General features: G+C 37.9%; 2 protein-coding genes and 2 long non-coding RNA genes across 5 annotated transcripts; 3 read left to right on the top strand and 1 right to left on the bottom strand.

The window, feature by feature from the left end:
• Positions 1 to 31,140: 31,140 nt before the first annotated feature.
• Positions 31,141 to 76,706, top strand: TYRP1 (tyrosinase related protein 1). 2 transcript variants are annotated; one of them, XM_039382005.1, is made up of 10 exons: positions 33,091 to 33,147; positions 33,244 to 33,278; positions 38,134 to 38,227; positions 66,395 to 66,865; positions 69,635 to 69,957; positions 71,236 to 71,440; positions 72,422 to 72,589; positions 74,405 to 74,584; positions 75,705 to 75,851; positions 76,404 to 76,706. In XM_039382005.1, the coding sequence occupies exons 4-10, from the start codon at positions 66,487 to 66,489 to the stop codon at positions 76,607 to 76,609; spliced, it is 1,608 nt and encodes a 535-aa protein (XP_039237939.1). In that variant the 5' UTR covers positions 33,091 to 33,147; positions 33,244 to 33,278; positions 38,134 to 38,227; positions 66,395 to 66,486; the 3' UTR covers positions 76,610 to 76,706. The 2 variants fall into 2 exon arrangements, with proteins under 2 accessions (XP_039237940.1, XP_039237939.1); XM_039382006.1 differs by lacking the exons at positions 33,091 to 33,147; positions 33,244 to 33,278 and adding an exon at positions 31,141 to 31,266.
• An 8,773-nt stretch (positions 76,707 to 85,479) lies between these two features.
• Positions 85,480 to 104,264, top strand: LOC120323385. Its single transcript, XR_005563770.1, has 3 exons — positions 85,480 to 86,572; positions 98,686 to 98,765; positions 103,839 to 104,264. It is a non-coding gene; the product is annotated as an uncharacterized LOC120323385 (long non-coding RNA).
• On the bottom strand, positions 98,163 to 99,112 carry LOC120323386. Its single transcript, XR_005563771.1, has 2 exons — positions 98,866 to 99,112; positions 98,163 to 98,309 (listed from the first exon to the last, which is right to left on the bottom strand). It is a non-coding gene; the product is annotated as an uncharacterized LOC120323386 (long non-coding RNA).
• Positions 104,265 to 104,600: 336 nt separating the features above from the next.
• On the top strand, positions 104,601 to 125,892 carry LURAP1L (leucine rich adaptor protein 1 like). The gene is made up of 2 exons (XM_027744930.2): positions 104,601 to 105,078; positions 124,932 to 125,892. Exons 1-2 carry the CDS (start codon positions 104,890 to 104,892, stop codon positions 125,304 to 125,306), a joined length of 564 nt encoding a protein of 187 aa, XP_027600731.1. The 5' UTR covers positions 104,601 to 104,889; the 3' UTR covers positions 125,307 to 125,892.
• The last annotated feature ends 18,287 nt before the right edge of the window (positions 125,893 to 144,179 follow it).

Genomic DNA, 144,179 nt, shown 5'->3' with positions numbered 1-144,179 from the left:
TTTGAAATAACTGCAGTTCTAATTCACTATCCCACTCTTTCATGTGTTTTCAATGTGTTCTTTTATGTGAAAAGAGAACTTTAATGGATACTTACGGGTACTATTTAAAAAAAATTGCTATTTGCGCAGGTTTATAATAAAACAACATTAATTGGTAATGTAAAATCAAGAAATAAACAATACTGCAATTCTGAGTCCCTAACAACTTTGCCAACAAGATTTGAACAGCATCAGAGTGAAAATATTCATGTAAAAGCACTTCTCAGCAGCTAAAACAAATTGCTTCATCTATGTGTTAAGATTTTGTCATCTTTAATTCTCGTGGTCAGTTGTTTTTCTTCAGTTCACAGTCACTGTTTTGACAAGCTGTCTATCAGGTTTTCAGTTTCACGGACAATTATTTCAGCTAGGATTTCACTGTAGCTGAAGCAGGGCAGAGTTTCTCCTTCTTGTTCTTTTGTCTGAATGTGGGCATGCTCCCTTGTACCTGTGTGCATTCCAAAACTCAAAGGTACACTGTTCTGGAGAGGTTTCTTTTCCTTAGCAAAATATGACCTTGCAGTAGCTGAGCAGGGGGAAAAGCAGAGAACAAACTCACGCTGGAATGCAACTCCAGCCATCCTATGTCTTTAGTAAGCCCATCTGATTAAAATGTTTATTGTGCAACAGTTTTGAAAGGTACTGATCCAATCTAAAAGTGTGCTGATAAATTAATTTAACAAATGATGGATCCAGAAGTCTAATTTATTCTCTCCCCACTCCCCCTGCCCACCCTCCTGCTCCTCAATCCCTGCCACATCCCCCTGCCCCCACCTCCAAAAAAGCCCAAGAATGAAACCTGATAAAAGTGCTTGTGAGAAAGATCACTGTAGCAGACCAAAAACAATACTTTTCTTGGGGGGATGGAACAAAGTTCTGTTTGTGTGAGGACACTGAATTCTCATTAAGTGGAATATAAAGTCTATTGCTGGGAATTTGATTTTCTAAATAATTTTTTCTTAACATAGATTAAGTCTGTTCCATCATCAGAGATCTTTCTGCTTATTGTCATCTACCATATTCTGTAACGTTGCTTAGTTCAAAATTATTGCTGGGTGTTTTCAAACGCAGGCATGTATTTTTCACTATCAAAAGTGCAAGGTTTAATTGTCACACTAGAGATTTATAAGGCTTTACATATCATAGCAGTTTCCGAAGAACCCTTTTACGCCTTTTACTTTATATATTTTTATATATATAAAATATATATGTATACCTTTTTACTTTATATACCTTACTCACCACTGTTTGCATTTTGAGTGTGTGCATTCTGGACTATCCACTGTTGAAGTAATGAACACTTATCTGGCATGACTGATGAAATTATGCCTCTGCACAGGACTGGAGGATCAGATGCAATAGTCTTTCCAAATACTAGGGCAGAGAAAAACCTCCTTCAGGAAAAGATTTCACAGTGAAATTGCACAAATCAACATTTCAGACGTTGGGAAATATTTGGATCTTCAGGTCAGTTTTAGTCATGATCTGTGAAAGGGGAGAGCTGTTGCTGCAATGACATCTAGTGAATGAGAGGTCTTCTGCTGTAACAGTATAGGTGAAATATCATCTCCACATTCATTTATTCAGTGTCTGTCATCTGAACAGACTGATGCAAGCCTGGAACATGCATAGGTGACTGCTGAGTGGAGGCAGCCCAGTACAAAACACTCCATCTAGGAGACAGTGCTCCAAGCTATGGTGTAGAGTTCCAAGGCAATTGAGAATAAAGGACGTCTGTGGAGAAGTCCTTTCCTGAACCTTTGCACCACCCTGCTTGGGGAACTGAAAGCTCATGTTACCCTCTCTCATAGCCACCAGAATAAGAAAGCAGTTGAGTGAGCAACCCACTTACACGCTAGTCTTTTTCAGCTCTGCAGGCAGCTTGTTAGCCATTGCAGTGATACAACCTTTGATCGCTACACAACCAGTGACAAAGCATCACGGGCTTTCTATTCAGAGCTAAAATAGCGTGTATGTTTAACTAGTAAAAAGAGTGTTAATGCACAAAATCTATACAAGAGTTTGAATGGCAGGATTTATTCAGCATGTTTGTTCTTATGAAGCAAAAGACAAAAATTTAACCTATACCTATACTGACATGTGAATTCAATTCAAGAAACTGAGAAAGTTTTCAGGTACTCTGCTGTGTTACTGATCAGGTGGCTGGACAGGGGTCTGAGTAATCTGATCCAGTTGAAGATGTCCCTCCTCATTGCAGGGATTGCTGGATTAGATGAACTTTAAAGATCCCTTCCAACCCAAACTGTTCTGTGAGTCTATCATTCTATCATTCTGTCATCATTCTATCATTCTGTCACTGAAGCCTCATCTGAGTTGTGAAAGGTCCTTGCTGCTACTTCTATACCTAGTTTCAAGTTAGGAAAGACAGCTTGCTTTCTGGGTTAAGTAAGCATTGAATTTAATCTGTCTACTAGGATCTTTTCTTGGGCTACAGGTCAGCTACTAAACTTCTGTGCAAATTATTTTTGAATCAAAAAATATTGGAGCATATTATCTTTTTGCTTGCTAGATCTTGTTGTAAACTGTTAGTTTAGGAATTCCAGGCTTATAGCTTTAATTCTTCAATTAACTGAGATATGAAAAACGTTATAAATAAGAAAATATTTCATCTGGGGTAATAGCTCTATTTTCTGAAGGATTTTGCTAGTAACAATATAAGTGGGAAATACTGGTTTTAAATTGTCACACATGCATTAAGTGTACATGAACCCTTCCAGCACAGATACTGATAATAAGCTGAGACTTCAGTTATCAAACTACAACAAATCAAACGGACTATATAATGAAGTTATACCCTTTTCCCATTAAAATAAAGGCAATTTTGACAAGAAACTGCTGATTTTATTCCACAAAAGATTTTATAATGTCAGTGTTTCTCATGTAACTTACATAATTCACTCTATAGATAGCTAATTTTGCATTATAAGGGACAGAACAAAATACTCTATATTCTAGGAAATAGTACACTGACTTAGAGTTGAAGAATAGAAGAAATTCCTTTTTGACATTTTGTTTCGGACTGTACATCAGTATATCTCTCTCCCTATCTGCACACCATGATTTTAAAATCTATCTTAAGACAACAGGACCCTAGAAAAATTGGATAGAATCCAATTCTAGAAATTGGATAGAATCGTGAATGTTAATGTAAGGTAAGAGTTATTGTGATTAATGAAGGATTTTAGCTGAATTGGTTATTTCTTCATTTGTAAGTTTCTGTTCATAACGAGGGTAAGGTTTCATTCCACAGAATTGATTTTTTTTTTTTTTATGTTTGGTTGATGATATATGTGGAAGCTATATTGATCTTTGACCCCACACTTCTGCTTAAACTGGGTCGTTCTCCCTAAAGTGAACACGTGTTAATATTCTGTGGGGGGTATTCTTGTGACACCAGAAAAACTTGCATGATACTCACCCAACTACAGATTTGACTCATTTTTTTCTCTAGCCTTTTTTCCTTTCATTTTTTTTTTGGTTACATTTATTCACAGTTGACCCAGTATTTTTGATGCTGTACAAGAGTTGGTATCCTAGATATCCCAGGGATTTGAATGACTAGTATAATGCCTGCATGAGAGATGAGAAGCAGAAGTATATTGTTGAACCTTTAAAGAAAGGTTGACATTTTTCTGGCCTTGAGCAGCTCTCTTCGGTATTGAAGCTTTTGCAGCTTTCAACCCTTTGATTTATGAGCAAAAGTGTAGCACGTCTTGGCCATTATGGAATCATAAAAGTCTTTTAAGTCTTCCCATTCCATTTTTACTTAAAGTAAAAGAAAAGAAAGTTAACTCCTTTCCTATTCTAACTCTTTCTTCTTTTTGGATATTTTTCTATTTTCCAAATAGAAGATTTTTTTTGTTGTTATTAAAATGGTATGAAAACTTTTAGATGTTAATTCTTATTTCAAAGAATTCTAAAGGGATTCCCAGGAAAGGTTTCAAATTCTGAAGTCAGAAATTAAAATGTAAATTTGAGTGTCTAGGTAGCTCAACTCAGCAATTTTGATGAGAAGAGAGGGTAATGAAGAAAAAGTCTGAAAATCACAAAACATTGTGAGTCACTGTTTGTAGGATTCACATGTTAGGGTTTCAAACCACCTAAGAGCAAAAAATATAATTAAAACTAATCTTACTTAAGCTTATTGATTTAGTGTAACTGTTTCTGCTTCAGGTAGTCTACAGAGGTCCTTTAATCATAGAATCATAGAATCAACCAGGTGGGAAAAGACCTCCAAGATCATCAAGTCCAACCCTTGATCCAACACTGTCATGGTTACTAGACCATGGCACCAAGTGCCACATCCAGTCTCATCTTAAAAAACCTCCAGAGGTGGTAACTCCACCACCTCCCTGTGCAACCCATTCCAATGTCTGATTACTCTCTATGGAAAAATATTTTTGCTAATATCCAACCGAAACTTCCCCCGGCAGAGTTTAAGATTGTGCCCTCTTGTCCTACTTCTGGTTGCCTGAGAGAAGAGACTGATCCCACTTGGCTACAACCTCCTTTCAGGCAGTTGTGGAGAGTGATGAGGTCTCCCCTGAGCCTCCTCTTCTCCAGACTAAACTCCAACTTCCTCAGCCTCTTCTCATAGGACTTGTGCTTGAGTCCCTTCATCAGCCTTGTTGCTCTTCCCTGGGCCTGCTCCAGCACCTCAATATCCTTCCTGAACTGAGGGGCCCAGAACTGGACACAGTACTCCAGGTGTGGCATCACTTCCCTGGTCCTGTTGGCCACGCTGTTCCTTATACAGGCCAGGATGCCATTGGCCTTCTTGGCCACCTGGGTACACTGCTGGCTCACGTTCAGCTTCCTGTCGAGAAAGAATGTAATCCTCCATTCTCAGTAATAGTGATAAAATTTTTGCTGTACTGTAGGATTATCGAAATGTTTTCAGATTTTTTAATGGAGGAAGCATTTATTATCTTAATGTTCACAGTTGTTATTGGTTATAAATGATGTCTACAGACTCATGCAGTTTATCCTAGTTGTAATCTCACTACAATCCACAGTAAAATTTCCACCAACTACACTGAAGACAAAACAAGACTACACTTAGCAGAGCATGCCTATGGTCAGTGGGGACACTTTACAACAATTACATTAATCCCATTAATTACATTACCTGCATCTGTACCTCTGTCCACAGTGAAAAACAAGCTCTTCTTGTCCTAAAAATGCAGTTCATAATGGGGTTTATGCTAGTAAATCCTGACCGTTAGTAGGATTTACTGATTTTGGTCCAGCCTTACTCCAACATTGAAGCTAGGCTTACTACTAGTTGACTTCTACAAGTGCATGCAAACCCTGGCAGTAAATAGGCTGTATTCCTTTCTTTTATTTTATTCTTATTTTATTTTGTGACTAGAAATTGACAAAAAGAACTCTTCTTGCTGAAGTTCATCTTATTGACCTCTGTTGATTTTACTGAAGATGCCCCTTCCAAATAATTTAGTCTTGCAAAGTTTGCAATATAAAAAGATTTGGAAAGCAACATTTCATCATACCATGCCACTTATAATATTCTGGTAAATATTCTAGCTGGACAGTAAAAATTCAGATGAAGGCTGATAAGAGCAAGTGAACTGAGACATGCATCTCAGACCTACATTATTGATTTTTGAGAGACTTAAGAAGAGACTTAGTTCTGACTCTATACTGCAGTATTAAGCAAAAAAGAAAAATGTATATATTCAGATTCTCTTGACACAGAAAGAATAATGTTTTAAAAACTAGAAAAATAATAAAATAATTAAAAACCATATGGTTCATAAGCTCAGTTTTTAGACACCTTGCTGGGTCATATGATTTAGCACTTAGCAGCTACACTTTGAAAACTCTGGAAACACATATTTGAACATCGGTGTCGTTGGAGGCATCTTATGGAAACTCATTTTTCTTTCCAACTGCTGCTGTGAAAGGATATGGAACTGTGAAATTTCACAGAGAACACCCTGATGTCCAGAATTCACCTAAGTATTTTAAATTACACTTCTATTTAAGAAAATAAAAGCCCTACATAGGGTCTAGATGCACTATAATAAGTGAGAAATCTAAACAGGAAATAGTTACTCAAATTTAGGTCCCTCAATTTGGTTTTGTGGTGTTTGTTTTTTTTTTTTTTGCTTCTTTATATATTTGTTAGTTAGTTAAAAAAATACTGTAACTATCTATCAGCACTTAGAAATTTATTAGATTAACTTGCAATATTAATTAGCTGGTGAATAAGATCTGAGGTACACAGTAAAGCAGTTGTCTTCTTATTTCCTCCAATAGTCTGCCTATTGATACCAATAAGCCATCCATAAAGTAAGGTAAACTCTTCAAGGAAATACAAGGCAATTAACAAGTTTGCGTAACGTGAGAGGTAAATAAAGTTCACAGAAGTTAAAGGAAAGACGTACATTTATTTGTACCATATAAAAAATATACTGCTTTATTTCTCATAGTCTACATAGCCTTTTAATATCATTAGGACGACCTTGGTGCAAACAAGATGACAATCAGAATCATTTAAAAATGAAAAATGAAGGTTATAATATGAAATAATATCATAGAACTCGTTGTATTTCAACTGAAATTATGAGAGAAAATTCTTAAGATCCTACCCAAACCCAGAAATCTTTATTTGTATTTAATATTATACAGCTGGATTTCCCATATGCAGTATAAATTTCTTTGAATGTAATATTTGAATTTTCCCATTTTCTTTTCCTTCCAATGCTCCATTCTATCTTACTTTTTAAGCTCTTTTTCAGACAGATTTACTACCTTGTATTGACAGACTAAACTTTCTGTTGTTCCCAAGTGAGTTAACGTGCTCATTCTCTTTTTCATTTTGCTTCTGACTCCTTTGGGCAAAAACAGTACCCCTCTATCACACTGGAATGTCAAGAGACTTTATTAATACATTAAATAATTTGAATTGGGATTTCTAGATATAAAGTGTTGTAATCATAACAGTTTATTTCATACACTCCTATAACAAAATGAGACTTTGTAAAAAAAACAAAACCATAATGATGGATTATCTCTAGAGGGAAGAGAATGACAGTTTTATTCAAAAGTTTGTTGTCCTTAGCTACTAACATGAGAGCAAGTTTGTTTACAGAACTACATAATAATAAATGAACATGAAGAAATCCACTATCCCATTCAAAGTCTTTGAAAAAAAATGGGATGAATGTACATATGACTACACTGATTATGGAATGATGCAGACTCTTTATGAGATTAACTTTTTTTGAAGCTCTGATTATAAGGAGTTACTGCCTCATGTATGCGATATGTAAACAGGGACAAAAGACTTAAGGACTAAATAGGAGTTACTGTAAAAGGTGAGTCATGGGGTTTACATTTTTGCCCTTTATTTCAATGTTATGGTTTCTACTTTAGGTAAGACACTGGTGCTGTAAGGAAACAGATCGTGAACACAGAAAGAGGGGCCACAATATCATCCACAATATCTTTCTAGCCCACTATCTTCTCAAACTATGACGTCTTGGAAAAACATCAGAACAGCACAAAATTATAGTATAATTTTTCTAGAATCTTTCCTCTCTAGGAAGTTCTTTTCAGGTGTTTCCTGTTCCAGATACATCCTGTCATTTTATATAGCAACCCTTGATTTTTTTTCAACATGAATTTCCCTCATCAAACTTTCTATAACCAGACTTCTATCATCATTTTTAGCATTTGAACTATTTGTTGGCAAGGAAATAGACCTTTTCAACCTAATACGGTGTAAAGAAGCGTCTCCTTCTGTTTACTCTGAACATGGTACTTTCTGGTTATAGCTGGTGTCCACACTTAATCATATTTGAACAAACTATGGATATTTTTTCCATTTTCTATACCAAACATAACTTTGCCATATCCCTACTCGTCCCTTTATATCTTTTCCAGTATGTAAAATACTAATCTGTTCATCAGTTTCTTTAATCAAAGAAGACTCCAGGGACACCTTATTACAACCTCTCAGTTACCTTAAGGAGGCTACGAAAGTTGGAGAGGGACTTTTTACAAGGCCCTGTAGTGACAGGACTAGGGGCAGTGACTTTAAATTGAAAGAGCGTAGGTTTAGATTAAATGTTAGGAAGAAATTCTCTCATGTGAGGGTGTTGAGGTTGCCCAGAGAAGGTGTCGATGACCCATCCCTGAAAGTGTTCAAGACCAGGTTGGCCAGGGCTTTGAGTAACCTGGTCCAGTGGAAGGTGTCCCTGCCATCAACAGAGGGGTTGGAGCAAAATGATCTTTAAAGTTACTTCCAACCCAAACCATTCCATGATTATATGATAATAAGATGATTGAATCAAATCTGTTCTACGTAAAGCAGTGTTGACTGATGCTTAGTGCCTCTGTGTAAAAATTCTAGCAGAAAGAAAGAGAGATATCCAAAAAGATACTGCAGAATGAGAAGAGCGACAGAGGTACTTTATATTTTAAGGAGAATACATGGCATGGATTTAAACTAAAGAAAATTGTTTGAACAACGGATTTATAGCTTGTACTTATGAGCCTAGCTACATTTAATCTTTTTCTCTATTTTACCTCAATTGATGATTTAAATAGTTCAACTTTGGTCTTGCTCTTGTTGAATCAGTTTCTCGTTGTATTAAGTTGTCTTTGTATAAACTGTCTTTGGCTGAAAATGACAACCAGAAGATAACAAATAGAATTTATAAATTGAAAGTACGGTCTGAGAATTTGGCAAACCCCACAAAATTACTGAGGTCTACTTATATTTTTAGTAATGAAACTTTCCTAATTAAAAACATAGTAAGCATAAAAATGTACATTATTTAAATTTTTAGTGAAATACTAGAATTTTCATGTTTTAAAGCAACCATGACCAGAAATGAAAAGTAGTCCAAACATTTAGGTATTAAAATTCTTTCACTAGAGTCTTTGAGTAGAAAAGTACTTCTGACAGAGATGTTGTGAATTTACGCAGCAGTACACCTAAGGTGTATTTCCTTCACGCAGAGGCAGCAATGAGATGGAAAACAAAGACCACAGAAACCTGTAAGTTTGAAGAAAAATAATCCTTAAACTAATTTACCATAAAATGATTAATGTCTTAAGCAGGATTCAGAGGTTTCAGAATTAATCACTTCATCACAAGCTCATAGAACACTTAATGGGAAATGTGATTGTAAAGAATAAAAATTAATAAAATAAAAATATTTGAGTGAAAGTAATCTACATCTGAGATAACATTCTGTAAAGGCAAATCCTCTCACATACTATATTCTGACATGTAGTTCTTCAATCCCTGTGTTTGATCAAGATAATACAGTTTTGATTTATTATTATTATTAAATACGGTATTCTCAGATTGAAGATTGGGTTTGAAGATAGGATTTGTAGATAAACATACACAAATAAAAGTCTCTTATACAAACAGATAATCATAAAGCTGGGGCTAAACTTGAATATTTTATTCTTTCAGACACTAGGGTTAGTATGACGATGTTCATGATCTCTTTCTGCATCAACTCTTCTTAGAGCACTCCCACTGCTGTATTTACTTGCTTACTCTTCCACACAAAGAAAGTACATCCCTCCTTCCCTTCCTCTCCTCTGCTTCTAATGCTCTTTTTAAATATATTTGACACCATTGCTTTAATGTATTCTAGCCATCACCTCCCTCCCATGGCTTCTGACAGTTATATTGTCTTATTGTCATCAGAAATAGTAAAGAATTCCTGGTATTCCTTTACAATGTTGTCTTCAAAGTGTTTACGATATGAGATCACATCCCTAAAGTTTTCTTGGCAATTACATGTAACTCCTTTCATATCCACTAATACTTCATATTTCCAGCAACTATTTCCTTTTTAAATTTTCTCTTTAAGTTAAAGAAACAAAAAAACCAAACTTCTGTTTGCAATCTCGCTGCTCCCTCTCCATTGCAGCAATGTATATTAACACGATTCCTCCCTAGGTAATACTCCTAATTAAATTATTATGAACATTAACTTGTTTAACTAGTGTACCAAACAGTTTCTGTGTTAAACTGCATTTTATCCTACTTGTGAGAATTTATTCCCCAACCCAGGCAGATATGCTAGACATCAGCTCCTGGAAGGCTATCTTTTTTTAATCAATATAAAAAGGACTGCATGTATTTTGCGTTTTGAAGAAATTACAGATATCCTAAAAAAATAAATAAGTATACTTCTATCTATAAGAAGAAAACAAATGGCTTTGGACGCATCTACAACTACAGTAGACCAGTTTACAATGTCTGAACCTCATAAAATAAGGCTGTTTGATCCTTCTTCTTTTGGTAAGGGTAAGAAATGACGGGCTTATGTGATTTGGAGCAGACATTTGTGATTCTTTTGGTTCTTCACACTGAAAAAAACCCCAATAAACAAGGGGAAAAAAATCAAAACTGATTCATGTTTTCTCCAAATAAAATGAGCTAGTAGGTGGGTAAATCCATTATTTGCACAAACCTGCATACAAGAGTTATTATTGTGGAGTTGTGCGAATAAGTTTTGGGGTTTTTTTCCTCAAAAATACCAGTTTTAAAGTAACAGTAAAAACCTAGTAGTACAGAGAGCAATACCATTCTCTCCAACAGAAGAAGAAATGCTTATGTGGGATATTTTTGCCTTCAGTGTCAAGCATGAAGAATGAGATGATCTGAAATAAAACTTGACAAAAGTTTTCTGGATTGTGTTCTCTTTTCCATTGGAATCAGTGGCATACAACTTTTTCCTGTTCACTAAACCTTTAAGGAGTATGCACTTCCTATCTAATCCATGACATTATTCTGTTCAATTCTGCAGGAAAGAGTGAACTTTTTAGCAAGAAGGAAGAACGTATTTCAAAATTTATGCAACTTGAAAAGATATTAATGTTAAGGGGAGGAGGGAGGACCCAAAGGGAATTAATGAAACTTACTTCCCTTTTCCCTCTTTAAGATTCAAAGTTGCTTCTTGAAGCTTGAAACCAAGAAGGGGTATGTTAGAAGACTCTCCTAACAAAATCTGGGACTCAGCTTAGTATAAAGTGATTGACTGTCAGTTATATGTTTCCAGGCCAGCTGTGTCAGCTCAGCAGGTTTAGGTAAGTTATCAGCAGTATCACTAGTTTGTTCCTTTATGCAGGTATTTTATCCAATCTACCATATCTTCATTTCACTATCAAGATGTTTAACTTTGGGGTTGTGAGTCAGACTGGTTTTAGCATTATTCAACGCCAAAAGCACCATGATACCCCTTTCTTAATTTACCACTGATAGCTTTGCAAACAGGGCATTGTTCAAGCTGTTTAGCCATTCCAGGCAGAGCATCCTCACACATTAAGGATCATAGTAATGAAACCTGTAATTGCTGTATACACCATTTTGACTAGATATTTGGTGAGGGAGATGTTAGGAAGATGTTAGATGTACTAAGTCCCAGAAGAATAAACTTCTTCATCACTGTTACACTCTGTCAGAGTATTCTGTTCCTATTGCCTTGGGTGAGTATGACTACGGATGATTACTCTTTTCTTCTGCTTCTAGATCTCTGATATCCTATCTAAAGCTCTTCTGTATGTGGTGATAGGAAGAACTATTTAGTATTGCTACATGTCCTGAGTTCTGCTTTAGGAAGTGTATTGATCAAATTAAATAGTATTCATATGAAATGAGTGTTTGGGATTATGTATTTCTGTATTACTGTAAAATGTAACTTGCTGCACCATTTTTTTGTATATGGCTTACTTCATTGTCCTTCCTTTCAAACACTTGTTTTCTATAAGTCAGTTCGAAGTGGGGGGATGAGGGTGGTGTGTCTTTTATTCTATTTTTTTGGACTCTTCGTTTGTTTTATTTCAATACTGCCATTTCCTCTATTTTTCTTTTAATAGTTTAATCTGTTTTAGAGCTCAGGAAGATTGGAGGGTTTTTTTGTATTTTTAATCTTAAACTTGAGACATTTGCACCTGAATAGCCAATATTGAAATGGTGCAGGATGTAATACTGGTGATGCAATACAGTTTAGTTAGGCCGAAGCCTCAAGACAGACATCAAAGCAAAGCAAATATATATGTATGCAAACATGTAAGTATGAAATAAGGATACAAAGCCCAAAATGCCTTATAGAAGAACAATCTTGTCTCTTGCCTTCCTCAAATCTCAAAAGGAAGAAACTTGACTACTTCCTCTGCCCATTTTTAGAATAACTTATCCAGAAGAACGCATGCAACTTAATGCTGCTAATTTTGACTTCTGTCCCCACGCAATCGAAGGAGTAAACAGACAAATCTTACACAGTCTCTGTGCTATAGCAAAACTTGAATTTGCCAGCATTCATATGGTCTTTCTCTATGAGATTAACGGAATCTTCATTTTGAAAACCCTAAGAAGCCCACTGATTTTCCTGAGAACTCTGTATATATTCTACTCCCTCCTTACACTCTCACAAGGCCTTTTTTTTCCCCCACTTTTAATTTCACTTTAAGTGTTGAAGTCCCTTTTCCCATGTGATTTGCTGTCTTAAACTTTGCCAGAGCAAGTTGTAGGCCCTTAAATAGACTTCCATTAATATTCACTTAATTTCTCACCCTCTTGCATTTTAGGGAATTGCAAATAATTTTTTTTCATTCCTCTTATGCTCTCTGCTTATTCAAAACACATTTCTTGAACTGCTTATTCACTCCACTGGGTTTTCATCCTCCCTGTAATCTTTTCCCTTTCTTGGAATACACAATTCCTAATATCTTTAATCATTTCACTAGAAGAAATTTCAGGCCTTTCTCATATTCAGGGCCCTAAGCTCTTCAATGTAATTGACTTTACTAATGATTTTTTTTGGTTCAGCAAAGTTTGTCCTCTTTTAAAATCCAGAATCTTAGTTCCTTTCTTTCATCCCCTGTAGTAAAATTTAACCTCACAGTTGAATATGCCCTGTTCTCTTTACTCCGTTTCTCATGTTTTTTACCAACTTTTGCTTTATGTCCTTGAGCTTCTCAAAGTTATATTTTCTTCATGAATGCCAGTAGTGTAAAGTGAGAAAAGAGGTCAGTTGTCCTTTGAAAAGTTTTCATGGAAAGCACAGGGGAGTTCTATTTTAAGGGTTCTTTTTCAGGTATCTATAAAGACAGAAATCCTTTGACTAAAGAGATACAAAAAGTCAGATTTTTTTTTTATGTTGCAATATGCTGGCTTTTTTTTTTCTTATCACATGTCTTTCCAAGCCTCAGTTTGTATGCCAGCCCCTTTGATATGGCACATCATGCATGTTACTAAGTATTCACTCGTGTGAGAAGCTATAGGGTAAAGATGCCCTATCACATACCCTAATCCTGCAAACATGTGCTTTTCATTTGTTTATTTAGAGATTTAATTGCAGTTTTTGCTGATAAATATTTCAGGACTCAAACACATAATAGTGATCTTTGGAGTTGCACCTTTAAAGGAACAATTTGTCTTGTTAAAAGAAAAACTAATTCTTGTCAGCAAACTTAACCAACTGCTTTTATCCATTACCTTCTTATGATTTCTAAGGGCCTAATTCTGAGCTCCTTTGGCAAGTCAGGCTTCTCGGAAGCAAGTTTATTTCTTCTCTGGCTAATTTTCTCTGCTATAAATTAAATTAGTAATTGAATTTAATTTCTTGAGTATTGCCCTTTAACAGACATTATTGTAGACTGGAAAATTAAGTTTTAAAAAAAGAAAAAAATGAGAAAGAAACCAACTCAAACCAAACTCAACTTTGTTAATTCATCTGAAGAAATTAGGAGCCATACCAAGAACTAGACTAAAATTTGTGGATGCTCTTTCCCTGATGAATTCCAAAGAATTGGAATTGGCACGCCTTAGCTGAAAATGTAGTTGTTTTTTTTTTTTCTAAATGTCTTTATAGTAAACTGAGTAGCTCCTGAAGCAATTGTTTTCTCAGTGGTAGCCTTTGTATTTAGTCTAAAGCTAAATGGGACTGAATTTACCACTCCTGGGATGAAATCTACTTTTTGTTTCTTGACTATATTATCACATAAATAATTTAAAACTATCTTTCAAATTGTTTGTTGTTTGAGTCCGAACATGCAGAAGTAGCCTAACGGTTATGCTCGAAGCCATTGACAGCACTTTTTTCAAAATGGTCTAAAACTGCCACCTTCTGGCTGTTTTCATTGCTTTCCACATGAGCCAAAAGCAGAGCTTACATGTGCTGACTTGATTACAGCTTGGAACTCTGATTTCTGTCAATGTAAATAGTATAGAGAACAAAATACATAAGAATAAAGCATGCTTACTGTCTTTACTGTTAGTGAGAGAAAATAAAATAATGTCGATTAATCAGATGACTGTACAAAACTTAGATTTTCTTTGGTCTTCAGCTGGATATAGCCTAATATCACAGGCTGAATTTTTATTTTGCTACATACACTCTTTCTCCTGTTATACATATTGTTAGAACCCATTTCTTTCTGTCTGCTTTCGGTTTTGTGCTTGTTCCACCATTTTAAACCATCTATTTCTCCATTCTGTTCCTTAATTATTCTGGTTTCTGTGGTTTTAAGGTCTTTTCTTCCAGAATGATAGAATACATTGTACTTTCCACAGAACTACCAGAGCAGGTGAATGAAGAAAAGAAAGTAGAGTACATTCTTTTAAATATGTTCAGAATTGTCAGAACTGTTACTACTGGGCAACCACGAGGATTTGGGATTTTTTTTCTCTTTTTGAGACAGATAAAATTGGACCCTTAGCAGCAGTAGAATTTTATGTCTTAGTGTTAGGATGACAACATGGAAAAAAAAGTCATTAGTCATAGTCTTTTATCCATAGGGCAAGAAACAATGCCACATCAATCTGATTAATGAAGGTACCCTACAGTAAAACAGAGGTTCTGTCCCCGCTCACAAACACATACTGTGTGTGGGCAAGTCAGAGCTGCTTCTGTGCAAAGATTTCCCCAGATTAATATACCTAATTAATTTAATAGGCTTTTCTTTTTTTTCTGGAAAGACTACCATTTTGATTGTCCCATATCAGCTTGCAGTTAGTAGTATACTAATATCTGGAGTTCCCTAAGTAGTGAGTGCAAGATACATGACAAACTGGATTTTTCCAATATGCAATACTCTGCTGAATCACACAAAGAGGTTCCTCCTCAAGATGAAAGGCCAAATAAAGAGCTACATAATGTAGCTTAGACCTCATGTCCATATATTAGACAAAATTCCAGAGGAAAAAAGATCATATATTCAGAAACTAACAGGTTTTTCCAGAAAGCTCCAAGATTTTCTTTAAGGTTTAGCTCCTGTATGCAAGAAATTAGGAAACACAGAATTCTTTCATTAAACTATTTTTATCTCTTCTCCGCTTAGCAAATTCTCCCATGTAGACAGTTAGTTTTTTCATTTGTAGCAGTATAATTCCTTTGGGGGAAAAAAATGCAAAACAGAAACCAATTAAATAAATAGATAGATAGATAGATAGATAGATAGATAGATAGATAGATAGATAGATAGATAGATAGATAGATAGATGATAGATAGATAGATAAGCCCTACCCAAAACTCAACAAACAAACAAAAACCACAAGGCTTTAATTTTCTGCTGAAATAACAGAATAACATTGTGCATGCATTTTTACCTCTTTTAAAAAAATATTGTGTGTTAAAGAAGGACAGAAATATATATAAAATGAAAGATCTCATTTTCTTTTTGTTGTTATGTATTTTTTTAAAGTAGTATAATATTTAACTCAGCACAAGATGGAGGAACTAGTCTGTGATGAACAAACACAAAAATAGACATTCAGTTCCTGCTGTTTGAATTTTCTGTCTAGAAAAGGAAATGCATAGCCTACTGCTGAACACTGGCCATCTGTAAATACACATACAAAAAACCCAATAAAACAATTAAGAAAATTGCTTACAAATTTATGGGGTTTTTTTCACAATATCCCCCAATACACAAAATACCACTGTAGGGAGGATAATTTTACTAAGTAGAATATTTTGATTATGGAAATACAAGTCAGATTTCACAAAATTAATATATATTCCTTCAGTTACTGAGAGCTGGTAAATATTATGTCAGTTAAAATCTTCCTTACAGCTTCTATAAAAATCTGAAGCAATACAGCTATAAGTACACAAAAGTATACATCCCCATTGTACAACAAGCAGCCTGGATATAGAAGCACAGAATCTGTGAGTGGAAATAAAATATAGTCATCCATGGTCTCCAAAGATGACCAAAGAGTTGAATGTGGGTTTATGTAAATATCTGCTAGTAGCTTTCCATTAAATATAAACTTCTGTTGGATATGTGGTATTTTAGAAGATTATAATACACTAAAAGATGACTTAACCAAAAATGAACCTCCTGTTTAGCAGCAGGACAAACTGCTGCTTTTACTTTTGCAGAAGTAAAAGCATGAATGAATATCACAAAAATTAACAGTGATTGTGTGTTAAGTTTCCAAGTCATTAGGGGCCATTTCATGGCAGCTTGTTGAACTCATAAATCTCTCATGCACAGATCAAATAGAATAGTGATATATGTGACAGTAAGTGAAGAACAAAGGGAATAAAAATATTTTCCTTAGTAGGTCGCCTTACATTGTATGCTATGCTGTGCAAAGACATAAAGAACAGACTAGAGCTATTTGCTAAATAAGTAACAACACAGAAATAATTATGACGATTTTAACAAACACACATAATATTGTGCCATAAACATTGCACCAACTGCTAGATTATATTTGCTTCTAAATTGTCAGCACTGAGACCCAGCCACACTTGGGCCTCAAGTCACAAATTCTTTTCCAAACCCTTTGTCCTGGTTCCAGCCAGGACACGGTTAATTTTTGCAGTAGCAAGGAGAAGGTATAGCTAGGACTCAGAGGTTATTCTTTACCACCTCACATCATTTTCCAGGGATCCTTCAGGGTTGCATAGCACATAGCATGGTGGGAGTCAGACATTGCCAGTCACTGTGTAGTGAGCAAATCGAGCGTGAATCATTTGCTTCCATTGTACATCTTGTTATTAATATTGTTACTGTTATTGTTCATTTCCTTATTTCATTGCTGTTTCCAGTAAATGGTTCTTATCTCAACCCTTGATCTTTACCTACTGTGTCTCCAGTTCTCCACTCTAGCTTGTCATAGGGGGAAGAGGAAGGGGAGAGGGGTGTGATCGAGTGGCGCATAGTTTGCAGTGTTTCAGAGGGAACACTAAATTGGGAAATATCATTCCTAAACCACAACACCTTCATCATAGAGGAAAAAAATTTTGTACTGTGACATTGGTCAAATACTGACACAGGCAACTTAGAGAAGGTGTGGAGTCTTCATCTTTGGAAATATTTAAAGTCCAACTAGGCATTGCCCTGAGCAACCTTCTGCTTGCTTGATAGGTGGCAGGTGATACGAGGGTACATGGTTTAGTTGTGAATATAGCAGCACTAGGTTAATTGCTGGGCTCAATGATCTCAGAGACCTTTTGTAATCTTACTGATTCAATGACTCTATGACTGCACAATCTCCAAAGGTGTCAGCCAGGTGCAGCCATGTTGTGGTTCTGTGGTGCTGCACTATGCATCACATGTATTTCCTGATCCAATGGGTTGTCTTCTTCACCTACTTCACTTTCAACATGCTGCACGTCAAATGTTCATGTTACTGTCCTGTGTCTGGATTTTAGGTCTTCAGGGCTGCAACAGAGAAAAAAAATAAACACAGAAGTCATCATCAGTCCCTGTATACCCCGTCCGTCACATTAATGAAAGTGAAAGCATTCTACTTTTTTCCAAATTCTACATTCCTGTATGCATTACAAGCAAAATTCAAATGGAAATTTGAATTAGAATGTGGCCTAGTCTGTTTTCTACATGATGATATTTTTTTTACCATGTTTTTGAGTTATTTTTATGGATTTTCAAATCTATGATAATATGTTTCATCAAGCTTAGATATCAACAAATACCAGGAATAATACCAGGAAAATCACTACACTACAAAAATACAGAACAATCTCTCATCTTGTGATATCTCTCTTGGGAGTCAATTCTCTCCCGTCCCAATCTGTTTTCTAATATAAATAAACGGAGTATTGTTCACTTGCATTGAGCAAAACTGGTCTGTGCATCAAGGCTAAAACTTTTCCTACAGCATAAGAAAGCACAGCTCATTGCAAAGTAGATATGCTGAACTATACTTCCTCCATTTCATAATGGCTACATTTTAACAGAACATGGTGTTGAAATACATATAAAACAAAGCCGTGGAAAAAATATGTGTTAATTTCATATTTATGAAATCTGGTGTTAATTTCATATTTATCCTACTCCCTTTCTCTTTCTCATACTTATAATAGGAGATCTCAAATACTGATTGAACAGTAAATTAATAATAATTATAACTTTATGATTTTATAACTTTTACACAGTTGGAAATTTAAGTGAAAGGAAATAAATTAGCAAAATGCAGAAATGCTGTAGTACATAATGAAAGTTGAAAATTCCATGAGAGATACATGGCTAAAGAGATAGTGTAAGGTTAAGATGTGCAAGAAAAGAAGATAGCTTTGGAGCATTTCTTAGCTGGAGACAATAACAATTTCAAGGGAATTCTTATCCACCTTAAGTCAATAAGGGGCTATGTTGTTATGCCCAGTTTGGAGAAAAAGTATAGACTGCCTCAATTCTAAGCTTTAACTAGGCTTTAAACATCCTTTTCCTCCTTCTTTATTTTTTGTGTGTGTTCAGCTTCTGGTTTTTTATTATTATTTTGCAGTACTAGCAGAAATTAATTCAGCCAAAAATATCTTCTGTAAAGTCTAAATGTTATTAGGAAGGCAGAAAGTGTATGTAACACTATAGCTCACAGCCAAAAGAAGAATAGGACTGTGATCTTGAGAAAAGAAGCAACTACTCCAATAAAAAAATAACAGATAACAAAGATCCACATCTAACAGGAAACATGGATCTGTTGGGACCAAGAAAGCGTATGCAGAAAAAGCTGAGCCTCCCAGAAGCCCTTCCCAACACAAGTGGAATGAATTGGTCACAGGCAAAAATGGGTTATGAATGAAAGTTCTTTAAGATCTCACAGCTGTGCAAAATCTGTACAAAGTACAGAAAGTTCTGACTATGAAAAGACGATACATAAGTACTGTTTCTGTGTTATTTGGTTTCAGCTGAAGACTTGGAAAATATTGAAATCCTTAGCCATGAAACAAAGTTGTATTTTTCCAAGCCTCAGATGAAATATTCTGAGGGATTTGTGGTAGTGCAAACTAGGAAAGAAGTATTAGAGAAACAATAGATACAAAATTTCTGCCTAAAAAATGACCAGGGGGAAAAAAACCTACTAAAACTAACAATAAAAAAATTATAAATCCTACAAAAAATTCACCCTCAACTAACAAATACATTATAGTGAAAAGACTAAAGAAACTAGATGACAAAGTTCCTGTGTCTGATATTTCCAACTGATTTCCTGTAAGATTTGACAGGTAGCTAACCTATAACAGATAATAAGCAAAATATTTTATCTGGAATTCAGGCTTTAATCATCAGTAAATTTTGTCTTACTTTTTATCTGTAATTAAACTAAGATAGTTGTGTTACAGTTGTAATTGCAAGTGTGCAAGAAATTTTTGTTACAGAAAAAAAAGTAGTTGACTACTGAGTCCAGGAAGTAAGAAATAAATTATATGAGACCCATAAGATTCAAGCAACTAAATCCTCATGCTTTACAACAGAAATTATTTATTCCTAAAATCCCACTGTAATAGGAAAGTAATTAATGCTTCTACTTGTATCTTAACTTATATATCCACAACAAAGAAAGCAGACTTTGTATAACTGTTCTTTCTCAGTTTGATTTCTTTTTGTGGGTCTTTTTGCCTATCCAATTTATCAAATTTTACTTTGACTGAAGCTAGTCTTTACTAGTTGATAGAGTTCTTTATAAAAGACTACATGTACACACGAAGACACAACCTTCTGTGTGTATATATATGCATGAGTCTGGTTCAATCTAAATTTCTCTAATTGCTCACATGAGAGAAGGTATTTTTGAAAGATTAAGTAATATCTTCAAAATGTAACATTTTACAGTGTAAATACTTTTCCAAATTCAGTCAGGTGTCCATTCAAGGTATTCCCGTGTCCTACTCACATTGCAGCAGCTTTCTCTGCTAAACCTACCAACATAATGCTTTCCACTGCTGCACTGTGAATTGTATCTGGAAACTGAGATGGATAAAAAATTAAGTGACTTGTGTGGTTTTGGAGTTTGTTTTTGGGTTTTTTTTTTGATGAAGTCAATTTCATCATACACTTTGGACTCACAAATCATTGCATTGGCACAAATGAATAGAGCAGGAATGAGTGTTCACAACAGAAAGAGTGTTCTAAAATGTTTACACAGGCCTTACTGCTGTGACTATGAAGATGGAAACACTGTAATATTTTCTCACTTTCTCTCTATAGGTATCTAAGCAAAATAATGTAATGCTAGCTTTCAAATGCGCAATATAAGAAATACTTAGATTCCTAATATTTGAAATCTTCAAATTACTATATGTCCAGCTTAGCTGAAGTAGATTGCTTTTGAAATACTGCATTTTAGATATAAAACTGTATAATAATAAAAAATGCAATAATAATTTTCCTTTTCATGTAATTTCTACTGCAAAAGTACCCTAAGGCCTGAAGAACCCATTTTATATGATATAAAATAAACCTAGTTTCATCAAAATTGTACAGGGATTTAAAAAAAAATCCTCAGATAAAAGGACACATTTAATCTATAGCCTTTATTATCTTACTTCATGTCCTCAGGTGGTAATATTTCTGATTTTTAAAACTGAACAAGAATTTAACTCTAAAACTGTTATTCATACATAAAACACCAGGTTTTTGGACACAGATATGTTCAAGGGAACTACTTGTTGGCTATATTGCAATTGATATGTAAAATAAAGTCAAAGAAAGTGAATTTAGAAATCGTATATGGGCAGATACTGAAGATCCAGTGCAGTTACAAGCTTTCACTATCAAAGTTGTCAGATGTTTACAAGAGTTAGTGCCTTTTCAGCTCTCTCACCAGGCTCACACATTTTGCTTCAAACGTGCTTTGAGAATGCATAAGGCTGATAATTTTTAGTCCTTATTGTGGTTTAACCCTCTCTGACAACTACACACCACTGAGCCACTTGTTCAACCTCCTGCTCCCATGGTGAGATGGAGGAAGAATTGGAAGGGTAAAATTAAGAAACAAACTCATAGGTTGAAACAGCAACACTTTAATAATTAAAAAGAAATAAAATTTAAAAGCATTAAAAAAAATTTGAAAAACATTAAAATTCTAAGGAAAAGATGAAAAATAAATAATAAAGAGACATGAAAGTACAACCCTGATGAGAGCATTTGCCACACTCCATGAATCAATATACAGATAAAGTACTTGCTATTTTCCTCTTTCAGCAATGTCTAGAGCCAGCTTTCACCTCTGTACACTTACTAGGTTCACTCTGTCCTTCAGCAGTTTCTTCATCATGTCTTGTGGGACCCCACAAAGCCTTTCCACTTTTGATATTTTCCATAATACAACAGAATCTATCTGTGAACAAGGCAAGGCGCATTGATTTTATTTTCTGGTAATTTATTACACAGTGTGGCCTCTTCAGCATGAGTCACCTCCTCTGGCAATCCAAAGTTTCAGCCCTCTGAAAAGTCCATGATCAGTCCCAGGATTTCTGGGCAGTTAGGTTTTCCCATGTGAGCCTATTCCGTTGTCAGTGTGATCCACTTACTCCATGTGGCATCACATGCATGATGTGTAGAGTGGACCCCCCCATTTGCATGTCCAGGCCAGCACAGGCAACCAAGGTGCCAAAAGAAGCTGTGCTTCAGTATAAATTACTTCTGAAGAAGCTTGAACACGTTCATACACTGCTAATATTTTTTTTTCAGTTGGAGTGTAACAGGCTTCAGATCCTCTATATTCCTGGCTCCAAAAAACTTAGAGGTTGACCTTGAGTATCTTCAGGCACTTTCTACCAGAAGTTCTGGGGGAGGACATTATCCCTGGCTGAGGCATACTGCATATTTTTCACACCTTGTCCTGTCTGGACTGGCCCAAATGCTACAGCACAAACTACCTCCCATTTAATTTGTTCAAAATCTTGCTGCTGCTCAAAGTTGTTCTTCCAGGCCACTCAATAAAGAGGGCTTACAGTCAGAATGTAACCTGCAACATGCATTCTTCAAAAGCCCACAACACCTAAGAAAGTTTGTGTTTCCTTTTGTTAGTTGTTGAAGACACAGCTGTTATTTTATTGATCACATCCATTGAGGTATCATAATCCCCATCTTGCTATTTTGTTTCTAAAAATCGAATCTCCTGTGCAGGTCCTTTGACCTTACTCTGCTTTATAGAGAAATCAGCTTTCATAAGAATCTGGATTATTTTTCTCTCCTTCTAAAACACTTCCTCTGCTGTGTTGGCCAACAATAATGTCATCAATACACTGCAGATGCTCAGGAGCTTCACCTTGTTCCAGTTAGCCTGTATCAATTCACAACAAATCATAAGACTGTGTTTCCACCTATGTACCAGTAAAATCTACATGGAATCAAGCTGTCATCTGCACTGTACTGACAAAGGGATAGAGAAAAATGAATTACTAATATCAATTGTTTCATATCATTTGGTAGCCTTTGACTCCATACTGAAGCTCTAGGATGTCTGGTATGGCAGCATTCAGCGATGGTGTGACTCAGTAGTTACGACATTTCACTGTAAGTCTCCACTCTGTTAGACTTTTTCAGTAGACATATGGGACTAACAAAGGGTGAATGTGCCTTACTGATCACTCCTTGCCTCTCCAATCACCAGAATAGCTTATGGTTGGGAGCCAGGGCGTGTTGATTGATGTTGTATTGTTGCCTGTGCAATGCCATGGTAGCAATTGGAATCTACTGTTCTTCAGCCTGCAGCCAGCCCTCAACAGAACGATCCTCTGAGACACCAGGCAAGCTAGACAGTTGTTTAATCTTATCCATACTCAAGGCAGCTATACCATCCTGAAGCATATTTTAGTTCCCTTAAGTAACTGTCTCCTGAGGTAGTCTGTGCCAAGGATATATGGAGCCTCCAGACCAGTCACAATAGGATGCTTTCACCACTCATTTCCAGACAGGCATACCTCAGCCTCTGACACAGACAGCTGTTGTGATCCTCCCATCACTCTAGAAATAGAGATGAATTTTTCCTATAGTAATGTTATGCTATTAGGGTACACTGTCCACTAACACTTTATACTCCTGTGGGGCTGATATAATCAGGCCATGTCAGGCCACTGTGGCAGATCCAGGTCTATGTAAAACAGATGAGCTTTGTCAGAAGCTCTCCTGGATGTGATGAGTCCTTTGTGCTACTGTTACCATCAGGATGAGGGGGCAAGGTGTTTAATCCGATTCAGTTCCGTGCTTTTCAGAGTCACAATGGTCCAGTTTTTCAGGTGTGACAGCCCTATAAGAAAGCCTTACGAGACTTGCAGGAATTTTGTAGTTTAGTTGCCCTGCCACATGCTAAGAAGAAAGAGGTCTCTGACTGTACAGTTTCCTGCCATCAAGTCTGTTTGAGTGGAGAGTTAACTATATGATCAGAGTTTCACTGGGATGCCCTTTTTTAGCTGGGTGTTGCAGCTTTTCTCAAGTGACGTGTAAGGTCTCGGGCTGTGCAGATTCATATCCAGCTGACACATATCAGAAGTGACCTTTAACTTAAATGTCTCTAATCAGGCTCCCTTGTGAATCTCCTAAACTTTGTGTATCCTAGTTTACTGTCTTTTAAGTTGAAGTGAGGTTTTATTTTTCTCCATATATGATATTTTCTTTTGTTCTGTGCAGCTCTGTGAAAGTGCCTCATTTCTTAAGGGCCTCAGCTTTTCTGTCAGTTTTCTGGACTTTGCACTGGCCTGTGGATAGTATTTGTCTGGAGTTCCCTTCCTTTCTTCCTTGCTGCATCTAATTCTGCAGCTGAAGTTTTACATGCCTCCATCGCTCATGTTACTTTCAAACTGCCAATGGATCATATACAGTAAGGGACGGTAACTGTTGAGAAACAGTTGCTTGAACAAATTGTTTGAGGGATTGATGCCTTGGTCATTCTCTTTTTCATTTCAGATGCCCTGTATCATTTTAATGCTGATGTTACTATATTAATTTTTATTATATTCTGAGCAATTTTTTGAGGAGGAGTGCGGAACCACTTAAAAGTATCTTTTCAGCACTTATTCTATTTTAATTTTGAAGAAGGATTTTAGTTGAGAAATTCAGGACTGAAGTTTGCACAGAATTATTGTAAGAATACCTCTATATTTTTCTTACTATTTTGCCTCTGTGGCTCTTCTTTATTAATGTTATTTACCTAGTAGAGCATATACCTTTGCAATAACCTGTATTCTTTTAGCCTTGTTCATTCTGAATTCATTAGTTCCATGCCCTTTGATAATAACTGGCCTTTAACAGTGCACAAGGTAGCCACTTATGAATCAGTAGCCTTATTCAAATCCCTTCACAAAGTGAATTGCAGCAGTCATATAAATAAATTTGTTTCTGTGCCAGTCTCTATATCCTCAGTTCAGGAAAAAAGATCTAATTATAAGATTAGAGTAGAATAAAATGTTAGCAGTATTTATACCTTCAGATATAAGGAAAACATTCTGATATCTTGTATATTCTGGTAACAGATGAATTCCGTGTCTTGATTATCTCAAATAAAAATCTGAATCTGAAAATTAGTGTCTCCCATCCCAATATCAACTAGAGTCAGCAATGTGACTGCTACTTATGAATTAGTCTGAGATTAAAATATAAATGGCAACACAGCATAACTAAAACCTTTGACAATCTTGAGGTGGGGGTGCTCTATATTTTCCTGGATGACCACCAGGTATCCAAGGGCCTGGAAGAAATCTGAGTCATGCAGTCCATATGGCAAAGGTTTATAAGAAGCTCAATGATATCATATGCCAACACGGTAGCAGTAGTGAGTAGGATAGACACAGAAGCACTAACTGTGAATAGATTGGCCAAACAACTCTGAGAATATGAGGACAATTTCATTTCCTTCCTGTGTACCTTGAATTCCTGCACCCTGATCATTAAAGACTTTTTTTATTTACTGATTTTGCTCTACAGTGAACCATTTCTTTTGCATTATCTGAAATTTGTTTTCCAAGACGACAATGTACTTAGAGGGAGAGATAATTTTTTTTCAGAAACACCTTGCCTGGTTACATATAATCTGTTTCTCCAATAAATAAAAGAACATTTGGTATTTTTGTCCCCTGAGAAATTGCACTCAGTAACTAGATGGGATTGGGGTGGTGAACGGTTTTTTGGCTTAGATATGATGCGTTGAACTCTTCAGTTTTTATCTTGTTAAGCTTTTTACTATTCCTGAAGTAACTCTTTTATCTCATGCAGAATTGAATTGGAACATGGCTCAACACATAGGCTTGTTTTCCTAACAGGAAAGGACAGAAAGGAACTCTGTGTGTGTAGTACTGCGCAGAGGCTGGTGAAAGAATTGAAGTAGAAAAACACTAACTTTGAAACAAAATTATCACATGTGTGCATTCCAGTATCAACATTCATTACATCTATATTTTTTCTCTGTTCAAATATCATGACACAAAAATATGTATTCCATTTCTGTATAAGTGTAAATAAAGGGGCAAACTGAATACAGTGACAAAATTATGCAAACCCTGAAATATTTAGGCAATGTACAATCTAGTTTTAGTTGTCTTTAGTCTTTCTTTACTTGTCATTAGTTGTCAAGTGAAATTATCATGAGGATGAGCAAAAACTCTGTGGCACACACATAAGATGCTGGTTTGTTTCCAAAATTCTGTACTAAAGTATGGTAATATCTAAAGGGAAAGTAGTTAATTCTTTCATAGAAGACAGAAATTAAATGTAAAAAACCATTCTGAGATGTAGAAAGAAGGGTTCCTGTATCTGTGAAAGACTTAACAAGCCCTTCATTCTCTTGTGGCTGTGCAGTCCATTATAACAAACCTCTTCTTCATCTTCTCTATCACTTGGATCAGGAAGTTGTCATCAGTTCCCTCCAGGAGTTTCCTGGGCTGCTTATGGTCTGTTCTGCTGTTCATACAACAGATATTGAGCTGATTTAAGTACCTGATGAGGCTCAGGGCCTCTGAATGTAAGGCTACTTCCAACTAGAAGAAGGTCTCATCTACTTTTCTTCCTGACCAAGCAGTCTATAGCAGACACTCACTATAACGTTCCCCATACCGTCCAACTCCTTTATCCTTACCCAAAAACCCCATCCCCAGGTAGTGCTGCATGCACTCCAGTTCCTCTCTCATATGAAAGAAAACTGTCTATCCTTGTGTTCCAAGCAAGTTCTTTTTAAAAACCCTATATCTATCCATTATAGCACTCCATAGTCCTGAATGTGATTTCATCACATTTCTGCAACCCCAGCAAAAACATAGCCCTGCAACTCCACACAGATCTCTAATTCCTTGTGTTCATTCTCTGTGCTACAACCAGGTACAGGCATTTCAGAGAGGCACCTCATCATGATGATTTCCAGACAGGCTCTGTCTTTTTCCCCTGTAGTAATGCCATGAAGTCACTTCCTTTCTTGCATACAAATGTTTAAGACGACTCTTCTTCAGCCCTGTTTCTCTGATTATGTATTCCCTTTTTTTCATGTAAGCCCAGGCCCTTTGCTTGCTGACCTTGTTCATCACTGCCCCACATGGCTCCTACTCTTTTCCTTTCGTAGTTTAAATCTCTTCCTCTCCAGTCAGACAATTTGATTACTCTGCTCAGGTACAGAATAGCAGCAGGATCCTACCAGTGGTGGCTCCTCCAGCAGAGGTGACCCTCTTTCTGCGCTACCTGAAACTTGCTGTCACCAGCACCCGGTCCCTGCAGCTGGTGGGGACCAGCTGGCACCCCCTCACTTAGGAGTTACCAGTATTGTATCCAATGCCTCACATAAGACTTGCCAGTACTAAAGAGAGCAAAGATAAGAAAGAAACAATTATCGGACCCTGTTTTTAGCATGCATTCAGGGTCGACATGTCATCTTTCCCTTTCTATGAGGAGCGGGAGGCAGGGGGAATGTTTGTTTTGCTTTTATTTCCATGTTTGGAAGCAAAGAGGTCTGGCATTTCAGATACCACATACAGGAGATTGTATGCTTTAGCTAGGTGAAAATCAAATATCCTTATGTAACAAAGAGGAAAGTCTTCAGAGGAAAAGAAGATGGGACAAATAACTATGGCCAGTAGTTTCTGATGTTTGCAACATTACTGTCTGCTGATGTTTCAAGGAGGCTCTGGAATTCACGGCAGTCACTGCTGCTGCATCCAGGGACAATCCATAACTTCATGAAATCCTACTTTAGACTTAGACTCCTAAGTCTAAAAGTGTGTGAGAATAAAGGAGAACTATTTAAACACAATACTAAGTTCTTCTTCTGTGAAGTGTGCGTTGAAAGTTTCGACTGAAAGACAGACCTCCTATTTCTCATCCCCACAAGTACACTGATCTGGCAACCACACCACTTGGCTTGGCTTTTCTCTGTAGTAGACATTCTCTGAAAGCCACAGTTTGCTATGGAGTAACCCACAGAGGTTTGTTGCCTTGACCCTGCAAATTTTAGTCATATTGGTACTACATGAACTGCAAAATCTGAAGACCTTATCACATGTGGTTGTCTTCTTCAGATATCTGCTGCGAATAAAAGCCCAAAGATGGGGTAAGATATCCTCACTGCTCCATTCTTCCAATGAGTACTCCTTACTAAATGGTGAAAGACTAATCTACACAAATTACCTTCAGTACAACTTGTAGAACTGGGACTTGGAGGTCTGTAAATGGTTTGAAAGACTGCTGCAATATGGAGGGAGCTCAGTAAATAGTTTGTTATTACATGGATTTGTCCACCCTTTAATTCTACTCCAGAAGATGACTTGGACAGAAGTGCCTCACTTTTTCTCATTCTCAAGCATTGATTTGCAAATCGCTATAGTTCATAGCTGAGTATAAGTGCCTAATCTTTTTTATTCTGTTTAAAAAATTAAAAGGAACTACCAACAAAGTTTAATGATCATATTTGAAGATTACTTCTTTTACATTCTTTCAATCTATAGATGCCAGAAAACAAGGTAGCAATTCAAACTGCAAATCTCTTGTGAACTTGCAAAGCCATAAGGAGCTTAGTCTCCCTTGTAGACTTCTTTGTATACAATGCATCCTCACTTAAAAGAGAAAAGGAGTACTGTTAGCAATAAAAAAAATAAAAAAGCAATATCCATACTAATAAACAAGACAAACAACATACAAAGTGCCCAAATATTAAGCACTGGTTGATACACTGAAAGAGTATTTGTAATATATGGTCCTAGGAAAATATATTAATTGCAAAAAAAGAGTTAGAGGACTTCCTTCCTTCCTTCCTTCCTTTCTTTCATTCTCCCTCCCTTCCTTCTTTCCTTCCTTCCTTCCTGTAGTCTAGCAACTCCCACAGCCAACAAATCCTGTGTGCAGACTCATGCTTGATCAGAAGATCAATGAGTGATTAATTTCTGTGAATGAGCAGCACAGAAAAGAAAGCACTGCAAAAAGCACACCCAACATTACACTCAGTGGCATCAGCCCAAGTATAAGAACCTTTTAAAGGAAGCAAAGCTTCTGAAAACATTGGAATAACATTTTGCATTATTTCCCAACTCTTACCAGCAACTATTTCACCTATGCCCTTACACTTAAAGGCACAGAGCTACACACATAATCCGGGATTTTACTTATGTTTTAATTTAATTGTCAACATTTAACCTAAAAAATCCAAATACTTTTAGGTTAGATTTTACTTGTTACAACCTGTTTCCACATATTAACAGCCTACTGGCTGTTTCTGGGTTGTTTTCATAGATTTCTATTAAAAATAGCAATAATTTAAATAAATTATGTTTATATTGAGGTCTGCATTTAGTAACAGATAAGCTATTTTCATTCTATAAAATTATTTATATAAAAATTAATAAAAAATATTTTACATGTAAGAAATAGCCACAAAATTTTAAGCTTTCTGGTGCTATTGTAGGCCAAGAATGAAGGCTATTTGGCTTTCCTTTTAATATTCTTTAAAAATTGCTCTTATTTTCCATTGCAGATTATCTTTATTGTGTAAAACTTTATAATTTATTCAATTACAGTGGCAGAAAAGTAGAACTTTAGTGTTTTTAGCTGATGATCTCCATATGATATGAGATAAACACTATGTCCTTTATTCACATAACAACTCATGATATAATTTCACAGACTGATTCTGTACTAGTGTCACTTGATCAGTCACTCAGCTAAGCTGGGTTGCTAATGTCATCAGCAGAGACCTTTCACCAGCTCGGGCTTCTCCTGCTGATGTTCTTAGTTATCTCCTTTCATTGTTTATTATTAATTTACTCTTTATCCTTTCCTTTCCTTTCTTTTCCTTTCCTGAAATTTCCTTTCTTTTCCTTTCCTGAAATTTCCTCTCCTTTCTTTTCCTTTCCTGAAATTTCCTTCCCTTTTTTTTTCCAGTTTCTCTGAGTTGTTGAGAATCATGTTTAAAGACATGTTTAAAAACAATATTTCTTCAGTATCATGTCCTGTTGTAGGATATTTCTTGTTTGACATGTGTCAGTTAAGACCAATCTCTTCCTTTTTGTCTTTTACCCATGCTGCACTAAGGTACCCTGGTGAGTCTATTATCCAGGGATGTATGCTTACAGCACCTACCTTGGAATACTTTTGACAATAGACTTTCTTGCTGGAAAATTACTGTCTGGTTGAAGTGAAAACAGTTCATGAAGACACATCAGCTTCAATGGACTTTTTGAAGGAATTTTTCCTGACCAATGGGAAAGAGACAAAGAGAGACCTGAACTGAGAAATTGACAGCTCTGTATGAAAACAGGCTTCTAAAATTTTTCAGCTTCTCTAAAGCAACCAACAATTCTGGTGCCTCACAGAATCCTACTTGTAACAATCGCAGAATGAGTTGTACTTGGATGGGTTTCTCCCACCATCAGTCACAGGCAAAGCAGTCTAGAGCTGGAGTATTTACTTGACTTACTGGCAGACAAAGCAAACCTCCAATCCTTGACTCAGTAACTGTGAAAAGAAAAACAAGAACATAACCATTTCAGTAAACACTTACATAAACACTTGTCTCCTCCACATTTATAAAATTTTCCACAATTTTTCTGCGGGTTATGCCTGCAGCTTAGGTGACAGACGTCATAAAAAGTGAGGCTGCGTGAGTAAAGGCTTTTTTTACCCTTGGACAGAGTGTCACAACCCTTTGTCCTTCCCCCAGCATGGGTCAACTGTGAGCCCCCAGGAGATATAATGCCCTGGCATGGGTCACCCATGAACACAGTCCCACAAGGTGGACGTGTTGGAGAGATAGGATTTGGAGTCTGACCATTTTCTTCCTATTCAAACTTAATTTTCAAATTACAACCATAGAAGCATGATATGTCTTCATGTTCTAAATTAAGGAGCCTTTGTAGCTAATTTTAGAACGACTCACCTTCCAATGAAATAGTCCTGTGAAATTAATAAGTTGTTCAATTTACAATTAGAAGGCATTCCTTCTTTACAAGAGGTCCTTACTGATTTTTCTTCTTTTCTTTATAAAATCTGGCAATAATATAAAGCAAAATATGGTTAAAAAGGAATAGGGTTTGAGGTTTTTAATATATATAAAAATAGTTTTATATATAAAATAATTTTATATATATAAAAATATATTTATTATATTTTTTATCCATTCCCTAAATTTATTTCATTTCTTCCATGTTTCACCAACAGGGGTTTTTTGACATTAAGGTATACTCCCAGAACATTGCATAGTTAAGATATCCTTAATGTCATCTTCATCCATGACACAATGTGGATGATAACACGTTGATTAAAATGCAATTGCTCCTATGTTCTTAATAAACCATGTATCAGTGATCTGCTGCTATTGAATAGCATTTCCTCTATCTTTAGATCATCTCTATTGTCAGAGAATAACTTTCAAGATATTTGGGTGAAAAAACTTATATCAACTTGGAAGACGTACTCAAATAACATACTTGGAGATGAAGAGCAAAAGTTGGTGTGTCTAGTAATTTGGCCAGCTTTAAGCAAAGGTATTTCACCTTTAATTTTTACTCAAAGTTCTTATCTTTTTTAACAAGAATGTGTGATATAAAGGTGCTTTCCTTCACAGTAGTGCTTCATACAGTCTCTATCATCGTTTGATACAAATCGTCAAGCTACTAGACTGCATTGTTAGAAAATATATTTTTTCAATCATTTTTTTTATTAGATGGGCTAGTAGAGTTTTTAGGAATATTAAGGTGACTTTTGTAGCTTTCTATCTGATGAAATGCCTGCTAGAGATGCCTCTGTCAACACACAAAGTGCAACAGAACAGCTCATCTCCTTTTCATTCACAGTAGTACCCTTATGCTAATTTAAACCCTTTCGATTTCTGCTCATGTTTGGAGTCGGGAGGGGAATTTTCTAAAACAATGGAGAACATTATCAGAAACATCCATCATTTCAGGTAATTCAGAAATAAAGTCAGAACACTCTGCACTGGTAGAACTTATTCTGTGTTATATATCAGAAAAAGGTTCTTCACCCAGAGGCTGGGCACTGGAACAGGCTCCTCAGAGAAGTGGTCACAGCACCAAGACTGACAGTTCAAGAAGCATTTGGATGATACTCTCAGGTACATGATGTGACTCTTGGGGATGGTCCTGTGCAGGGCTAAGGGTTGAAATTGATGATCCTTATGGGTCCCTTCCAACTCAGCATACTGTGAGATTCTGTGATTTACAAGTATGTTCTGATCCATTGTGAAATTTTGCTTCCTTTAAAAGAAAAGACATATTAAAAATTAACGTCACTTTTCCATGAGAATAAAAACAGCTTGGCAAATCATCAACAGAATCAGAAACATCCCTTATCCAAGCCCTCAACAAGCAGCAAAACTCCCTAGACAGTAATTCAGGTCAGAAAATTGTTTTTTCCCCAGTTAGAGAAAGGCACCCAGTACTATCGCACACACTCCTCTTGGTGCTGTTGCAGTGTTTGGTGTCAGCTAGATCTGATGTACCTTCAGGCCAAGCCTTCTGTCACTCATCTACTACTAGGTTCAGTGCCCTGATAGCAGCTGAAGGGAAGAGATAATTCTGGTCAGCATATGACTGTCATTAACTCGTGCCGTCATCCAAGCTGGCGTCAACATCAAGGTTTTGGCTTTTATGATCACAGAACCTTTAAGTATCAAGGACTGCCATGAAGAAATGTAATATCTCTGGCAAAGTGGGGTAAGAACACTTTTGTTGAGGCGGGCCAACCTGGTCAGAAGAGATTTACACTAGGAAAATGGAGTAGTGAGATTGCAAAGCACAGTCAAATAAAGAGATAAACAGTAGAAAGAGGTGGAAAACAGAAGGTGAAGAGCAATGGTAACAAGAAAGACCTAAAGAATGATGAAACAGAAAGTAAGGGAACCAACCTGAAGTACATGCTTACAAATATATGTAACCCGGAAACAAGCGGAAGGGACTAGAACTTCAGCCACAAGACTGGGACATTGTTTGAAAAACTGAGGTGTTGTAGGACAGCTAGCACAGTTGCACTGAGTGATGGACAGGTTTAAGATCTTCAAGACGGACAGAACAAGAAGAGAAGCTGTTCTTACTGTGAAGGAGCATCTTGGGTGCATGGCGCTCCTCTACGACATGTGCAAAAGGTGGTCTGAGAGCTCATAGGGCAAGGCCAGAGACCATGCCAGCAAGGACGGTAGCATTGTGTCAACCCAACCAAGGTGTGGAGGTTGACAAGCTTCGACCGTAGGAGAAAGCCTCTGTGTCACAAATGCCAGTTCTCAGGGTGAACTGTAACCTTCCTGACATCTGCTGGCAATGTAGTGCAATAAGCTTCAAGAACTCATGATTTCCAGAAGGTGTTGGACTGACATGTAGCTGGATCTGCTGTTTGATAACAAGGCATATGAGGTGGTGGATGCGATAATCAGTGACTGGCTTCCCTGTAGTGAGCATGATATCTCAGAATGGTTATGAAACATGACCTAAACTAATTTAATCTTCCAGAAAACCAAGACGGTGCCAGAACAAATAGCGCAAAGGTATGTATTATTCGGTGAAGGGAGCTGACTTTTTTACTGTGAAAAATTGCCAAGCGATCACAATAATTAGAATGATGTGCTCAAATCACGCTTTTCAAGACCTCCTAGAAGTCACATAGGATTTAGAAGGACAAAAAAATAAATAAAATAAAATAATAAAAAAGAAAAGTTCTTCTTGGAAGAAGAATTTCTTCCATGTACCAATCAAATGAAAATTCTGACTTCTATATGGTGCTGAAATAGCAGGCCTCCTTTCTTACTCTGCACGTGGCCATGGTGTGTGTTGTATTTTTAATAATTGTTATTTTAACAGCAAAGATTACTCCCTTGAGATCATATCAGAATCACATGACATGGATTTTCATTTTCTTTTGGTGCATTTAAAATTTTTTCTCAGTGAAATGAACTGTGTTGACTGCTATGTATGAGATGCCAAACATCCATCTTACTTTTAGCAACAGAAATAAGACAGTCGAAAAACATTTGGGGCCAAAGAGACTGTGGAAGTGGGTAAGGTATAAACCAGCATAGAAGATAAAAAGAAAAAATACTTAAGTATACATATGTCATACTATGTTAATGTTAATTCATTATCAGTAACCAAAATATTTAGTAACTACATAAAAATGAATAAGCAAACTATTTATTGATCCCTCACTTGACAAGATGCTTGTTCATAGAGGAAGTACTACATACTGTTACTAAAGAAGAAGGACCACATAATGACAGTGGTTTTGAAAGATAAATTTAAATAACAACTCATAAAACGTATAAAATAGTGCAAAACTTGAGAATAAAATTATTTATATTTACATATGAATACATTATACCCCTATATGAAATGTTTAACTGTTTGTGGTAAAGTCTCAAAAGGTGTTAAAAATCTTATGAATTGTAGAATATTTTGTGTTGGAAGGGACCCTTAATGATAAACTATTCCAAACCCCTGCCTATGGGTATGGCCTATTTCACTAAAACAGGTATTCAAAACCCTGTTCAATCTGACTTCAAACACTTCCAGTGGTGGAACACCCACTTCCCTGGGTAATCTGTTCCACTGTCTCAAAACCCTTATCTTAAAAATCTCTTCCCTATATCTAGTCTAAATCTACTTTCCTTCAGTTTAAAACCACTACCGCCCGTCCTGTCACTACAAGCCCTAGTAAAAATTCTCTCTCAATATTTCTTCAAAGCTCCTCTTCAAATAGTGAAATACTGGTATGAGCCTTCTCTTTTCCAGTCTGAACTCTCTTAGTCTTTCTTCAGAGAGAGATGTTCCAGCCCCTTGATCATATTTGTGGTCCTCCTCTGGACCCTCTCTAAAAGGTTCAGGTATTGATGTGGACGTAGCATTTCAAGTAGGATCTCACAAGAGCGGAGTAGAGACAGAGAATCACCTCCCTTGACCTGCTAGCCACAGTCCTTTTGATGAAGCCAAGGTTACAGTTGGCTTTCAGAACTGCAAACAGACGTTTCCATCTCATGTCTAATTTTTCATCTACCTGCACCACCAAGTCCTCCTCTGCAGACCTGCTCTCAAGCAATTAATCACTCTCTGTACTGATAAAGGGAATTGACTCAGGTGCAGGACCTTGCATGTGGCCTTGAACTCCACGAAGTTCTTGTGGGCCCGCTTCTCAAGCCTGTCAAGGTCCCTCTGTTTGGCCTCTCTTTCCTTAAGCATACCGATGACAACACTCTACTTGGTGAGGTCTGCCAAGCTGTTAAGGGTGTACTCAATTCCACTACCTATATCGTCAATGGAGATATTAAATAATATTAGTCCCAGTGTATACTTTTGAGAGACAGCATTTATCACTGGTTTCCATTTGGAGTTTGGTATGTTTACTGCTCTCTTTGGATGTCAGCGTGAACCCAATTTGTATTCTGTATAACTGTCCATCCATCAAATCCATATCTTCAATTTAGAGGAAAGAATTGTGAGGACCATATCACAAGTCCTGCAAAAGTCCATGTAGATTACATCAGTTGCTCTCCCCTTTTCCCTGACTGATGTAGTCATTTCATTGTAGATAGCTACAAGATTAGTCAGGCAGGATTTACCTTTTGTGAAGCAATATTGGCCATCTCTGATCACCATCTCATCTTCCACATACTTCAACATGAATTCCAGGAGGAACTGTTCCACGATCTCAGTGAGAACAGAGGTGAAGCTGACTGGCCAATATTTCCAAGGTCCTCCTTTTTATTTATTTTTTTTTAAAATGAGTGTGAAGTTGCTGGGACTTAGCCTGACTGCCATAACTTTTTCAAATGTGTTGGAGACCAGCTTGGCAATCACATCAGCCAGTTCCCTCAACAGCCTGGTCTACATCTTATTGGGTGCCGCAGACATCTGTATATTCATGTCCCTCAGGCGATCTTGAATCTGATCTTCTCTTCTAATGGATGAGTCTTCCTTCTCCCAGTCCCTGTCTTAAGGTTCATGGTCTTGGAGATGTGAGAAGAGTGATTGTCAGTGAAAACTGAGGCAAAGAGATTGCTGAGTACCTCAGTCGTCTTCATGTCATTTTCACTTACTTTCCTGTGAATAAGAAGACTACTTCCATTAGTAAAGTTAGTGTTTACATCCAAACAGAACTTCAGGATAGAATTTAAACTGTTTGACACAATGTTATTCTCCATATTCTCTAAGAGAGTACATTTGCCTTCTCTGGGTTGACACAGCTTTAGGTGCAGGGAAAGTTTGAGTAGGAAGCTGCTACTACGTAAATACAAATTAGGGTATGTTCATTGATAAGACAACTACAGCTGTTTAGCAAATTCCTATCTCTACCATGAATTCAACTGAATGAGCTCAGGAATGTAAAACCATGGTTTTGTAAGTGTCTTACTGGAAAAAGAATAAAATCCACAAAGTATTTCACATCATCTATAACTTTTAACTGCAACTATATTCTAATTTTATATTTTTTCCATCTAATTTGGTAGATATATTTCAGTTTAAAAAATACTGAGAGACTTTCGGTTCTGACTCTTCGTGTTTATAGTCACTTAAGTATTCTTTGTTGATACAAGAAATGTATGGAGTTACTTATGCAAAAATTGATGATTTTCAGTCTTAGTCTCTTCTGTTGTCTTTTTGTTTTGGGCCATCATCAAACTCCTTTTGTCTTCCCGTTTCACAGATAGATTTCCCATAAGAAATTAAATGCACTTTTCCCTTTTGGTATTCTTGACAAGAAATCCATTTGCTTTCTTTTATGAGAGATGATGTCCTTGAATGGAATGAGCACAGTTCATCATTCTGTTCCCCACTGAACTCATGATCTTGAAGTATATTTGGTCACAATGACAAATCCCACATGGTAAGATTAGAAGACAATATATTGATAGCAATCCATTGTAAGTACTCAGTTTTTATGAAGACTAATCTAATTACATCTCCACTGAAAAATAAACTCTTTATTATCATTTTTCTTGGTTTATTATTATTAGAATTATTATGATATTCCATGCATTTTTACGGGATGATTACTACACTGGAAACAACAATGTAATTATTCTTTTCTTAATTTTTTTTATTTTTTTGAGCAGAGTGTTTTTGAAACCTCTCCATTCATATATTTGACATTTTCTAAAGCTAACATATGAGTTCTGAATACATTGTAAAAATAGCCCCAAGCATTACCATTTCACACAGAATCAGGATCTGACTGGTTTTACTTAACAGTTGGTTTCACGCAATACTTTGATTCTTGCCTAAAATATACACAACTCCTTTGTCTGTAATATATTTTATTATACATTGCAGCTTTAACTAAATGCTTCTTTGGAACGACAGTGCAAAAACAAGTTCTTAATTGAAAAAAGTTTCAGGTTTGAATGCTCAATATCTCTAAAAATCAGACCTTCAGTGTTGTTCAGGGAAGAGAGAAGAACAACTTACAGACTGAAATTAAAGTAGACACATGTAAAAAGCAACCTGTAATCGTAGTTTGGCCAAGCTCAGTTCTATCACTCAGAAAATAGTGCTCATTTTCCATCCTTGTGATGACCTCAGCATGGATGATATTACCACAGTGAACACTTTTGTGGAAAATAAGTCAGATCTTATCACAGGCACAAAACATAGATCTTTGTTACTAATGCCCTTTCATAAAAATAAAAAAAAAAAAATTACAATGCTTAACTCAGTTTTCAATGAAAAACTCTATTTTACATGTTTCCTTTTGGTGTTCTGCCATAAACCTTTTCCATGAGATAAACTCATGACTGGTGTCAATGCCTGCCCATATTTGTCTTAATACCTGCAAGAATTCCAATCTCCTACTCCAGCCATCACATGACCCAAAAAAACCTCTAAATGTTTAATATCTACAGTGAACATGTATAATTTCTGCCAGTGTTCAGGAGTTTAAGACCCGATGTGACATTTTTGCAAAATACTGGAATAAAAAAAAGTAGTGGAGCAATCAGCTGTTTCAATATTCTTTTAAATATTTCATGATATAAAATGAGACAGAGCTTTAAACAGTTGTATAAAGCTCCAGTAGTTTTTCTCCAAACAAATATGTTCTAAAAGCTTTAAACGAAGATGATGTATATTTACCAGAAATTTTATCTTGCATCTCATTCTGCTGCACTTTAGCTTAGCCTGAATCAATTTACATAGAATCTCTACATGTTGAAGAAAAAACTATCTTTTTTCCTGTCTTACTTTAGATCAGGGAATATTCCTACTTCATTTCAAACTTTATTCTACTCCTGTTACATAAAAGTAATTATACAATTTATTTTACCTTTTTTATTCTTTATGTCTGCAACGTAATAGTGGGTATTTTAATGTTTATAAGTTCCAGTGGTTTGTCAAAATAAGTTGTCTGGTTTTCAGGTCTCATCTCTGGGAAATGGGAGTGCCTAAGAGAAGATATCACATGCATAGTGGATGGGAAATCTGAATGCAGGGAAGCCTGTGCTGCTGACAGGTACTAAGTTGACGCCATTGTAATACCCAACATGCCAGAGTTTTTGTTTATACTTGGGTTTTAAAATAAATATGGTTTTGTTGTCTTTTTTCTTAGTTTCCTGAACATTTGCATCAAAAAACTGTTTCTGAAAGAGGATTTGTATACATTAATTTATTATTCAGATTTGTGTTGTAGCTATACAGTCTTTGAGCAACACACTTGCTGATTAAAACGAAGCAGGACATTATATCGGGGACTGAATAGAAATAGTTATTTTTCTCTTCTTGCTTGTGCTTGGACCTGCAGAGGACCATCTTGGTCTCTCTCTCAAATCAGATTTGCCTCAGGGATCTCAAACTGCACGACCATCAACCTCTCAGTCTTGACTTTATTGTGATGCTTGAATAAAGTATCTATTACTCAACTATATGCTTTATTTTAATGTTCTTATAAGACTTTGCTACCTTAAAGCATTTTTTTTCATTTCCACATACAGTTCAAACCTATCACCATTCCTATTTTTAAAGAATATAAATATTCTGCCTATTCTTTGAGTTTATATTTCATTTCTTCATTTTAATTTTTCCACTCTTACAACATGGTTTAGGTGAAAATCAGGTAGTTAGATATATATTTTATTTCTTTGGGATGCATAGTCATAATGCCTGTCAATTAATTATTGAGAATTAGGTAGATTTTTAAAAATAATAATGAATTGCATTAGTAAAGAAAATCCTTGCTGGAACTATTTGTTAAGTTATGATTAATTTGATCAAAAATTTTGATCTAGATATTAGATCTAGAATAAAATGGAAATAAATTTCCTAGAATTTTACAGCTGTGTAAAATATGAATTTGTAATATCATTGCTGCCCAAAGGAATTCAGGCCTGCTGAAAAGAATAGTGTGAGGAATTTTTTAATGATTTAAGTCCAGTGAATGACACTGCTTTTTGCCTAGTCATTACTTTTATACTTTGATTAGAATATGATAAAAGGGCTGTTTACGTCAAAAGTGTGGGAAAAAGACCACAGTAGTCACTCTTTCCTTTTAACTCAAACATTGCTAATTTTCAATATGTTTCAAGTGACTTTGAATAAAACTGATAAATGTTCAAAGGATTTCCTTCAGACTAGAATTATGTATATGATAGTGCTTTAAGCAAAACAAGTCTATCTCAACTCTATCAGCCTTTAAATGTTTATTAACATTTCTGAGCCAATACAGAAATTTGTTACAGAAAATTGTATCTCTTCCCCAACAAGGAAGCCTCTTGCAGTTTGACAATTCCTAGATAAAAATTTGGCCTATTCTCACTTGAGAGATATACAAAGAAGAGAATAGCCCTTAATGTACCAGCTGAGCAACCATAACAGCGAAGAGTCATCTTACAAGGTTGACACCATCCTGCTTTTTGAAAATTCTAATACCACTTTCTCAATGAGTAAGACCCGCAGATTGGACAGGGAAGTGATTGAGAATAGCCCTGTGGAGAAGGACTTGTGTTTCAGGGGTGACAAAATGTTCAACATCAGTCAGCAACATGTTCTCACATCCCAGAAAGCCAGCCATGTCCTGGGCTGCATCAAAAGGAGGCCAGCAGGTTGAGAGAAGTGGTTTTCCCCCTCTACTCTGCTTTTGTGAGACCTCACTTAGAATACTGTGTACAGTTCAGGTGCCCACAACATAAGAAGGACATGCAACTGTTGGAGCAATTCTGGAGGAGGCCATGAAGTTGATAGGAGGACTGGACCACCTCCCCTACGAAGACAGGCTGAGAAAGTTGGTGCTGTTCGGCCTGGAGAAGAGAAGGTTGTGTGGAGACCTTAGAGCAGCTTTCAGTTTGAGCAACCTTCTGTAGCGAAAGGTGTCCCTGCCCAAGGCAGGGAATTGGAACTAGATGATCTCTAAGGTCCTTCCCTAAACCATAAGGAAAAAAAAAAGGGACTGTCATCCTCCAGCAATCTAGACAGAGAGCCGTGCTGGGACTTATAACTCATAGTTTTTGCTATTTAGTAACGGGTGGAAAATCATGAAAAAAACTCTAAAATTACTAACCTATATTGGAATTCATTAGTTAAAATATCTATGTGCTTTCTGAATTAAGATTGTTCTATATGTCTGAAATAAGGCACAACAAACCTCAGGAATATGTATTACTTATGATCATTTCCTTCCATGTATTTGATGTTTCAAACTTTGACTTTTTCATTTAAATTGTGGGTATTATCTGGCATTATCACAATGATAAATAAGAAAAAAATAATAAAATTAAACTGCTGTCATCAACTGCTATTATTCATTGTTGTATTCTTCAAGTAATACTTTTTCAGGAACTTGTAAGGCATATTTTACAGACTCTCAAAATGGCTGATGTTGGAAAGTACTCTACAGTCACTGGTGCAAACCCTCTGCTCAAGCATAGTCACAGAATCACAAGATTACAGAATATGCTGAGTTGGAAGGTAGCCTTGGCCCTGCACAGGACCATCCCCAAGAGTCACACCATGTACCCAAGAGTATCATCCAAACTCTTCTTGAACTCCGTCAGGCTTGGTGCTGTGACCATTTCTGTGGGGAACATGTTCCAGTGCCCAGCAACACCCTGGCTGAAGAACCTTTTGCCCAATATCCAACCGAAACCTCCCCTCCACAGAGAAGAGATCAGTACCTGCCTCTCCTATTCTCCTCACAAGGAAGTTGTAAATGCAATGAGGTCTCCCCTCAGTCTCCTCTTCTCCAGGCTGAACAGAACAAGTAATCTCAACCACTCCTCATACAGCTTTCCCTCAAGGCCCTTCACCGTCTTCATTGCCCTCCTTTGGACACTCTCTAATGGTTTAATATCTTTCTTATATTGTGGTGCCCAGAATTGCGCACAATATTCAAGGTGAGGCTGCCCCAGTGCAGAGCAGAGCGGGACAATCCCCTCCCTCGACCAGCTGATGATGCTTTGCCTGATACCTGCCAGGACATGGTTGGCCCTCCTGGCTACCAGGGCACTGCTGACTCAGATTCAATTTGCCATCGACCAGGATCCCCAGGTCCCTTTCCATGGCACTGCTTTCCAGCATCTCATTCCTCAGGCTGTATGAACATCCAGGGTTACCCCATCCCAGGTGCAGAATCCGGCACTTTCCCTTGTTGAACTTCATGTGGTTGGTGATTGCCCAGTTCTCTGATTTGTCAAGGTCTCTCTGCAGGGCCTCCCTGCCTTCGAGGGAGTCAGCAGTACCTCCCAGTTTTGTGTCATCTGCAAATTTGCTTAGTGTCCCTTCCAGTCCTGTGTCCAACTCATTTATGAAGATGCTGAAGAGCACAGGGCCTAAGATGGAGCCCTGTGAAACCCTACTAGTGACAGGTCACCAGTCCGATGTCACTCTCTGTGCTCGACCCGTGAGCCAATCGCTTACCCACCACAGGATGTGTTTATCCAACTGTGTGACGGATACTCTGTCCAGAAGGACCCTGTAGGAGACAATATTGAAAGCTTTCCTGAAATCCCCAAAGATTGCATGAACTGTCTTCCCTTCATCAATTAGGTTACCTTGTCATAGAAGGAAATGAGGTTTGATAAGCAGGACTTTCCTCCTATGAAGCTCTGATGGCTGAGCAACAGCAGTGTTCTTTCAGGTGTTTTTCAATACCTCCCAGAATAATCTTCTCTGCAACTTTACCAGAGACTGAAGTGAGACTCACAGGCCTGTACTTTCCGGGGTCCTGCATTTTACCCTTCTTGAAAATTGGGACAATTCCAGTCAGCTGGGAACTCTCCTGATTCCCTGCCTGAAAATCATCCTGGCCTGGATGTCTATAGCAGACTCCCATGCTGACATCCACATTATTTGTTTGCCCCTTAATTTTTACCCAGAGGTTCTCAACTGTGCCATTGCCACATATTCTAATCATTCTATAACATACAGTGCCGCCCCTGGACGTCTTGTGCCCTGCCTATTCCTCCTGAAGAGCCTGTAACCATCCAGCAGTCACCTGGAGCCAATTCCCCAACAACACATCTAGCTGGCTTTTGTATATCTTCAAAGATGGAGAGTCCACAATGTCTGTGGGTAATTTAGTCTAGTGGTCTGTGACCCTCACTGTGACAAAATGATGTTCAGAGGGAACCTCCTGTGTTGACAGTTGTGCCCATTGCCTCTTGTTGGGACACTGAACACCACTGAAAAAAACCAGACTCTATCTTCTGTATTCACTCTCTACTGCTCCTAAGCTACGTATATACATTGACAAGATACCACTGAGCCCTTCATTTCTCCAGGATAAACAGCCCCAGCTCTCTTAGCCTTTCCTTACAGAAGCTGATGTTGTAAGTCCCTTCAACATCCCTCGAACATCTCCATGACCCTTCACTGGACTCTATCCAGTGTGTCCATGCCTAACTTGTATTGAGGAACCCAAAACTGAAACAGTACGCCACATGTAGCCTCACCAGTGATGAATGAAAGGGAAGGATCACCTTGACTTGCTGGCAATACTGCACTTAATGCATTCTAGAATTCCATTTAGTTTATTTGTGGCAAGGGCACATTGCTGACATATTTAACTTAGTCTCCAGGGCCTTCTCTGCCAACCTACTCTCCAGCTAGTTGTCATGTTTACTAGAAAACCTCCTTTAGTCATAGATTTGCCAATGATATCACAGACTATCGCACGTGGTTATGATGCAAATCTTGCATGTGTCACCATACTGACTGCTAATAAAGGCACCAGATATTTTAACTTTTGCAAAAAATCTAATACTGTAGCCTTCCAAACTATACTCTAACTGTAGTATGGCTTTACTAAAAGTAAGAAACTAATTGATCTTCATGAATAATTGCTTTCATTGCAGAAAGATATATTCAATCTAGTGTAACAGAAATTATTTGATAGAAGAAAAATACTTCAAACATGTTAGAGTCACTTTGCACAATGATTGTAGAGTATAATCAAAATTTTAAAAATTTTATACTTGTAAAAGGTTGTCAAATATACAGTGTAAATAAATGTCAGTAGAATTTTTGAATAAACTTCTTTGTCAGAAGCTCATGGTTCAGTTCATGTCAGCTAACTTTGATCTTCTATATTCAAATTAGCTATGCAAGGCTGTCATTGCAGGAAATCATGGGAAATAGATGCTGTTCAAATGTCTTTATTTTGGTATGAGCTGCATTGCATTTTAAAAGTATTTGTTTCTTTCTATAGACTGTAAAATGAGCCTGCCATGACTAGTTCTCATGTTGATATCCACGGCTAGACATTGTAAATCCTAGCCCTGGTGCGTGATCTAAATTGGCCATCATGTTGAGCCTTAGCAGTTATTTCTGTTCACTTACATATAGTGCATCATTTTCATTCCATTCAACACTTAACAGCCAAAAATAAGTCTGAAGAAATAGATAACCTTGGAAAAACACACAAAATCAAAAGACCTGGAGGCTTTCAAATGGAAAATTGCCTTTCTGACTTAATAATACAAAGACTCCAAAATTCAAGCATGCTAGTAACTCTCAATTGTCAGAGCCACCTTGCAGAAATTGCTGATCATTGATACACAGCTACAATTGCTTTTTACTGTCAGTTGAGCTTCCAGACTAATGTTGAAATACAACTACAAAATATTTCATTGCAATTTGAAGGGATCAGGGCAATGAGGGAAAGCTGGTCTGAATGAAAACTGCACCAGCTGAGCAATCCTATTTCCAGGACATCTCACTGAAGAGGTCTTCACGAAGTGTAAGAGGATGCTGTCTATACATCTGACTTCTTTAACTTCCCTCCAACCTACTCTAGATACTCCCTAGAATGTCATGGGTTTGAACAGGTGGGTAACAGGCTCTATTCTCTATCTCATTAAATTGTTTGTGATGGCATCTCTAAATTCCTGTTCTTTCAATAAATATGTTTTCTGAAAGATGATACAAAGCATGGTTATCATCCTTTTTCTCTCTCTCCAGTAAGAGTTTGAAAAAGTATATATATAACCTATATTTGCTTAGTTTTACATTTTCTGACTATGTTTATTTATAAAGGCAGATGTAAATGCAATATGTTTGGTGAAATATTGCGTGAAAGCTTTGCTGAAGTGCATCTGATCATCCAGTCTTAATATTTGTTGAACTAACAACCTAGATTTGTTACGTTATTCCTGAATTGTAGGAGATGTATCCAAGGCACAAGGGACGTGCCGGGGCTGAGAAGCCCAAAGGAGCATGTGTCTAAATGGATAACCCTATTGGTTAGAAGGTCACATGGTATCAGGGTATAAAGGGACGCGCCGAATTTGAAATAAACCTCTTTGTCCCACCATCGCACGAGGAGCAGTTCTTCCTTGCTATACAAGGACTTGCGTCCGCAACACTGAATGTCAGCAGCTTATTGTATGAACTTTTGCTGCCAAAATGACATCATTGCAATCAGAGTGCTCTGAGCCCACAGAAGTCCAAGATAACATCCTCCCTTGGAAACATCCAGTGAACACAATTACAAAGCACACGACTTTTTATTTCTGAAAAGTTGTACCCTTTTTTGTATTCTGAGTGTCATATTTTGCCATAAAAAGTATTAATTGCAAATATATACAAAATTAAGTATATTGAGCTTTAAAAGAAATTAACTGTTAAAAATTTTGGCATCAAGAGTAATTTACAGCCTCTGTCTTTCCTAATGAGCATAGACGTTTTTGCATATATGAAGTACACACACAGATACAGTGCAAGAATTTTTAGGTTTTTTTGGGAAATACATTTTGTTTCTCTTTCTGAAAACAACATACAGTGTTTAAATACATTGTCCCTGTATGGTTTTATGTTGGAAGACAGTAGAATTTGTTCTGTAGGAGAAAAAAAATCTAGCTTTTTTCAAACTCAGTGAACAAGTTTCCTTCTTGCAAATTTATTTTGTATTTAATATATCTGCTGTAGATGTTCAGTGACAGACTTGAATCCTGCTCAAACCCTAATTCAGCTTTTATGATACTGAATAAGGTTTCAAATAGTGAAATATTAAATCTCACAAATGTTCACAAACTTTTAGGTATTCTTAAACTGAATATTACTTTCTCTATATTTGACATAATGTTATTCCCTTATATACATTGTGTTTCTTTATCAGCAAGATATAATTAAATATATTTCTTTAAATTACTCTGTAGTTAATACTCCTACTTATTCTGGGAACAACAGAGAATAATACTGAGAGCAAGTTGAGAACCAAATCCTCTTGTACTTCACATAAACATGTTCTATATATTGCTTTCAATCCCTACTTTGCAGTTAACCATTTCACAGGGTGACTGTTATGGAGATTTTTCTTTTTAATATGAACACAGGAAGTCTTCAGATTGGAATGATATTAAAACATTACATGGTTTTTGCTAATTTCACAAAAACAATTTTTCATCCTTCACATTGATTTCTCTTCTCTATTTAACAAAGGCTAATTTTCTTCTCTTGGAAAAGTCTTCCCTGCCTATTTCCTTCCCTACTGACCCACAGGATCAGACACAATTTTTATTTCTTTGAATGCATTCTGCTTTTCCTTAGGCTGTCATTCAGACTTGCTGGATCACCTATGCCCACATATAATACTTTTTCAATGATTTCCTTCACATTTGCATAGCTGCAATGTCCACTAAAAAGACTAGTAATAGCTGATTTGATATTCTGCTGAAGCTATGCCCTTCTTTCAAGACCAGCATTGTCCTGTGGGGGGATTCTGTACTTCTGTTGTCTCTCATCTTATGTCAGGTTTCATTTTGTTCAGTGTTTTTTACAGTATATGACACCACTGGTTCCTAGACAAGGCTTTTAAATGCAATAATAGTAAAAATTAATTGATCATTTTATCAGTAAGTCCAGCACCATCCACACCCTGCCTTAAAAGTGTAATATGAAATGTGGTTAATGCATTTGCAGCCTTATGGGAAGACACAGAGTAGATTAACAGTGAATCGAGAAAGGAACTTTCATCTGGAAAATTAAGAATATTACCTCCAAAGTGCTGCAATGCATTCAGAAAGACTCAGAAAGTGTTAAGAAACTGTAACATTTGAAAGGAATTTCAGTCTTCTTCTTTTTATAGTGGAAATTACTCTTTTGTTTACCAGATAAATTTATGGAAAAATTGTCTTACATTCCTTACATTTGACAGTATTTTGTTTAGAGATTAGGTCCTTGTTTTCCCTGCATTCAAGTCCATCCCTAGATGAATACAAAATATTATTTATATACTCTGAAAAACTGTGTGGAATGCATGTAAGCAGCTCAATTCATTGAAACAGAATGTTGCTGGTGGTGAGAACTTTGTAAGTTTCAACAACAAATTGTTATTGCTACTAAAAATGACTGAAAATTCTGTGAGAGATCATTTCTGCTTGAGATGCTCGCAGGCTGGAAGGGTGCTGATGGTGAAATATCATCATGCAAAACAAAAAATGAGGATGACTAGGCTGGCCATCCAAACATTATTCTCCCCTCAAAAATATGGAAAACATAATGAAGTATCTATTTAATAGAAGATGGAATACAATTAATAGAAGTCTGTATCAATATAGTAATCTTAAAAAGAGGGGGTTTTTCCTTCCAAAATCTATCACAAGTATATCAACAAGTTCATTAAAAAAAATGCAGAAAGATATAAGGAACGAACTATGGCTAAATGTCTTGTCATTTATATCTGACACATAATCAATGACAGAAAAATTATTACCTAAAAAGATCCATTTATGCTGAAAAAGCTGAAAATGCATTTACAGTAATCGACGTTTTTAGGAGTACTTCATTCAGCAAATAGCTTAAGATTTTCTATATTTATAAGTGTCTGCACTCATTAGGCAAATTTGCCCTACATGCCTGTTTGATTTTGAGTTCTTTGTTCAGTCATTTTCTTGAGAAGTTATCACAGAGCTTTCTAGTCAATAAATAGTATTGTGAAGTTTTAAAGGATATCTATGACATACCAATAAATCTTTCTGCATATTGGGTCAATCTCACAGCATTTAGAAGTAGCCTGTGACCCTTGCCTGAAACGCACATTTACAGTTTGACTTCCATTATTTCACAGTAATGGAATCAATTTTCATAGCTGATCTTTTTTATTGGGATATGAGACCCCCTAAGGCTCATATCCTAAGGCTCATATTAACATTAATGTATCCTCTCTAACTTTTAAGTTGTCCTTCAATTAAGGATTTCTAAGTAAGAGGTGATAGTTTCATCAAAATATTCATAAAAATATTTCATCATGTTGTCTTTTATTAGCTGCCCATAGAATCGAAGGTTAGTCAGTATTTCTCTCTCATTTGTTTAGGGAGCTTTTCCTTTGAAGTACAACTGAAGGAGGACACTAAATCCACATAGAAAACCCAAAAAAATGGACTACGTGTGTAGAGAAGTTGAAGCTGTATTCCCAGCTTGTTAGATTTTAATGTATAAATTTCCTACTGTGTTGCAGGGGCTAACAGGGTTTTTTTAGAAGAAATAAAATTTTTTGAAGGCTAATAAGATAGCTCATAGTATTCAGAAAGGGATAATGTGAATATCCTTTAGAGATTATCAGGTACATCAAGCATTTTAGCTTGATCTGTGACATTGAGGATATCAAGAATTAGTGAGATTTTTCAGGACTTCTCTGACATGAAATTCCCAGGGGCTTTAGTTAGACTTATGAGACTTAGTCTATTAACATCAGTTAGTCCTTAACATCAATTAGTCCTTAGTCCTTAACACAAATTCTTAATGTGTATCAACTTGAGTTAAAACTGGAATGAAACACTGTTCCATTTTCAGATCTATGGCTCAGTAGCAGCACTATAAAACAGTGCGTATCTTAAAATGAATGCAACAGTCTTATATGACTGAAAATACTGAGACACATTAAAGGGCTTTAGTGCAGTTGAAGGACTCCGTTGTTCTGTTGCAAAAAAATAGTGTCATTAGAACTATTAATAAATAATAAATATGAACTTCAGTTTCAAAATCAGTCTGCAGATATTTCTTCTGGTAAGTAATAGTTTAACATTGTGCTGCAGCAAAGGATAGTCTTTAAAGGACAGACTGTCACTGTTATTGTCATTAACATTATTACTTGCAGCAGCCTCCCTTGCTGTGCATGATATAGTTGCAGAGAAGATTATCCTGGGAAATATTGAAAAACACCTGAAAGACAGCACAGTCATTGATCACAGCCAGCACAGCTTCATGAGAGTCCTGCTTATCAAACCTCATTTCCTTCTATGACAAGGTAACCTAATTGATGAAGGGAAGACAGTTCATGCAATCTTTGGGGATTTCAGGAAAGCTTTCAATATTGTCTCCTACAGGGTCCTTCTGGACAGAGTATCCGTCACACAGCTGGATAAACACATCCTGTGGTGGGTGAGCGATTGGCTCACGGGTCGAGCACAGAGAGTGACATCGGACTGGTGACCTGTCACTAGTAGGGTTTCACAGGGCTCCATCTTAGGCCCTGTGCTCTTCAGCATCTTCATAAATGAGTTGGACACAGGACTGGAAGGGACACTAAGCAAATTTGCAGATGACACAAAACTGGGAGGTACTGCTGACTCCCTCGAAGGCAGGGAGGCCCTGCAGAGAGACCTTGACAAATCAGAGAACTGGGCAATCACCAACCACATGAAGTTCAACAAGGGAAAGTGCCGGATTCTGCACCTGGGATGGGGTAACCCTGGATGTTCATACAGCCTGAGGAATGAGATGCTGGAAAGCAGTGCCATGGAAAGGGACCTGGGGATCCTGGTCGATGGCAAATTGAATCTGAGTCAGCAGTGCCCTGGTAGCCAGGAGGGCCAACCATGTCCTGGCAGGTATCAGGCAAAGCATCATCAGCTGGTCGAGGGAGGGGATTGTCCCGCTCTGCTCTGCACTGGGGCGGCCTCACCTTGAATATTGTGCGCAATTCTGGGCACCACAATATAAGAAAGATATTAAACCATTAGAGAGTGTCCAAAGGAGGGCAATGAAGACGGTGAAGGGCCTTGAGGGAAAGCTGTATGAGGAGTGGTTGAGATTACTTGTTCTGTTCAGCCTGGAGAAGAGGAGACTGAGGGGAGACCTCACTGCATTTACAACTTCCTTGTGAGGAGAATAGGAGAGGCAGGCACTGATGTCCTCTCTCTGGTGACCAGTGGCAGAACCTGGGGGAATGGGCTGACATTGCATCAGGGGAGGTTTCGGTTGGATATTAGGAAAAGGTTCTTCACCCAGGACGTGATTGGGAACAGGCTTCCCAGGGAAGTGGTCACAGCACCAAGCCTGACAGAGTTCAAGGAGCATTTGGACAATGCTCTCAGGCACATGGTGTGACTCTTGGGGATGGTTGTGTCCAGGGCCAGGAACTGGACTCAGTGATCCTTATGGGTCCCTTCCAATTTGGCATATTCTGTGATTCCCTGATTTTAACTTCATTATGAGACCTTTTTTAAAGTAGTGGTAAAAATGGAAAGTAATGCTTCCTATTTTGATATCTGGGTTATAAAAATAATAAAAAGTATTTCTTTTTCCTCTAATTAGGAACATTTTGCTCTTGTCTTTTAGTCTTGATTTCAAATGCATCAGCACCAGCTTCTCTACCTCAGCAAATGAAAACACTTCCCAAGCTATTGGCATGACAAAATTGTCACAAAGATCGCATAAAACCAGAAAATCTTCACCTATTTAATTCATAAATGTTAAGTGATCGTCATCAAAGCTATTACGCTAATTGATAAAGCTCATTGAGGGGTTTAAACATTCTGTTTCTTAGAGCAAGACATTTGTGGTTGCATATTAGGAATCCCTGTCATGATGGGTCTGGTCTACAGTCCAGAAAAGTCAAAGGAAAAACTGATATTAATTTCAGTGTGCTTTGGGAAAAACACTGACATTATTTAGTTTTCTCTTGTCTATAAGTAGCTAAGAGGTTTTCCTTGCACTGAGCTGTTTTCCACTTACTTTGCAAATATGTCAGTGATTACTCATTAAAGATAATTTACAAAACAATTATGTATTAGCTTGGTAGGATACTTCTCTACAAAGTGTTTTGATCTGTGAAATATAAGATATTGAGCTATATTAACCAGTGCACAATTTATTTTCTTTAGTCAAAAGGCTATGTGGCTATCAAAGAAAAAACACAATTTTAAGAAAAAAATTAATCTTCTGCCAGTATTTTTCACATTTTTCAAGACCTGGAACAAAATTCCACATGATAGCATGTATAATCCAGCAGGTCTTTCAATTTATAACATTGAAAGATTGTTCTTCATGAAAAAAACACTTTGTTTCAGCAAAGAGAAAAATACGGATTCAGTTTCTTGAAGCACAGAAGAGTTGATTCTTACTAAATATAAATTCCCATAACTTCTTGGAAGTCAATGGCCACATCCTGAACAGTATAATTTGTTGGAGCTACGACAGTTTACTCCAAACAATAATCTGGCCTCTTATGCCTTCAATTTTGTGACATTTTATAATGGATGTGTTAGAAAAACAATATCTTTGTCCTTGAAGATGACTCAATTTGTAAGGGCAGAAGAGTAGATAATATAAATGAACAGAATTATCTGCTTCGTTTTGGGTTTATTTTATTTAAGGTTTGTTTTCATAATGGCTTTCACATTGTTAACTTTTAAATAAGCAGTAAAATTCCCTTTGACTTCAGTAGCTCATGGTCTTGCCCAAAATGCATCTATGATACCCTCTTGATAAGTAGCTCCCCAGAGTGGTGTCAGAGGAGGAGGAATTTCCTGAACCTTGCATTGGCAGTCAAACAGATAAGATCATGGGGTAGCATGGCAGATGCAGAGCACTGTTGGTGATGGATACCTTAATTCCTATAAACTCTGTATGTGTGCAGAGACACTCCCCACCCCCAGGTTTCACTGACAGCCATTCTGGGTTCAATGCCCATAGGAAAGTATGTTAGACAATTTCCTGTTCTGTAGTTCAGAGCTTTATGTGGCCCAGCTGCCACTGCAGTGTGACAATCGAAGCAGTATCTTCACACTATATGCTCAACAGAAAGCCAGCTTTAAAACCATGTTTGTCCCTAGGACTATAACGTACCTTACTTCCTCCATCTTAGGCTGCTAGAAGAGTCGGATTCCATCAACAGTCACTCATAAGTAAAACTTCTGATTCCCAGCTCAACAGCACTTTTTCTGCTTTCTGGAAGCTCTATATAATCTTGTGGTTTTGTAAGTCTGTTTCTCTGAAGTACTGCTCTCAAATCTTACATACATTTTCAAGAGTCAATAGTGATGTGTGCTATTTTGCAGCTATTTCAAACTCTTAGACAAGTGCTACTTGTTTTTATGCCCATCTGCAACACTCTTTTAGGTCTCACTCATTTCTCTGTAGGCAGTCATTTGTCAGCTCTATTGCACCATTTTGAAACTGCAGATGTCTCTCTAGGTACTAGACTGTGTTTGGTGAGAGCAATAAAGACTCTAATTACTTATATGTTTCCCTGCTGATGGTGAACTTTTGAACTACAAAGATGGACTAAATTTTCTGCACTTAGCTTTGCAGAAGTAACTGCTGGCCAATTTCATCTTTCAGCCATACTTCAGCCCATTGATACCATTCCAGAACAACAAAAGTTGTAAAATATGGAGGACATGTACAGAAATCATTAGCATTATTATAAAACACATTTATTATTATTTATTTTTATAAATTTATTTTATTATTATATTATTAAACTGTTTACAGCATATGTAAGACTAATTATGAAAATTTGATACTTTAAAGAAAAGCAATATCAATTTGTCTAAAATATTGCTTGACTTGATTTAGCATGTTTTCCTTAGTCAGGTTATCAAAAGTTCAAATAAAATCTTGTCCTTTGTTTTATTTATCTTTCTTATACATGAATTTATAGGTCCAGTTTTCAAGAAAAGTAATACCATTTTTCTCCAGATCAAAATAGAATTTTCCTTATTTGCCAAAAAAACCCAGAAGTACTCTGAGAAAAACATCATGGCATCTGCTGGATGAAGATGAGAAAATTATCGCCAATAAAATAGTTGACTATTTTAATTAAAATTAATCCAGATTTCAATCTTACAGTAATGTACATTACAACATACACATGACTTCCTAGAAAAATTAGTAATATTTCTCCACATATGAGATGTATCTTATCTACTATGGGGCTTTCAAAATCTGACACAACAAAGGAAAGACTCAAGGAGGAGACTGAACAATTTAAAGAGTGCGTAGAAACCTCATGCATACTCCAAACCATGTAAAAATAAATATTTTTATTTCCCTTCTTTAGAATGGTATTTCCAGTTTTTTAAAGTTGCTCTGGTCGGAGTTTCATGTTGGTCACTGTTTTGGCTTTCAATTGTCTAACAAAAAGAGAGATAATATAGACTAGTACAGTACATTACAGAATTAACTGGGAATGTCTAGGACTTTCTTGTAACAGTATTACCTTTGTAGCGTTCTTGTCAGCAAATAAGACTGATGAAAGTTAACCTACACAAATGAGCCGACTCTTCATTGCAAATGAGCAAAGCTCCCTCAGGCTGCCTGTAATTCTCTATGTTATTAAAACCAATAGGGTTGTGTTGATTTGCGTTAGCTGAGACTGGCCCACTGCCTTTCTACTACAGCAAATTGGTTATTTAACAGGGCACTGAGGTTTAGACGTTTATAATTGCACTCAGTAATTGTAGCTAGAAGTAATTTGATAAAACCTGCGGTTTGTACAGATAGGAGAAATGAGATTATATGCCACTTATGATTATGTACTTCTACAATTTGCATGGCAAACATCAGTAAGACCACCTTGTATCAATTTCATTGCAAGTACTACTCTAAGTAAAAGATTTTCAGCATGAAGTTTTTCGTTGGTTGTGTTTCCAGTTATAAATAGAAAATTCTCTGCTGCACATCAAATAACATCAGTGTTGTTTGTTGCGCTGTCATTTCAGAATTTATTTATAAATCAATACTCTTTTACCTCCACATAGAATCATAGAATCATAGAATCATAGAATCAATTGGGTTGGAAAAGACCTCCGAGATCATCGAGTCCAACCCTTGGTCCAAATCCAGTCCATTTACTAGACCATGGCACTCAGTGCCACGTCCAATCTGCGTTTAAAAATCTCCAGGGATGGTGAATCCACCACCTCTCTGGGCAGCCCATTCCAATGCCCGATTACTCTCTCTGTAAAGAATTTTCTCCTGATATCCAACTTAAATCTCCCCTGGCGGAGCTTAAGCCCGTGCCCCCTTGTCCTATTGCTGAGTGCCTGAGAGAAGAGACCAACCCCCACCTGGCTAGAACTTCCCTTCAGGTAGTTATAGACGGTGATGAGGTCACCTCTGATCCTCCTCTTCTCCAGGCTAAACAACCCCAGCTCCCTCAGCCTCTCCCCATAGGACTTATGCTCCAGTCCCTTCACCAGCCTTGTTGCTCTTCTCTGGACCCGCTCCAGCACCTCAATATCCTTCCTGAAATGAGGGGCCCAGAACTGAACACAATACTCAAGGTGTGGCCTCACCAACGCAGAGTACAGGGGAAGGATCACTTCCCTGCTCCTGCTGGCCACGCTATTTTTGATACAGGACACGATCCCATTGGCCTTCTTGGCCACCTGGGCACACTGTTGGCTCATGTTGAGCTTCCTGTCAATTAGTACCCCCAGGTCCCTTTCTGCCTGGCTGCTTTCCAGCCACTCTGTGCCCAGCCTGTAGCGCTGCAGGGGGGTGTTGTGGCCAAAGTGCAGGACCCGGCACTTGGCTTTATTGAACTTCATCCCATTGGAATCAGCCCATCTCTCAAGTCTATCCAGATCCCTCTGCAGAGCCCTCCTGCCTTCCAGCAGGTCGACACTCCCTCCCCGTTTGGTGTCATCAGCAAATTTGCTGATGATGGACTCAATCCCCTCATCTAAATCATCAATAAAGATATTAAACAGGACTGGACCCAACACAGACCCCTGGGGAACACCACTGGTGACCGGCCGCCAGCTGGATGCAGCTCCATTCACCAGCACTCTCTGGGCCCGACCCTCCAGCCAGCTCCTAATCCAGGAGAGGGTACACTTGTCCAAGCCCTGGGCTACCAGCTTTTCCAGGAGTATATTATGGGAGACAGTGTCAAAGGCCTTGCTGAAGTCTAGATAGACCACATCCACAGCCTTCCCCTCATCCAGCAGGTGGGTCACCTGATCGTAAAAAGAGATCAGGTTGGTCAGACAGGACCTGCCCCTCCTAAACCCATGCTGGCTGGGTCTAATCCCTTGTCCATCCTGAAGGTGCTGTGTGATTGCACTGAGGATGATCTGCTCCATAACCCTGCCAGGCACCGAGGTCAGGCTGACAGGCCTGTAGTTGCCAGGGTCCTGCTTGCAGCCTTTTTTGTGGATTGGGGTGACATTCGCCAACCTCCAATCATCTGGGACCTTCCCAGAGAGCCAGGACTGTTGGTAGATGATGGAGAGCGGTTTGGCAAGCTCTTCTGCCAGCTCCCTCATCACCCTGGGATGGATCCCGTCTGGTCCCATAGACTTGTTAGGATCCAGCTGGCTCAGTAAGTTGCTAACTACATCCTCTTGGAATACAGGAGGGCTATTCAGCTCTCTGTCTCTGTCTATCTGCTCTAGAGGCCAGTTGTTCTGAGGGCCACCTGTCTTACTGCTAAAAACTGAGGCAAAGTAGGTGTTAAGTACCTCAGCCTTCTCCTTATCTTTGTTAACTATATTTACCTCCAAGTCCAACAGAGAACTGAGGTTTTCCTTGCCCCTTCTTTTGCTATTAATGTATTTATAAAAGGACTTTTTGTTATCCCTAACTGAATTAGCCAAATTAACTTCAAATTCCACTTTTCTTTCCCTAATTTTTTTCCTGCATGACCTAGCTCTCTTCGTAAATTCTTCATAAGTAGCCAGCCCTTTTTTCCACAGTCTGTAAACTTTCTTTTTATGCCTGATTTCTTTCAGAACCTCCCTATTTAACCAAGCCGGCCGTCTTCCCCTCCGGCTGGCCTTTCGGCACACTGGAATAGCCTGTTCCTGTGCGCTCAAAATTGCCTGTTTGAAGCATGTCCATCCCTCCTGGACCCCCTTGCCTTTAAGGGTTGTTTCCCAGGGTATGCCCTGAATTAGTTTTTTGAATAGGCCAAAATCTGCCCTCCGGAAGTCCAGAGTAGAAGTTTTAATGATGGCTCTCCTTACATCCCTAAGGATTGAAAATTCTATTATTTCGTGGTCACTATGCCCCAGGCGGCCTCCAACCACTACATCATCCACCAGCCCCTCTCTGTTTGTAAACAGTAGGTCTAGTGGGGCCTTACCCCTGGTAGGCTCATTTACCAGTTGATGAAGGAAATTATCCTCTATACACTCCAGGAACCTCCTTGACTGCCTCTTCTCTGCAGTATGAAGCTCCCAGCAGATATCCGGCAGGTTAAAGTCACCCATGAGCACAAGGGCTGGAGATTTTGAGACATCTGCCAGCTGCTTGTAGAACAATTCATCTCCTTCATCATCCTGGTTGGGCGGTCTGTAACAGACACCCACAAGGATGTCAGCCTTGTTGGCCTTCCCCCTGATTCTGGTCCACAGGCACTCAACCTTGTCACTGCTGACCTCAACTTCAACAGAGTCAAGGGACTCTCTAACATATAAAGCCACCCCTCCACCTCTCCTACCCTGCCTGTCCTTTCTGAAGAGCTTGTAGCCCCCCATAGCAGCACTCCAGTCGTGTGAGTCATCCCACCACGTTTCTGTGACAGCAACTATGTCATAGTTTTCCTGCTGCACTATGGCTTCCAGCTCCTCTTGTTTGTTTCCCATACTGCGTGCATTGGTGTACATGCACTTCAGCTGGGCCATTGATTTTATTCTCAACTCAGGCACTACACCCTTAGGCTTATTTCTGGAGAGCCCAGTTGCCGCCCCTTCCCCCTTCAAACCTAGTTTAAAGCCCTCCTAACTAACCCTGCCAACTTACGGGCTACAGTTCTTTTGCCCTTCCCAGATAGATGAAGCCCATGTTCAGTTAATGAAACTCCAGCATGATATCCTGAAATCTAGGTAATTGTAAACTCTGCAGCTGTCTACTGATGCCTTGAGAAAGTAGTTTTGAATGCTTTTTACTTATTATAAGCTAGAAAAACACTAAAATGATAGACTCTTATTTTCTTTGTTTTCCACTACTCATCAGGGGAAAGAAATTCAATAAATTTTGCTCTCTTTTACATTAATCTTGCTCTGTACTGTTAGAATGTACCAGCAAAAATAGAAGAAATAACCCAAAACCCAAAATATAATGTGCTTATTCAAATGTGTAGAACTGAATAAGACTACTACTACTGAAGAATTATGAAGAGACAGTTTACCTGAATAGGCAACCTTGTTCCATCATATAGTCTCCATGAGTTTTGGTTGATAAGGATCTACTTCCTGTCACTGACCTTTAATGCTTCTTTAAAGTACTCTTTCACAGGAATAAAAATACATGTAGCAGTATCACTACAATCATATGTCTTTTCATGTGTCAGAGAATGGAGCTTCTGAATGAATACTGTGTTCTCATACTTTAAACAAACAGATGTTTGTATTTCAGATCCAGATTTTCTGCCTACTTTGAAAATGTCGTAAAAAGCCTTTTTCAGTAGGCTGCTCTAGGAAAGAAGAGCATTTCATTTAAGCAATACTGTTATTCCAGATCCACTCTTATTTCAGAGAGAAAGTGACCTTAGATAGCAAGCTATCTGTGGTATTCACAGTGGCCCTTCAGTCTTGTATAGTTCATTGGTCTCAGATATTTAGGGTAAGAGATGCTGAGCTGATCCAAGATGAAAGTATCTGAGCACACAACAGCAAACTCTTTGGAAGTCTGCTTACCTTTTACTGTAAATCAATGAACCTAAGCAACTGGAGAAGAGAGGGGTGAAGGTGCTACAAATTACTTAAAGTCTGGTTTGTACTTCAGCATATGATGATTGGAGAATTTCAAGAGGGAGATGTTAAAAGATTGTGATATACGAGAGGAGCAGAAGACAGTTTACTTGTCTGCCTTGGAAACTCAAATTTTACAACTGGTGTAGTATCCAAATAGTTTTGAAAGGGGAGAAAACTCTGCTAGAGATGTTTTCAGAGCACATTGCACTTAAGCACTGAGCACAGGAAGAAGAAATTGGAGATGACAGTGGCTGGATGTTTTCTCCTGCAGGTAATGGGCCACCTGCTGCTGACCTGGCATGTTGTCACAGGTGACTTGCTGATTGCCAGATGCTCAGATATGGGATGTTACAGAGATACTTTCAAGTTTTATCTGAGTCTCAGAATGATACTCTTTGTTGGTCATCCACATGGACAACAGGGGTGCTGTCAAGGGACACTTGGACTAAATGGAAAGGTATTATAAAATTCTGGAGGCAAACAAGACTACCAGAGGTGACTCAAAGCCTGAGTAGTGTTCACCTACATCCTACAGATGAAAAGAAAAAACTTGAGTAGAAAAGGACACAGCTTGAAATTGACAGTTGTCTGAAGGGCTGGTATTACAGGCAGCACTTTGGCTTTTATAGTCACAAATGCCTGTCTGAGGCATTAGGACCATTATAAACAGGATGAATCTGCTTGACAAAGTGGAGTAAGAACATCTTTTACAACAGTTATCCAGCCTTGCAAAAAGGATTTTAAACTAGGTAGCAGAAAGTCTGATAATAGCTGTTTGCAATTAACTCAAGAAACAGAGGTCACAGGTGATATATGCAAATGATAGGAGCAAGACAGTTTTTGAAAAGGATGAAATAGGTTTCAAAGAGACTCACTTCAAGTGCCTTCACACAAATGACCACAACCTTGGAAACAAGCAAGAGGAGTTACAGCTCTTGCTATCACAGTATGTTGTATGTTGTCACAGAGCTATGCTACCACTAAAATGAATATTAATGCTAATACTAGCACTAAAAGTGTTCTCTGATGGTGGGATACAGGCTGTTCAGAAAAGACAGACAAACATGACACGGAGAATGACAGGTTACCCTGTATGTGAAGGAAGTGTTCAAATGTATGTGTTTAATGTGATGGACTACAGGCTATGTGACTTAGGCCCAGAGCAGTAATGGTGACATAGTGAGATTGTTTCCACACAAATAGGGTGAAGAAGTGGGCAAAGACTTCTTCAAGCCACTGGAGGAAGCCTCAGAGTCAAAAATCCTGGTTTACATGGGAGACTTTAAACTCCCATTACTACTGACAAAGCATCACGGTCAAGAAAATTTCTGTATAAGATGTGGATATGGACATATGTGGATACGGAGAGATTGCCAATGGCACAGCTACTCTATGGGTCAGTCAGGGTTTCCACACACATTTGGATCTAGTATTCACTAATAAGGAAGAATTAGTTGTGGATGTGACAACCACTGATTGTAGTGACCATGAAACAGTGGAGTTTGAGGTCCTGAGGAGAGAAATTAATGAGAGCAGCAGAGCACAGAGCCTGGATTTGAGGAAAATGTTGGATTGTTCACAGAACTGGTGTAGTAAATCCCATTGAAGGCAGCACTGAAGGGCAAAGAAAATCTGACAGGTCTTGAGAACAGTATCATAGGGTCACAAGAGCCATTCTTCTCTACGGAAAAAGGATATACAAAGCGAGACACCAGTGTGAAAAAACACAATACTCACAACAGCTGTGACAGAAAATTAATGTGTATGGAAGGTGGAAATGGAGACTGGCAACAAAAGAGGGACAACCACTGCCTAGGCATTCCAGTATGGTATTAGGAAAACCACAGTCCAGCAAAGTTGAAACCTTGCAAGGGGCAAGGAAGAGCTTCTACTCTCACTCTAAAAATAAAAGGCAAAAACAAGGAAAATGTGTCATGCTCTGGTGGGAAACAAGCAGGGTGCCACAGGGCCTAACCTGGGACTTGTACTGCTTGACATTTCTACCGGTGACCCAGAGAAGATACTAAGGACAAGTACATCAAATTCACAGCTGACACCAAGGGGGAGCAGTCACCAAACTTGAGAGCCGGGCTGCAGTCCCTGCAGGACCTGGACATGGAGAGGAAGAAGATGAAAAGACCTCAGGAAACTGAGCAATGAGGCCAAGTCCTGCCCTGGAAAGAGAGAGTTGGGTGTGGGTTGGGGCCAGCAGGGCCGGGAAGTAGCTCTGGGGGATGGCTGTGGATCATTCTCTCTACTCAATACCTGTGAGATCCTTGCATTAGAACAAATTCAGTGGTGGCCACTGAGGCGGTGGGGCCAGATCCTTTATCCTACAAGGAGAAACTGCAAGACTGGAGCTACTTCAGTTAGGTGAAGAGCATGGCTTTGAGGTCACCCAACAGCAGCCTGTCAGTGTTCACACTGAAAAACATAAGATTTGCTCTGGTCTAGAGTAAGGAAGGAAAAATTGTCACCTCAAGGGCAGCCCGGAAGTGGAACAGCAGCACAGACAGGTTGAGCCATTTCCATCCTTTGATTTTTCCAATATTCAGATGTATATTAGAAGATTATTATTTTATTTTTATTATTCCTTATATTATATATATTCCATATATTTTACATAATATAATATTATGTATGATACATAATATAGTGCAATATTTGTCTTATATATCCATAATAAAATATTTATTATATGTCTATAAATTCCATAATATATTCTATTATAATTCTCATATGTCTAGTAACCCGCACAACCTTTTCAGAATTCAGTGTCAACCCCACTTTAAGCAGCAGGTTGGACTAATCAGACCAGGTCCTTTCAAGCCCCAGTGATCCTCTCATTTTGTGATTTTCCTCCCTTGGACCTTGGAACCCAAGGTTCTAGACAGGAACTTCTGTATATTTTGTAATTCTTCTTTAAAATAGTCCAGTTGAAATCACTGGTAATATTAAATTCAACAATTGGAGGAAAAAATAAAAGTGAAATTCTTACATGTTGAAACATCATTTTAACTACCTCTGTCATTCTATGAATGAGTCTCACTAGTACAAAGTCTAAAAGGGTGTTAGAAGAGCAAGAAAAAACAATTAAGAGCTTGTAAGATATACATATGAGGAAAAAACCTAAAGAGTAGAGAATTTAGTCGGAAAAGGACAACAAAAGTAGAGATGAAAGCCTAATTTAATCATATCTGATACTGTGTTTCCTAAACTGTCAAAAAAATCAGTTGACGTTGTAGATAATACAGAACTGGTGCATTGAGTATATGTGACTAGCTCAGTGCTGCACCCAAAAGTGCTACTGCACTGGTACCAACCTGAGATGAGTCACATCCTATTCAAAACTGGAACTAGACCTTCAGAATTGAATGAGACCACCAAAGAGTGGCCAGAAAGGTCTATGAGTGCCATAAATCAAAAGAGGAAAGAGCCCTGTAGGGACAAGGGGTAAGAAACTGTGCAAGGCCCAGAATAGGTGCTTGCAACATAAAGAAAAAGTTTTAGAGCATAAAATGGAACTGTCAACATGAAAATGAAGAGTATATACTAGAAAGAATGAAGGAAAAAGAGCAGATCTAGAAGAAAACTGGAAAAATCGCACTTTTAAAGTGAGTAGGCTGGCATCAAGTAAGAAATGAAAAAATAAAAATGCCCTGATCCAAAAAAACATAATTATAGGATCCAATATCACTACTGTATGTGGACAGCTTCTTTCTAATGATGTGGATGCACGTGACAGGGAAGTCCTTCATTTTGGGCTGGTACACATCCATCAATGGACATTAAGCAACATGAAGTTGGCTTGTACTGTGAGGAGCCAGATTTTGTTTTTCAATCCTTATTCGTACAAAGGAGACATTTCTTCAAAAGTGCCTGATGAAAAAGTAGAAGCTGAAAAAAAGTAAACAAGAAAGAAAATAAGTTTTAAAATATTTGGGTTGTCAAACTCAGTATCCTGACATCTGCTAAAAAATACATTCAAGTCCTCTGAAAATGTGCTTAGTGCTGTTATATTCTACCTGTGCCATCAGTCTCTATGTGTTTATGAAAAATTCTGCTCCTTTGAAAACTCAGAAGTTTGGTTGTTTATTAATGTATATCTTCATTGTTTCTAAAACAGTTTTTTCATTAAACTTCTTATTTTTTAAGATGTGAGATGTCAATTGGTTCCAAAGTTTGCCTAGTTTATTTCTTTAGCTTACTGAAGTAGAATGGAATTATCTTAGAGTTAAACCTGTAAAGTCTATTCAAATGCGTTCATTTTGAAATTTCTTTCCTTTCTTCCAAAAACTAAAATTTATGTAATTCTTAACTTTTTCAGACATACGCTTTTCCAAGAAACATTACTAGAAATTATATTAAAATCCCAGTGGTTGTAGCCAAGATATCTCCTGTAAAAATAATTTCTGTGTTGGCTGTGAAACTAGTACACAGTTACACTATGTATATACAGTTATTCTATGGCTTAATATATGATACTTTTGTTGCAGACATGAACATTTGTTTGGGGATTGTTAAAGCAGAAGTTGTTAAATTCACAACTTAAAACATTTGTTTCCTGTGTTCTCACACACTCTTTATCTATTTCAGTTACCTAACAATGCAATATTACACTGTGATGATGCATGTAAATAGGCAAACTTTGCTACTGAAGGATGCCTAAGCACATTCCAAGAACAAGCACAGGGCAGAGTCCCAAATTCTTCCTCTACATAGCACAGAGCAGTCACTGGGCATATGGCACAAGGACACCTTGCAATGATGGGGACACAAGGCTGGAAAGTGAAGGTATCAGGCAGGAGCAAGGTCTGGCTGCTACAGCAAGGGAGTCAGGAGCTGAGGGTAAATGCCAGCCAGCCTGGGCACAGGTATGGCTGCTGAGCAGCTGCAACATGGCTCTGGCATGGGAAACAGGGACAGACTGCTGAAAAAGAGCTCCCCAGGGAAGGGGGACACCCCAGGCTTCTGGCTTCTCATCAGTGACAGAGCTGACCTTCAGCTTGTCCTACTAAGCACCTTAACCTATGGCACTGAGCCCCCAAACTTATTCCATTGAGGCCTCCATGAGAGGGTATGTATCCCGGGGTGCTGACAGAAATTAGGATCCTACTCAGATTTTTCACAAATGTTTCAGAGGTTCTGCCGGCTTTACAGGAGGTGCTACTCTTACATTTGGCCTTTTAATTTCCTTAGAAGAAGCACTGCAGCTTCAATTGAATTTTTTTTTTCATTTTTGGAGGGGAGAGGAGGAGGAACAGTTAAAATGACCTCGTTTCTTTACTTTAAATGTAAAAGCTACACTACATCAGGAAAAAGAAAAATGCCATTTCACATTTTAGAGTGTACATGTCACATGCCGTGACAAATCTCAAGTAATACTGACATTTTCAAGAGGCAAAGGTCTTGCAAGACTATATTATCCAGCAGCAAACTTTAGCATACCTACCATCTCAGGTAATTACTTTCCATTAAAAATGCAAGTTTAATTTTAAAAATTATTGCAAGAAGCAGGGGGGTTTTTTTCCAGTACTCTTCTGACAACTTGCCTACACTTTCAATAAACCTTATTTTATATATGTGTAGTTATAGAACAAAGAAATAGTAAGACCTCTGTGTTAATAATAGAAAAAATTTCTTTATGAAACAATATATCCTGTTCAGTGAATCAGAATGTCAGTTTTATTTACAAATATCTGAAATTATATTTCCCAGTTCAAATGAAGATGTGACAAGGGTTTCTCATACTCATTTTAATATTTGTGAGATGTAATGAGTTAAAACAAACTTTCCTTGAATTTTATTATATAACACATGTAGTTGCATTCTGGAAAATTATATTTTCATGTTTTCACACCTAGAGAGAGATGAGAATTAAATGTGTTCTCATAATTCATTTTTCATAAAGAAAATTCCCCTACCTCACTTGGATTTCTTTGTGAGCCCAAATTTTCTGAATATTTGTATTTGTACTGAGGTGTTTGGATATTGGAAGGAAAACGATATATTTAGAAGGTCAGTTCTGACTGCTCTTCAAAACCCCCAGTTATCACAGAAGTTTGTTTTGGTTTTCATATAATCAGTGTTATTTTCTTCTAGTGGGAATGAAAAAGAAACTCAAAAAAATTCAGAGTTGTCTTTGCAAACTCAGGGGCTGGATTATTTTGTGAAAAGATTGAATAGTGATGGTACTTACAAGGAAAAAGAAAATAGAAAAATAAATCCAAACCAACACTAACAAATAGAAACTGAGGCATTTGAGACCTAGCCAAGATCGACAGGTAATGTAAATCATGGGTCAGTTACCATCAGTTGAAGATGAGTCTGTTACCTTCATTTCAGTTGCTCATTTGTCAGCTGCCAAATTCACCCACTTGACTGCTCCAATATTCAGCTGAAAAATACTTACAGCTTAGTGTCATCACACCAGAGGAGATATACAAACAATCGTAATAATACCAAACTCTTTCCCATGCAACTTAGGCAAAGTTGACAAAATCTGCTATATCTAGAGGTGTGCGTGTCTCGTGATTGGGAATAAAATTTTTAATGAACTGTGGTAACTCTCAAAGTATATATTGTTTTAAAGAATTTGTAAGTCTTGGGCACTTAGCAAAAACCCTATGATAGCTCCCAGAGAAATGATATTTGACTGTACAGCTAACAGCATGAGGTCAGTTAGAATCAGTACCTCAGCTTTCGTCACCACTGAAGCTCAAATAGAACTGGTTAGATTTTCAGAACCTTCTCTTGTAGGTTAGACTACAGACCACAGCTAAACTCTCTTTTCAGGTGTTTTAGTCCACACAGGCAATTAATGAGCTAGAGGTTCAGGCGTTGACTTCTTCCTCCTTATCCTACTTTTGCAGACAAGCCCTTTCTGAACAGAGCCACAGGAACACAGATTTGGATAATCTCCAAGGTCAAAGCACTCCAGGCACAGTAGGGGTGCAAGAGTCTCTAAAGGCAAGAATATCAAAATAAAAATTATAAAAAGGATTGTGTTTCACCAAACTGTTCTGCAATATTTCCAACAGGAAACTCAAGGGAACACCTGAGGGCAAAGAATAGAAATGATCCACAATGGTGAAGCTCTAGTAGTTTGTTGTAAAACATTCATAGGTATGTTCTATGCAAAAGGTTTACAAAAGCTCTAAAACATGTCCACCATTACAAGGGAAAGTTTTATGATGTCGGCAAACCCCCGTCAGTACATCTGTTTGTTCTGTTTTACTGAGGCTTTGTCTAAGGAACAGGATTTATACCCTCTAAGCTTATTATGAATTTGCTGTATTTGCTAAATATTCACAGCTAAAACCTGTATGTTTATTCTTTGAACTTGGAGTTCTTTTCAGATAAAATCTCAAGAGGTTTTTTACTAGCTATGGTTTACCTTCTGATGTGATAACAGTGAATTTGTGTCACATGTATCCCAATAGACATGTTCAAAGAGAAAAGGTTTTAGCTTGGAAAGAAGCAGAAAAAACTAGTAAAGAAAAGAATATATGCTAAAATGGAGAATGAAACAAAAGTCAGAAAAGGAAAAAAGTTCATTTAAGGATTAGTAAATATTCCCTTCTGCAAATGGAGAATGTATACTAAAGATATGGAGAAGTATACTAAAGATATGGAGAAGTATACTAAAGATATGGAGAAGTATACTCAAAGCCTAAGTCCTACACTGAAGCAAGCTATAGCATGTTCAGTTATACAAGGTACAGGGGGCAAAGTTCACTGCTGTGTTGCACTGCAGGTTGGTAAGAATAAACGACCAAAAAAGCTATTTCTGTGTTCTGGCAGAACTGGGTCCACTCTTGCACTATGACTTGCTTATAGGGAAGCAGAAGAAGAAGTAGGTAATCCATTTTCTGCTTGATGTCAGTTGTACGGTGGTTGAACCTTTTCCCAGAAAACTTGTTAGTGTTTTGTCTTGGTGCCAGTTAAGATGTTTCTTCACAAAATATCTTCACCTCACTGAAATCCATTCTTACTGAAAGTTCAGAAAGAGAGTTAGAGTTTGAATAAGGTCATTATTGCTCAGTGAAAGTTGTCCTTGCAAAGGTGAAAGAAGCACTTTGTTCATTTCAGAGATGTTTTTTCTCTGTTTCGTTACCTCTCTATTTTTTTGTTTCATAGTACCTTCTCAGAACTTAGCATTTTGGGAAATTTCAATATGATCATTGCTTTTTTATTTTAGCATCAAAATAAATACTTAAAATAAAAACTGTAAATTTGAGATTAGAGTGTTTAATTTTACAAATAACATATCTTAGTCACTTACTTCTGACTGATCTTGAAAATGCCATTTGAAGAATTTTTTTTAAGTGTCTGTTAAATGTGATTTTCCCAAGTGTTCTTTGTCTGTTTTCAAGTGAGCCTTTCTTTGCAAGTAATTAAAAAAAAAAAAAAAAACACAACAAAAAAAACACCAAAAAACAAACCTTCACATTTGTTCTGTTTTGAATTCAAGTATTTGTCTCTGACCTTTGCTAAAACTTGTAAAATCACAAGGAGATAAGCATGAAAGAAATCATGTGCTGTTCAAGTACTTAAAGTCCAGAGAAATGCACTGAAGTAGAAAGGGGATTAATAGAGGAAGGAGGGTGAGGCCAAGCCATACTGTGTTGGTAGAAGAAGGATTAGCAATCAGACTGAACCAGGAGAGAATTTAGCCGTGCTTATTTTGGGTGAGACACAGCCGCAGGACGTGCAGAGGTAGAGCAGGATCTCAGCAGTGGAGGGATACCAGGAAGAGAGAACAGGTACAATGCATGCAGCAGTGTAACTTCACCTTTTGATCAAGCTGTCATTCGAAAACAGCAAGGGAATACAGAGGAGAACTGCGGAGTGTAGAACAAGATGCACTAGTTTAATTCAGAAAAGAAAGGCGTGAACTAGGGGGAGGGGAGGGAGGGTGAAAATAAAAGGTTCAGAAAACTGGTGCCTTAATCTAGTTTTAGCATGTTGTGATAGTGAAGCAAATCTGACCGGCAGGTGTGCATTGTGAATGAGCAATTCGTAAGAACTTAGAAGTCAATGAGCAAATATATATCTATATAGTTACTGTATCTCGTGCAGGTTGTTAGAAGAGAAGAACATTAGCATCTGTGGTTAGAATTGTTTGCCTTTTCAGACGGTGTATTGAAGTGTAGAGTTAGAAGGAATTTTCTGGCATGGAAGGGGTAGCCTATGGGAGATTTGTATTACTTGTTTTCATTCTGCTCTCACTCTCTTTCTCTCTCTCTTTCTCCCTCTCTCCATAGAGGGACCTGGGTGTCCCATCCACAGGAGAGGAAAGTCAGCGTGTGTGGACAGCCAGCTCTTGAAACGAGCCGGCTCTGCTTGACCTGCTGTCATGCAGATCCCCACGCTGCTCTTCCTTTCTCTGCTACCACTTAGCATGTTGGACCAAGCTGGAGCTCAGTTCCCTCGTCAGTGTGCAACTGTTGAGTCCCTGAGGAGCGGCATGTGTTGCCCAGACTATTTCCCTGTGTTCGGGCCAGGTACTGACCGGTGTGGTGTGTCCACGGGAAGGGGCCGGTGTGTGCAGGTGACTGCGGATTCACGCCCACACGGCCCACAGTACATCCATGATGGGCGGGATGACCGTGAGCAATGGCCCATTCGCTTCTTCAACCAAACCTGCCGGTGCAATGGTAACTTCTCTGGCTACAACTGTGGGTCATGTCGTCCTGGCTGGACTGGACCTACCTGTAGCCAACAGATTAATATAGGTAAGAGCATCAGAAATATGAGATGAAAACTGCCTTGTCAGCACTTGTTTCTAAATGTATCTGGCGTGTTTCTCTTCTTTAAAATACAAAATATCTCTTATATTTATTTAGCAATGTTATGTTGATGTAGGATCTATTAAGGCAGGTGCTATATGAGCTGTACAGCTTGTGTATCTAGTACTTACATTTACTACCCCACAAAAGGAAGAAATAAAACCTGTAGGCAATGTAGGATTAGTACCAAGTCCATTAAAGGATAGAACATCTAAGCTAAAAAAAAAATAAAAATAAAATAATTATTTGAAATTACATAAGAAAATAAATATATATTTTTAGAATTATTTAAAAGTAAAGCAATGCATATAGACATGTATATGTGTTTGTGAGTATGTCTGGGAATAATACTATGTTTAATACCTTATGACTACTTTAAGTAGTAGTGACAGCAGCTCTTTTAATTCAGAATTTCTTAATACATTTCTAAACTATGTATCTGGCCTTGTAAATTTTTCCTTACTTAGTTGCTGTCAACATCTTTAAAGGTATTGAGTCACAACTATGAACTGTTCAGATGAACAAATGAACCTTTCTGAGAGTTCTTCAGTTTCAGTTTAGTCCCGAATATCAGTAAACAAATGTCTAAAATTTTTTGAAATGGATATGCAATCCTTTCAGGAAAAAATGTTGAATACTGTAGGTAAATTGAAAAAGACAAGAAGGCTTGGGGAGAGATCCTTATTCTCAAGTCAAAACCATCTGAATGAACAAGGTTTCAGCCTTTATTTTCAAACTTACACACTTTTAATTTTAAAAGTATTATTGATATCCTTTAAAATCCATAAATCCTCAAATGAGATATGGGTTCTGTTGACATGAGAAACAAGAGTTTTCTAGCACAAACGTGCAGTGCAGAAACAGACATCAGCGCTGACATTGTTTTCACCAGATAGAAAATGTTCCATGAATATGAGTGCATGTTCCAACAATGGCTAACAAAGCACTGCTTACTAAATCAAAATTTTAACAACAAGATTTCTTTAAAAAAAACCTCTGTGGGCTGTAGGAAAGATCTTAGGAATTTTTTTCATCCTTTGAACTCCAAGAAGCAAGTTAGAAAGCAGAAATTATGACTTGTGTCTTGGATCTGCTAAGCCAGGTTGTACTCTCTGGTGTTCTGGCCCATTCTGTATTACAATGATGATAACTGAAGGATAACAAAGAAACAAATGTTAACATGTACAAACCTAGCAATCTAAATCTAGAGACAGGCAAAAAGCAGTTTTTGTATATTTTCTAGGGTATACAAGACCACTTTTCATTTTTCTTTCTTATTAAATCCTTTACTACTCAGTAAAACCCTAAGCAAATCAGATATATCACGCATAATAACATGAGTTTAAAAAGAGTAAAATAGCTTCTTACTATACTTTAAGTTTCCCCATGGAAGTCGCCTCTTTTGACCATTCTTAGCCATGGGTTTATCTGCTCAGAGTTTAAAAATAATTACTGGATTACTGTTGGCATATCCATATTAAATAGTTTTAAGATGCAGTTTGGTGTCTTCAAATCTTCTCAATTCATGACTAATTTTAACAATAGTCACAATTATTTCTTGTGTTTCAGGTATATACTTTGAAAAAGAAAAAGGTTAAGAAGCATACATAAATCAAAATTAGATGGACATTTGTAGTTCACTACTTAAAACACCCCCAAATAATTCTTCAGTGATGAGGGCTAGCATATCACTTCAGTTCTGCAAAAAAGAAAAGCATTTCAGGATGAAATGAAATTCATGTTTCACAGAAGTATTTATTTAAAGTTCAAAAAAATCAAAATATTCCCCACCCAATCAAGTTTATGTAGTGAAACGGAATGCACTTGTATTCTTCAAGTAGATTCATGCTGAAGACCTGTTGCTTCATGTGTCAACATAATCTATCACTCATTTGGACAATCACTGATTTTTACAGTATTTTTTATAATGAAAATAAGTACACGTTGAAGAACAACTGTGAGGACTTCTGCCTGCATCTTAGTCTAAACTTAGACCGAAATCTTCTCAGACCAGATGAAAGAGGGGCTGAGGTGGTCTGAACTCTGTTCTACTTGCTGAAATACTGGTATTTCAAAGAGTCAGTTTACTTCCTTGTTTCACTTTCTCTATGTGGATAACAATATTTTTAAATTATTTTGAGTATATTAGTAAAAAGGACTAATATATGGCTACTGTTAATAAAGTCATGTAATGACATTAAAGAGACATATTGTACTGTGATAAATTCACAATAATTCACTGGTGAATATCCCATTTTTCCTACAAAGGTTCAAGCATAAATGATGCACTTCTCTACTATCTTGCCAAACATCAGAATTTCTGATTATTATAAATTGTTTTATAGTATTCATTTCTTGTAGAGTACTACCATAGGAAACCTTACATATATTGGATGAGGTTCTGAAAGGTTTGTAGGACAAAGCACTTTGTAATTACTCTGACAGAATGGGAAGATAATCTGCAACAGTACTTCTAAAAGCACTAAAATCTCAAGGTTTGAGGCTTTATTTTTATTTGTTTCAACCTTTCTCATGATAAATAACTTTTGCTATTTATGCTCAGTGAATTGCCCCAATTAAAAAAAAAAAAAAAAAAAAAGAAGATGAATTCTTGAAGAAAAAGGGACTTACACAGAGATATTAGGAACACAATAAATTAGTTCTGTGGGTTCAGATGAGTAACTTTGGTAATTTGCTTCTTCTCTATTATCACAGTCAGAAGGAATCTTTTGGATCTAAGTGCAGAAGAAAGGAATCGTTTTGTGAATGCCTTGCACCAAGCCAAGGTGACAATCCACCCTGACATTGTCATTGCCACACGAAGACGTGAAGAAATATTTGGACCAGATGGCAACACACCACAGTTCGAGAATATCTCCATTTATAACTACTTTGTGTGGTCTCATTATTATTCTGTCAGGAAAACTTTCCTTGGTGCAGGGCAGCAGAGTTTTGGAGGAGTTGATTTCTCTCATGAGGGACCAGCTTTTGTCACATGGCATAGGTACCACCTATTGCAGCTTGAAAGAGACATGCAGGTGAAGTTCATATTACTGTTGAGTCATGTGTTCATGCTATGTTTTGTACAGTTAAATAACTTCTCTCTATATTACAATAAGCAAAAAAATGATAGCAGCTTCTACATTATGAAATAATTCTGCTTCAATTTCAGCAACTCACTGGGTACACTGAATTTAATTAAGTGCATTTAGATTTTAGACAGTCATTTTTATAGTTTCTAAAAATAATATTTTAATCAGAGTAATTACATAAAAATCTCTCGTAAAAATAGATACAAGTTCTATATATATCTATATAAGACATTTTATTGCACCAACAATATTATTTCTGGTGGTATTTTTAATCTAAAGGTCATGACTCTTGAATAAAAATGACCAAATCATCAGAAATTTTACAGAAAGGGAAAACAGAGATGGTTTGGGGATTCAGAATCATATTTTGTTTGCGTAACTGGTTAGAGAAATTAATGTTTTGTTATACCTTGTTCCATAAATCAGCAATTCTCTTGTTTCCCTTCTCTTATGCAGGCCTATCCATAAATAAAATATAGCATTTTATGGACCATCATCCTTCTTAAAAAAACAAGAATTAGGTTTTCAAGGTAACGATTAAATAGTGCCTGAAATAACTGCAGTGTTTTCATCAGCTTTAATGGCTTTACTTTAGACTGAAGCACAAACTCCCTTCCAAAGTTTATATTTGACATCAGTGTCATTTCACTATGTGGAAGACCTGAGAGGTTCTACCTCTTTGTGATTTAACATATATTCCTATTTATGTCACTAGACTTGATCATTAGTTAAAGTAATTTGGTTTACCATCTCCACAACTGCTCAACTCCAACATGTACTGGAACCAAACCATGACAATTTGAAGAGCCAATACCCCTGTTCTTTACTTTTCCATCAGTCATTCCACAGTTGTCTTAGTTATTGTGTGCTACAAACACTGCTCTTCCTCACAGGCCATTAAAAATATTTGGAAAATGGGGTCTCAGCATAAATTTCTTTTTCTTACTATTCACAGTATGGTTTCATGGAAGACGTACTGTCTTATTAATGAGGGAGATCCATGACTCAGTTCAGTAGTCCAACCATCTGTTCTGTTGAAAAAGGCATCAACATGAGAAACTACCAAAAGGTTTTACATAAATTTTTCATAGAGTTCCTCTCCTCTATGAGGCAATCTTCTGACTCTTATTAAGATGTATTTAACTGTTTTTAACATCACTCTAGCAGTAAATATTATAGCTGTCTGCATCACATGTGTAATAACACTATATTTATGTGGTTTAGAACATGCTACAGGATCCTAGTTTTGGACTGCCCTACTGGAACTTTGCAACAGGACAAAATACTTGTGATATCTGTTCAGATGACTTGATGGGAGCTAGAAGCAATTTTGATGTCACTCTTATCAGCCAAAACTCAATCTTCTCTCAGTGGAGAGTGCTATGTGAAAATGTGGAAGACTATGAAACTTTGGGAACCATCTGTAACAGTAAGTATGAATGATGGAAGACATCTGGAGAGAAAATCCTCTTAATAATAAATAAATATAGTACTTTACAATGCAATGGCTTTTCCCAGTGAAAAAGTCTTAAAGTGGTTTTTTAATATTCTTAAATATTCTTAATATTTATAAAAGAATATAAATACATAAAGAATATAATAGTAATATTTAATATTCTTAGTCTTTAATATTCTTATGATACATGTCCCATCATCTGTCTTGCACCGAGACACCAAGTAGTTCAAAATTTGATCAGGAACTTGTAGCAGAAGAAGAACAAAATTCTTTCCTTCTCTTCTTGTGGAGTATCTGTTCAGCTCCTGCACTATAAATGACTAAATCTGATAGTGTAATTTCTTAAATGAAGCTTAAGTGTTCTTCTGACTACTCCACTTATCACCTTCATGGCATTCTGCACCTAAAATGCAAACACCTAACAAATCCCCATGTTAACTATGTGAAGCATGTTTGAATGTGAGTAATATTGGATTCTAGCACACCTACTCAAACTAAAAAAGTTTAAAAAATCCCAGTTGATTTCTTGTACATTCATCACCCTTAAGCCACAACTCAGCATTGTCATGGAAATAGGGGACAAAAATAGGAAAAATCCTACAATATTGGGTTGGTCATACACATAATCAGCTATAGTCCTTTCCTCGGCTACTCTGTCAGGATATCCTCAAAAGTTGTCCTCCATCTCATCAGGAAATCACATTGAAAATCTATAGAAAATTTCCCCAAAGCACTTAGAGAACAACAAACTTCCGTAAGAGGCCTCTAGATGTTTTTTTACATCCTGGTACAAACATTCCAGAATACGGGACTACATGAAGATTCTTAGCCTGACACAAGGAACTGACCCATTCAATCAGTGTAAAGTCATTTGTGAGGGATTTTTTTCTCCATGGTTCAGTCATGCAAAGGATACTTTCTGTGTATTGTTTTCTCTCTTCTCTCCATCCCCAGGCACTGAGGGTGGTCCCATCCGAAGAAATCCTGCTGGAAATGTCGCACGACCCATGGTACAGCGTCTCCCAGAGCCTGAGGATGTTGCCCAGTGTTTGGAAGTTGGTGTATTTGACACTCCTCCTTTCTATTCCAATTCAACAGACAGTTTCCGTAACACAGTAGAAGGTAAACATGGCAAACAAGAAGACCTGTAACAACTCCAAACAAGGCAAGAAGCAGGCTTGCCGTTATTCCTACTGGAAGTATGAGTTTGGAGATGGGCTATTGGACACTAAGAACACATTGTTCTTGGCATTAAGTATTAGCTTAGTATTAAGTGGAAATAAGCTCTGGCTAAATTGCTTTATAGCCATAGCTTGTGTCTCTTAAAATGTGTAAAAGCCTCAAAAATCTGTTGATGGCATACTAAGTAGAAATGTGCTGAAATCAAGTTCTTGAAACACAGTTAATAGGTTGTTGTTGATGGGCCAGGGAAAAACTCCCCCGGGCAGATGGAGCTCGTCAGCCCTGTAAGGCCATCCATCTAAGAGAAGGTCACTCTAAACAAAAACCTACGTCCTGAGGACCTCACTGCCACTGTCCAAGCTTGCTCGGCCCCAGCAGATGAACCTCAGGATTAAAGGGTGGGTTCAGTTCAGCGCACACTGTGTCTCACCTAAAAAATCCACTGCGCAGGCTCGAAGGGTTAATTACCTTTCCCAAATCTTCGTTCGCGAAGACTGGCCATACATACAGTTGTTGGAAATAGACAGTCCTTCCCTGCAGATTGATTCAGCTGCATCTTTAAATGAGGGAAACATGTGCTTCTAGCAGCTATTCTTGTATCTGAATTAAAACAAATAAAAGAAAGCAAAATAAATTTTAAGCTTTGGTAGTATTTACTGCAGTTGTATTGATGTCTGGGTAGAGGATTTATTGCTAAACACGCTAGTCCTACTCTCTGGGCCATATAACTCTGTTCTTCTATAAGCTTTACACATTTAAAATTAAATTTTCAGTCACTGATATCTGAACAGACATCCCCCCAACAGAGAAACTAGCATAAATATTTGATTTATACTGTTCAGCCCATATCCTGAAACTTCTGTACTTTAATAATCCCTATTTTGTAACAGGAAGAGATTATAAAGTGACAGTTCAGACTCCTGCCAGACCTCCCATAGATACTCTGTCCCTTTTAAAGAAGCGTAACTCCTACTACACGCAGGATCTGCTCCTTTTTCTTTCTCTTGAAGAACAAAACCAAGAAAATGCACCAACCTTCTTAGTATATCTGAAAGTTCTGAATGCTTACCAAGTCTGACAAATGGGCTATCAATACCTAGGTATCTAAATACGGCTTTAGCCAATTAACTGTATGTATCCCCCTCTGGAAAGACTGGCCAAAGCTTGAAAACAGGAGGACTTTTCATGATGTTTCAGATCCTGACATCTGACACGAGGTATGATGTTTTGGGCACTAACAAAGTTACAGAGGCACTATCTTCACGGAAAAAGTGAAAGCGGAGCATGTGAAGCTTTCTGACATGTATTCCCAGTACACATGGAAATGATGTATGGAAACTTAACAGCTGGCTCATTAGAATAGATGAGAAAACATACCCACTTTAGTCAGCAAATAGAAAACATGTGCAACTATTTTAGTTATGCTGAAAGATATATTAGGGCCTAAATATATACCTTTACTTTCATGCTATGATGTGGTTTATTTTGTCCATTTTTCCATTAGATCCCAGCAACCTTGCACTCCATATTGTCAGCATTCTTTTGTAAGGGCTATTTTAATCTGAAAATATGCATGCTAGGGACATTTCTCAAATGCCAGTAGGTAAAGGATTAGCTAACCATTTATTTTAAGCAAGGTAACGCAACAACTCGAAACTCTCTCAGAGAAAAAAAGAAATGTTCATCTGCAAATGCAGATTCCAAGCAACATTATCACAGGAATTTTTTTGTGTTACTCCTTTTTTGCATATTCAGGGTACAGTGATCCTTCTGGAAAATATGATCCAGCAGTTCGAAGTCTTCACAACTTGGCTCATCTATTTTTGAATGGAACAGGAGGGCAAACTCATTTGTCACCAAATGATCCCATTTTTGTCCTCCTGCACACGTTTACAGATGCTCTTTTTGATGAGTGGCTGAGACGGCACTCTGCAGGTAAGATGTTCTCACAGACAGAGGCAGGGTGGGTGGTTGTCAGTGTAACCTGGAAGGACATTCCACTATTTTGTGGATGAAATATTTATGTTTCTTCTTGTCAAAGAAGAACAGATACCATGTAGATTCATTTTTACCACATCTGTGATATACTACCAGTATTCAATAACCATCTGCATATACTTCTAAGGGATGATCACTGTTGCAGCTCTTGCTTCTTTAACTCCCAAAAGAATACAGAAACGTAATAAGGGTGAAAGTGAAAGAGATGGGGAAAGGGAGAACAGAAGGAAGGAATTTAAAGGAAGGAAGGAAAAAAAAGAAATAAAGAAGGAAGGAGACTGGTGTCAGTGTGCTAGGGGGAGAATTCTGCATAACATTTATGTCCATGCGTCAGTCTGCACAATGCAGCAACTGTATTCCTCTTGGAATAATCCATCCCCCTCTTCCTTCTTCTATAGAAGACAGCTGTTGTTGCACAACTGAGACTTCTTTGTGTAGTTTCCACAACAACCTGCCTCATGTAATTTTCCCACATAGCTCTCAGAGAGCAATTGTATCCCCTTGTGGTACTTGCATGAACTATCACAAGGTTTTGCATCATCTTACCAAGGTGAACTTTCTTTTTTTTTTGTCCTTTTTTGCTGGGGGTTGGTTGGTTGGTTTTACTTCAGCTTTCTTCTGATTTAACAAATTGTTGCAAAAGAATTCCACTGGAACTTACATTAGCTGTCTTCTGGAACTGGATGAGAGAGCTGCTCACCACTGTTACAATCAGGCAAAACTAGAATGTAGAAAAAAGCCTTTCCCAGTCCTCCATGTATACATATTTCTCCTTTTCCACGCGAGAAGAAATTAAAAGCCCAACATGGGCAGAAATTTTTAGAATTTATTGGTGGTTTCCATTAAAAGAAAAGAGATATCATTAGTGATCTTTCTTTTGCACAGTGCAGAGCCCTCTGCTCTGTATGCATTGCACTGGAAAAACAATCCTCCTGGAATAGCTTAGGTTAGAAAGAAAAAAATGAGGTACTCAAAATCCTGAGTTGGAAAAAAAAATTAAATAGGGCAAGTTACTTTAATTTTGTTTACAGAAATGTGATTTGAATTTAAAATTTAGATATCTCAACATATCCACTGGAGAATGCCCCTATTGGACATAACCGACAGTACAACATGGTACCTTTCTGGCCTCCAGTTACCAACAATGAAATGTTTGTTACTGCACCAGAAAACCTGGGATACAGTTATGAAGTCGAGTGGCCAGGTAATCTGTAATATCTAGATACTTTTTCTTCCTTTTTTTCTCATCATGTCTTTGTCCCTTTAAGTTTATGCATCGTATAACAAAGTTATTCAAATTTCACAAACAACACTTGTTGTCTTTGTAAAGGTCTTTTTCTCCTTTCTGCCTCACCTTCCAAATGTGTTTTTGGCATTTAGTGTAGGTACTGATCAGAGATCGTTTCAGCATGAAGTTCCCACTATCCACTTCAATTCTGGGAGAATTTCTCATTTGGATCTTAATCTTGCAGAAGGTCCTTATTCCTATACCATATGCCTTCATTAAATCACAACAGAGAATGCGAATGCAAATGCCTCACAAACCAGAGGGAAGAAGAAAAGTGCAGAACTGGCTTTAGAGTGGAACAAGACAGACTGAATTTCCTCACATATTATCAAACAAAATTTAAACAAGTTCTATTCCACAACTCACTGAATAATGACAGATGCTGAGCTTTGGTTTGTCCCCGTGATGTTTATCCATATACTTGACATTTACTTTTAGTAACTGTCTCTTTCTTTTTTCTTCCTGTAGGTCGGGCTCTCCGTGTCACAGAGATGATAACTATAGCAATAGTGACTGCACTGGTTCTTGTTGCAATTATCTTTGCTGCTGCTGCATGTATTGTACGCGTCAAGAAAAATAAGGATGAGTTACATCAGCCTCTTCTTACTGACCAGTATCAGCACTACTCAGATGATTATGATGGTGTACCAACACCAAGCCAGTCTGTTGTTTGAAAAGATGTCACCTTTTTGCATCTGACTGAAACTGTTTATTTTTGCTGTATTTCATAAATGATGGTCATCCATCTGCTTTAAAATAAAGAGCATAAACCACCAGTTGTCTTGATATGTTTGCTTCAGGCTTCACTTCCTCTTTAATCACACTTAGGCATCAATAAGTCACCTTTGCAATGCAGATTCTGTGTTGATTTTAACAGAATTCTTCAAGGACCACGTGCAAGCCTTTCCATGCATATTTCTGTAAAATCTGGTAAAATTTAGTTGACTTGACAACAGCAAATGCCATCTGACTTCACTTAACCTTAATATCCAGAATTCTTTTATGAGGTACTTTTGTGAAAAGGTCAAGTCTAGAACAGGACAGAAGCTCAATACAAAGTACAAGTAGACACCCTAAGTGTCTACTTGTGCCTAAGTGACTAGAAATGTGTTAAAAAGTACGATAGACACCTTGGCTTAGTGAGTAGAAATGTGTTTCAGTATAACCAGCATGCCAGGCATGGAATTAAAATGGAATTCTGAGGGGAACAGTATATTTGAAATCAACTTTATTCACAAAACACAGTTTTGAACTTATTGCTGCTTTTATGTTGATCTGTGAAAACAGATTCACAGTTGAAGCCACTCCAGTATTTGGACACTTCAGCACTAGGTTCAAACATAGCTACCTGAAAGTGCATTCATTTGAAAGGACAGCTTTATTTTTATTTATTATTTTATTTCCTTTATTTTTATTTTCATTTTTCAATCTCATTCCCCTTCTCTCTCCCACTCTCCCTATGGCAGTGCATTTTTCCCAGCAATAAGAGACTTTGCCTCAGTTGTCTCATGCTGGAATTTAAACCCACTCTTGTGCTTTGAAAGAAGGGCCTAGGTGTCAGGTTGGAAAAATAGTCTTAAGCAGCTGCTGTTGAATTTATTCAACATAAGCCAACAGGAGTGTAACAAACTGATTCCTGAGCTAGGGCTTAAGAAATCTGGCTTTAAGCCTCATGTCCTCTCTCTCATCATAACTGAGTACCAATTAATCATCTGTTGTCCTTCTATGATGTCTTATTGAATCTAATTTAGCAGTCCTTAGCTGGCATACAGAGATGTTCCTGCTTTCAGAATAATGAATCCCACACCATGCACTCAGACTATAAAATCAAAAAGACCCTTGTGTCTCTGTCTGAGACCAACATCAATAGAAATGGTAAGAGCTCCTTCAGTCTGAGGCAGCCCTCCTAGACAGTAAGCTGCTAGGCAGAAGTAGGGTCACATGCTGTGTTAACCCCAGCAGTTTCAGTGAGTACCAGCTGTGCTCAAGGCCCACATACTCAGTTGCAAGGAGATACAAGCTTATACATTGAGAATGATGTAAGTAGGAAGACAACTACTCTTGGCTAAGCAAGTGGTAGATGGGTTATTGTCTTATTTTACCAAGCATGAGGTACAGACAGCAACAAAAATTTACAAACATAATTGATACTTAAGAAGAAAAATTTCGCTTGTGGCACTCATGGCACAAAAGCTAATTAGGCAAAGGTATTTTATGTTGTGCTCTTGTTTTTACTTACAGTCTAGCCAATAAGTACCTCACATACACAAGCAGCAGCTTGTGTTCCAACTTAGATGTCTTTTCCTGCCATTCTTTCTTGTACTGAGCAGCAATTTATCAAGTCATCCACTTTGCTGATTTCAACAGATTAAAGCAGGGTAATACAACATATTTTGGATTGGGGTCAGGAGACCTGAATTTTATACTTAGCTGTTACTGACCTGATGAAAGTTCTTAGCTAGCAGATTTTTACCTCTGTGACTCATTTGACTCATCTATAAAGTGAAGATAATAGAGCTTCTTTTCTAAAGTGTTTTTACTTCAATGGATAAAAAGAAGCATACAGAAGCTTGAGAGGAGAAGGAAAATATCAAGATGAAATCAGATTTTGAGATGAGGTTGTTAGTCATTAAAACTGTTCAATCCTTAAAGCAAAAGCATACATTCGTGTTTTGAGCAAGCCACAAGTCTTTAGGGTCAGAGACTGAGAAGAACTGCCTGCTAGTTAGAGCTGCCACACATAAATGAAGGAAGAAAGGTAGATTTTTATTACAGAGTTAAAAGAAAAGGAACAGCAAGTGGAGGAATCAGAGAGGCAAGGAAGGTGGAGAACTGTGTGCTTGACCCATTCTTGATAATAATCTCACAAGTCCTTCTTCTTTTGGTCACTATTTGCAGTACTCTCAACTATGTCTGAGTATGGAAAAGAAGTTCCTGCCATTCACTGAAGCTGCCTAGTGCTTTTTCCTGACATGGAAAATCTGGTTTAAGTTTGAAATCTGAAATGTCCAGTACATGAGAAAATTAAGAAAAATAAATAAAGACCAGAAAATTGAGTGTGTGATAACTATAATCTTTAAATTTTTCTATGGAGGCAAACCCAGGTAGGAAAAATTACAAAAAAAGGAAGAGAGGAAATGAAAAGCTTAAAAAAGGTATTAACTGAGAAGTCCTAGATTCAGCAATTCTGAAGCATGTGATGTCACTTTTACCCATGACTTTTCCTCCATGTTCTTCTCATGAAGTCTTATTCTTATAAGGGTTGTATAAGACAGCTGTAAAGAATACCCAGAAATGTCGAAAAAATAGAGCTAAATTCATGGCGAACTGGCGACCATGACCCACTAAGGAAAAACTGAAAGGAGCCTCTGATTTGGATACAATTACACATCTTCAAAGTTTTGTCAGACAGGAAATCTCACACGAATCAGAATTGTGAAATTTATGTAAAATTTGGAGACTACTGATTAAGTATTGATAATTATGCTAAGGGAACCAAAACTCATGGATCTAATTGGTGGTAGGCCCTGTTTCCAATCATAGTTTTTGGCCTAATATTATGACATATTGATATTCTTCTGACTTAGATTGTAATGGCTGTGTCACAGAAAACCAAAAACAAACACAACAATTTAGGCCTCTTAGGTACCTCCTACGACTGGGGATTTTAAATACTTTTTACATTAACTTGCCTTCTTAGTTGTCTATCACGGTCTGAGTTTGGCTTTCGTAATTTATTTCTCATATAAAAACAAGTTAGTAGGTAGTAACTAGTGAATTCAAATAATGACACAGTAATCAAAATTCTCTCCAGACAACATTAAATGAATAGAGGTTTTGAGAATATTCAAGAGAGGAATGGAACTAAGATCAGGAATTTTAGAAACAAAAAGAAGGTTGCAAAGCTGCATCTGACCTTGGAAAGGAAATATTGAAAAGTTCTTTAACCATATAAATGAAAATATAATAAATGCAGAGTCAAGATTTGCATGAGACAGATACATTTTTCTGTGTCAGTGAGAGTCTATCTCTGTTTCCAGTAAGAAGAACTATGCTGATCTTGTACAGAAAGTGTTAAAGGCTAAGGAATGATAGACAGAAATTGCCTTACAAGACAGAAACTAAACAATATATCTAAGTCAAGATAATTTGTAATTTTCATCCAAGAGCCTAAAATTTACTTACAAAACTGTAAGTCCATCTGGAAAGTGTCTGAATAATTTCATCATGTCAGCTGAAGTATTGTGTAATTAGGAATAATGATATTTTATGTGGAAGAGAAAGTAAAAATGTTCTGTGCGATGACAACCATTAAGTAAGACTCAATAGTGTGCAAGTCTTCAAAACAAACCATGGATATACAATTGAGATTAAATATGACACACTTTATCAAAGATAGGTCACACTAGGTAGCTTAATATTTTTCTTTGATAACGTAAACCAAAGACGTTATTTAGGAATTACATTGATGATGAAGGCTTTCATAAAGTGTCATCTCAGGCACATGGTGTGACTCTTGGGAATGTCCCTGTACAGGACCAAGTGCTGGACTTGATGGTCCTTGTGGGTTCTCTCAAAGGCAGCATATTCTGTGATTCTGTGATAAGTGTTTAAGCCTGAAGAGTTAGGAATTGGAACAGGATCTGTGGACTGGGAAGAATGTTAGCTAGAGCAGAGAAGATGATTCAATATTGAAAGAAGAACTGGGGTTACAGGACTGGTCTCTGTAGCAGACTTATGAAGATTGAATCAGCCTTATTTAGTTCTTTCAAGAGAGATGTTGATGCACAAAAATGCACTGAGTGCATAGTCACCTCCCCTTAGGGCAATACTGGAAGAGAACGCGCAGAGGGGTAAGGATGACCTGCAGAATACCTTGTGAACCTGAAAGATGAAGAAAGACGAGAGGCAGGAAAACAGCACAGTAATGATATCGCCCGTCTTCCCCTACATTCCAGGAAGAAGAATTCCATTCCCACGTGCAAACTTTTCCAGTAAAGAATAAAAAAGCATTATGAACAAGCTTGCAATAGAAAACCTTATGACACCAATGTGATACTAGTGTGAAAACAGTAGGCAGTTGGCTCCAAGATACAGTATATTTTGTTCAATAAATGTACTACATACCCTGGAAGTTTAAAAGATTCTGTAAGATGGCTGCCTACAATAAAGGCACCATCTGGGGAAAAAATAAAATTTCCTTACAAACTGGTATTACTACATGAAAGAAAAGATTTTCAAAAGCAGATCAAAAATTTTAGTGGAATCTGGTGGGTGATTAGGCCGTCCAGTTAACTTCCTCTTAATGGTAGGCAGTAAAATAACAACTTTCATAAATATTTGCTCTGGGCACAAAGCTGAACTATTTTTATACCTTAGAGAAACATTTCTAACACCAGAAGTCTCACTTCTTCTGTGTGTGGAAGGTCAAAAACACTGATTAATAATGGCCTTACGTTGACATAGAAGGAGAGTGACTACCAAAACAAGATTTCTTGTTGAAGTGTATTCTGATTGCTATCTTACCACTCTTTTAATGCCCAAAGCATGCCTACCGGCTAAATATTTGACTACCAAAAGAATAGGCTGGTAAGGAAACCTGAATAAAACTGAGATGTTTAGATTCAAAATGTTAATTTGAAGCAAAATGTATAGATCTCCTCTCTCAAAACAGAAATTTAACCTGATATCTCATTCAACCTTCATTTTAGAATAAAAGTGAAGGCTTTAGCAGATGCTTTGTGCAGGCACTGTTTTAAGGTAAAGTGAAAGGGAAGTCACATTATTAATATTTACTTCTTGCTGTGCACTGGAGGGAATCAGAGTAACATAGTTTCAACTAAAATAAACCTTGGATTGATTTCCGTGTAAATTTTTAAACATAGATCATAGCGTGCATTTCTTTGTGTCATCCTCCCAAACCCATCCTTAATGACCAGAGGATTCTTAGGTAAGGCACTGCCAATTCCAGTTACCTCCTTTCCCTCTTCATCCCTCAAATGCTGGGGACAAAAGAGGAGGTCTGAACCATAATTTTAAAGTATGCTAAGTTTGCTTGCACATAGAAACTGACTTTAAGACCTTTGGCAATCAGCCAAGCATGGATTTAGATTTTGTAATTAGTAAGAGCTCTTCAAGGAATAAGGCTGGTATCTTGCTGAACTCAGTGCCCCTGTTCAGTACAAGAGCTTGAAGCAAAGAAATCTGCAAAGGAAGATGGAAGTGATGCTGCAGAATTAAACAATCTTCATTTGAGGTTGAACTGGTGATAGGATGACTGCCTAAGAGGATTTTTAATTTGTACATTCAACCTGTCTGTTTACTAGTAGTGTTAAGTTTTATTTTGCTCCAGCTCAAAAAGTTTCAGAGAAAACTACTGATAGAGATAAAAGGCCTTGTGTTGAAGAGAATTTCTCCAAATAAAAAATCTCAAAGGAAAAGAGAGGAGAGTGAGAAAGTGTTTGTATAGAACCTGAAAGTTATGTTGCAGCTAAAATGGACTCAGGCTGTTAAACTTGAAGTTTGCAGGAAGAACAATATCTCTCTTGAGACTACCAGATAATATATAACCAAAAAAAAAAAAAATTTAAAAAAACCATCCAAACCATATCATTGCACCTAAGGCCTCCAAGTGGAATTTTATCTTTTAGTAACACCTTCTAAAAATCAATACATAGGAACAATTCTCAGTATGAACAGTCTAGTTAAATACAAAGAATGACATAAAATTAAATAGCATCAAGTGATTGAAAATTATTCCTGGCATCAATCAAAAGTTAAGATTCTGGTTTCAGTTGGACTTCGAATGACAGGGACTATCCATACGTCTTATTTTTTAATTTGTATAGGGGGAAAATATCACCCTTGTTGACTACTACTAAGAACTGCATTTAATATGACCATAAAATAAGATGAGTTTTACTTACACCACGGCTTCAAGTGCTCAGGGAGAGACATCCCGCTGTGCTGCCCCGGGGCCCTATCAGGGAGCTCACAGAGCAGGGAGCACTCCTGGACACAAGGGAGCGCTCTGCCGAACCAGCCGGGTCGTTCTCTACCACGGAATAGAAAACTACGGAACTAAAACGGCACTTCAAGTTCCAAGCACAGTTTTCTGGAGAGATAATTTAATTTGTGTCCCTCATCTTCCTATTCCAAGAGAAGTTTAGTTTCTTTTACTCTGGGACACTACTTCAATTGTTGCAGCTCATTATTTTAAAAACAAATGCTTAATGGAAACAAGACATGCCTAAATGTCCCATATCTGCAATTACTGGTTCACAACAGCAAGTAAATGCTGTCCACTGGGGAAGGTAAATATTATCAATAGTAGTAGTAGTAGTAGTAGTAGTAGTAGTAGTAGTAGTAGTAGTAGTAGTAGTGCTAGTAGTGGTAGCAGCAGTTGTAGTAGTATTGTTGTTGCTGTTGTTGGTTTTATATTAATATATTATTATATATTTATCGCTATTATTTCATAATATTAATATCAATATTAATATTAATAATATCAATAATTTTATTATTTTTAACTGAGGCAGAGAAGTGATTGTCATATTGCCTTTTTTTATCCCTGCACCTAAAGTGGTAAGAAAATAGTGGCCTATCAAACACTGATATGTTGTGATATTAGAAATTTGTGATCTGAATTTGTCTTTGGCAGTCTCGAAGACTAGTCAGCAGCTGCAGCAGCAAGGCCTGCAAAAAAAGAGTCACTACTTTAAGTGAATAAGAAGCTGTCATTCCTTTTTTGAGTAACTTTTCCAGATGTTCTGTCATCAGTCTCAGGCTTGTTACAATTAACCTTAATGACTCTTTAAAGTCCCTTTTCTAGATGTGGAGATTTGGGATCAGAGAAGAGAATATTTCACATTACAGCTTCCTCACAGACAGTAAATGGTGTTTCTGCTCAAAATTACCCCAAAACTATTTCTGATCCAGAAGAAAATAGTCATAGATGTTAATTATAGCTCTTACCCTTACCCCTGTTTGTGAAGTGACAGGAAAAATAAGTCTGTCCTGTTAGCTACGGAAGGTAAGATGATGCAAAATGATGGACAATGAAGAACAACGACATGGAAATCAAAGTTCAAACATTGTTCTTGGTAATCAACAAATAGTGGATATCTAGAATGAATGCTGTGAATCTCGATTTCTCATGGTCATGTCCTGTATCATACTCAGGGGTTGCATTTTCTATGATTCTATGATTTTACTTCCCATGGAGCAGGAGGCTCAGCTCTGACATTTGCTTAAATTATGGGAGGCTGGAGACACTTCCCAGGCCCAACTACTTGGTGACCAGTGATTCATCTCCTGTTAGTGTGTAAAGACCCCTCTTCTCTGCCTTCTCTCTTCAGCCTTTATTCAGATGAAGTCCAGCAATACTGAGGCTAGTGGGTCAGACCGCAGGAAAAGGGAGAGTTTGTGGTTCAAACCCGTCATCAGCCTGCAGATCAGAAATCTGCAACAAGTTATTGGTCATTGCAATAATGGAAAGATGGACAGGTGAGAAGAACTTCATAAACAGGAGAGAGAGGAAGACAGTAATTACTTCTGGTTCCTTCAGAGGGAAATTTATCTTTGTGCATGAGATCTGTTTACCATATTTTCAACGGACCTGGGATAGCTGGCATCACCTTACTGAAAGCAGGTCCTATGCACGTGGATAAACTTCACTTATTTGAAGGGAAACTTTCCCTTCTGCAAAATATTTTCATCCAAAGTTTTGACTTGAAAATTTCCATCCAAAGTATGATAATTGAATGCTTTGCTGACCAGTGAAAGGAAAACAAAACAAAACAAATAAAAAGATGAAAAAATGAAGGAAATAAAAAAAGACAATTAAAAAATTAAGAAAGCTTAAGGGATGGGAAGCCATACAGGAAAATGGGAGCTAAAATGTAAATGAATATTTCTTGTTTTAATCAAGTTTTCAGATTACGTTTCAAAAAGGAGTAATGAGTATTTCATTATGGAAATACTTACCTGTCTCTAAAGGCCTGTAGTTTCTTTCCCTCCTGCATGAGCCTTTCTGTTCAAGTAGCTCTTTCTCTGTCACTCTAGCACAGCATTATTTTCAGGATAGCAAAAAATCCTGTTTATTTTTTGATAATCATGTGTATTATGCAAAAATAATGTGCTTTGCCTTCTAATAACTTTCTCAAAAGCTCCAAAACCAAACTGAAAAAACAACCTTTTCTTATCACCCCTTTCTGCAGGCAATAGTCTCTCCTACAACCCAGGAGGAGGTAGGCAGGCAGTGTGGTACTAGGTGCTCATGGGTCTTCCCCAGGAGCTGGATGTAGCAACCAGCGCAGCTATTTTGTCCGAGGGTGCTTTCAGGGCCAGGGACTCTCCAGACCCTCTACGTCTCATTGTAAGCCTACCATAAATGAGTGAATCACCTTCAGCCCTTGTGCTCCAGCACTTCTCAGCACAGTTTCTGGTTTCTCAATCACCTTGTGTTGCTTTTCCAGACAGAAAAGCAAATGGAAGTTCTCAAATAACACTGTGTTGATGTTCTAGGCATGCAGAATCTGGAGGAGAAGAGGGAAATTTTAATCATCTGTCAGCAGAGTTTGGTGACATTGAATTCACACTTGTGATAGTCCCCGAGAGATGAGCACATGATAGATGGTTTGTGTAGACATGGCTCCTTCAACACCTGGGAGAGTGAGACCAAGAAACCGGATAAAGGGGTGAGATAATGACTGTAGCTCTGGTTCCTCCGTAGGAACAAGGCTCTGGAAGGACATCTGGGACACTATAAAAATACGCATTGAGGTATTGCATGTTTTTCTGGACTTCCACTTACTTCAGAGAAAAGGGTCCACAGACCAAAGATTGTATTTTAAAAATAAAACAGAATTTCATAGTAGCACTTTGTGACCAAGAAAGCCAAATGCTTGCTTGACTATTAGCTTGACATCACCAAGTATTTGTAAGTGAATAGATACTTCCCTAAAGATTCAGGTTTTTGAATTACTTCATCGTTGTATAAGGATTATGCCATTAATGTCTAACTCAAAAAGACTTTCCTTATGTCTAAACAGCATGTAGAACTAGCTTGTAAAACCTCCACATTTCTCTATCCCAGGCTATTTATGGGCACTGACCATATGTCTGGACATCTTCATGAAGCACAGAGAGTAACTTCCTTACAAATCAGAAAGAAAACTTAGATTTCTAAAAGGTTAGAATTTGTGTTGACACATTCTTCACCTATGGCTAAGCATGGTGTTCTTCCATCTAAAATCAGTGCTTTCAGACAACACCTTCCTAGATATGGGTTATCAGAGGAACAAGCATAGGACAAAGCAGACCATCTAAGGGAAAGGTTGGTGCCAGGAGATCCACCGAGAACTGCAGGTAGGATTATCTTGAAGTTGGCAAAAGTAGGCTTGAAAGGTCTCACTGTATTTAAGACTTTACAGATCAAACCGGAGACACTTGGAAAAATTTATATCTGTGGTGATAACAATTATCTGGCTGCAATTAACCTGAGCCTGAAGTCAAACCTGGTCTTTAGTCTTAGTCACCTCCTGAGGCAGCAATTTGGCTCTTCTCCCAAGGCAGACAAAGCTTAATTAGGATCAGGAAACATCCGGATAGGAGATTCAGGCTACAGTCTCTGCTAGGTAAGTGCTGTCATCAGAGGCTATTAATGTTTTTACTTGCTTAACTAAAGCAAGCTATAGATTAAGCATTTCAAGACAGTAGAAGTATATCAGCTGTAGTTAGAGGGTTGGGCTTTGGAGGGCCTTCCTAGAAGTTTAATGCTCACAGTGGCTTCTGTTAACTACATAATTCTACTTTAGGCCATGCAAGCACCAGCAGCTAAGGCAAAGCAGTGGGGTGATATCACAGTGCATGAATATGTAATTGCAGATTACTGTTGATGGTCTAAATCTAGCTGGGTTAGATCTGCTCGGAGGTATGGGAGTGGACGCTGGAAGGGGACTCCAAGAAATGAGGATTACTTTCCTGAGCTGTATTAGAGACTTACTGGAGACTTCAGTAATTGTGCACAATATTATAACTGGTTTGGAAGGCTTCATCCAGGTCTTACCTTATTTTATAGAAAGTGGGGGGTTAAAATTAATTATAGTATTGGGATTGATATTTGTCCCATGGTTTGAGGGCCCCAAAATCCAATTCTCGAGTTCAAGCCCCTGTTGGAGGAGATGAAACAGAATGGCAAAGATATGAAGCATGGAGAAGGATCTATAACCCATAAATGGACACTTGTATACTGAACTGGACTCTTTCATACCGGATGTGACACCTCATGGACTTGACAGTTTTACCCCAGTTCTCCCCAGTTCATTGTTGTATTGTTATATTGTGATGTATACCCCCAGTTGTTGTTTTTAAAATCACCCTCCATATTGTCTTCTTCTTCCCCTCACAGTTTTCCCGCCTTTTCCCTGTTTTCCCGCTCCTCTGCCTGCCATTGGTTAGTATTTGGTGCAGTGCAGAGGTAGCTGTCATTGGCCCATTCCTCCAGTTACACCCAAACTCCTCCCCTCCTTACCCAGTTGCCCAATCACCTTCATCCCTGAGTTGTCAGTCCTATGCTCCTCCCTAACCCAAACTCCACCCCTAAACCTACCCTATATAAGTTACTGTTTCCCCAATAAAGTTTGGCATTGCTCCTCGACCTCTACTGTGTGAAAACCCTGATTTGCAGTGCCCGATCCTATTCCTTTCCCCGCGGGTCGTGGCAAGCCCCCCTCCCTCATCTCAACCCAGTGTGAGATGGGTTTTCCAGACACCATATAAAACTAAAAATGGGGGGAAAGGGTTATATATTACAATGACTGTACAAATATATATTACAATACATTACACACACAATCTCAACTATCTCTACCATGACAAAATAGTATTGACAATGGATCAAATCTCTTCTCCCTTCCAAATAAAAGTCCAGGAGGGAAGAAGGAAGAGATCCTTTCCACTTTCAGAGCAGCGGTGTCTCTAGGGCAGCAGTCTATCTCTCTCTCTCTCCAGGGCAGCAGTATATCTCACTTCATGCAGCAGTTGTAGCTGAATCTCTGCCAGTACACACGAGGGGGTATCCAAGTCCTCATGGCCCTTCAACTCCAAGCGAGGGTCTTATCTTCCGTGGGCTGCATTCACCTGGACAAAGGTCGCTTCACCACATCATGTCAACGAAACACAGAAGCCTTCATGACGGTCCGTATCTTCAGGGGATTCAAGCCCCCTTTGCAGAGCTCCGTGCTCTGTTTCAAAGCAGCGGGGGGGCGAAAGCCCTCCTCTGCATTCCTTTGGCCATCCTGGTCTAACTTTCCAGGACGCCTGAGCTTTTCAGCTCCTCTCTGCAGTGCATGCTGCATCTTAGGACTTCCATTCAGTAGGAGTCCATCCTCTCCACTTAGGAGAGGTCACAAAAGGAGTTTCGGGGTTTTGGTTCAGTTCTTACCCCAAACTCTGTCTCTGTAGAGCTTAGTTCTGCTCTCTCTGCTTAGTTCTGGCTCTCTTTCTCTTCAGACAACTCTGTGTCTCTCATCCTTGGCTGCAATGCCTCTGCTGCTTCTCTCTTATCTCTTGGCTCTCTGCCCTCCGTACGCTGCTCCTGCCACTGCTCCTGCTGCTTCTTACATTAGAGAAACTCCTTCAGCTCTCAGCCACAGGTACTTAGCCCAGCCTTACGCTGTTCCAAGTCCCTGTAGCCCCCCAGCCAGGGCTGGGGGGGGGGGCAGAGCCCCACAGGGGGGCTCCTGCCCTTTCTCCTCGTGGCTTCACAACATGGCTACTCCTTCAACAACAACTACCACTACTTTCTTTTCCGGTCTAAGTGTGATATGTTTATATTTTGCAGAAGCACTCATTGGCTCAAACCCCAAGGGTCACCACCCCCTGGGGTTTTACCATTTTATAACTTCAGGGGAAAAACTGTTTTCCCCCCACCATAACTGGTTTGGAAGGCTTCATCCAGGTCTTACCTTATTTTATAGAATGTGGGGGGGTTAAATTAATTATAGTATTGGGATTGATATTTGTTCTGGCAGGGGAGAAAAGCAGAAAGAACAACGTTTTTGAAGAGAAGAGTTTTCAAGACTACATTTTTATTTAGTGAAGGTAGTGGGGAAGGGTACGTGACTCAGATCATCAAGAGGTATTTAAATATAGGTCGCTGTGGTCCTGACTGGGATTGCTGAGTATATGTTAAAGTGGATGCCTTTAAGGGATGTTTTGTAGAAAGGTGTGTGCTAGGATATAGATAATGTCAGAAACAGATTTGTTAATCTGGATTAAGGTTGCTTGTTCAAAGAGAAAATACTACAAATCAATATGAAAATAAATAAATCAAATTATAAAAGCCATACTGGTGTACTAAGAGATTAGGTCTCGAACGAGCAAGGACTGAACTGTTGTTTTGGTAGCTAGAATTTGGGTTAGTAGAATTTGGTTTAGCAGATGAAAACATCCCACAGGCTGAATTTACATTTTGTGTCTGGCTTCAGAGCAAATGATACTGCAAGACTCATGTACTAAATGGCACATAGAATGTCTGAGAGTGGTTTAGGCCTGACTATTGGAGGACCATCAGTCAAGGACCGGGGTTTGGATGAACATGCAAAACTGTATTGGTGAGGTCACTGGGACAGATCCACAGATTATTCTTGTTGAACTTGTCAGTTGGATGGGGGCGCAGAGCCACAAGGATGGGACTGATCCTTTGAGGTTGGAGGTGTGCTGCATGCTTACATATGCTTGAAATAGATCTCCACTTCCCACAAAACCAAAAAGCATCACTAACAGAGAATGATATTTTGTTTGACCTTAAAGGACACTGGTGTTTGCCATTAGTTTGTTTATACTTAGTAAGGGTGTGCTTTGCCTATCTGGACAGGAAATAAATCAGCATAGAACTTTTTTTATTTTTTTTTTTTTTGTCCCTCAATCCCTACTCATAAGTGTTAAAGTTACTGTTAAAAGATGATAAAGACTATTGATATCACTGTGTTTGTTTCAGGTTAAATATTTTCCAGGGAACTGGGAAGGGATGGAAGCAATTCAGGACACTTAAAATAATGAGTTATTTCCTCTCCTTATAGCACTTAAAGTAATTGTCTTGGGGGAGGGTGAAGACTCATTCCTGGCAGTAATTGAATGTGTTCTCTTCATTTTATTCTTTTCAAAAATATCAACATTGTCTGTACTAACTGACTTTTCTGCACCTGACAACTTTGATAACACTGTTCACTTCCCATAATAAATAGGATCAGCCTTCAGCACCACTTTCGTTGACATTTATCTTGTGGCACTCTTTTTTCTAATCAGTGCAAGGGCAAACACAGACCTTACTGCATTTGTGACAGATCTTGAGCCTGACTGTATAGCTGCTATTGCTGTGAATAAACATCTGTCCCCTTTATCTAATAAGCAAACAGTAGTTGACATCAAGTGGTGTGCTAAGGAAAAAGAGCGGAAGGGTTGCATGACATCTTTAAGATGTCAAAAGTAAATCTTTCCACAGCAAGGTAGAAAGTAGGACAGCAATATGACCAGCTCTTCATGTACTTCCTGACCTCCCATGATCTGGGGACAATGAGAGGCCCTGTGCTTCAAATAATGAGTGTGGCATCTTTGCTAGGAGAGCCTACAAGATTCATGCCAGTTCTGGGGTTGAGTTGCTGTCATTTCCCTGGGAGGCTCTACGTGCAAAACTTAGAACTGGCTCAAAAGCTAGTAATATGCTCCCAACAAGAGTACCTTTGTCCTACTTCAGAAGACAGAACCTGTCTGCTATTGTCTTGAAATTTCCAAAGAAAGAAGGTTTGTCTTCACAGCAAGCCAATTCACAGTTGATAGCAACAGCGAGTTGATACTTCCTATGAAATCTTGAGAATCCAAGAAATTATTTTGCTTGTGTACTAAAACAAATCTTCTACAAGGCCAGGTTGGATGGGGCTTTGAGCAAGCTCATCTAGTGGAAGGTCTCCCTGCTCATGGCAGGAGGGCTGGAACTAGAGGATCTTTTAAGTCACTTTCAACCCTAACCATTCTGTAAGTCTATGAATCCATGAACTGAACTTATAAAATACCAGAATCCAGAGGATTTAACAAATAAAAGAACCTAATATCTTGTCTCAAAAATCTATCAGCTTCATTCACTTACATTTCTAATGAAAGGAGGGAAACACCACTGTACTTGAATTAAAAATAATAGTTCTTCCATAGAAATTTTTTGAGACTGGAAAGTAACCACACCTTTAGAACCTGTACAAATTGAGTGGTGCTGTCAAAAGCATTTTGGGCCTTTTCAAGCTTCCTTCCACCATCTACCCATCAACCTTCCCACAGTGGATGGAAATAGGAATGTTTTAGATGGAAATTTGACCTGTAAACCAGTTTCTTGATGATGTCCCAGAAAACAGAAATTCTTCTTAGTGAAATTAAATATGGAACAGAAATGACTCTCAAACTTTCCAGCTATTCCCTCAGAACCATGACCTGGCAAGAACAATCAGAGGTTCTGAGGATGGAAGATCAATGACAAGTGTAGAGATCTGTTGAGCTGCACTGCATGACTGCATGGAGGCACTCCAGAGGAAGGCTTAAGTGGCAGAAGGAAGTACTGTTGCAAGTGATCAGCAATTTCCTGGGGCAGTGGGGAGAACTAAAAAGAAGCAAGAGGACAATACTTAAATTATGGAGTGCACAAGTTTTACGTGTACCTTTGCCTGATGGGAAGCAATCCTAAAAGAATTTAAACAGGCTTAATGGGTGTCTGAGTGTCAAACTACGTTCCCTGGCTTCATTGTGCTAGGAATTTTAGTGTGTGGACCTCAATAGCTTCTTCATATACAAAGAATTGAGGAGCACCCTCTCTATAGACTGAGTTAATGGATGCTGAGAATAATATGCCTTAGCTTCTGTTGAAACTGTGTTGAGCTCTGGTAACATATATATTTTGTCCTTTATGACTGTGATTCTTTTTTCTTTGAGTTATTTTTGCCTTGAATACATGACCAGTTTCTACTGTTAGGAATATAGCTAACATTTTTTTATATTGAAGTACAGAAACGAGCATAATACTGATTCTAAACATATAATTAAGAACAATCCTATCTTCCACTTCTTACATGGCAAATGTGTAGAATACTTCACACCTACACTGCTGTAACAACAAAACCAGGAATGAGCAGTTTGTTCCCTGACATTTTGCTAAAACTGAAAATATGCTCCTTAATATTACTTAGTTTCATGTGATAGGAAGGTTTCAGGATCTTGAATGTCTTCATTGTTCCAGACAGTAGTAATATATCACAATTGGCTTACGAAACCAGGAAGTTTAAACTGGCCATCCAAGCTGAACAAAAAGAAATTTGAATGGCTTTGCAAGTCATGTTCTCCTTATGAATGCATCTAATAAAAAGAATCTTACACTACTCTTTGTAGTGCATGCGCTGTTATTATAGCTCTGCTTTGCATTAATGCTGCTGCTTCCCATGCTTTCCTCTTTTAATTTACATTATTTAATTTTATACAATCGCTATTATATTACAAATAAACAGACTTTATTTCACTTCAATATAATATGAAAAGATGTTTCCATTGTAAACACTCAACGGGAAGGTAGGGTGTGGTAACTACAGCTTACCCAGTAAGTTTGATCAAACTGGCCTTTGCTTGAACCAAACACTATTTAGCTGCTTTGGCATTTCTCACAATATTAGAATGGCTGTGCTCCCAGTAGTTTACTGAGTATATGAACTCCTTTTAACAATTCTTCAGGCCCTGAGTAGAATCATATTTTCTGCAGTCCAGTTCTATGCCTAGTAGGAGTGATAGCCCTTTCTTAAAATACAGCCTTTCTTCACCTTGGCCCATATTGGATTAATATCTGAAAATTAATATGTAAACATTAACATGGGGAAAAAATGGCTAATTCTTAGGAGTATTAGTTCTTTCAATTTCTCAGCAATGTACTGTATCCCAGACGCAAAACTTCAGCCTTTAAATCTTAATTCTTTCCAGGGTCAAACCACAAATTCTAAAGCCACAGAATGGTTTTTATTTCTACAAATCTCTTAGAAAGTCTAAACTCTTTCACAGTACTGAAACAATGACCAGATGAGACATGACCAGATGTCTGTCTCTTTCCATTAACAAGGCTGAAACTGGAACAATATTGGCATCCCTAAAATGGAAAGCAAGCTTCAAGGGTTCATGGTTCTTCTGAGCTGGTCCAGGGAAATCAGTTATGACACTGACATCATTTTGGCCTGTTGAACACAGTTCACCTGCAACAGCCTTGAGCAAGTTTATGTAGCCTAGTAAAATAGAAGATTTTCATGGCAGCTACTGAAATAAGATTAGAGAAATTTTGAAGTTTTGGGGTTTTTTCTCTCTTTGTTTAAAAGAGGAGAGGTAGAAGACATGTGGAAACTCCAAGAAACACTTTTTACCATGCAGAAGAAAATGGGGGAGGTACTAGCTAAAAACCCAACTAATAAACTGACAAGTCAATTTTTTTATGTTTGGATATATGCTCATAAAGTGTTTCTTCTCTTCTAGCACCTCTTCACTTTACACCTAAAATGTATGTAATATACCCACAAAGGCTGTAGACCTGACTGTTGTTGAAAAGGGTATCTTACTGATGCTCAGCTGGCTTTCTCTACTCTGAACTACTAAACCCCTCAATGACTTTCATTCCTTCATGTAACATGCTTCCTGAATGATCAGAGGGTCTTCACTGTACCCCATTGCAGCCAAGTGCAATGAGTAGGTGCATGCACCATTGAGTCTGTCACTGACTGCTATGACAGACACTGATGTTTGCTTTTAACAAGTCCAAATGTGGAATCAGGTCTCAGGAGCAAAAGCAGAAAGAACTCTCTTCTTCATTTTTACTGAGCCCTCCAAACAAAGCTACAACAACAACAACAGCAACAATCATTCCCCACCAAAAAATACTAAACTGAAAAATGCACAAATCAAAAACTTGAAAGTCAGGTGTAGGTTAAGGAGACTGGAAGAGAGTGAGTGGAAGGGAAACAGGCAGACAGAAGATGAGGGGGGAAAGTGTTATCAAATGAAAAATGATTCTGAATAATACAACTTCAGGAGACTGAGCTAGAAAGGGTCTAGGTTTAAGCAAAGAAAGATGGAAAATAAACAGCTTCTTGGTCTCACATGATGCTTCTTAATGGCTTGGAGTTATAACAGGGAATTTAACAGCTCACTGGGTTGTAAGTGAAAGAGAAGAAAGAATGAGAAATGGGGTTTTGATTCTTTTTATTTTTTTAGCAACCTAATCTAGTGGATGGTGTCCCTGATCATAACAGAAGGGGAAGCCTAGATGTTCTTCAAGGTCTCTTCCAAACCATTCTATGAATTTGTGATATTATTGGTCTTGGAATGGCACTTCATTGACAGGATGGAAATCAGACATTCATCAGTTAGCTCAGGGCTAACAGAGTAAGAAAATTAAGACTGAAACAAAAAGGTTAAAAGAGGGCAGGAACTGAAAGACGTGGGTGAGAGAAACTATGTTGAGTCAGGAAGCAGTTGAATGTAAAAAAGTAAGATGTGGTTGAAACTAAAGCCTGTGATCACATAATTAATTGCAATAGAATACAGAACAAGACGGTTTGAGTTGCGCTTCACGGAGTTATAGTCATTCTTGCAACACTTTCCCAACTTCTGTGTGCTTAATTTCTAGGACTAGTACTGCAGTGCCTCTATCCTGTTTGCAGGAAAAGGTAATTTTGTTAACAAGGAAAGAGGTAGCAGGGCTAAATCTTAACTGAAAACTTACACAGCCTAGTGACAGCCCTTTAATTGCAGTTGTTATAGCAGAAAATGTGTACATTTTCTCCAAAGACTTGAACCAATGCATAAAGACACTGGGTTCCAGTGTCATAATCCCTGTGGTTAGAATGTTTTCATCATATGCTACAGGGGTCTACCATTTTGTCATGTATGTTAGTCTTGGAGATGGTAAGAAAAGTCTGAAGGATTCATCTGCAAGAGCATGTTTATCCCATGACTTACCTTCACAAGTCTTTTTACAGAGAAATATTTCTTATATACATAGTAGGAAGAAATGAAGTTTCAGGAACAGCCATGATAATGTAAATAGTTAGTAATGTAGAAAGACAAGTTAAATCAAAGCAACTGTTTTTCACAACACAAAATTGTGGAATCATAGAATTGTTTAGGTTAGAAAAGACCTTCAAGGTCATCAGTCCAACTGCTACCAGCAAGGACTGGAAAATGTTTGAGCCAGGTGCAAGGAATCTGTTCAACCAAACAGTTAAAAATCATTGTAAAACAGTTGCTTTTCACACCAGTGCTATCCACCTGGAGTGAACTGATGTTGGCAGAGACCCTACTGAGAAAGCAAGATGAGGCTGTACAACTAATCAGCATCCCTGGCCAAAGCTGAAGATACAAAAAGACACAGATGTACCCGTACTTTGGCAAATCACTAGAAAGCTTGAAGCAAGAAACAAAGTACAGTAGAAATGTAGACTTTCTAGGCATCTCTGTCTTTGGCACCCACAAAGATTCATCGTATTACTGAGCCAAAAAGAATTGGTACAACATTCTTCACCTGACCATGACCCATTCACTCAGCTGTGCCAGGACATAGCACAGGACTGCTTATGTTGAGACTCGAGGCTGCAATTCAGTATGCAGTGTTGCTGACACACTCTGAAAAGAAGGGGAATGGGGGAAAAGAGAGAGAAGGTAGAAGGTTAGCATGTCCCTGTGGGCTCAGGACAAGTTCTCCAAAATCATTTCTGGTTTGTTTGTAGGAGTAAGCAGTAAACAGAGCAGTGTTTATGTGTATGGTTTCTGAGACCACCTTACTTTACTGTCAGCCAACTCGTCTATTCCTTTCTTTAGAAGTTGCTAAGGAAATTTTAAAGAAACGTGTTGATTTTACTGTTTGATTTTATCTTGCTAGAAGGACTGAAAGTATACTCATAAAGACTAAACAAAAACTGTTGTAGGAAAGAGTATCTTTGGTACCTCAGTGGGATACACTTGATGCTTTCATGAGGGCACATGAGGATTATGTGAGTGATGCCTTAGGATTTTTAGGATTTTTAGCTTTTTGTAGATTTTAGTATAGCTGTGTAGTTTCTCACACTTTAGAATAGCAGCTGACACTTACCCAATCCTATTCTTACACTCCATATAGAATTTTCTAAATTCTTTAGGCGTGTTTAGGTTCTTTTTCAAGGAAGGTCTATAGCAAACACATCCTGTTTAAGAATAGAGGCACTCTAGACTGGAATAACAAAGTATCTTGTACCTAAAGCAATGTTGAAGGCCCAGAATCTTGAAGAAGCTCCAAAGATAATATGTGCCAGAAGGAGATCCAGGAAGATGAGGAAGAAATGGATCTTGAGACCCCTCACCCAGTCCCGGGGAGACATGCCAGGGGGGGCAATTCTGGGAAGGATCTGGAGGAAGTTAGTTCTCAGATTGGATGGATAGTACCATAAAACTGTAGAAACCCTGGACACGGTGCGTGCCAGAAGGTCTTCATTAAAGACCTGCTCTCTGTCTTAACTATACTGACATTGTCTGCTGAGTCTTATTCTCCTGATTTTTAGGCAACATGAGGAAAGACCCTGCTGTTCCGAGTCTCACAAAGGTTGTTGCATTTTTAGTAGCATGGAAACTCCTTCCCTTTGTGAACAGAGATATCCAGTCTATATTTGGGAAGCAAAGTACTAGAAACTGAAGTAGTGATAACCTCTGGTAATAATAAAGTACTTAATAATTCTACGTCCAGATAAGCAAGAATAAGGCTTGAAAAGTTTCTAACTGAGATGCCAAATTGAATTCACCCTACTGATAGGGACATGGTACATATAGAACTGAAATGATTTTCCCAAAGGCCTCAGAATATGTGAAAAGAGAACCAAGGTTTCCTGGACACTAATTCATTGTTATTTGACTGTGTTATACTAATGCATCCAGCATTTTCCCCTGTGTTTTTTTCCCCTCTTCAAGACAAGAAGTGATCTTCAGGTAACCTTCCTACCTCCATACATCACAACAAAAAATTGTCCCCACAAATTTTCTCTAACTTAAGTGTTACACATCTTTCACCTGATCTTCCCACTGTGGATGCTTGATAATGTTTTCTCCAATCACTGCTCAGGCTGAGATTTTTAATAGAATAAAATTATTGGTGCTTGTGTGTAGGTCCAACTAGGTCAGCAGTAAACATGAAAATGACTCCAGCAAAAGACTGGTGTCTGGAATTCATGTTGCAATAAAATAATATTAAATGTCATAGCCAAAAAAAGTCCTCATAATCAAGCTTTATGTTATGATTCATCCATGATATTAGAAGGGTTGACAGTTGAAGGATTTAGAAATACAACTAGGCAACTGTCACATTTCCTCCCGTAATGTGTCAGAACTGCATAAGATGAGCATAAGTCATAGGATGTTGTTCTACTTCCTTATGTGTCAGATCTGACTAATTCTAGAAGTTCAATTTGGTTTTTTATGTAAGTGTGATATAACCCAAAACTTGGCCATGATTTGAAGGTTTTGGCATAAATCTAAGGGATCCTGGATGTTTGGAATTTTTTTGTCCCAGAAAAAAATAAGTCTTAAATTTAGATTGTTGCATCTAGAGGTCTCTTGTTCATTTTATTTGTAAAACTGATGCACATTATTAATTTCACAACAGCTAAAGGACTCAGTTCTGTTGGTGCATTGGGAGCACAGCTCAATGAAATACTTTTTCAATCAGAGGCTCAAAAATCGTGGGAGATCTGTAGACGGTTTCTTAGGCTTGTTTTGTTAACTTGTCTGTATAAACTACTGTCAGGATATTTAAAGCTATTGTGCAGTAATGTATTTTTATGCAGGAAAATATTATGAAGTTTGTAACTGGGAAAAAAATTAAACCACTGACCTTGAAGGTTATTGAGATGCCTGCATGCTCTTGGGTGTTGCACAGAATTCTACGTACAGTCTCCAGTATTGCTTACAGCCTTATATATATCAATGCCACTGTAACTCTCATGCAAATGACTACCACAACCTCTAAGCTTTTTATACTAAGCTTGACCCATAGGTGTAGTTCGTTGTCCCATATATTTTTAAAGTAAAGCGGATTATAAATGGTACTTACAATCTCTGCCTAGTGGCGGTAGCACCTAAGGAAATCATGTATGTACATGGGTAAAAGCAGCAGAGAAAGAATAATAATGCTTTAGATACGCTTCTATGTTCTCCATGTGCAATGATTAATGCTTCTGAACTCAGCAGGAGGCATTGGTACAAGTTGCTGTGAACACGTTGAAAAACTGGACCTTCTCTATGCTTTCAGTTCTGATTCATCTGGGTTCTTGTACAAGCCTGTGAAACAGTAAGTGCAGCAGTCTCATCTCCTCCCTTTAAACAAAGGCAAGAAAATAATAATAATCTGGTTTTCTGAATGCTGTTACTGCTTTCCCTTTTCTGCTCTCTTCTCCCAGACCACGGCAAGGAGTTCCAGAAAGGAGATTAATAGCTTTTAGAAGGTGTCACTGAGACAGTGTGTCAAAACTAACATAAATAAAATGGGCTGCTACTTTCACATCACCATGTTCATGTTCCAGTGTTCCCTGGAATTTGGACACAGGACAATGCACAGCAGTGGTATTCCTCCTGAGGCTGCTGTGGAGGTAATAGTGTGTCAGAGCAAGGTGCTCCTGATAGTTATTTCAGGCTTTCATAGTTCTCTTTCTTACAGCTGCACACAGCCAGATTTGGAGAAAGCCTGCTTTGGAGTGAACTTCCTACACGCTGAATCCCCCACACAATCAGACTTTGGTTCGTATGACCTAAACTTGTCTTATTCTATAAACAAGCACCAGACTTTATTTTGTTAGTGGATTTGAGGAATAGTCATCTTGATGGTGATTATTAATACCTTCTGTTAGTCTACCTGACTTCACTCATCTGCAGTCATTCTTTCATTACAGAGTATCTTCATTCCTCCTAAGGGACCCACTTAAGAAGTTCATCATTACCCTCCCCAAGCCGGAGTCACGCAATGTGACACCAAAGCATGACCAGTGAACATCTCTCTCAAAACACGTCACCCTCCTCTGGGTGTTGGTTTGAATAAACAAATAACGATTGCTTCCTAGAAGCATCTGACAAAGAATACCGGCATTGTGATGTAACTGGTTGAAAGCAGGAAAGGCAGGACTCCTGTCTACCACACCCTATGTTGTCATGTACTTGGAATTCTCTTAATGCTCCTGCAGCCTTTGAAGAGAAGACAAAGGCCCCATTTCTGTAGCCCATACTTCCAAGGGAAGGTTATTATGAGAAACACATTATGAGAAATAACTCCCAAAAACTGGCTGTCCTCCAGGAAATTAATTTTTTAAAGAACTTTAAATATTCACAGTCTGATATGACATAACTCCAAATTAAATATCAACCAAACTTTTTGCTGTACTGTAGGAATCTGTCTGACAGTGTCAACCTATTAAGGAAATAATAAACTTGTATAGGCTTAAGGTACTTGCTGGCTACCTTCCAACATATTCTTCCAACATAATTTTTATAAAGGGGAAAAAGCAATGACAATATATACGAGCATTCGGGTCAGTATGGTAGAGCATTTTATGTTGGCCGAAAGGTGAGGTCTGACTGAATGCCCAATCAGTCAGCTGAAAACTTTGAGCAGTCTCTGAATTAGGCTAATGTTTATGACACCGGTGAGTCAAATTCATCTTGGATGTACCCTGGTTGAGAGAGGGCTTGACTGTGGGTGCCCCCCTTTGGATCTGGCTCCAGGAAAATTCCTACATTTTAGAATCATATTACAACTATTTTTGCCCTCTAAGACATCTTAAAGACTTTATTTAATGGAAATTGAAAGAAATAGTATTATGAAGAGATCCGTTATTATTAAAATCAATGATATAAATAACCTGAGTTGCTGTGTCTCATCCCCTAAGTATAACGTCCCTTAAGCATATCATCCCTGTAAATAAATTTGCTTTTATTTTGTTATTTCTTTCCATTTTGAAGTCTAGCACTCCTCAACATGCGTCTTTTGTGGAAAGCAAAAAAAAGACGTACATTGAGAACAAGACTTTAAGCCTCTTCTCAAGCTGCCCGTTGTTGTCTGTTTCATGACTTTTGTCCTCTTATTTCCCATGTGTTTATCTTCAACAATCACTCAAGAGCTAAATTTGCAAAGAACTATCATTAAAATGAGGTTCCCATCTTACAGGCTTGAAAGTAGTTACCTGATTAAACTACATGCCTGAAGTTCATAAAATCAAGGTCACAATGTGATCTTCGGAAATACACGTGTGTCGCATGATGGCACTATGGGTTTTTTACAGTATTTTCACCCTCCTGGACAAAGACAGCACCGTGTTCTGGACCTCAAAGGTCTAAGGCATCAAGAAAAATTAAACAGTGAATTAATTTCATTAATTTCAAAATGTTTAACATAACATCCACTCTCCAATTTCTTATGTAAAATCATGGTTTGGCCTAAGGCAAGTCTAAGGCCATGCTCAGTAAAGTCATGTGAAGAAACTTTTATTCCTTCACTCACACCCTGAAGGGGATGCATATGAGATGGTGTGACAACAGAGAGCCTGTCCAACAAGAAGTTGAACAGCTTCATCTCTTATACACACAAGAATTCACATTTTGTTGTACTGAAATATCAAGACTTCTGGCTACAGAAAGAATGAAGGGGTTGATAGGAGGCTTTAACAAGGTGTTAAAATTGGTGAATACGTCTATCTGGACTTAAAAACAAACAAACAAACAAATAAGCTAGTAAAGACTGATCTAAATGACCTTATTTAGAGATTCAAAGAAAAAGATTCAGAAAGCTCTGAATCTCAGCTAAAGATTAGACAGCGCAGGGCTGAAGAAAACAGGGTAACACAGAAGGACAAGAGAGATACTGTTCACAATGTAGAGAGTAAATTCATGTGGCCAAAGCTCAATTAAGGTCCAAACTCAACAGCACTGTGAAGGACAACAAAAGAAGCTCCTTTGTTAAATATGTTAACTAAAAAAGAAGAACCAGAGATAATAGTTGTCCGTTATTCGATTAGGTCAGTCACCTCAAAAACAAGATGTAGACAAAGGAGAGCCATTTAGTGCCTTTTTTTCCTCTTTCTTTAAGACCATTGAGTCCTGAGCTCTGTTTTGGAAGACTGTAATTGGGGAAATTATAAGCTCCCAGATGACTCTGAATTTTTTTGGGCCTTACTGTTTCAGCTACATGCATATAAATTTATGAGAACCACTGAGACCCTGCCAGTATAGTGAAAAAGCTGGCCAATGTCATTGCAGAACCTCTCTCCACTATTTTTCAACAGTATTGTGAATCTAGAGAGGTCCTAGTCAACTGGAAGTACAGCAAATGATCTCCCAATTTTCAAAAATTTTAGGAAGGAAGACTTTGGTAATTACAGGCCTGTCAGTCTCACTTTAGTGACTTGTAAAATTATGGATAAATTTTTTCTGGGAGTTAGTGAAAAACACTTGAGATACAATACAGTCACTGGTGACAGCCAGCACTGATTCATGAGGGAAAAGTCCTGCTTCGCTAAATTAATTTCCTTTTATGACAAAGTCACCCATCTAGTTGTCCATGGAAAGGCAGTAGATGTGGGCTCTTCGATTTTAAGAAAGCTTTTGATACAGTCTCTCACAGTGTCCTTTCGGATGAAATGTCCAGCACACAGCTAGTCAAGTTCATAATTTATTGGGTGAGCAATTGGCTGATAGGTCAGTAAGTGGGGTTATATCAAGCTGGCAGCCAGTCACCAGTGGGGTTCCCCAGGGTTCAATTTTAGGGCAGTGCTCTTTAGTAGTTTTATAAATTACCCGGATGCAGGAATTAAATGTATCTTAAGTTTGCCAATTATACTAAAATAGGAGGAACTGCAAACTCCCTCCAGGGTAGAGAGGCCTTACAGAGAGATGAGGATAAACTAGAGAGCTGGGCAATAACCCACAGCATGAAATTTGACAAGAGTAAGTGCCAGATTCTCTGCCTGGGACAGAGTAATCCTGGTTACACGTAATTGGTGGAGAGACCAGAGAGAAATGTCAAAGAGATTCCTTGGTTTGGGTAGATGGCAAGTTGGATACGAGTCAATGATATGCCCTGGTGGCCAAAAGAGCCAGACCTGTCCTGTGGTGCATCAAGCACAGCATCATCAGCCAGTCCAGGGAGGTGATCGTCCCACTCTACAGTGTGCTGGTGCAGCCCATATCAAGTCCTGTGTACAGTTGCGGGTGCCTCAGTAAAAGAAGGACATCAGATCATTGGAGCGTATCCAGAGGAGGGTGACCAAGGTGGTGAAAGGCCTTGAGGACAAGGCATACGAGGTCACTCTTTGTTAACCTTGAGAAGATAAGGTTGTGGGTTGTCCTTACCAGACACTACAGCTTCCTCACGGAGGGCGATGGAGAAGGATCTGGTCTCTCTGACAACCAGCAACAGGACACGAGGAAACAGAGTGAAGATTCATCGGGGGAAATTCCTGTTGAACACTGGGAAAATGTTCTTTGTCAAGAGAGTTTTTGGTCACTGGAACAGGCTCCACAGAGAAGAGGTCACAGCACCAAGCTTGTCAGAGGCCAAGGGCTGTCTGGATGATGCTCTATCATACAGTTTAGTTTTAGATAGTCCTGCAAGGAGCAGGGAGTTGAACTAGATGATCCCCTTCCAACATAACACATTTTAAGATTGTAAAATGAAGAGAGAAGGTCTGACCGACAGGACAAAAATGCAATTTGTTTACTGTTTACTGTTTTTGTTTATTTACAGAGAAACCTGTTTCCTCAAAACACTTATTAATTTAACAAATCTGACAACCCTAGAGATTTAGCAAGGTGGCCGTAAATAGGCATATCTTTTTATCTTTGTAATTCAAAAGTATAACCATGGACTTGCTAACTGTTACACTGATGCAAGGCCAGTGAGAGGTAAGAATTAGGCCACCAGATGGTGAAGAATAAATTCATGAACCCATAGGGTACATTATGTATTTAACTTTCTGAATGTTGCTTATGAAGAATAACAGAAAGGGTTTATTTTCATTATTTTTAGGTTATTTACAGTAGAATTTTTGGAACTTTTTATTACTATGAACACTTTTTAAACTAGCATAAAACTTTGGACTATTTCTTCTTATATTTTCATTTTAAGAAGTTTGATTTTTCAGGTAACCTGAAATATTTTTGAAAAATAATATTAATTTTTCAGATTTTTTAAAAAATGTCTTCAAAAAGAAAGTTTGAACAGAGTTGAATCATTACTTTTTTAATGCTTCTTGTATAACAAAAAATTGTCCTTTAATAGTTCAATGTCCTAACAAAAATAATGATATAAACTTGGACTTTTACTTAACAAGGCATTCATAGATCACTGAGGAAGAATTTCAGTGGGATTCTTACTAATCTACAGAATGGCATAAACAATTTGGGATTATATAGAAACTGGTCTCTAAATATCCATATAACTGTATGACATATTTTGTACTGGTGGCACTGATTTTGTGTGTGTGGCTGCTTTTGGCTTTCTTTTCTAAAAAATATTGATGGAGTTTTTGTCATCAGAACTTGCGAATATGAGAGAGAAAAATGTCTTTGCATATGTCTCACACAAAGGACTTCCAGATGATTATAGTGACACAATAAGGGTCCTGGTCTAAAATCAATGCACCTCTAAGATTATCAGATATGTCTGTGAATTTTTTGCTTGACTGTACTAAATCCTTGCAAAGTTCTCTGATCAATAAATCTCAGATTTTAAAGTACTGATGAAATATTTTGCAGAGAGCATCCAGTTTGCTGTAACAACATTTTGCTTTCCCAAGTTCACCACACTACTTTTTGTGATTCTAGATGCTGTAAAGGACCTGGCACTCAGGGTTGGTGGCCTTACCCTCTCAGCCTCCTTGACATGTGTCAGCTGCAGTTCCACGGATGTGGCTATTCACACCTTTGTGCCTATAAGGATTTTCAGTGCTGTGACAGGTATATGGAGCAGCACCATGGGACACGGAGCTAGCTACAGGACACATCCAGCACTGCTATCTACACAGTCAAGACTTGCCTTGCTATCAGAGCAACTGGCTCAGGTTGCAAGTTTTACTTCTTAAAGAGGATGAGGGTAAAAAAATATTAAAAATAACAAGAGTTTTGGGGAGGAATCAGCTTGTCTGCAATAAAACCTGTTTGACAAGTGGGAATATCATTTGCAGTGTACTTATGCTCCTATCCCAGTTAGAACGGGAGACTACTTAATTTTCTTTTGTGTTTTGGGTTTTTTTCCACTTTTTCCCTTTCTCTTTTCCTTCATTTTCTCTTTTCCTTTATTTTCCCTTCGCTCCCCCCTTTTTTTCTTTTGCTCTTTTTCTTTTTCCTTTTCCTTCCCTTTCTCCACTCCTCCATCTCTCCTCTCTTTCCGCCGAGGGCACACGCAGTTCCCGAGCGCTGTCCCGGGCGCCTGGCGCAGTCCCCACCGTGCGGGGGCGCCCCGCGGCCGCGGCCGCGCCGCGCCTCTTGTCCGGGCACCGCGGTGGGAGGGCCACGCCGCGCCTCTTCCACCTGCCAGCGGCTTTAAAGTTGCAGCCGGGCGGGACGCGATGACTCGGGTCGCGCTGCCCAGGCCGGCGGCTGTCGGGGTGCTTGGCGGTCTCGCACACGGAGCAGAGCCGTTTTCCACCGTCGCCCCCGCCTGCCCGCCGTCGCCTTTCCCCGCGGCGGCAGAGCAGGGCCGGGGAGGGGGCGGCAGGGGCTGGTGTGCCCGGGAGATGCCCGAGCCCGCGGCGGGTCCCCCACGCGGCGCGGCCGCCGTGGGTCTCGGCGCCTCCGCGCCCCGGCAGCGGCCGGACGGACGCGGGTAGAGCCGGCGCTGCCGCCGCCGCAGCCGTGGGCCCCTGCCAGGCAAGCCATGGAGCCGCCTGACCTCCGCGACGTCGAGCAGAAACTGGGGCGCAAAGTGCCCGAGAGCCTGGCGCGGCCCCTGCGCGGGGAGGAGCTCGCGGCCCGCCCCGCCGCCGCGGCCCCCGGCCCCCGGCACCGCCGCGCCGCCGCTCTGGCCCGTCTGGAGGCGAAACTTCAGCTCCTGAGGCAGGAGATGGTGAGTAGCCGGGCGCCGGCCGCAGCCCTCACGCTCCGCCGCCTCCCGCTCGGCGGCACCGGCCGGGATGGGGACGGCGCTGCGCTCCCCCTGCCCTGCCGGCCCGCCCTGGGAGAGGCGCTGCCTGACCCGGGAGCAGCCGCCGCCTCGCATCCATCCCCCGGCGGGGCCGGGCGGCAGCGGGGGCTGCGGGGCCGGGAGGGCAGGAGGCTGCTCGGCGGAGCGGCGTAGAATGAGGAACTTGCCGGTTCCTTCCCTCGCAGCGTGGCAGTTCGCCAGTGACTCGCTGTTGGCTTCCGTTCCTCTGTCAGCTCGTTAGAAGTACTGAAAGCTGGAGTACCAATAAACGAAAGAATGCACTTATCTCTCACCTTTGTAAGTGCATTTTCTGCATCGCACCTGTTTCCTGCTGATGACTAATACCTAAGGAGACACGGGATATTTTGGGGCTGGAAATTTGGCCCAGAATTCAGGGACTTGATTTCTGGACTTCAATCTTCAGAGACTTAATTAGTTCCAAACAGGCTACAGATGATGCACACTAATTCTTGAACAACTATTTATAATTTGGTGGAATGATTTCTCTTTTTTTTGCTAGTGATCTGTGATGGGACTAAGGTGTTCGTAGTTTGGAACTTTTAACTTGTTTACTGTCTTAATGCAGGCGCTTGTCCTCCTTTGTATGCCACCATCTCAATAAATTTATTTTTGATGATGCCATAAAACTGGCTTAATTTTTTAAGACAAACAAGAAGAATGCTCTTTGCAAGCAAGTGAGCACCTAGTGAACACAGCACATACGATCTTGACAATGCAGGGTACCTCAGATTTGCAGCCACAATTAGCTTCTATTTTTATTAGGGAATAATTGTTATGTGAGGTCCTAAAAAACTCTTTTCAGTAGCAGTTCTTTCCATAGCTCCTGCCACTAAGCTTATTTGAACACAGGATAAAATTTGATCATGTTGGGATGAGGATTTTTCTGGCAATGTGTTGAGATAACTTTGTGCAACAGTCTTGGAACTCAACCGTTTACAGCAAACAAATCAATCTCAATCTGTGTGAACGACTGTAATGCCATACCTTCAGTCCCTGTGCAATGTCACATAGATAGATGGATAGATATAAGTAAAAGGTGTGTGGGTTCATAAGTGTTTTTAAAGAAGAAGAATGCTAAGCAAAAAGAGGAAGAGAATGGATATTTTGGGAGTTAATAGCGAAAAAGGTAATGTTAATCTTGAGGGGTAATTTATAAATCACACTTGCTATTGTAGAGCTTCAGGTTATTTAAGAGATACACACAAATCAAGATATCAACATATTCTGTGGAGACCTTTTAGGCACCTTTCAGTATCTAAACAGGGCCAAGAAGAAAGCTAGAGAGGGAGTGTTTACAAAGGCATGTAGTGATGGGACAAGAGGGAATGGCTTTAAAATAAAAGAGGAGAGATTCAAATTAGATATTAGGAAGGAATTCTTTATTCAGTGGGTAGTGGGGCACTGAAATAGATTGTCCAGAGAAATTGTGGGTGCTCCATCCCTAGCAGTGTTCAAGGCCAGGTTGGACAGGGCTTTCAGCAACCTGATCTTTTGGAAGGTGTCCCTGCCCATGGCAGGAAGATTGGAACTAGTGATATTTAATATCCCTTCAAACATAATTCTGTGATTCTATGCTGTTAGTTTAATGATCACTGGGAATTTCAGTTTAGCATTAACACACTGTCAGCATATCTCATGTTTATTTTTTAATTTTAAGCTTGCACAATATTGTAGAATGACCTGCAGGTAGCTTATAATGTATGGGATCTCAGACTGCAAAGGAAGCAAATAAGGTAGCCAGAGTTCTCAGCATGCCTGTCTAGACATATCATGACAATTAGGCCTATTAAGGGAGGGGGATGCCAGTGAGTTGCCCATATCACCCTTTCCTTTCAAGTTGGTCTCTTCACCTACTTCATACTTAAAAGTTTCATGTCACAATCTTCGATTTGCCTCTTCTTCCTCCTGCCACCCAGTTTCCCTCTTTTTCCTTCATGCCGTAAGCATAAACATGTTTTAGTTCCAAAAGCCTTGACCTCTGCTGTTCTTCGTCACTTCAATGACTGACTGCCTTTCGCATCTGAACTCATTGCTCTTGGTAAGCAAGGAGAATTCAGTTACGCATCTCTTCCCATTTGACTTCCGGTCTGTGTATACACATTAAACCACCAATAAGATGACTATTTGTGAAGTATTACTACCCTGTCTATATCTTATTCATGCTTTCAGCTGTGTTCTGTAATCCAGAGCGTGAAAGTGAACTACCTTCCTGAGGTTTGTCTCTAGTCTCTACCATTTTTTCTATTTTCTTCTATCCTAAGAGTTTCTTAATGGTCTTAATCTGTCACTTTCCCCTCTGCAGTTTTCTTTGTTACATTGTGCAGATTTAATCAATTTAAGAACAATACCAGGTAATAATTGTGGTTCCTTTCTATGTTTTTTTTTCTCTTTTACTGCATATCAGTCAAAACTTCTTATTTCAGACCTCTATCTTATTTATTGTTCTTTGGCTTTGCTGCATGGCCTAAGATGCCTTTAACATATAGAAAAGTAATTTATATTTGCTGCAGTAGTAAAAAAATGCAAAAAATGGAACATACTAGAAGCTTAGAAAACCGAGTGTCATCCATCAAGCTGTTTTTTTCTGGTTGTGCTATGATGGCAAATTCCGCAGCCCAATCGCTGAATTTTGGATAGACCTATCTATGTTTCTTTTTTGCTTGCTTGTTTCAGACTTGAGGCAAACTTTTTGTAAGCATATACAAAACAAGGTTATTCAGGCTCTTCTTTTCTAGTCAAATATGGAAAAAGTTACAATATTTGACTTGGAAATGCTGGTTTTGACTGTGAGTTACAGTACCTGACAGACTGGGGGGGGGGGGGGCGTGGTGTGACAACTGTATGCCTCCTGGGTAAAGGTCTTGAGGCTCCTTCACAGCATATGGTTCTTTTTCCCTCGAGCCTGGTTTTGCTGATAGTCACTCCAATCACACACAAAGCACCACAGACTATCTTTCTAGAAAGGCAGACCTGTTTGGCCTTACTTCCCTTTCCTTATCCTCCACTTTCCCCAACAAGGCCACAATGGAGACTGGGTTGTATGCTGAAAACCTTTGAATTAAAAGGCCATAAAGTTACCAGAGTAGCAAGATGTAATTGCCAGTGCAGGTCAAAACACTGTGCTCTGGTCAGCCTAGAGTGGAATGAGTACTTCCTACTAGCTAATGTGGTCTTGACTCAGTATGAAATTTGTCACAATGTTACTGTTAAGCTCTTTTTTCCCTGTGGTATTTTAGGTGGAATGTTCCACTGGGGAATTAATAATAACCCTTTATAGCTGCAGCCCTTTTTCTAGTGTACCATGCTCCTGAGGTCACCATTCAACACATATAACTTCAGCAGCTATGCACTACAGTAAATAATCAGTGAGGCTTATTCTGCAGCCTGAAATGATACTGCTTCAAAAGCCTCAATTCTCCTTCAAAAGTTCTGAGGTTACTCAAAGGGAGATTTTCCTTAACATTTGAAGAAAGAGAGTGGGTTTTGGTTTTTTTTCCTTAAATTCAAAAGTTTCCAAAATCAAGTTTTTAATGCCTTTTTTGAAAGCTAAAAAATTAAAGAATATAGTCTGCATTACATGCAATAATTAAAAAAATATTCTGCATAAAAATGTATCAGGCAGAAAAGATACGCCATGGCTTGGAATTGAGGGGTGGATGGCAGCGCTGGGACTTTTGAATGAGAATCCTTCTGGTGAACACTGTTGAGGATCAAATACTGTTTATGAGTCTGAAAGTCAAAATTGGTATACTGAGTGCAGCAGTTTTTAGAGTGAAGGATAAAGAAATTGAAACAATCCTATTTTCAAGGAGTGGAGCATGCCAGATTTAGGCTAAACCTATTTGAGATAGAGGTACACTCCTATGCTTTCTCATTCTATTATTTTTTTAGTATAACTATTTTTTAAGGGCTAATTGTCATTGATCCCTGACAAAATGAAATAGAAGTAAAAGCATCTTTTACTGGCTGTCATTAAGGCAAATACAATCATTATGGTGCCAGTCGTTCTTGGGGTTTTGTGTTGGTTTTGTTTTGCTTTGTTTTCTTGTTGCTTTTTTTGGTGGTTTTGTTTTGTTTTATTTTATTTTGTTTTGTTTCTTTCACATATCCTTAGCATGTCAATGAAGAAGCAAGTTGGAGGGAAAAGCTGTTGTCACTCTCTTCTACCAGCTCTACAGAGTTTGAACAGTGCTTCAGATTTATTAGATCCACAGCTGGGGGGAGAGTCTACATTTATTAGTTTCTTTAAAGAAAAAAAAAGTCAACAACTAATTTGAAACATCTTTTTATCACTTGCTGTAAGTACGGGCTGCTACTTTCACTATTTTGTATGATAATATCAGTTGTCTTAACTGAAGCCAAGTCTGGTTCAGTGTGCCTAGTCAGCCATGTAAAACTGTGTATCAGATGCTGGGTTTCTATTAGATTAATTAGAATTTTTGCTTAAAATCTTGACTGAAGATAAAATCTTAAATATAAAATTACTAGTGGCTAAACCTCAAGCCTGTGTAGGACAGTTTGATTAACCTTCATTTATTCGTGAGCAGTTATTCAGTGAGGCTCTTAGAAATAGAAAGACATACAAAAATGGAAATTAACTTATTTCCCCAAGTCCTCCTGAAGTTCACTGGAAAAGGTAGTGTCATGGTTTGAGAGCCCTAAAAATCCAATTCCCTAGTCCTAGCCCCCTCCCACATCTCAACCCAATGTGAGATGGTTTTTTCCAGACAACCACACGAGACTCAAAATGGGAGAAAGGGAATATATATTACAATGACTGTACAAATAAATACTACAATACATTATATACAGTCTTAGCTATCTCTACCATGACATAAGTATTTACAATGGATCAAATCTCTTCTCCCCTCCAAATAAAAGTCCAGGAGGGAAGAAGGAAAAAGATCCCTTTCCACTCTCAGAGCAGCAGTTTTTCTAGGGCAGCAGTCTTTCTTCCTTTTATGCAGCATCTGGATCTGGATCTCTGCCAGTACACACAAGGGGGTCTTCTTTCACCCATCTTGTCCTTCGACTCCAAGCAAAGGTCTCACCCATGGACTGCCAGCAGGGACAAAACTCGCTTCACCACGGTCATATCACGAAGTGAGTCAGAACGTCTCGGGCAGCTTTCAGTTGAAAGTCTTTGCCTCAAGAGTTCTACCAGAGCTCCTGTACTCTGTCTCAAGCAGCGGGGGGGACCAAGGTCACCCTCTCTGCACTTCTTTGGCTGTCCTGGTCCAGCTTTCCAGGACGCTTTGAGCTTTTCAGCTCCTCTGCAGTGCATGTTGCACTTCACCCCTCCCTTCTAGGAGGTGAGGGGTCTCCAAGGAGTTTGGGGTCTTTTGGTTTCAGTTTCTTACCCCAGCTCTGTTTCTCTGCTGTTGGCTCTCCCTCGGCTCTCTCAGACAACTCTGTGTCTTCTTTGGTTGCGTGCTGTTTGCTGCTGCTTCTCTGGTTCAGTTCTTATCTGTTGGCTTTTAGCCATAGCCTCTGTTCGCTGCTGTCTCTGCCGCTGCTTTTCAGTATCTCTTGCTGCAGCTCACAGTGGAGATACATCCCCCAGCTCATAGCTACAGATACATAGTCCAGCTTAACACTGTTCCAAGTCTCTGTAGCCCCCCGCACTGGGGGCTGGGGGGGGCCCAGCCCCCAGTGGGGCTGCTGCTGTTTCTCCTCGTGGCTTCACAACATGGCTACTTCTCCTACCACAACTACAACTACTTTCTCTTCTGTTCTGCTTGTGATATGTTTATATTTTGCTCATTGGGTAAAACCTCAAAACTTCAAGGGTCACCACCCCCTGGGGTTTTACCATTTTATAACTGCAGGGGGAAAAACTGTTTCCCCCCACCACAGGTAGTAATCCTGGATCTTGCTAGGAAGTTCTCTCCATACTCTCCAACTCACATGATGTAGTAAAGGAGTTTGTAATTTTTTACATATAATGCAAATTGGGCAGTGATACCAGGATACTCATGCTAAAAGGCACTTGTAGATTTATCCTTAGGGAAAATGATCAAATCTGACAGGAAAAAATTGCAACCTAAACAAAGTGCCAGCACTTTACCAGGTTTTCCACCTTTTCAGATCATCTCTGGAATGATGAGCTGAGCAAGATTATTTAAATTAATGCATATTTAAACATATATTTTGACTGGCAAATTTCACCCAGTGTAGGGCAGAAGAATTTGAATTGTGGAGTGTCTCCACGTTGCACTTGGTGCTTATGGCTGTTCTTATTCAGCTGTAGCAGATGCTGAAGTGTTTAAGTCTCTAGGAAGTACAGACGAATATGTGCATACATTATTAGCTGCTGAATGGCCCAGGGTGTGAAACATTGCTGATACCTTACCTGGTAGCATCAGTGTGAGATACTTTGGTACATACGCTCCTGTCTCATGTATGGATCGTCACAGCAGTGTTGGGGAAACTTGCAGTCAAGACTTCCAGTTAGACTACCCATGTACTGTGAGACTTCTGCCAGCCTTTATTTCAAAGAGTATATATTATAATTTCATGATTCATTCATGATTACTTTTTCAAGAATAGAAGAATCCTTGAAGTTGCTTTTTAAAGTCTGGTTGCTGACAATTGAAAGACATGGAAACTAAAGCCTTTCTGCACAGAGTTTTACAGTTTATGATAGCTTTTAGCAAATAGATTGTAAACTTTCTAATGAAATCAGCAAAACACCATGGTTTTCGTAGAACAGCCTAGGATGGAAGGGCCATTCTGTGAAGGGAGCCCAAAAATTGTCTAGTTTCACCTTTCATAGGACCCAGAGTCTGGGTGAGACTATTGAGCACTCTGTCCAGTTGCATTTTGAAAACCTCCAGCAACAGGGACTCCTCCACGTACATGAGGAGGTTGGTTGTCATCACTGAAAAAAAATTATCATGTATTAAAATGAAGCCTCTCCTAGTTCTCTTTGTAGCACTAGAATACTGTGATGAGACATCCCCATCCCCAAGACTTCTCTTCTCCAAGGAGGAAAGAACCTGTAGTCTTTCCTCATATGGCCAATGCTCCAGCCCTTTGATCATCATAATTTTGTGTGGATGCTTTCTTTAAAAGTACCTTTTGTCTGTGAGCTGGTAAAACTTGAAATGTACAATACTAAATACCTATATTGAGCAGAGATGATGGCAAACAAGTGCATTTCTACTCTTCAATAGTTTCTTTTTCCTAAAAGTAAATACTTAAAGAAAAAGAATACACTTTCAATTCATGTTTTAAAGGTTACAAGATTATTTGTCTATTCTCTGCTCTCAAGGCCAAAACCTAGTAAACTTCCTGCAATGGACATGTTTATTTCCTATGTGTTTTATTTCTCTTGATGTCCTGGAAGAGAGGCTGGATACTTGAATCTGGAACAAACAAGGATAAAGTTACAGGACTAAAAAGTCAGAGGGTCCGAGCTGTTGAAAAACAGCTAGAATTCAATTAAATCGAGTGCAATTTCTCTAACGGACTTTCACCCACATTTATAAGCATGGAAGTTAGATTTCTTGCATATAAGCAGTTCCAAGAGATGGTTCTCACATTACTGTTTGTAAAGTTGAAGAGCTCTGATTGTAAAATTATGGACAACATCATAACAAAAAGGGAAACTTTTTTGATGTGAAGACAGACTTGTAGCCTTTGTTATGGAGCTTTTACTCTCATAAATGAGGCTTCTAATTATAAGCTTTTACCTGTGTTCATGATAACCAATCCAAATCTGAACGGTGACCAAAACAAGTGACCAAAATTCATCCAGGAGATCTGTAAGCCATCTTGTATTACAGCTATGAAAGGTATAAACAACACAGCTTCAAATCTAGAAGCCTATTGGAATGGTCAGTTTGGTCAGTTATTTCAGAGATAACCTGTCCTGTCTTCCAGTGGTGAGTCCCTCTGCTGCATGCCTGTGGATTAGCATGTGGAATGTGTCTGAGGATTCCCCTCCTGAAGTAGCTCCAAAGGAAGTTTCCCTCCTTCCATAAGAGAAGATAAGGAGAATATACTGGGGAGTATATATATATATATATATGTGTGTGTGTATATATATATATATGTATATGTTAAAATTAGCTACTCTGTTTTGTTAGGATATGCAATCTCTCCTAGAGCTTCCATAAACATAGAGAAGAGCATAGTGGCACACCTGTGCAACCCTGCTTTCATCAATCCAATCCTCATCCTTCCCCACCAACTAGCCTTTCTTAATACCTTTGTCAAGGGAATGATATGGCACATTTGTTAATTAACAGGAAACACAAACTAGCGAAGCTGCTAGAGAAGTTACCTGTTTCATTTACTGTGCTGTAAAATAAACTCCAAGTATTGTGTGGCCCTGCTGGGTGCAGTGCCAGGTGAAGTGAAAATATTTAGTGACTGTAAAGCAATGCTAAATTGCTATTTAGCTGCTGGGAGTTTCAGATTTTATAAACACTTATAAACACTTTACTGGCTTAATTTGTAATTTTGTTTGCTGCATTCATGACTAAAATGCTTCCAGAAGGAGAGCAATTTTACTACCATTATACTTTGGCCATGAAACCTCTCTCTAGGTAGAGAAGGAAACACATATCCAAGGATTACAATGTAACATGTTGAGTGTTTCCAAGCTCACAGGTTTTTACCTTAAGCGAGAAACAAAAATAGAACAGCTTTGTTGCTTTACAGTTTTCTATTATTTTCTATTTTTTTGTCTTCCTACAGAATTTCCACTGGTTTAAAGAAATGTATTTGAAATTGTTTCACTGCTTTTTTTGTCTCAGATACATGCTTATGAGACATAGCAGACATTGGACATGACTAAATATTAAGTGTTTACTGAAAAGACTTTAATTTATGACAGAACAAGGGGTGACAGGCACAAACTGACACACAGGAGGTTCTATCTGAATATGAGGAAAAGCTTTTTTACTTTGAGGGTGACTGAGCACTGGAACACACTGCCCAGAGAGGTTGTGGAGTCTTACCTCTCTGGAAGTTTTCAAACCCCACCTTGACATGATCCTGTGCAACCTGCTGTAATAGTGAGGTTGGATTAGATGATCGCCAGAGGTCCTTTACAACCCCAAGTATTCTGTGATGCTGTGATTCTGAATATCTAGCATCCTTCCTGAAATGAGATTAACATGTACCTTTTTAAGAGTGGCCAGAGAAGGCCTGTTCCAGCCACACTGAAAGCCTGAAGTTGTCCTCCAATGAGCATGATCATAAAACAGTGGTAATGTAGTGGTTTTATGTTGGTTTTGGTACTGAACAATCCTTTTCACAAACAGGATTTGGATGGGTCTGCGCAAAAACATGACAACTTTGAGAACTCAATCATTGTAAACTCCAATGGTAGACTATTTTTCTAAAAGACTTCTCAAAACTATACACCTGTGAGAGGAGCAAATATGAAACCAGAATGATAATTTTTAGAGATCTTCTCCTGTTCTTTGGCTCCAAGTGCATTTTGCCTTCACAGGAGCACTTCAACCACTGTGACTATTAGTGGTCTGTCCAGATGTCTTGGGAGAATTGTGCTGTACACTGAAATATTTTTGTTTCACGTTGTGGCCCGTGGCAGGGTCCTAGTGTTACAGGGTTTGTAGGAATTGTAAATCCTGCAACAGCAGAGGAGAAAGCAGGAGAAGAATAGTACCACTGGCATACCAAAGCAACTATAAGTTTCTTCAAATGCCCATGGAATTTACATCCTCCTTTGCTAGCATCTAGCACTAGTTGTTGTGACTGGAGCACTGGAGTGGAAGCGTGGTTTGTGTTTTTCCCATAGCCAGACAAAGTAGCCCTCTGTGACGATCAATTCATAAAGTTATTTATGCATTCACCACTGCAGAGCGTCAGTCCTCCCATTTCAGACAAAAAAGAAAAGCAACCAAAACAACAGTATGATGTTTAAGCTTTGTTACTTCTGTGTTTCATTTTCATTAATTTGTACTTAGTTGACAAAATTACTTCAGAAGAGTCCTAACCAGCCCTTTTCAAATGCAACTGAACTTCTCTAATCCAAACCTTTTGCGTCCTGGTTTTCCTTGTCTAGTTCTCTCATTTCCCAGGTTCCTTGATTATTCGCAAAGGCCATGTTCGTCTTTTCCTAGCCATGTGTTGCAAGTCTTGCACCTTATTTCTGCTTCCCAACTAGCTTAGTAGCTAGTATTTTCTCAGTAGAAAGAGAAATGGGAAATATAACTAATGACCTTGATTCCTTCCCACTCTACTCATACCTCTGGTAACTGCGTTGATAGCTATGATTAATATTCTTTGCTGAATTAGAATCATTTTACACTGCCCCAGTACTCTTCTATGTAGAGATCTTCATTAAGAACAGGTTTAAATTAAAAAAGAGTAGTATGACATGAGTTAGAGTTGTGCAGGAGAAGCTGAGGACTGCACTATATGGTGTGGATGATAGTTATTGATCAGAGGAGAGTTCAAATAATATAGAAAGACTGGTACCTACAGTGCCTGATTTTGCCTTGAAGTTTATAGTTCATGACTGATTGCTGTTGCTACCTTCTCATATCCTTCCCTGGAAGTATAGGATTTTTCTTTGTTTAATTGTTAATGTATGCTTTCACTGTTCTACCTAGATAATCACGCCTTGTGACCTGCAGAACAGAGTACTGCAGTGTGTTCTGTAGTAAACAATGGGGTACATGGCTTTTTGATCCATGATGGCTCAAAAGCTGCAGCTAGCGCAACTTTCAACAACCTACTTTGCTAGTTGTGCTGGACAATTTCAGCATTTCAGCTTGCTAGAGATGGTTCTAAACTCTTGTTTGCTTCTAGATCTTTAACCCATAGATTCTATATGCATCTTATCTGCTGGCTGTTTGATACCTTCTTAGTGGATGAGAGAAAACTAAAGAAGCTAACTTTTTATAGATATCTGGAAGTTTAAAAGGGTGTTTTTGTTTGAAAGACTCAAAATATTCAGCTTCATTTTATCTGAAAGACCTAAAATTTGCTGGTACTTTCTGATAGGCATAAAGACTGCACAGGAACCGTATTTTAGGAGGATGGTGATTACACCAGTAGGAAGATTTGGATGAAGTTTTACATTTAAAAGAATAAATGAGTCTGAATTTGAAAGACATGCAACTTTAAATAGTGCACAAATTAAACTTAAAGAAAAAAAAAAAAAGCCTTATTTTATAAGATATTGAATCATTTTTATTCAATAAGTTTTAAAATATTTAGCATGGAAATGTAATGCTTATAATGTTTTAATAGGAAAAAATCCCAGTGATCAGCATATCACTTTCGAATACTGTTAAAGCAGTTCTAAGAGCACCTGTGATCACTTAGAATTACAGGTCTGTCTTGAAGTTCTTTTTTATTCTTATCCAAATAAACCTTAAGTAAGTAGGATGGGAGTTTGCCTTTACTAAAGTTTTGGTTGTTAAATTAAAAATGTGCTTTCAATAGGATCTACCCCATCTCCAAGAACACAAAATTATTTCAAACAGAATTCCATTTTGGCTTCTGGGGAGATTCAGACAAAGATTTTTAAATTTTTTTTAATAGTATGTGTCTTTCCAGTGGTATTGTGGAAGCAGACTTGAATTTCAAGAAACTTCAGATTTGTCTCCAGCATTAATATTGTCATTTCTCAGTTCTAACTTAATGAAATAAGTTGGGTGGTTAGATTTTTTGTTGTTTTTTGTTTTATTTTGTTTGGGGTTTTTTTTACGTTTTTGAATATTTTCAAAATTTGGTGTTATCTCTGTAAAAGCAATATCTTCAAATTTTGAATAAGTAAAACCCATTATCTTTTTTCACTTTTACTTTAGTTATATGCTTTTGAGCATACTTGCACAGTGCCAGTATTAAAAATAATTAATTTTAAAGGGATGAACAGGTCTGGAGTGATTATTAACCAAACGAGCAGATGTTTTATCCATTTTTTGCATTGTGTTTTTAAGAGCATGTTTTGGTCAAGACAAACATAAGACAGAGAGTGAAATTCAATGAAATAAAAGAAATTATATATGCTACTGAGCCCCAGAGCTGTCTCATGTTGGTGGGGTGACACATACAGTCCTGTATTGTGGCTGGTGTCCAGAACACTTAATAATGATGCTGTGATCGTCCATCTGCTGTAACACTTTCTGACACCAACAGCCAAACATTACCGCTTCATATTGACCTGAATGTTTGCAGTGGTATTATCTTGTCTGTCAACGTATGTGGGTCCATATTATGGATTGTTCTGGACATTTTCACCTTTGTCATAGATACATCTCTAAGGTCAGATGATGCTTTTATGACAGTAGCATGAGATATTTGGAAACATTTGGTAAAACCTTACAGTAGCATTAGAAGTTTTTGCTCTTCTCAAACCCCTACATTTCCTCACTGCTCCTTTTCGTGTTAATTCAACCAAGTTTTAAAAGAATCAGGATCTTCCTTTTACATTCATTCATCTTTATGAGGCTGGATGTTTCTCTATATGAATTCTGTGGTACTTCTATATTTAAAGATCTTATTTTATTTTATTTTAATTTGGACAGGAGGTCATGAAATAGGGACTTAACTGATTAACCTTTATTTTTTTCCTCCTTCTTACTCTGAGGTGTATAGCATGTTTCTCTCTGATAATTCTTGTCATGTCTACTTAGGAGATATTTAAATTGTTCCTTCTTTTTTCATAGTAAAATAAAAAGATAGCCAAAAAACTAGAACAAACAAACAAAAAGACACTATACCTCCTGAGATTTTTTTTATTACATTTAATCATACAAGATACCTCAAATTGTATTATGATGAAAAAAAAAAGAATTGTACCCTACTGAGCAAATGATTCATCTGAATCATTGATATTTTACTACCAAAGGTATTAATGCAAATGACAGGCTACACACACACACACTCCACAGAAAAGGACTGTGCATATTTCAAGGAGGTGGAAAAAGGCCTTGTGATCCACTGTTTCTTTTTTTTGAGATAATGTGATTAAACAGTTGCACAACTTGGCAGTATGTATTTTCCCGTCAAGTCTGAGAGGAATCAATTACTATGCATAAATTAAAATATTAAAATACAGTGTTGTAAGAGAAATGTAAATCACCAATACTGTAATTTCCTGTACCAGATGATAACCATACTATTTTAGTCATTTACTTGCAAGAAATGTCCTTGGAACCTGTTAATTATGTTATTTACTCTCATTGCTTGCTGAGTTAACTTGCTCTCTGATTAAGTTGCTCTGCCTTCCTGATTATTCTGGTGGTGGCTCAGGCTTGACTGCTCGCTTCCTTGCTTTGGCTAATCAGCTGGTAAGCTTTGCTTTCAGAAGGAGAATCCTTTTTTGGCCGATGGAGAATCACAAGGTCTCTCCTTCCTGGTTAAAAATCATTGTGCACAAAACTATGTTATGTGGCTGCTAAATTTTACAGGAGGACCTGCAGAAATATTTATTGGAAGCATTTGGTGAAGGGTTGTACTGGACTGCAGCACCTTGAAACAGGTGATGATGACTACGCTAGAGCTTCTGTTTAAAGAAGCAAAGTAGCAAAGGGTGCAGTCAGAAAACCAAATGACTGAAAACTGAATGACTGCTCACTTTCTGAGCAGCTGGGACTTCAGTGATTGTAATGAATGCTGCCTAAAAAACTGCTATGAGGGTTTTTTGAGTCTTCAAGAGAAACAAGAGTATAAACAATCTCTTTGGCAAAAGCCAAAAATCAAGTGATTAAGACTGCTTCTGTAGCCAGCCACAATGTTTTTATTGTGACTCATAATGGAAGTACAGCTGAGAAAGGTCAGTGTAACTCACTCACTTTGCAGAAATAAAGTAGATCAGCACACTGCAACTACAAATCAATGGATCACATAAATTTAGCTTTTGTATAAGCACATAGCTTTTGTATGTGCTCTCTCATTGTCTGAAGTTTACCACAGGCCTAAAAAACAGGAATAAATAAATGAGAAAATGTTACAGCAATACATTTTGAAACAAGTCCATGATGAAAGAAACCAGGTCCACAAAAAGCTGATGATCTACATATATCACTGTTAACCAAACTTTTATTTACCTAAATCAGTTGTGAGGTAAATCACAGTCAGAGACATCTGGCCTAATGATGAACACTGCAGCACCTACCTCAATTCACTGACAGTCTCATCTCTGCCAGGCTTTGGTCAACATCTCTGTTGTTTGAGAGAGCTCACATACAGTGTCAGTCAGGTTGGTTGGGTTAGCCTGAATTACTGTAGTGCCTGAATTAATCAGAGCTAGTTGGCTTTGCTATGGAGTGAATGTGAAGCATTCCTAAAAGCAGTTACAGTTTCACCTGTGCAGATATAATCCCTTGCAGTTAAGGATAGTAAACTTATGTTCTTACACTGTGTAAAAAAAAGCTCCATTTTTTTTTTACGGGAGATGCTGAAGATTGTGTTCAAATTCAGAAGTCAGCCTAGGCATTCTGATTTCTTCATCTTGATCCTGAAATACCATTGCCTAAAGCAGCATCATTATTTGAGGAAACCACTGCAAATATTTTGAATCAGTGAGACAATTTAGAAGCAGGCAAGATGTTTAAAGACACGCGGATGCATATGTATTAATTAAAGTAGATGTAGCTCCTGCACAGCTTGTTAATCATCTTGTGTGTTAAAGGAGCAGACATTATCTGTTGTTTGTGAGTTTATTTTATTTTAGACATGTTAACTGGAAAAAGAGCTTCTCTTCTACTCAGTGGTATCAAGAAGCTGTGGTAGTACCATTTTGAGCTTGCTGACCTTCAAGTGGCATGCTTCTTGCTTTGTGGTGGTTGTCCAATAAACAAAGCCTCTGTGTGTGTCACCACACTTGTCTTTGTTGTAAATATGTTAACTTGGTGACTCCAATTAAATAATGCTTGCATTCACATGTTCTGAACCTTGGACATTGAATAGATTGTTTATGGCCTTTTTAGCTTGTTATATATATTCTCTCACAGAATTGGCTGATGAGGTTTAATTGTTCAGTTTTTTGTGCTTATATATCTGCTTATTATATTTGTATCTTGATAAGGCTTGAATAATTCAATATTATTAACCAGTGTTTACTTTCCACACTCTCATCTTTCTCTTTGTAAATTGATTTTCTTTAAAAATTGTTATTCAGTGTTTGTCATAGCAAAAGTAACACCAGGAAAAAGTGGGAGAAGGCTAGTTTTTTTGACAGAAGAGGCATTGGAGAATGCAAAACAAAGTATTACTTGGACATTAATTTTTAGGGTTTTTTTAAAATTATATCTCAAAATAATTCATAGAAGTCATTATTCCATGGAAAACTGAGGTAATTGCCTTTAAAAAAAGAAAGGGGAGGTAGGCATAGCTGGCAAGCTGTTCATCCTGAATGATATAGGCAACAGTGGAAATTGAATAGGAAAGTGGGAAGGAGTGACTGACACATCCTAGAAAAATGAAACAACGGTAGCATTAATATTCCTGAACTGTAGTGGTCATGCACTTACTTGGCATGGAAATGTTCTCCTGGTTAGAAATTCTGTTTGTAAAAGGTGCAATAGAAATGGGTATGGCAGCATTTAACAACAGATAGAATTGACTCTTCATCTAACCCTCTTCACATATTCATTATCTTCTACAAGACTTCTCACATACTGAACCTCTGAGTGACTTTCTGTATAGTACTGTACTTTGCTACTGTCTCCATCCAACTTCCATTTATAGTGCAATATGTGCCCAAACTCATACTTCTTTAGAACATAGATTCCATAGTAGCCAACGCTAGATCCATGTTTGAGTCCTGCTCGAGACCCTGTACAGAACAGAACTTCTGTTATGAGTGACTTAAATACCTCCCTGAATCCATTAACTTGTAAGTATAAGATTTTGTACCTTACTGTAGGGACTTATTTCACTGTGATCTGGCTAAAAGATTTGTCTTGAAGGAAATACCTTATTATTTAGGCTCACTCATTTCTTTACTAAGGAGCTCTTTACAGCACACAACATGAAAGTGTTGAGGAAAAAATGAAACTAAAATGGTTTAAATAAACTTAGGAGTATCTTTTCCTCAGATGACATTTTGTCATTGACACTAATATCCCTGCAGACTCTCTGTAATTAGAAGAAGCAGCAACATGTGAGCTCAGGAATTTAAAAGAAAGTAATCTGCAAGAAGAAACTAGAGTTTCAAAGAGCTTTCAGATATTAAAGGTTATATTGAACAGAATTTTTAGCTTTGTCATTTTTGGAAAGAAACGGCACTCGCTATATTTGGACCAGACTGGAAACTGCCTACAGAACATGCAGCAGGAAAACACAAGTCCATTTTGCCCATATTCTGAGTGCAAGTGCAACTTTAATTCAAAAGCTAAGTGACCAGTCTAGCGACAGCTAATGCGCTACATTGGGTGAAGGCCAGGAAGCGATAATTTTCTTTGTTAACAGCCCTGGTCGTTAAGAGTTTTATTCTAAAAACAATAACCTTGTCAAGTCCTTTTTTAAAAACACTGTATATATAAAAATAGCATGAATATATGTATATGTCTGTACATACATATGTACACAAATACCCATAGGTTTGTAAATATAAATTCTCTTGGATATATAAGCCAGTGTTGTGCATATTATTATGGATGACCAAAAGCAAGGCTAGTTGCGTAAGGAAGAAATATTTTGTTAGAACAAAAAGTATGAGGGAGAGGCACAGACAGATGCTTAGACCAGCTATCCCTTCCAGACTAAAGATCTGGTCCTGTCTGAATGCTAATCTGTCCACCTGTGCTACCAGACTGTGTTACTTGAAAGATGCTGTCACTTTAATTTCGTTATTTTCTCTTACTGTGACTAGCTGTTGATATTAAATATTTACGATCCTTCCTGTGGATCTGCACTATTGTAATTATACAAATTTAGCAAAAATATGTAAAAACCTGTAGCAAGAATTTATTTTTTGCTCTCTTATCATGAATCGTTTCCTCTGTACACCACAAGTTTTGCTGAGGACTGATCTATGCTAATACACACCTTCCCTATGGTATTGCTGCACTACCTGTTACTGTGCATAACAAGTGGAGCTGTCAAACATGGTGATATTTTATTGTGTTTAGTGCCTTTAGCTGAACCATCTTGGACTGATTTGTTTAAATTGTTAAATTTGTTTAAATTGGTTACAGCCATGGAAGTGACTAAAAACTAATGTGATTGTGTCTGGGCTAAAGCTGATAAGGGGCAAGAAATGTCATTTTGACATTCTTGTGTTATCAAGTAGATGATGAAGTAAACCATGTTAAAGAAAGATGACACTTTTTGGACTACTTTTTAATGTTTGCTTTAGGAAAAGCGCACTCTTGATATGGGAGACTTGGGATGACATGGTAGCTAGGAGGAGGAGAACTCTAGTAATCAGGAATGCAAAAAATTGCTTCCAGTAAGGCTATTCCACAAAAAGGATGTAGCTGTGGGTGTATTTAGAGCAAAAAATTATTTCCAGTGAACTGAATCTCAAATATATGAGATTCCCTTTATCTAGAAGGGACTGTTTCATTAGAGTCATATTAGTTCTAGTTCTGTTGAACATTTTCTTAATCAGCCTTTTGGGAAACTTGTCTCCGAGCTTGCTTATATTCAGAAAGTTGCTGAAGTCTGTAGTTGCATTTGAGAAGCTGGGTAATTTACTGCTTTCATGACAGCCTAGTTGCTGAACAAATGGTTTCTAGTGATTTATTAGTAGGACTAGAGGAACTGGCTTGTGCAGAAGAACAACAAAATGGTCAATTTGTTTTCATAACCTCACATCTGAAACAATGAGAGTTGGACAGTATTGTTAAAACTGTGAATGGTAAAGCCATTTTGCACAGTACCAGGTTAACTGTGTTAAGTCCTGGGATGTTGGATTGAGAATAATTCAGAAGTCATTTTGAGAAGGGAACTGAGAATACATATGACAGTTACTTAGGCAGTCTGTTACTGGCAAAGCTTGAAATATCTTTGCATTGGGTTGACCCTGACCAGTAACTAAGCACTCACCAGCTGCCCACTCACTTCCCTCTCCTCTTCCAGTGGGATAGGGGGAGAGAAATGGAAGAACAAAAGTAAGAAAAATTCATACATAATAATGAAGACAGTTTAAAAAGTCAAGGAAATAAATCAAAAAAAACCAAACAAGTGATGCAAAGTCAGTGATGCACTATGTCCTGCCAGGAGACCAATGCTCAGCCAGTCGCCAAGCAACAGCTGGATTGGAAAGACCAAATGCACAGGTTTTATTGCTGAGCACAATATTATATGGCAAGGAATATCCTTTTGGTGCATTCTGGTCAACTTTCCCATCTCTGTCCCCTCCAAACATCTTTCTCTGTCCCAGTCTACTCGCTGAGGGTGCAGAGTAAAAAACAGAAAAGGCCTTGATGCTGTGCAGTCACTGCTCGACAACTGCTGAAACACTGGTGTGCTACCAACATTGATTTAGTCACAGATACAGAGCACAGCATCGCACTGGCTGCTAGGAAGCATCCCAGCTACAGCCAGTACAATCTTCTGCAGTATCTAGCAAAATAGAAATACATTAAAATAGATTTTTGAACAACTGCACCAGGTCGATGTAATTAGGGTACTGAGAATATGACATTTGAGTATGGAAAGAACCATGTTCAGATTGTACTCTCGGCAAAACAAGATACAGTCTCTGCTTCCTGAGAATACAGATTCCGTTCCAGTCCATTGTGTATGAACAATACGGGTACTATTTTTCTGTATAACAGTTGTCAACATGGAGAATATCATAAAGTATCTATTGTCTGATGTAACAGATCTTACTTGTGTTTTTCTTTATATCTCAATTGAGTGAAGATGTTCAAAGGTGTCATAGATTTTTTTTGCCAATACTTGTTATATTTCAGATTAAGAGAAAGCAGCAATGAATATAACCCTTAGGCCTCACCTTTATTTGTCATCTGAAGTGGCTTGCTTATAAATTGGCTTATATAGTTAGCCTATTAAGGAAAACATGAAGTCGATTAACTCAAGTTTGTCTGTGAAATGCAACACCACAATGTTCCACTGTGCATTGCCATTAACACTTCTGTGTGTATGCATCGACCACCACAATTAAGTGGGAAAGTAGGAGTTGGTACTTAATGTCCATTTTTTTATTTAGTTATTTATTGCAAATTGTTGCTCTTTTGACTGTGAACTCATCACCTTCATCTAATATAGGTTTAAATAATTGAAATTTATATTTTCAATAAGTTCAGTATTTTAACAGTCAGACATTTATACAGCAGATAATAACATCAACGCAGGAGTAATGTGAGTAAAAGTTGAATGTCCACAAGCTTTTTTCCAAATGATGCACATCTGAAAATTTTAGGTTACCCAATAAAAATAACTTTGGGTGAATGCTTAGATGCCTGTAGCTGCAAGTAGCTTGGAGTAATTGCAAATAGAAATGGCTTGGTGTCTTGCTTCTCTGATTAGTGAAAAGCTGTCCCCAAGTGTTGTCATATTAGCTGTGTTTCTCATCTAAATAGCGTCATACCAGTGTGTGTATAAATATTGTCATTGACTAGTGTTCCCATTAATGGACTGCTTAGGTAGCCTGATTAGGTTCCCACTTGACCTTCATTGAAAGCATTAGTATAACAATATATTTTTTTTTTACTTGTATTTAAGTAGGTTGGCTCTAGATTGGCTGGATTTTTTAATGTGTTTTCTTTTAACCGATTCTTTGCCCCCAGCCTGCTATTTGGTTTGATTTTGAAGAAAAAAGAGTAATTTTTTTAATCCTTTTTGCATTATAGGTTAATCTCCGAGCCACTGATGTGAAACTTATGCGCCAGCTCCTTATCATCAATGAAAGTATTGAATCAATCAAGTGGATGATTGAAGAGAAGGCCATTGCCAGTAGAGGCAGCAGTTTGAGCGGCAGCCTGTGCAGCTTGCTGGAAAGTCAGGAGACATCCCTCCATGACAGCTGTAACAGTTTACAAGACTGTAGTGATGGACTGGATGGCATATCAGTAGGGAGTTATTTGGACACCTTAGTGGATGATGTCCCTGGTCACCAAAGCCCTTCAGATATGGACAAGTTCAGTGATTCTTCTGTTACGGAGGACCCACAGCCTCTTCATAAGCATCCCAAAATTGATTCTGATGAGTACTACTGTTTTGGTTAATAAGGAAAAGTTCCAGTGGGACACAAATGCACTTGTACTTATCCTTTTTCTTTGCTGCTGTTTTATTTCATGTGCAAAAGCCCCAGAGTTCTCTTGGAAGGAGAACATACTATGATACTTCAATGCTACTGCATAACTTTTCCATTGCTTCTAATGCATTTTCTCCTTGATAGGTTGGGCTTTTCTTCTCCTTACATTTTCTTTTTCATAATTTATTGTCACAATTTTTCTTTCTGTTTTTTTTGTTTCCATTTTTTACAGTGCTGTATTTACAGGTCTTTAAAAGTGGTGAAGAAAAAGCTTTATCTTTAAAATGAGACATCAGGGGATGAGAGCAACAATTTTGTATTTGTTAGCAATAAAATATCTTCTAAAAAATATATGTTGCCATAAATTTTATTGACTACCAGGTTTGGTCTTTCCAAAGACACTGTTTTTATTGAGCCTTAAATCTGAATCTTGAAAATACCTCTAAAAATAATTTTTCTTTTATAAGCAATGAAATTTGGTTCTGTTAGGCTGTTTTAACTTGAAATATAAAGTATCCTAGACTTTTCTGTGTGGGATTTCTTTCTTTTTGCAATGTTCCCATGTCTCATGTCTAATTTTGCCATTAAATTCTAAGTTTGCTTTTTTATTCAGCAGTGTTGTCCTGCTGTCTTTTGGTTACTGATTTGCAAGTAAGAGTTTGCTTTAACCTTTTGTGCTTGTTGGTGCAGTGGAGAGCTGCAGCTAGTCAGTTATGATAAAAACAGCTGAGAACTAAAGCAGTAACTCTTGTGTGGAAAGTCTCCTGGTTCATGCTTTTGTGCAGAAAACTAGAAGATAAATTTTATTTTAGCTGCTTCAGAATTATAATAAACACCTGAAGACTTTATCCTTCTACAGTAAGAAAAAATTAGAATAAAAGAAATAGAATTGAACTAGACACTTTAACACATAATGAATGTGTATTTCCAGTGTATAGATAGTGAAAGAGGTATTGACACTTACACATCATCTAAAAGTGTTCTGTTTTGCCATGTCTGGCAGTATTCTTACTGCCAGTAAACATGAAATTCCCTCACCAAAGAAAGTAATATTTGATAAGTAAAAGGCAGTGTCCCACTTAAGAACTTTTTTACACTTTCTGAAGGGATAAATGCCACGGCCCGAGGGGAAAAGGAGTAGGGACGCGGCACCACACAAAAGGGTTCAGATGCAGCTGAGGGTCTGGGTGCAATGCCGATTTATTAAGAGAACACAGGGACTTGTATAGGGTAAGTCTGAGGGGAGGATTCATAACTGGGGAGGTGCATGGGACTGACAACCAAGGGTGAGACAGGATTGGGAGACAGGGAAAAGGTGGGTGTGACTTGTGGGTATCCAAGGGAAGGGACCAACGGGGGCTCACTCTGCACTGCGGCAACTCTCAGCCAATCCATGACAGAGGAGCGGGAAAGCAGGGGAGAACAGGGGAGTAAACAACTTTTGGAGGGAAAATCTGAGGGACAAAGGGGAATAACATTAGGGTACATTAAACTTAGTATGAAATCAATGATAAACTGGGGAATAACAGTCAGTCCAATAAGATATCAGTCCATTCAAGCTCCGTAAATGTCTCTCCATGCTTGAAATCTTTCCCAATCGGATTTCTTATTCTCCTCAGATAAACTAGCACATGCAGCAGCAGATGTATGTTATTTTAGTTCATTCTGAGATAAAGTAATAATCCGATAAGGTTCTGCTCTTCCAAGCCATGTTTCCATGGATCTGTCTTGTCCAGTCTTGAGCAACATTAAATGTGAAGAACAGGTAGAAAATCAAGAAATTGAAAGTGGTAATTTGTGTTTTGTGGGCTAGCTCCATTGCTTCTTAATACAGAAGATGTCTGTGTCCCTCAAAATTAAAAACCAAGACATGTATGTTTTGCTTTGGACATCATGATTTCTTCAAGCAGTGAAGAAATGTGTGGTTTCCAAGAATGAGCCTTCTCAGTTCTGCTTCTGAGATCAACCTGGGTATTTCAGATAGCTTGAAGAAAAATGGAGGCAAGCCCTCAAATAGCAATGCTATGCTGACTTAACTTTTTTTTTTTTAATTCCTTCCCAAGTTTGTGACTGATGGACGTAACTTAAAAAAAAAAAAGTTTGAATTAAAAGACGTTGGGAAAAATTATTTCTCAGTGTAAGATTAAATAGAACTTCAAATGTGAATTCAAAATAGGTTTTACTACTTTAAATTATTTTAATCTAAGGAACAGAACTAAATACCTGATATAAAAGTATGGCTATCTTGAAAGTTTTTTCTACCTTTATCGCTTGACATGGAAGTTAAATATACTCCCTCTGAATCTAATGAATGTGAAATATATAGAGTCTTTTCTTCCTCAACTGAGATTTTGGGCAGTAGGCCAAGACGCACATAAAATTTTTCTAATGTGTAAAAAATTAAAGAATATTCTTAACATACGTTCTCAAATATCCCCTCAAGTTACGCTGAAATTATTTCGAGGAAAATAGTCTATAGCTGTCATTCACTCTTTCACAGCTGGAATACTGGATAAGGAGTAATTACATCAGTGATAGATTTATCACATTATGATTTAGAAGTCCATTTAAATGGGAATCAAAGGTGGGGGGGGAAAGCCCGCTACTAGAAGTGGTGACGTAAAAGCTGTATGTGATTAGAAGCTTTTATTCCTCCACATCTCGACTGGAAGTGGAGAAAGAGTACAAATGCCAAAACAGAGGTGTCAGCAGACTGTTAGAAGTAAACAAGAATTTTCAGGTGTTTGTTTCTGATATCCAAGAACATGAACACTTCAGAGATTTAGGTTTGACTTAAATTCCTTAATTACATTAACAGGATTTCATAGTCAGTAATTTACTCTGACTTGTCACTTAAGACAGATCATGAAATTTGATCATCTCTTAAAATTAGTCAAATAGCTTTGACACCTGAACTACTACTTGACTGTTTAGACAATGGAAAATGTTCAATGCTCATTAAAAAAGTATTCACATTGAGTCTTCAACTTTGGTTTTAAAGTTTGCATATTTCTTCTAGCTTCCTCTTTATCTGGTTGACCTTGGTCTTGCAGAATCTTTTTGTGGTAAAAAGCGATCTGGATGCCCTCTTCTAGCATAGGCTTCTTTGTAATTTTTTATCTGATTTAGAGAAACACAAAGCTGTGTTTGTTTCAAATGGATAAAAGCAACAGTATTAAAAAAAGTGTAAAAATAGCAAATATAATTCATTATTCTGTGTCACTTTCTACCACCTTGGCTCTTGTGACACTCAGCTTGCTTTCATGCATGACAAACCATTTCAAGAAACTTTGTAAAACCACAGGTGATGAGCAACACCCAGTCCATTCTTATTTCCGTACTACTGTAGTTTTGTCTTTGAAAGACATTCCACTATGGAACCTGTGTGATTCAGAGACAATAAGGGACAGTCAAAAATAAGGTAAATTGAGTATGCTTTCTGTTTTAAAATGAATCTTTCCTGTTAATAATAGGAACCAGCTAGTAAATGAATATGCTCTGGTTCACAAGCAAACTACTGAAGTGGGGGGGAAGCTTATATTTTCACATCTGAAAACTGCAGTTCTTTAAAGATTCTGCCAAGACAGTATAGTTATGAAGTTTTGAGGCACTTTCAAAGGAGCAATTAAAATTCTTTGAAATCTCTCTGCCAGCTGCCAGGTCTACTATTGATCTCAAGGTTGCACGACTATGTCTCCACAAATGCTGTGAAAGTGTGAAGAACCAAGCAGGAGCTCTTCCATCTTCCATCAGAAGGCCTGAAACACTGCACTAGGAGACCAAAGACAGAGCAGCATCTCTGCGTTTGGAAGACGAACTACCATTATTCTATGAATAGAAACAAGATGACTTAAAAAAGCAGAAATCTGGTGTAACTTAAAATGAGACCTAACTTTTGAAGGGAGTGGTAAAATGCTGGAAGTACTGTAGAACTGTCATTTGAAGTTTCAAAAATCTTTCTCTGCATTTCCCTTTGAAAAAGAGAACTAGTTAGTCAAGCTGGGTGAAGTGCAGTCTGAAGTTATGTCTGGTTACACCATGTAGCTGCATCTCATATAACCCTATATAAGTGACTGAGAAACTGTGGGGGTTTTGTTCAGTAATCTTAAGCAGTTACTAAGCTGTCGAAAAAGCCTGTGCTAGTATTTTTCATCTTGCCAACACTTCTGAACCAAGTCTAAAAGATGTGTCTTTGATATAAAGAATTAACATATACCCAGTAAACATAAGACAAGCAGAAACATCAATCACTGTACAGCAAAGGAGGCTTTGTTTTGCTTTAGATGTGCTCTCTTTCAGAAAGTTTGTCTTTCTCAGAATACCTATGAATTGACTATAGAAACAGTATAAGAGCATCCTGCCTTGAAACAAACAGCAGCTTTTCCCTTACATAACTTAAAAAGAGATTAATGCTGCCAGCACTTGACCCTCCCATTGGCCAAAGATTAAGTTTCCCTACTAAGTATGTCTAGAGTGAAAATAAAACAATTTATTTTTTCCCCCATGAAATTTTCTATGCTATGGCATACCACTAGTTTGGTCTTCAGGACTGACATTTCCCTACTATCTTGCTTGGTTTCCTTGGCTCAGTCTCAAAATAGGATATTTGAAAAGATGTGTCTTCTATATACAATTAGGGAACTACAAGAAACAAATATATGATAATAAATACTAATGATTGAATTTTGAGTTGAGGGATGGGTTATTGTTTTGTTGGTTTTTTGAGGGGGTTGGTTTTTTGGTGTTTGTTTGTTTGTTTCAAAAATAAGCTGCAAAAACTGTTTTGGTATTCCTGAGCAATTTTTTAATTCCCCCCCCGCCCATTTTTGTCTGATATTCATATAGAGACAAAACAGCAGATTGAGCCCAAAGGTATGAAATCATGCTTTTATCTGGGAACACTTATCCTCAGTGCAAACTTATCAGCATTACTGGGTCGAAAATTTTATAGCTGACAGCTGTAACATTGTAGTCCTTTAAAACCCTTTCGCATAATGGCAGCATTGTTCATCTTCTAGAAACCTATGAGACCACTGAAACCTTTTAGTTTAGAAAGGATACTGCTTTGATTTTCTGAAGGAAAACTTTAATGTAAGAACACAGTAAATTTTGATTTATGAATTATGAACTCAAAGGACAAAGTACACAATAAAATAAACATCTTTTTGTGTTAGGTCTGTCTTATAGTATACTGTGTTTCTCTTTAATGTTGCTGGAGACAGCATTTGTCTTCAATCTGTATTATATCACTAAAACCCAAAAAGTAGTTTACTTTTTACAGATGGCATTATGTGAGGTTTTGTCAGAAGTATTTAAAATTGTAAGAGCAGTAAGAGGATGCACTGGAATACTGAATTAAAAATAGGTTTTAAGCTTTAGAAATTTTAGTTGTAAACTATTTATTATTGGCAATATGGCTATTGCTACTATTTCATTTTGAAGAAAGAAAAACTCTGTTTTGACTCTTAAAGATTATTTTTTTGCATTCCAAGTTAATTTCCAAGAACCTACACTACAGAAAGAGAACAATAAATGTTATATGTGAGATTATTCATATAAAATTACTTGGTTAATTCTTTTTTCAAGTTTTGCTGTCAGAAGTGTTCCCATCATCTTACCGGATGAATGTCTAAACAATAGTGTATGGCTTATCTGGAAAATCAGTATTAAGCAATACAGCACAAAGTTGTATTTGTAATGAAGTGATTGTGCTGCCTTTTTAGAGAAAAACAAAACAAACCACCAAAAAAAAAAAAGCAAACCAAAGACATTTCTCTAGGAAAGGAAGGAAGAGAGACAATAACAGAGTAGTTATCAATGCGTCCAGTCCTGTGTGTGCATCAAAAGGATAAGGGATCTCAATATGTTAAGGACAAATCTGAACTGCTGCAGGAGGCAGCCAAAATGTTTTATATATAGAAAACAAATCTGGATGCTTCCTCTGCATTTTCAGTTTACTGAACTCTACCTAAAAGTGTTTGCTAAACCAAGGGGAAAAAAAGATTATCAACCCAGCATTTGGTAGTCTTCCCAGATTACTTGTTCTAGCTTTAAGACATGCTAATTTCCAGGGGACTGTTCAAATGTTTGAAGAAAAAGTGCTACACTTTTATTAAAGAAGTACACGAATATAAAAATATTTTTAACAGTAATTCATGCTTATTTTTCTCCTATTGATTTTTTAAAAAACACCTTTTTCTAAAAGGCAGACTTTTCCTCTGAACGTAAGAGGACTATGCCAATATTTACGTATTTTGCAATCCAATTATTTAGGCACAGTTATTAACTTCCCAGTTGATATCACAAATTATCAAATTAGGGACAACCTATTTTTTTGTGCATCTCTGAGAATTTTGATTGCTCAGAAGACTACCTCTTTCTCTCAGGAATACAGTACCCTTTGTTCCTGACAACTGGCTATCACAGAGTTAGCACAGTCAAGTAATCCTAAAAATATTTTGATGAGGGGGGAGGAGAAGGGTAATTAAAATGCTCCTCGCTTTTGCACAGAGAAACTGTGTTTGGAACAGTGACATAATTCTTAGGACAAATATGGCTTTCATTTTGCCACCCACCTCCCCGTTGTCTGAATTAATGTAAATATTTGCTTCAGTCCATGAAGCTACTCAGAGTCATTGCTGGGTCACTTTCTTTCTGGTATTCAACATGCTGATATCAGCAGAGACATTTGCAGAGTGAGTCACAAGGCTGTATGGGAAGCTACCAATTTGTTTAATCTTCGCATAGAACATATTGCTCTTCAGAACACCACCATCAGGAAAGGTAGAGTTGAGAAAGGCTTTCAGATAATAATTGTGGCTTTTTTAAAAAAATTAATGTAAGCCTAAACTTAAAATCTTATCATCCTGCTTGTCATACTGTAGTTTCAGTTACTCCAGCCACTCAAGAAGGCGGAACAATGAATTTCAGTTTGTAAGAGGAAGACTGTGATTTATTGATGACTTTTTATGCCAAAGCATAAGTAAAAGAGAAAGATACCATCAAAATGTTATGAAAATATTATCATGATACTTTTTGCTCTGAAATGAATTACAATTCAGAATATTCCCTTGGAATTGCTGAAGACTAATTTTTTTTCTTTCATTTGGGAGAGAACAAAACCTCTCCAGGGAGCTTAGTTTCTTGGTGAACCGGAACACACAGATGAGGAAGTGAGTGAATATGGAGACAGTATTTGAATAAAGAGAATATGCTACTGACCCATCTGAAGTGTACACTTGCAATTGTCCCGGAAAACAAATATAATCTGATTGATTTCCAGAGGTCAATCTTAAAAACACCTCTGTTTGTAGTGGACTTTTACAGTATTTGTGGAAACTTCCTTGTGGGTAAATGTTTGGTGGCTGTGGGCTTTCGGGTTTTTGTTGGATTTTGCTTGGTTGTTTTGTTGTTGGTTTTTTCCCCCCATTACTGAGTGGTAAGGTAAAAAACTTACATTTGTACCAATTTCTGGTTTAGGAAATCAAACATCATCCCTTCTTCTGTCTTTACTTTCAAGTGCTTGGCTGTTAAAGTCACTAAGACATTCACTGAACAATGGTAATCTGTAACACCATGCCTGGAGTTGGACTTTCTCCTAAAATGCTGGCATTTCTCTACCTTTAAATAAGCATGCATGAAACATTTTAGTATACATTTGAATTTCCACAGTAGAAAATCAGCTTGGAGCAGTGTACGGAGGAAGTCAACCCTGTACCAATGTTTCCTTACATTTCTGCACAATGTGAAACCTTTGATTTTTTTATTTCTCTTTTCCATATTGTAATAAATCCATGATACAGTAAAATATAGAGTGGCTTTTTCCCCTTACGTTTTTCATTCGGACCAAAAAACATCTAGCAAGACTTTCAAGTTCTTAGTATTTCATAAAGATGTAAGAATCACTTAGAAAGAAAAATTTACTGTTTTTTCTCAAAGAATTAAAAAATTGTATAGAACTTAACAAGGCAATATCCATGTTTTCAGATCTTTTACTACGGCAGTTATGGCAATAAAAGGAACAAGTCTGGTTTACTCCACATTTCTAAGTGGATGTTAATCTTGACATTATGACATGAGCATTTAAAGCCTGAATTGCCAGTTTTGCCATGTCATCAGACTGATGAACCATTGACAGTGTAAACATGATATATTGCCATGTTTTAAGACTAGATGGCATATCATCTAGCCTGGGAAATTCTTTCAGTGAGGCATCCTCAGAATGGCTGATTTGTGCTACCAATCCCGGGTTGATTCTTATGCTTTTATACTGATGAATATTAATCAGCAGGACCTGAGGTGGTATCTGGAATGTACACAGAAGACTGTACCATTAGAGTCTGTCATGAACAATGTACAATTCATTCAATTTATTAATGCTCTGTTTCCCCTTCAGGCAAATCATTTCACCACTGTGTGAGAATAAAGGGCTTCAGTCAGACAATTTTGACAAACTTGACATGTTATTGGACAGAAGCCATGTTCTCAGATATATATCCACAGCATGTTTTGCTGGGTTTTCTCATAACCAGGCCTGGAAAAGGAACACACATTTCCATCAGTGTCAGGTTATTTGATACAAAACTTAGAAGTTAGCATATGTCTGATATTGAAGAGAACTGCTTAGTGAGAAAGACTTGGAGCTGGAGAGGGAGGGGAGAAAGGACACTGCCAATGTCAAAAGATGCTGTTGTCATGGAGGTTCCAGATGTGGCTCAGAACCAAAAGTACAAAGCAGGATTAGTCATAAAAGACAGGAAAAACAATTGCATCTCATTTGTCCCATCTGTCTCCTTTCCACCGTTGCAGATCTCATGGATATGTACACTTGTAAGGCAATCACAAGGCATCATTCCTTTTCACTGGCTGTTTCTACACATATAGGGGGTAATTTTATGAACCCTTTAAAATGCTACAGCTTGCTTGCCTCTCCTGCCTCTCATCCCAAGCCACTTTCCTTTTTCACCTTGAGAAGAGCCTGGAAGAAAACTTAACCTGTGCCTTTTAACACTCAGGTAAGGAATCCTGGCAGAGGAAGAGCTGGTCACTATTCAACCCACCTTTGCCTCTCAAAACTGCACTACAGGCTTTGCCAGCTACTGATTTGTGTTAAACAGTACAGTAAACAGAACTTTATTAGCCAAAAGGTGATGAAGAAGGACAAAGTTTAAAGGCTTTATAATTCTTTAATTCAGTGATAGTCTATATTCTGCTCATGTTTCAGCAGCTTGTCTACAAAATGGGGCTATATTGTGTCAAAATATCAAAATAGCAGGTAAGAAAGTCTAGCTTTTTCCATGAATAAATTAAAAATAAATTAAAAAGAAGAAGAAGAATTACCTATGTTTTTTATGTGGAGCAATAAGGTACAAAGGTTTGTCACTTTTCCTTGATAGTGAGGGAAGTTCAAAGTACAATTTGGAACAAAGCCCAGAGTACCTGGAATCACATAACTTTATCAAGGACTGCCTTTTCATATTGACAAAATACTGTTCTCTGCTGTAGGTATCTCATTTTTTAACATGGCTTCTGACTTCCAGCCTGTAAGGAAAAAAAATTATATACTATATATATCTTCATGTTTTCTACATATTTTATACTTTATGTATAGAATTCTTTCCTTTTTTTCAGATTACAAAGTCAGAGTAATTTCTTGGACACCTAGCCTCATTTTGAAAATTAAGTGGGTTTTTGTTCTGTGTACAGGTTCATTGTTTATTAATCTTCAGCAGTTATTGTTTACATTGTTACATTGTTTAGAATTATTTTAAATTATTGACTCATCTACCTGTTTAAGCTTCTAGTTTTCATAATGGTAAAGTGTGTATATTGGTTTTTCCCTTTCATTGCACTAATTGAATTTATATAAGAATAATAGTACCATCTTCCGCTTTAGTGATAGGGGACTTCCTTTCAAGCCTCTGGAACAATTCTGTTGGGATATTTTTGCCTTTTTGAAAAACAATGAAATATGAATAACATTTTGCAAATCTTGCAAATCAATCAGCACTTTATTTTAGAAGTGCTTCCCAGGAGGAGGATTTGCTCCAGTAATAAACTCACTCATTAAGATACAAATATGAGAAAACTGGTCTGGAAAACAATTGACTTTCTTGACACACCAGGCAAAGTGCAAAGAGCTTACTCTATGCCCCTGCATAATCTTCTTAAAGAACAAGGCAAAGGACTATTTTATCTGTTTTACCTACTTGCCTCTAGCTATTCTGACAGTTCAGTAGGGTGGAAAAATGTACCTTTTCATGGGAAAGTTCTGGCAGACTCTCCAAACAAACATTACAAAGCTGATTTGTAGGCAGTCTCTGGCAAACCAGTTCTCTACAACAGTTCTGCAAGTGTAGACATTCATTTCAGAAAGATACTTAAGTATGTGGTTAACTTCAAGTGAGTGAGTAATCTCATTGATTTCAATGGGACTATTCATGACCTTAAATGCCTGGCTGAATCAGGAACTAAGTCTTTCTGGTTATCCCCACAGCCTTCAGAGCCGACTCTGTGCAGACACTGCATCTTTCCAAATGAAAGTTCGCCAAACGGTCTTCACTTAGTATCCAGGGTTCATTGTTCTCTCAGACTCTAAAATGCCTCTGTTATCATCACATTGCTGTAAAATAATCCAGCTTTCAGTTGCTTCATTCTTAATCTTTACAGAGATCATCATGTAGTGATATTATCTGGTAACGCTGTCATTGAAATTGTGACCATACCAGGGTTCAGTCAAAAAGTAGGGGGGTTTATTAGTCAAAGTATGAGGTAGTTTTCTTTTTTTAAAAGTCAGTACTTTTTTAAGGTTTGTTGTAATCTAGGCCAACTTTTCAGTCTTTCTGAAAAAAAAAAAAAGAGGGAAAATATACATTGTGACAGGAATAGGGAAAAATATTAATAATTCTGTCACAGCTCTGTCAGTACTCTCTGTCATAGAACCTGCTTAAAATGTTTAAAATTTGTAATTTCTTTGTTAACTTTCCAGATATCTTCAAATTATTCATGGGAGAGGGGAAGAAAAAATAAAAAGAACTGTCACTGGCTTTCTTTTTCCTTTTTTTTATTTTAAGGCTATTTCATCATATTGGGTTAATACAGCACTACTTAGTTCTTTCACTGAAGAGCAGTCCTACATGTTGCTGGCATGTACTCTTGTGAGCTGGGTGATAATATATTGTAGTGCTCTTCCTGAAGACATTAAATGTGTAATTAAAATACAAGAGCGTGAGATCAGAAGAACAAAGGGTAAATCTATTTGTAATTGTCTATCTGTTCTGTATGGATACTCTTGCTAGACCTCTATAATGTTTTTTCTGGTATCCTCATTCTATTAATTGTCAAGTGGTAGGACTTAGGCTATAGACAAAGGCTGAGTTTTCTTTTTCTTTTACTGTTGGAGCTACATTGTTGTCTGTCAGTACAAAACAAGCAACAAAAGTCTCTTCTTTTTTTCTATTGTCTCCTAAGGAGCTATGGGAGAAGTCGTTAGAAAGAAAAAGGGAGATAAATGCAGCAGAAGGTATCCTTCTAGTTAGGGATATTCAAGAGAAACAGTATCACCGTGGAGTACTATATGTGTCTTCTGATCAAGAAGTTCAGACATGTTACTGGACTTTTCATACAGTGTCTCTGGACCTGGGTATGGATTAACAAAAAGAGATTCCTTTTTTTCTCTTAAAAAGAGAAAAAAAGTTAAATGTGGTTTAACTATGTTTATGCTTTCTCGCTGATCTCTTAAGCAGAAAATACATAGACTTTGTAGTTCCAGGGATGTAGAAGCAGAAATTTACAGAGAGAGCTGACATTTAAAATGAAAATATGACAATAGTATCTTAGTATGAAGTGTATCCTTCAAAAATGCTTGAGGACTAAGCCTCTTTCTGTCAAAAGCTGCACATTTGCTCAGATTTATTTATCCAAATTGTCCCAGAATTTTGCCAAAATTGCTTGTGTGTGACAATAAAGAGCACACTATACCAAAGACTAGTGCCATACAGTGTGACCAGTGTAATTTACTGCTTTTCATCTGTTATGCTGTCTTCTCCTCACATGTGTGTGTTGTGACCTCTGAATAACATAGACCTGGTAGGAGGAATCAAACTCTAATGTGAGAGCATAAACAGGTAGCATAAATCCAGGAGATGCTGGGAGACTTGAAGCAGCCAGTCTTCTTACAAAAGGAGAAGAAGATCCAAACCCTTATTTTACAGATCAAATCCATTTCTATTATATCCTCTTGGGATTTTTTATTATTCTAAATGGAAAACTGTCTTGCAAGGAAATTTCTAGCTGTTAATGCTTCATTCCGTTAATAAAATTAATATTTTATTTATGAAAGTGATTCTTGCTTACTAGAATATGCACCTATTTTGTTCTCATTGGAAATGCTCATTTGATTCACTGTAAAGTTCAAGGAGTTGACCTCACCAAGGCTTTTGACACTGTGAGCAGAAAAGGTCTGTGGCAGATTTTGGAACGTTTAGGTTGTCCCCCCAAGTTCCTTAAAATGATCATCTCACTCCATGAGGATCAGCACGGCCAAGTCAGATATGGCAACACACTTTCTGAGCCCTTTTTAATTAAGAATGGTGTGAAACAAGGCTGCGTTCTCGCTCCTACCCTATTCACCGTCTTCTTTAGCATGATGCTCCAAAGGGCCACAGCAGACCTCGATGATCAGAACGGTATCTACATTCGATATCGTACTGATGGAAGCCTATTCAATCTAAGGCGACTGAAGGCCCACACCAAGACCTTAAACCATCTTGTCCGGGAGCTGCTTTATGCTGATGACACCGCCCTTGTCGCCCACACAGAAGCAGCCCTGCAGCGTTTAACATCCTGCTTTGCAGATGCTGCTGAGCTCTTTGGACTGGAAGTCAGCTTAAAGAAGACAGAGGTTCTCCATCAACCTGCACCTCTGGAAGTCTTCCATCATCCCCACATCACCATTGGCCAATCAGAGCTCAAATCAGTCCAACAGTTTAATTACCTCGGTAGCCTCATCTCCTCAGATGGTAAGATCGACGGAGAGATAGACAACAGATTAGCAAAGGCATATAGTGCTTTTGGAAAACTCCACAAAAGAGTATGGCGTAATAAACACTTGAAGAAAAGCACCAAGATCAGTGTTTACAGAGCCATAGTGTTGTCGACTCTCTTATATGGCTCCGAATCATGGGTCATCTACCGCCACCACCTGCGTCTCTTAGAACGCTTCCATCAACGCTGCCTCCGCACAATCCTAAACATCCACTGGTCAGACTATGTGACCAACACATCTGTTCTAGAGCAAGCAGCAGTCACAAGTATTGAGGCCATGTTGATGAGAACACAGCTGCGATGGGCAGGGCACGTCTCAAGGATGAAGGACCACCGCCTCCCTAAGATCTTGCTTTACGGTGAACTTGCCACCGGCTGCCGCATGAGAGGAGCCCCAAAGAAAAGATACAAGGACTCCCTGAAACAACATCTCAGCCTTGGCCATATTGATCTTCATCACTGGTCTACTCTGGCCTCCAATCGGGAGGCCTGGAGACACACCATCTATAACGCAGCTGTCTCCTTTGAGAACACACGCAGGATCACTCTTGAGGAAAAAAGGCAACGCAGAAAGAACCGTATATTGCAGAATACACCATCTAAGGACTCTTTCTGCTGTGCCTTTTGTAATCGGATATGTCTGTCACGTATTGGCCTCATAAGCCACCAGCGTGCCTGTAGCAAATGCGGATAGAGCCTTCCCAGATCTTCGTTCGCGAAGCCTAGCCATGATGAAAGTTCAAGGACATTCAGACAAATGGTTGGCTGGATCACATTTAATGGATTATACCAAATAGAATGCAAGAACCAAAAAATCTGTATAATAGGCTGTGGAATTAAGTAAGTATTGACCAGTGCAGAAGGAATCAATGACTGTTAAAAAAAGAATGATTACAGTATACTGCATCCTCAGGGTATAAGCATATAAACACATACGAGTGTTTGAACTTTTGAAGCTTTATTCTGTTTAGGCAATGCAAAAAACCCTTGAAATATTAACTAATCTAATTGTTACTTTCACTGAGAGAGAGAAGCAGCACGGGGACAGTTATTCTTGTAAAAATATGATAATATCTTTGTTGCAAAAAATACAGGTGACATAAATTCTTTCAGAATTGTCTAAATGTTTACAAGGGCCTGATCTAGTCTGACAAGAGCTGGAATGTCTGTAATTGTGTTAGGGCAAAACCATCAATTTATACTCACTTTACTCCGAAAAGCTAGGTAGTAAAATGGCTCCAGGGGATTCCATGCTGATTACATGTGAAAGGCCTTCAGATTGTTGTGGAAGGACATACAAATATTTTGGGCCAGCATCTCACAGAAGTGTTGAACTGAATCATGTACAGTATCAGTGTACAAAGACAAAACACAAGTTCCTTGGTCGAAAAAGTGAAAGCAGAACTATCATAATCTTGTAAAAAATCTGGCATAGCAGCGTACTTAACAATTTTCTGCTTTTTGGAGATATTTCCATGTATGAAGTTCGTATTTATGTTTTCCCTACAGAAGTATGTAGCCTGCTGCTTTCAAAAGAGTATGCTGCTACTATCAATTATTTTTCAATGTGATTCTCTTTTGATTGACTTCCTCTGTCAACAGAAATAAATGAATATTGATATTCTTGCCAATGTTATGAGAGAATACATTTTAACTTTTAACCATAACTACTTTTAACAAGCAGTTTAACAGCAAGTACTATTGAATTCAGTGAAAGTTTGATAGTTTGACTTGAATAACTTGTTCTGAAATAAAAGTCAACAGCTTAAAAACTCAGCAAATAGATCCACGTTTAGGTAGATAGCGAAGTAGTCCGGCATCTCAAAGTGCTGAAAACCAAAGTGAAACTACATATTCCTCATGTTTATGCTTTCTACTTGGCAGAAAATATTGACAACGTCTTAGCAGAAAGGTATTAACATCTTAAAATCTGTGTTTGGAATTTTATGTCTTCAATTGTGTTTGATAATTTTCAGTAAGTGCACAAATGACATGCATATCACAAAGTCCTGAAATTTAAGAAAGCAAGCCAAAATACTTGTTCTTCCCAGCAAGCCTGAAGATTTTGCCCAATTGTGTTCATTAGGAGTCCTACCGTTATGACTCTGGCGACTGATTTAATTCTGGCCGGTCGCATGAATCATGCCCAGATCGAAGTCCCCAGTGGTGAAGCTAAATTCAGAATACCCATTAACTTCATATGAATTAATTAACTGTGCACATGACTGAACAGTTCCATTAATTATTTAACTCTGTCAAATTTAAAATTGACTTGGACTTTATGAGCATCAGTTAAACTGTGTATGTCAGTTGGATAAAGCAATCGGCACAGGAAGTATTTACAACCTAACTAAGTTCTATGGTAGAGATCTATTTTTATTTCCTGTGTTTTTTTAGTAGTCTTTTTAGTCTTGGCTGAGAAATACCAACTTTGCCACATTTAAGCTATTTATAAATCTGGGCCTAATTCAGCTAACAGTTTAGGTTGAGCTTAAAGGACAATTATTTTGGGGATGTCAAGAAGGCTCATTTTGACTTTTTGTGAATATACTCTTCCAAGTTTCTAAGCCAGTCTTAGAAAGGAGACTAAAACCCCAACTTCCAAATGAATAAGAAGGAAGTTCTTCCAACAGACTTCTTGATGTCTATTATTCCAGCCATCCATTAAGATGTGAAAATCCTGATTCAGATCCATTCTACCCCCGATTTCCATTTCTTTGCCTCTAGATACTTCCTTGAATGATGTGGTTTATAGGTTAAACCGAACACCTAGGGACTGACACATCTGAGTTTCTGTCTCGCTGTCATTAAGTTTATATGTATTTTCTACAAAACAGGACCACATCATGAGGAAATTTTGAAGGGCTTATCTTCTGTGAAAGAGTTAACCTTTGTCTTAATGTCTTCTGCAAACCAAGCTGAAAGAGAAGGAAAATAAAAACAATATTTTAGGCTGGATAAATTGTTTAATTTGATATAAAATAACTTTTTTCTCCTTTTTTTTTGTGTTTGACCTCTATACTAGCACATCCATTTTGAGAGAGATTTGAAGTAAGATGAAAGTGTTCATCTGGGAGACAATATAGAAGTTTTTTTCAATTATATGGACATTTTGAAAGTAGATGTAGAGCCAGATCAGCTATGCATCCTATTTATCTTCTTCCTTGATGATAATAGTCCTCAAGTGTTTGAAGAATGTAATCATATTCCTTCCTAGTAACTCTTTAACCAAATCAAGGTATTTATTTCATATGAACTTTCCTCATAAATTAGTCCCTACAACCACGTTTATTTCTGTTGCTTTCTCTGAACTCCCTCCAGCATACGGAAATTTTTTGGCACAGAGACTCTTGTTACCATAAACTATATCTGTGGTGTGGTCTCTTTTATGCTACACAGACTAGAGCTATCTTCTCCCTAGCCTGCAGCATTGTACCTCTACATGTACAGCCTGAATTTACACTGGCAGTTTTTGTTGCTGCATTCCTTAGCAAGATCCTTTATAATTTGCAATCCAGTGTCACCCTGAGGAATTTTGGCTGAATCCCTATGCTGATAAATATCTTCGTTTCAGGTTATTCTTCCCCTAGACTAGTCTGCATATTTTCCAGATTTGACTTAATTTTCTTATTTTCTGATCAAATTTCTAGCCTTTCATTCCTCTTGTCTAACTTTAGTGGGTTTTTTTACCACAATAAACCTTATACTATGTAAATATCATTTACATCCATTCTTATTGCTTTTAGTTCATCTGTGACCAAGATAAATGAGACAAAATTTAAGGTGAATCTCTTTGGTATCCGCCACTCTCTCTTTGTTACCAACTATTTTTCTATATAAAGCATTACTGTTTTAATTAACATTTTTACTATAGCCATTAGCACATATCTGCATATGTACTATCTGATATCTATTTCTTGCCCAATTTCTTTCCTGTGGTAGTTGGTAAAACAAGAATTCAGATTAGTAAAATGACTTTGGAAGTTAGAGGCATAAACATGACAGTGCCTCTACCTTAAGAATTTATATGTACATATTATTTTTGTATATGAAAATCTCAACATTTCAAATGTAATTAACTTGTCATTATTGCTGTTCTAATGTAAATGCAGGACTATGGTACCCAAAGACTGAAGCTATGACTAGCAGGAAATTTAAATTTGCGATGCCTGGACCCTAACCACTACACCATATTAGTGAACTGGGAGTCCTTGTCCTAAACAACCTTTGCAGAAATATAAATTATTAGAGATAAAAGATCATATTATTTTGTAAAAAAAAAATAATTAAACACTTGAAAAAGATGTCCTGTAAAATGCAAGAAGGAAGAAGCTTCAACTTCTCTTGTAGGGAATTGTTCCAATGATGTAAAATCTGTATATTCATATGTAGAAAGAAAAGTAATGTTACAAAAGGTTTAACTTGCCCTTAAGAACACTAATTCCAAGGCCGCTTCAAAGTATGTATTTTTTAATCATGGTATTATTGAAAAAGGAGGCTGCAGCAATGCTAACTCACCACTCTCTGAGTTGTTTCGAGCAAATATCAAAAGGAATTTAATAACAGCACTTGGAAAGACTTTGTAGATTAATAATAACCTTGGAAAAGACTTGTTTCTTAAGGAATGAGAGATGTTTAATACAGATTATTTTTGAAAGTAGGAAGGTGTCAGTTTTACTAAGCACAGGTCTGAATTTCACTTTCTTGTTAATGGAGGACCACTGATGACATGGGTGCTTATGATCTGAAGAGGAAATAATATTTTATTTGACACTGTATTATAAATAGGATACAGAAATGTTTCCACAAATGCTTTAGATGCTTAATCAACAAAGAATGTACCAAGTTGTTTTCATAAGGAAAGAGAAAGAAAGGATGATGCTTTAAGGTTAAATATCTGAAGTTTACATTATTAGCTTAGTGGGGTTGGATTTTTTTTGAAGGTTAAAAACAAAGCAAAGCAAAACAAAACAAACAATCAAACAAAAATACCAAAATAACAACAAAAAACCCACAAAACACCCAAAAAACCAACCAACCAAACAAAAAAAAACCCACAACCAACCAAACAAACAAAAACAGATAAAGCCTTAGAAAGTTAAAATGGTACATCTAAAAACTGTTGCTTTGAAACCTTGCATAACCTCCTACAACAGAGTTTGATCAAGGTGCCATGGATATTGACAGAAACTTATAATATGTCAAAAAGCACTTCAGGAAAGTGAAGACTTCTTTTCTTAAAAGACATTTCTCATAGGCAGTTAGATGTCAGTATGTTATTGGTACATACACGCCATATTCATGTATTGTTGAAGGTCTTCCACACCTTCATGTTTAGTGAAAAAGACTGAGTTCTCCCTTACAGGGCAGCACATTCCTGTTTTTATCTATCCTCTCACATGTACTCTTTTTTCAAGGACCATATTAGGAATTCCATTCCCAAGACAGTCTGGAAGCGAAAGTTTTCAAAATCCACCAATTATGCAAAACCTTATGGAAACTTAGAAACATCACAACAGGTGTCTAGAATCTTTTTTGGCTCATTTGCCAAACCCCCCTGCTTTGGGCTGCAAGTCTGGCACATAGCTGGCAGTCTGCTTTAGAAAACAGGTAAATGAAGCCCTGCTGTTTGCTCAGTAAGAACTCACCAAAATATTTCCATTTCAAAAAAAATTAGTGTTTTCCAAGAGAACCCTTCAAGAGAAAGTGTTTCACAATACCTAGTAATAAATAACATTGAGACATACTTCAGTGCATTTGATTCTATAATGAAACAGAGTGGGAGAAATTTAATCACGAT

This window comes from Pipra filicauda, unplaced genomic scaffold (genome assembly GCF_003945595.2).
Source record: "Pipra filicauda isolate LSUMZ 115617 unplaced genomic scaffold, ASM394559v2 scaffold24_size8852520_pilon, whole genome shotgun sequence".
Classification (NCBI taxonomy): domain Eukaryota; kingdom Metazoa; phylum Chordata; class Aves; order Passeriformes; family Pipridae; genus Pipra; species Pipra filicauda.
Note: the sequence above shows the minus strand (reverse complement) of the source record. Positions and strands in the feature narration are given on the sequence as shown.

What these genes read in the sequence shown, in the direction of transcription:
- TYRP1 (XM_039382006.1), top strand. Translation starts at nt 66,487, where the DNA reads ATGCAGATCCCCACGCTGCTCTTCCTTTCTCTGCTACCACTTAGCATG. An exon ending in TAGCCAACAGATTAATATAG is followed by an intron (nt 66,866 to 69,634) that starts GTAAGAGCATCA and finishes CTATTATCACAG; the next exon opens with TCAGAAGGAATCTTTTGGAT. An exon ending in TTATGAAGTCGAGTGGCCAG is followed by an intron (nt 75,852 to 76,403) that starts GTAATCTGTAAT and finishes TTCTTCCTGTAG; the next exon opens with GTCGGGCTCTCCGTGTCACA.
- LURAP1L (XM_027744930.2), top strand. Translation starts at nt 104,890, where the DNA reads ATGGAGCCGCCTGACCTCCGCGACGTCGAGCAGAAACTGGGGCGCAAA. An exon ending in AGCTCCTGAGGCAGGAGATG is followed by an intron (nt 105,079 to 124,931) that starts GTGAGTAGCCGG and finishes TTTGCATTATAG; the next exon opens with GTTAATCTCCGAGCCACTGA.